The sequence below is a fragment of the Vipera ursinii genome (assembly GCF_947247035.1).
Source record: "Vipera ursinii genome assembly, chromosome: 3".
NCBI lineage: Eukaryota > Metazoa > Chordata > Lepidosauria > Squamata > Viperidae > Vipera > Vipera ursinii.
In genome coordinates this window covers 47803765-47925660 of record NC_139516.1, presented here as the reverse complement: position 1 = coordinate 47925660, position 121896 = coordinate 47803765, and the positions used below count along the sequence as shown (strand labels likewise).

Genomic DNA, 121896 nt, shown 5'->3' with positions numbered 1-121896 from the left:
ATGAACATCAACTAGCAGTTAAACAGCTTGACCAAAAATCCCTGATCTCAAACCACATTGATGATAAACAACATCAATTTGTTTAGGAAGGAACAAAAATTATTGTGCATGCCGACACCTGCCCCACACATGATTTTATTGAGGCCTGGTATTCCACCAAAGGAGCAATTAACAAGCATATTGATCTAGATCCAGCATAGGAATATGTAAGAAACCAGACCATTCAAAGTGCCAATAAATAAGAGAACTGATCAGCTGCTCAAAATTCAAATATAGCTCCAAACAAACAACCAATCGCACGACCAACTGAGCACACAAGTCATTTAAAAGCTAAGGAGAATAACAAAAAAATCCTGTTGATGATGTTACCTAGTTTGGTAACAAAAGTGTTCAAAAATTATATTGAAACAAGCTTGGAGAACAAACCACAGCCAAAAACTATAGCATATAGCACTTCAGAAAAACCAAACACAACCACGATATGGGCTTAGTCACACATCTGGGGGATTGATGACAAAGACCTTCAAAAAAGCCAGCAGTGTCCTGGTAAGTGATTGCCAGAGCAGATGACACAACGAAAAAGTCTCTCTAGAATTCTGCCACATGACACTGATGGACAGGATTTGGAGCAAGCTGGACCTGTTGGAACTAACATAACAGGTAGATACTATACAATCATAGGCAGATAGTTCCACAAATAACTTGATTGTGTAGGGCTTTAAAGGCAACAACTAGTACCTTAATTGAACTTGGAAGTATACTGGTGATCAATACAGTTCACAAAATGTACTGGGATTAGGAAGGAGATGCTCTAAAGTTTTTGAAGTGGTTAACTGCAAAATATTTGGCAGATTGAACTTTTACAGAGGTTCACACTTGTATTTTTCTCCCATTCTCTGCCACCTCACTGATGAGACTGATCAAGCAACTTGAGTAACCTTTGCATAAACAACTATGCCTTGATTTTCTTGCTTGGCAAGGGACGGTCTTGTCTATATGAACTTCTATTTCCTCTCACTGATCCCTTTTATAATCCTGGTTATACTATACTCGCATTGCCATAAAAGTAACTTTTTTTTTGAAAGAAATCCATTACTACTGTATTTTGTTTTACCTAATCCTACCTAAAATAGCGACACAATTTCGTTAGAAAACAAACCTGTTTGCGACCTGTTTTATTGCAATTTGGATTTTGCTTGGTAAAGCAAACTACTCCTCTACTAAACTTTATTTAAGTAGGACTTAAGAACAACAGAAGTTCAGGATGGATGAGCCTCACTCGTAAATACAACGCACAACCACACCCCCATATGCCTCCTATGCAAAAACACGTCTGGAGTACCTACTGAAGGATTTATCTCCCCTGCTCGAATATCTCTTGCCCACTGAGATGCCGCGAAAATAACCTTTTCAAAAAAGAGGCGAGCCACCATTCGACCGTTTAAAATGAGCGGGGTGTGTCTACCCTCCCTTCTCCAATGGGCTCTTCTTGCTAAACCCCTCCTCTGCCATAAAGTGCCTCTGGGAAGAGGGAAAGGCCAAGTAGATTTGGTAGTTTCTGCGTGCGTGTGGCTGGAAACGCGATGGAGTCTTGGCGGACTGTAGGCGGAGGCGCTCGCCAGGCCAGCAAGAGGCCTGGATCCAGTAGGATCCCATGCAGGTAGGGCGTTTTCGGAGAGAGATCTTGAGCGCCGTCGTCCTTCTTCTCCGCTAGATCGTCTGGAAAGCGGGGAGTGGCTCGTGCAATGCGCTTTTTGAAAGTAGTGCTTTGCAGTTTTCTAGTTGCTGTAGCCTGGCTTGGTGGGCAACCTTGCAGACGCCAGAGAGATGGAGGTTTAGGGGCTACTGAGTAACTGGCCGTACTGAAAAGGACTCCGCAACCGTATTACTGTATTGTGTCGGGCCCCGCAGTTGAAAGCAAACTTTCTGGCTTTTTGTTTCTGCTTGCATCATTTCCCGCCGAGCATCGCTCTTGGGCTATGCGCGCGCAGTCCGCAGTTCGAACGGGTTGCTTCCACGCCCTCCGGCTTCTGCTTGCATAGACGGGATGAGAAAGGGAGATTCCTTGCTACTTTCTTAGGATCTCTCTTGCCTTGAAGTCGTTTTCAGGGCGCGCCCTTGTTTTTAAAAACAAGGTCCCGAGCAGTAAGCACACGCGTTTGATTCTAGGAAGCGCCCACACAAAAATGGAGGGCCTCTTTCCTGTATTTCTTGTACTTGACAATGGAAACCGTATAGCTAAAGCCACACTTGAGTTTAACTAAAGTTAGGCGGGAATCGTCCTTTTTTATGGATGCGTATGTTGGTGGCTACTGTGTTAGTAACTTGTTAGTGATAGTGGCCTCTTAGCCTTGAGAGTTTGGGAAATACCAACTAGGCTTGCCAGTATTTACTCACCCTACCCCCCCACGGAACTGCAGGAACAAAGAGATGGAATTTCACTCAACTGCCAAGCAATGTCCACTGCTCCTCCTTACTCGGATCAACATTCCTACCGATTGGTAAATTTAGTTTAGGGTTATGCAGGTTCTTAAAAGGGGAAACTTTGCTAGATTATGAAAGCCCTTACAAAACCACCATTATCCTTAAGTGCTAATTTCAGTTGCAACCACCTATCTTCAATACATATGAACATTAACTACTAACAAAAAAGTAATTCCTAGCCTAGAGGAAGGAGTGGGGAACCACTATTATTTCTTATCAGGCATAGTTAATAGCACAATTTACACATGTAATGCCTGCAATTATATGTTGGTATCTTTGTGTAAAGTTCATCATGCCCATCGTCCTTGTGTAAGGAGCACCATCATCGTGGTGCTTTTGGAATCTTTGTGTAAGTGATACGATTTTGTCTCCCAACTGGTTTTTTAAAAAAAATTCTTGCTAATTCACTGTCTTTCATTGCTCCCCTCCTGCTCTTTTTTTGTCCTATGACAATACAGTAGCCAGGTTTGGGAGAGCCTTTTCAGCTTCACAGATCAAGTGGGAACAGTTTCCCCTTTGCTTTTGCTAATTTCCTTAGAACAGGACTCAGGGCGGTGTACAGGGCAATACAATAAAAAATACAATGTACAAAATTTAAGAAAGAAATAGTGTAGCCCCAAATTACAATAAAAATTAATAAAATTAATATTAAAATACCCCACGCCCATCAGACCAGGCCGGCTTGTTCAAATAAGTTAAGTTTTTAGGTCATGGCGGAAGGAGCGAAGGTCAGGAGCCATCCGGAGCTCAACCGGTAAACGGTTCCAATGGTCTGGCGCACCCACAGAACGCCCTCCCCCTGGGGGCCGCCAGTCACTTTGACCGACGGCACCCTAAGGAGGCCCTCTGTGGGAGCGCACTGGACGAAGGGAAGTTGATGCCGGCAGCAGGTGCTCCTGTAGGTAGACCAGACCCATGCCATTTAGGGCTTTATAGGTCATTACCAGCACCTTGAATCTCACCCGGAGGGCAACCGGAAGCCAATGCAGCTCGTGGAGTAGAGGTGTTACATGGGAGTATCGGGAAGCCCCCACCACCACTCGCGCGACTGCATTCTGCACCAGCTGAAGCCTCCGAGTAGTCTTCAAGGGCAGCCCCATGTAGAGAGCATTGCAGTAGTCTAAACGAGAGGTCACAAGCCCATGAGTGACCGTACGCAAGGCAGGTCTTCCTGCAAAAGTTTGATCTTGCTGGCTATTCCTATTACAATATATACCCTTTCTTGAAACATGAGCTTAAAAATGGCATGTTCCCATATCGTTTTTAAAATTATAAGTGTAACATTGAAAGGTCCTTCATAGGCCTATCTTTGGAATCTGGTTTAATCAGGAATTTTATTTATTCTGCATTTATCTGAGAATATTCATTTATTGTTTATCACTCCATTTTTTTCTGTTTTCATTTTAACAAACTTAGAGAAATGGTGTTTGTAGTAAGATTACAGATAACCCAAAATGGAATAAAGAGCTTCTCTCCTTCCTCTGCCCTTCCTAGACTTCTAGTTAATGGAAAGTAGAGGGGAAATAAGGTGTGTGATTTGTATATATATATATATACATATCCATATCCATGTGGGATCTGATAAATTCAGAGTTAAACTAGGATGGAAATGCATGTAAATTTAACACTGGTTGGAATATTTTTACTAAGATACTGGCATCCAGATGGCCCTCTTAAGAACAGAATTCTGATTCCTTCTACACATTTTCTTATTATTCTGCTTCTAGGAACTTTGCCCGTGGAACATGTAAATGGGGTCAGAATTGCCGATTTTCCCATGATAGGAAATCTACCCAGATCTGCAGGTATTTCCAGAATGGATTCTGTGGCTATGGAGACTGTTGCAGGTAAACATTTTTGAAAATTTATAATGTGCCTCATATCAATTAAGATATGGAGTATTAGTGGTGTGGAGGATGAAAAAAAAAGAAATTTGCTTTAAATATAAAACAAATTACCAGGTTCTGGAAATTCTGCCAGATCCTCTTAGGTCAGTCCTAAGAGGGCTGAAATCTGATTCTTTTGGTTTTCCTTGTTTTGATCAAAACAAACCCAGGAAGACAAGTAGAGGAAGGCTGATATATGTTACTGCCTTCTTTTTTCCTCATAGTAGCTCTCTGCATTCATATCCTTAGCTTTTCCCCCCTCAGCAACTGTAGGTGCCATATCTTTTTACCTCTCGCCTTTTCTCCTTGTATTTCCCTGCGTCTTACTTTCATACATGTTTCAGAATACTTTCTCCGTTTCTTTTAAACAACAAGAAAACTCAAAAAGGCTTAGCCTATATTCCACCTCAGCCACAAACCTCTGAAGTAGCTTTCCAACACCTGGTGCCTTTTAGGTGCTTAGATTATTGCTCGCACCTGACAATGGAACTACAGAAATATCCCCCAATTTAGCCATCAGTAAATCTGCAGATGTGTCAATTCTAGATAGGAAATAAAAGAATTGCAAAGCCACAGTGCTAAATGCTTAATACCTGACACATGAAGGGCAGAAAAAGTAGTAAGTCTCCATGAAAATATTGGCAATATGTCCAATATTTGTTAGATCCATGATGCAAGTTCTGATGTAGCATTCCTTTTTTGGGCTTTGCTTTTAGTGAACGATTTCAATTTAGGTTAATTTTCCAGGATTTTACAATATGTTACTGGCTCGAATTTTTCTCTGTTGGTTAATGCTTGACATATTGAGCATTTTTAGATGTTGCATAGCAGCGGGAAAGTGCTGTTTAAGAAAGATTTTAATATACTTTACTTTAGAAAATTTGAGGGTGGGGTGGGATAGAGAAAGATTTCATATTACTCCATATTGCAGATAGCCAGTTAAGATTATAATGGCTTGAAGGTCAAAATAAAAACTTCAAACTTTCCCACTTAGTCTATATATGATGGGTTAGCAATCAGATTTTCTTCTGGCTACTTATATTAGGAGATAAAGATTCACATATGCTAAGCCTCAGTTTATTGAGCAAGCTAGAATGACCTACTTTTCAGATAATACTAAGCCATAAGCCATGGCTTGGTGACACATCCTGTTGAGCACAAATCATACTAAGCTTATTTTAAAGTGTGAATGTGGCTTTTGTAGTCCTTTTTCAAAATGCATGTTAAAGGTATATGCAAAAATATTAAAATGAAGTGGTACTCAGCATTCCTGTTCTGATTTACTTTGTGAATGAGGCAAACAAACAACCTTTTTAAAGGGAGTTGTAGTCTCTTACACATAGGTTTAGCATATCATTTATCCCTTGTGCTGAATATTTTGATTATCAGAAGGCGCAAGGTTAGATCCCAATTGTCCAATCCACGCATGGAAACAGCATGAATTCACAGAAAAGCACTAGGATCCAAATGGGGTTAGAAAGAGTCAAGAAAGCCTCTTTCAAATTTGTGTTTCTTCCCCTTCTGTCATCTGTCTTGCTGCTTTAGCTCTCCTAGTACTCGGAGCAACTTTGAGAAAGTACTGAAGTTGTTTGGGAAAGGGGCAATAGGAAAGCATGTTTTCTGACCCCTTCTCTAGCAGGAGTATTCGAAGTACCATTTGGCAATGATTTTGTAGAGCTATAATGATTCCTGTCTTTTTCATTTCCCTGAGAGTATAATAATTTTGAAATTTTATTTAGCATATGATGAGACCATGGCAGAGAAGTAAACATATACACACAATTCACGTAATTATATACAAAACCTATATGGGGGCATGGCAATAGCCTCATAACTGGATGTTCAGTTCAACTATCCAGGTGATTGTCTCTGGCATTGCTTTGTGCAGATCTTCAAGGGCAGTGGTCCACAACCTTTTGGGCACCAGGGAAAAGTTCTCTGGAGAGAAGTTTTTTTGCGGACATGAGGGTGCGTGGTTTTATCTGCTGCCTGCATTCCACGGATGGGACTTTGCTTGTTTGTGCAGACTGGTTGCTGGCAGCCCAGTACTGATTCACAGACTGGGGTGTGGACCCCTGTTCTAGGGAGCCAGAGAATGCACATTGTGGGCAATCTTGCACACTATGTTTAATAGTTTGCGTATCAGCACCATAATTGCAGCAAGGAGAATTTGAAAACTAAAGTGCAAGGAGAGAATTGTTTCATATCCTCTTAGTGAAATATTACTATCGCTCCACCTCACTTGCTATTCAATATTTCATTAGCTACCAACATATCTCAGAAGCCCCAGCCTTCAGCAGGTGTGGTACAGAGTCTGCCTACCATGGACTGGAAGGAACTGGATTGTCGGAGAACCGCCGAGGGTCAGAGCCAGCCATTTTTCCAGAGGCTTCAGACAGGAGCCGAGGAAGATCCCGGCGGGAGTCTGAGCCAGCAGTCTTGGGCACGGGGCAGCTGCAAAGAAACTTTGAAAGCATGAGCATATCATTTGATGAGGAGGACGAAGACAAGGAAAAAGCCTTTATCCCTAACTGGGCTCTCAGCAAAGAATTTTTCCCTAGGGAGACCAATGCAGGTAGGCTTCCAACAGAACTAATGGGATAAAGTTGTATGTATTATATATTTAATTGGAGTATTCACAGGACACATCAAATTCCAATACCATTTGCAGCTTAGTATGTGTAGAAGCATAGTACTCAATGAGATGTTGCATATTTTGGGCTCATCATTTCAGGTCGTCTTGTAATTGCATTTTGCAGATCTTTATTATTTGACTGCTAATATACACTTTTCTCTGTCAAAGTATCTTCTCAATATCATCATCATCTCTAACTCAAGATTCCATTGTTTATGTTCCATTTGAACCATGAAAGCACTTCATAGCCATCTTTTCTTTGAAGATCTTCCAAGAAAACCAAGTTACATTGTAACTACTTTTCTGAGTGGCTCTTGTGTTGTAAGAGTCCATTTAAAAGTGACCACGTAATTGAGTAACTTTAATAAAGATTTATTTAATATGCATATCTTGCTTAAATGAAAATCTCTATATTTTGCGTTAAAATAAAAGAGGTAGAGGCTAAGATCCTATCTAAGCCACCCATGTGAATGGCCATTTAGTCTTTCCACCACCATCACTGTGGCAACTGCAAAAACTTCTGCTCTTCTTTCTGGTTTGTCCTTCCAGAGATACATCTTGCTACCGTATTTCTTGAAGTTAATAAAGACTTTTGGGGGTGTGATATTTGTGATTTAAACTCATTTATAATATTACCTGGAATGGATTAATGGGCTCGCTATATTCTTTCTGCTTAGTTTCCAGCTCCCAGGAACTGAAAATTGGTACCACGTCCCTGAAGTCAGAAAGTGAATCCACCAAGGAGACTGCTTCTGCTTCTCTCCCCTCAGGACAATCAAAGGTAGGTGGGAGAGCTGAAGATCAGAGAGAACAATAGATAATACCATCTAAAAGCATGCTGTGTTGTTTGAGTATCCTAGGACAACAATGTCATTATATATCTGTTTCATATGGAATATACCAGGGGTCAGCAACCTGAAACAGTGAAAGAGCCACTCGGAACCGGTTCCCTCACAAAAGGAAAAACTGGGAGCCGCAAAAAATGTGTGCACATGCGCGTACATGCACGCATGCACAGAACAGGGTTTGACTGAAGAGTGGAGCCAAGGCGAGATATGCACTTACCCTGCATATTTGAATTGATTGAACTTTTTTAGTCCCACTTTTTTTTTTGAACTGCACATGGCAGAGGACTGGGAGCTGCAGGAGACGGCTGAAAGAGCCACATGCGGCTCCGGAGCTGCGGGTTGCAGACCTGTGGAATATACAGACTATTATGTTGGGGGGCTAAATGAAGAGCTATTGAGATCTTAAAACGTACTTCTTTGAAAATTCATTCTAGAGTGCACTCTGTTGATGGAAATAATGTCTCTAGAAACCACTAAACTGAAGTTCTTAGCCAGCATGGTGGCTGAGGGTTGGAATTACTAGAACAAAATTTGCAGGAACCAGCCTTGCCTTACACATCCTGTTTCTCTCCTTCCCTCTGCATTTGCCTTAAAATCAGGTTCTACAGGCTATGAACAAGTTGGATTAGGCAATCTTAAGAAAGGGAGAAAAATGGAATGGGTAAAGAATAGATCAAAGTGAGGGAAAGAAAAAGGACAAAGGAGTGATGAAATAGGAAACAGGAAATAAGCGAATGAAAAATTCCTGAGAGGCAAATGATGGTGATAATGCAGTGCAAAAGATCTTGTTTTGGGGTTTTTTTTAAAAAAAATTATTCCACATTTCTTTGTGTCAAAATACATTTATCAAAACAAAGCCTAATTATTGCGGATTTTCCTACCTTTATAACCTTTGGTTGAAATTTATGAAAATTGCAACTGAATACAATGGGGGGGGGGCAACAGTTTGCAGAAATAAATTCATCCTGTTGAAGGGTACTGTGCTCTTGTTGCTACTAAATTCTTGGGCATTTAAATGTTAACATCTAACTCTGCCTAATGTTTTTGAGGTAGAAGGCTTGCTTTCTGTGGGCCAGGAAGAGCTGCCAGTTAAGACAAAGATGGGTATGACAGCATGAGTCTTGCCCCAATCCTCCTCCTACCACTCCTAGCTTTCCTTTTATCTAAAGCTCCGATATAGGACAAACGTTCTAAATTTAAACTTGTGAAAAAGCAATACAAAAAAAAAGGGATCGATAGAGTGAACAGCCAAGATCTGTTTTGTCTTATTTTACTCTTAAACCTTCTGATGATGTTTTTTTTAGGCAGCTGGTAGTTCAGAAGGAGCAATAGAAGCTGCAATGGAAAGGAGCAAGGATGTGGTATGTGGTATCTGCATGGACAAAGTTTCTCAGAAAACCTTGCCTGAGGAACGTCTGTTTGGCATTCTTCCCAACTGTACCCATGCTTATTGTGTGAGCTGTATCCGGAAGTGGCGGAAAAGCAGAGACTTTCACAGTACAGTGATAAAGTAAGTTTTGCATAGTGATTGCAGGCCTCCTCCTGCTTATATAAATGGAATCTTTACGGAGGTTAATATTTATTCTTGTTCCTGGCCAGTACACCATGTACCCTTTAAGCTTGCATTTCCATTGTCTATCATGCTTGGATGAGAAGCTTTTAAATCACCGTGCTGCACATTCCTTTTCCTACTGCACTGAGTGACTCGGGACATTTTGAAAAGCCTCTGTCCTGTACACTGGCAAAATAAAAACACAGCAGCCCAGAAACAAATGCTAGAAGGAAAAGGGACAGGTTTGCAGTAGTCCAAACCTGTGATGACCAGAGTGCAAGTGATTGAGCAGAGAGCCTCCCTGTCCAGGAAAAGGCATAACTGGTGCACAACATGAAGCTGAGCAAAAGCCCTCCTAGCCACTGCTGCACCTGTTTTTCAGGAGCAGGAGACATGAGTCCAGGGGGAGCCTCAGGTTATGCATTGGATCTGTCTCGGGTAGGGCAAGCTCATCAAAGATGGTAAACTCCTCGATAGGCAGGGCCCAGCCACAGCCCTTCCAACCCACAGCCCTTCCGTCTGTTCAGCCCAAGTCTGTTGCTCCTCTTCCAGGCTCCCACAGCCTGCTGGCACAGTGAAAGCACATCCATTGCATCACTCGCTTTACCAGGGATTGGGATATATTGTATAACTAGGTATCATCAGTGTACCGGTGATACCTATCTTACGATAAATAAGTTTGCTTCTGCTTCACTGTCGACATTAATACAAATTGAAATTCTGAAGACAGCTGCTAAATCTCCACGGTTTTTAATACGGTCGGATCATCTTGATAGATGAATTGTCTACTGCATCTTTTGTCATTGTGTTCAACTTCCAGAGGTTGCCCAGAGTGCAGAGTCACATCAACCTACTTTATTCCCAATAAATACTGGGTTTCTGATGCAGAAGAGAAGGAAAAACTGATTGAGAAATTCAAGGCTCGGACTCGGTAAGTAACTCCCTCTCTGACGAGTTACGTAATGTTGATGCCTGAGGTTCATATAGTTAATTGGGGGACTTGTGATTTTGAATTATTGTTTGGCTTTTTATTTCAGCTCTCCTTTCAATCTTTTATGCTGTTTTGATAGTCACGTTAATTTTGTTGTTAGCTGTCTAGAGCAGTGATGGCAAACCTATGACTGGCCATCTAAAAGCCCAAGGAATTGTCGCTTACTTTAGATAATTGAAAGGGGATGGAGTTCCTCCTGAATTTCCCTAAGATGGTTACTATAGAGGAGGCTTTATATACTGTATATGCATGCATGTAATGTTCCTGTCACTGTTAAAAGGATGCCTTATGGCAGTGACCCCAATTCTGCCTGTTTTCTTTCCTGACAACCAGTTTGGTCTGTTGCAGTGATTTAAGATGTTGGATTAGAAGCAGGGAAAACTTGAGTTTTATTCTTGCCCTAGGGCACAAAAGCCAGTTGCATAATCTTGAGCCAATGACTCCCTCTCAGCCCTAGGAAGAAAATAATGGCTAAATGCTTAGAAAATTGCAGAGACTTGTCAGTGTATTTTCCAGGATTTGGGTCTGGCTTAAAGGCAGGGAAACCCCCCCCCCCCACACACACACAACTTTTCTTATACAAAAATTATTTGATTTATTTAAAACCCTAGGACAACAATCAGCTTCAAAAATCTGTGATTCAATTGTTAAGTTGCTGGATTAGAATTATAAAGACTCAGGGCCAAATTCATAGTTAGCTCGGGAATCTTATTAGATAGCTTTGGGTCAATCACTATCATTTAACCCCACCCCACAGGATTGGCATTTGTATAAAGTTGTGGGAGGAAGTACTATGTAGAGCATTCTCTGTTTCTGAAGGAGAAGCAAGATATGAATAGCTAGATAGTACAAGTAGTCCTCGATTTGTGACCACAATTGAGCCTAGAATTTATGTTGCTAAATTGAGAAATTTGTTAAGTAAGTTTTGCCCCATTTTACAACTTTTTTTGCCACATTTGTTAAGTGAATCACTGCAGTTGCTAAATTAATAACATGCTGGTTAAGTGAATCTGGCTTCTCCATTGACTTTGCTTGTCAGAAGGTTGCAACATGACACCGGGACACTGCAAATGTCATAAATATGAACCAGTTGCAAGCAACTGAATTCAAACTCATTGCGTAACCATGGGGATAAGTCTGAAAAATGGTCATGTCCCCTTTTTTCAGTGCCGTATGTATCTTCGAATGGTCACTAAATGAACTGTAAGTTGAGGACTACCTGTATTCCCAGCTATCACAGGTTTGTAGGCTACAGGTTGAGGGAAGTTCAATTACAAATTTAAATCAATTCATGATCTCTCTGGCTATGACCTTTAATTATTGGGAAGAAATTGTTGATAGCATTATTTTGTAATTAAGAGTTTAACTTGGTGATTTAGCTGATAATGTTGTGATGTATCATTTTTGTACCTTATCTACAAATGTGTGTGTGTGTGTGTGTGTGTGTGTTAAGTGTTTGTTAAGTATTTTGAATACCTTGCTAGGCCCCAAACATGGGGCAAATCTTATTTCCTGTTTCAGCCTAACCCAAGGCCATCTGCAGGCTGTAGTCACAACAGTGACAGCTCATATTTGTGTAAATTTTTTTTAATATATGTATGTATGTATATATGTATGTATGTGTGTGTGTGTATATATATATATATATATATATGTATGTATGTATGTATGTGTGTGTGTGTGTGTGTATATATATATATAATATATATATATATATATATGTATGTATGTGTGTGTATATATGTATATATATATGTGTGTATATGTGTGTGTATATATGTGTGTGTGTGTGTGTGTGTGTGTGTATACACATACACACATATATATATATCTGCTGCTATTGTTCTAATAATTACTTCGTTTCTCTTAGCAAAATACGATGCAAATTCTTTGTCCGAAGCAATGGTCACTGTCCCTTTAAATCAGAATGCATCTATCTGCATGAACTTCCTAATGGCCAGCTGCCTGCTGCAAGGTTGCGACAGAGACCTCAACAGCAGAATTGGTCACCCTTTGTAAGTGAAACTACTTTCATATGGTTGAGCTAAGATGAAGCATTTCAGCGATTTGCTGAGCAATAACATCCATTTCAGAGCTGACTCTACCCTAGCTCAGTTTGGTATTTTCATAATTCTCAATCTGATTCCCTGCTGGGAGTTCTGGAAATTTCTAAGACATCAAATTGGACAAGGATGCATCATGGAAATACAGTATTTCGAATTCCATAATGTTGCAATCAGGCTTGGGCCAATCTTTCGTTATTCCACATGTGTTTTGTTTCCCTAAAAGTTGCAGATGAAGTTGGCACTACTTACTTGAAAAACATCATTGCCTTAATTTGTATTTTCAATCCTAAACCATTTTCTGACAGACTGGTGGAGACTGTCTTTTGTCAGTGTGTTGTTTATTTTTTTTCTGTCATGTCTTCTGTATCGCAGGCCTACAATCCATCTCCATCTGACAGCTCTGAAGAGGAGGATGAGGATGAGGATGTGGATGTGTGCCTTATTCAGTGGGCTCTTACCTTTGCGCTGTTGCACAAAGATACAAACTTTGACTTTTCAGACTTTCTCTGGGATTCCAGTGATTCTTCTGATTAGATGATGGTGTCCTCTTCAGAGGCCATGTGTAACAGGCTCCAGGAACAACGTTGATGAAATGTAAAGTGGTGCCTTGGAGGATGGGTGCGGGATGAAAGATGTCTTTATTAGTAATAAGCTTAATGGCTTTTAGTTTCCTGTCAGATGTATTTTGACTGGAACCCATAAGCTGGGAGAGAACACAATGCAAGGATTCATTCTATATTGGGAAAGGCCAATATAGAATTGCTATCACCACTGTCAGCACATGATGTACATTTCACCAATTGCACTGCTGTGGCCCTAACTTTTCCTTGCCTTAATTGTTGCATTTTCTGCATTCCCTCCCACCCTTATAGCTGATCCACGTATTGGATTTCCCAATGTATCATGTATTATAGCCTTACAAGTCTCCTATGGAAGGATGCTGGGATCTTCTGATTTTGCATGTATTCTGGAGAAGTCATGTGATCACCTGTGGTCATGCTGCTGCTTATTTGTTTCCTCAGGAAAAGTGGTTTGCTAAGCAATGCTATTTACAGTAGGCAGTATCTGCAACTCACTAATATAGCAGTGCTGCTAGGTATATAGTAGGCCTAATTTTGGGGGTGGGGGGGTGGGCATGAGAGAAAGTATAAATCTTGAATTTTTAGTATTGGTGCAGTCATCAATTAGCAGTGGAGGCTTAGAATTGTAGTTTAAACCCTTATGATAAGGGATTAGTAAGCCCCTACGTATTTTTTAATTCCAGAAATATCTCGAGATCATGAAATAAAAAGAAATATGCAAACATTATTTGTTATAGTGATTTTTTTTATATCTCATCAAATGATATCACATCAAACTTATGTTTTCAAGAAATACAAACAAAACATTCTTGTCTTTTAATGTTTTCACCCAGTGTTTACTGTATTTTCTTTTTTTTCTATTTTAATACTGCAATACACTGTTGAAGAGATGACAAAAAGTAACATTTCATAGTTGTAAAGAATAGAGCTTAGGCAAGCTCTGAAAATTATTTAGAGGAAAAACACCACTTTGTTTATTAAAGTAGCCTAATTTTTGGTCTGGCTTCCATAAGAACCTGAAAAATGTAGTCGCTTTAGGGAGATGATTTACTAAAGATAAGTAAAATGACTCTTAAAACAGCACATTTTTCTCAGATTCGTAATAAGAGCAGAGAGGTTCCTATGCTTCTTTAGGTCTGAAATAGTTCTTCCAAATCATTTTGAAGCAAAGAAAGCTAGCACAATTGGATATGCCTGCCAAAAACAAACAGTTAAATATAAAGATGCATTATTGAAGTAATATTCCTAAGTATGAAGTCTTCTGATTAAGGAATCATTCTTAGGGTCATTCTTAGAAGCTATGTAGAAAAATATTCACTAATGAAATAATTGTTATAACTCATCTTTCCCCTTAGATTTTTGGATAGCTTCAAAGAATGTTCTGTAATTTAATTTCTTAATTTTTTTTATTATTTTAATCCCATTTATATTCCGCCCTTCTCCGAAGACTCAGGGCGGCTTACAATTTAAAGCACAAATCAATGTGCTTAGCAATAGCCTTCATTCTATGTATATGCCTGCTTATTAGGGCTTTCGGGGGCCCCCGAAATTGGATTTAGTTTGTTTCTTCCATTGCATATAAATAGATACTACTGCTTATTATCTTTCCTTGAACCAATACAGTATGGCTTTAAATTCTTCTAAAATGGAATTTCCAGTCTTCAGTCTACATACTTTTTTTGCATTGCTAGAACTGGGGTGGGCACAGCCTCCGCATGATGCAACGGGCCAACAGCTGGCAGTTTGACACCCCTGGTCTAGATTTTCAGTATCCACAATTCCCAGTAGTTTAAATTTGATCACTATTGACCTATAGTGCTTGATAGATTGCCATCAAGGGATGTTGATGGAACAATACTTTCATTGCTGTAAACAAGGGCATGAATACTTAGTATCTACAAAAGAGGGACTGGAGTGCAAAACAATTCCAGTGGAACTAGTGTAATTTTTTAATAACCTACTTGAGAAATCCTTTACAATGATATAATTTCATTTCTAGTCAAAAGCTATTACAAATACAAAATAATAAAAAAATAAAAATGTGCTTATATTTTTTTAATACAAGTTTTCCAAAGTGGCAATTTTAAATGTGTTGTGCTCCCAGAATTCCCTAGTCAGCAAATCCACGCATGTTAAAGTTGCCACATTTGAAAAAATGCTTTTATAAGAACAAATTTTTGGGGGGGGGGTTGATGGGTATGTGCGCAGACACTTGTCCATGATTGGTTTTCCACTTGAATACGAAGAATTTTATGTCACATTATTCGCTTTCCATTTTAAAGGTTTCTTCTCAACATTAAAAGGTGTTTCTCTTTTTATTCTAAAGCAGTGTTTCTCACCCTAGTTACTTGACTTCAACTCCCAAAAATCCCTGTCCAGAATTCCTTTTTAAAAATCTGGTCTCCTGATATGCAATAGTTTTCTCTCCAGGAACAAATAGGAGAGAGTGCATTCCTACGTGGGACCTGGAAGTGGCTTGCCCCTAAAGCAGAGGTGGGGAACCATTCTGGACTTCAAAAAATTTTGGTCACCATATCACATAAAAGATGTTGATTGTTTGGGAAAAAAAATCAGAGAAGAGCAGCTAAATAATTAAAGGCCTGGAGACTAAAACATGAAGAACGGCTGCAGGATTTGGGTCTGGCTAGTCTAAAGAAAAGAAATAGGGGAGACGTGATAATATTCCAGTATTTGAGGGGCTGCCACCAAGAAGAGGGGGTCAACGTTATTCACCAAAGCACCAGGGGGCAGGACAAGAAACAATGGTTGGAAAACTGATCAAAGAGAAGAAGCAACCTGGAATTAAGGAGAAACTTCCTGACAGTGAGGACAATTAACCAGTGGAAGAGTTTCCTTCTAGAAATCGTGGGTGCTCCATTACTGGAGAGTTAAGAGGCTAGACCACGGGTTGGCAACCCGCGGCTCCGGAGCCGCATGCGGCTCTTTAAGCCATCTCCTGCTGCTCCCAGCCGCCCGGTGCGCACGCACCTCTTCGAACAGGCAGTGGTGCGTGTGCACCTCCGCGCGAACGGGCAGCGGCGCCGCTCTTTGAGAAAGCTGCCGCGGCACGTTTGCAGGCTGCCGAAAGCGGCAGCTCTGCAGACGGGCCGCGGCAGCTTTCCCAAGAAGCGGCGCCGCTGCCCATTCCGAGAGGCGCGTGCGCACCTCTCCAAATGTTTGGAGAGGTGCGCGCGTACCTCCGCGCGAACGGGCAGCGGCGCCGCTCTTTGAGAAAGCTGCCGCGGCCCGTCTGCAAAGCTGCCGCTTTCAGCAGACCACAAACGTGCCGCCGCAGCTTTCTCAAAGAGTGGCGCCACTGCTTGTTCGTGCAGAGGTGTGCGTGCACCTCTCCAAAGGTTTGGGGAGGTGCGCGTGCACCTACGGTTGTTCGGAGAGGTGCGTGCATACCTCTGCGCGAACGGGAAGTGGCGCTGCTCTTTGAGAAAGCTGCCGCGGCATGTTTGCAGGCTGCCGAAAGCGGCAGCTTTGCAGACGGGCCATCGCCGTCGCGCAACCGGGAACCGGTTCCATCACACATAAAAAAATGGCAAACGCGCGCGTCCACGCATGCGCAAGAAAAAACCATTTTGCGCATGCGCAAAATGTTTTTTGCGCATGCGCGTGCATGGACACACGCACGCAGCTCCCACTTTTTTTATGTGTGATGGAACCGGTTCCCAGTGGCTCTTTTCCTTTTTCAGGTTGCCGACCCCTGGGCTAGACAGTCACTTGTCTGAGATGGTATAGGTCCTCTTGCTTGAACGGGGGTGGACTAGAAGACCTCTAAGGTCCCTTCCAGCTCTATTCTATTCTCCCAGAATTCCTGAGCGAGCCATACTGGCTCAGGAATTCTGGGAGTTGAAGTCCACAAGTCGTAAAAGGGCCATAGTTCCCCATCTCTGTCCTAAAGGAGGTCGACCTCCCACTTCAGGGCTTAGTTTCACGCCAAAGCTTGGTGCGTCTCTGACTGCCTCTTAAGAGACTTTTCGGATGCATATTAAAGAGGAAGCCCGGATGTCTTTCCTGGTCGATAGCCACGCCGTGCTTTTAAATGTAATATTCAAGCACGAGTTGCAAAAAATAAGAGCGACCTCTTTTGTATTTTTCTCTGAGAAGTGGATTTCTGTCACTGAGTGATATCAGCAAGTTTTCACTTCCAAGTCGAAGAAAATTGGTTGGAATCGGAACCAAGCACATCTAGAGCTAAAAACAAAAGTATCACGGATACCTTTAACTACATAACATAGCCCTGTTCACAGCGTATTAAGATATAGCTTATTAGCATGTAAACATATAGCGTAGACCAGGGGCAGGCAACCTCGGCTCTTTTATGACTCATGGACTTCAACTCCCAGAATTCCTGAGTCAGCTATGCTGACTCAGGAATTCTGGGAGTTGAAGTCCATGAGTCATAAAAGAGCCGAGGTTGCCTACCCCTGGCGTAGACTATACAGTAAAAAAATTGGCGAAATGATTTATGAACATAAAAACTACACGCCCGCACTAGGTGCCTTCGGAACAGTTCCCTTCCTCACATTTTGACCGATCTGTGTGTATGCTAGGGGAAAGCGAAATTCACCTCAACTCTTCCAAAAAAAAGAAAAAAAAAAGAAATGAAATAAACTATGTTAACGAGATATAATTCCACGGAAGAAAACGGTAATCAAATGAGGAAAGGGATCCGTCTTTATTTGGTTTTCTCTTCGAGGGGCGATACATGTGGATCTAGGAAGTCTCATCTCTGGTTTGGGTGGAGAGGGGTGTATACTCTTCACTTTTTATATCTCTGAGGACCTCGCTGCCCCGCCTGCCGCCAATCGCATTGGAGTGTCTCCCTTGCGGAACTAGAGCGCGGGAAGGAAAAAGATCAGAGCTGAAAAGGTTGTGGGGCTGGGAGCAGGTAACGGTGGGGCTCGGGGTGGGGGGTAGATCGCCAAATAAACGCTGCTGCTGCTGCTGCTGCTGCTGCTGCTAATTATTACTATGGAGTCGGCCAGATGTTTAGACTGGATTTAGCATTTTTATTTACCTGCTGAGTCCTTCCCAAGGACCTGGGTTAGGCAGATGTTTTATAAATACTAAAGGTATCGATGCCGTATGTAAGCTGCTGTGAGTAAAAAACTGCCATTTGCAGTTGGCAGAGGGTGATTTTGTCCGTGACGATGGTGTTCAAGCAGATGTTTTGGGGATTGATCTCAAGGCCCCTATCGCTACTGGTACTATTTTTGCTTTCTTTTGCCCCAGTCGACCTACTTGTATTTGTAGGTCTTTCTGTTTTGTGATTTTCTCCAGGTTTTTCCTCTTTTGCTGTCTCCAGGCACTGTGTCTTTCTTATCAATAATTGTTATGTTTGGGATGTTATGTTGCTGGTGCTTTCTGTTTGTTATTATCATTACGATTGTAACTGTAGTGTGACTGAATCTGGCATTTTTATCCATCTATGTAGTCCTTTCCAAAGATCTGGGATAGACAAATGTTGTTTGATGTTGTTAAAGGTATCACGGCAGGATGTAAGCTGTTCCAAACAAAGCTGCCTTTCGCAATTGACTCGTGATTTTGTCATGCCAATGGTGTTCAAGTGGTGCTCCAGTTATTTTGGGATTGCTTCCAAGCCACCTATTACTATTGATACTACTGTTGCTTTCTTTTGCCACAGTCATTCTATTTCTATTTGCAGGTATTTGTATTTTGTTATCTTCTCCAATTCTTTGTCTTCTCTTCTGTCTCCAGGTACTCCATGTCCACTATCCAGACCTTTTTTTTTAATCTATCTTATCAACAGTTGTCTGGATGTTATGTCTGTTTGAATTCTAAAGTCCCAGAACACTTTAACTTCTTCATTTGCCATGTGGTTGTTTGTAGTCAGTTGGTATCTTGCAGCAGCTAACCAAGTGATCCACTGTTTCTTCAGCTACTTTGCAGAGGCGGCACTTGCTACCTGTTGCTGTCTTCTCAATTCTGGTTTTGTATGCATTTGTTCTTAAGGCTTATTATCATTATTGCTCACTGAGGAATTCTGGTAGTTGCCAGTGTTGCTAAGGTTGAGGAACACTGGTGTAAACTGTTTTGATACATTTGATTTGAACACATTGCTTATTTTTCTAGGCTTATTTCATGCCAATCATGTCGAAGTTGGAATGGCTTACGGACTTCAGAACAGTAATAAGACTAGAAGGCAAATGTAACAATATAAAGACACAGAAATAATAAATAACAACCATAGAATAGGTAAAGGTTCCCCCGCACATGCGTGCTAGTCGTTTCCGACTCCAGGGGCCATTGCTCATCTCCGTTTCAAAGCCGAAGAGCCAGTGCTTGTCCGAGGATGTCTCCGTGGTCATGTGGCTGGCATGACTAGACGCCAAAGGCCCACAGAGCATAGAATAATCCCATCCAGAAAAGACTAAGGCAACTTCCAGAGGTCTGCTGAAATAGCCAGATCTTATGGTTTTACAAAGGATAAGCAGAATCGAGGCCAGTCTGATATGGGACTCTTGCTCCAGAGAACTGAGAGTGGCCAAGAATGTCCAGCCCTGGTTTTCTTGCTGATGATGTTCTGTTCTGTAAGGGTTGGCAGCAGTGGGAGCCTTCTCTTCCAGATTCCATAATATGGGCAGAAACACAGGGGGAAGATAACCTGCAGATTTAACCTTTGGGGCAGAATAAATATGCTTCAGATTTATTTATTTATTTTTATTTTTATTACATTTATATCCCGCCCTTCTCCGAAGACCCAGGGCGGCTTACAAGCTTAGCAGTAATAATAATAATAATAATAATAATAATAATAATAATAATAATAATAATAATAATAATAATAATAATAATAATAATAATAATAATAATAATAATTATTTAATTTAATTTGTATACCGCCCTTCTCCCGAAGGACTCAGGGCGGTGAACAGGGAAATAAATACTAAAATACAAAGATGAATGAAATTCCCTGGATTCGTTATATCTGGCATGGAATTCCTATACTAATATTTAGAAAATATTTTTGTAAAACTCGCTTGCTACATATTTTCATACATATCTGTTGGGCTCTAAAGATATCTTTGAAAATGCTATTGTTAGCGATGGTGGCTTTGGTTTTCCAAATTCTGAATTGTACCATTATGCATTTGACTAGTATTAAATTCTAGGGGTCTTAAGTGTAAATTGTTCTTTCTGGGCCCATGTGTAGTGTTCACATGTAACCCTGTTTTGGTTCAAAATATGATAAATGTGCTGTATCTCATGTTACTATCATCAATTTGAAAACTCTGGTACCGGTAGTCTTGACTTAACAAGTCATTTAGTGATTATTTGAAGTTACAACGGCACTGAAAAAAATGACTTGTGACTACTTTTCATATGGCTCTTGCAGCATCCCTATGGGTCAAATGATCAAAATTCAGATGCTAGGCAACTCTATTCATATTTACCATATTTATGAGACAGTCATGTAATCACCTTTTGGGACCGTCTGACAAGCAGAGTCAATGGGGAAGCCAGATTCACTTACCAATCTTTTCACTAACTTAACTGCAGTGATTCACTTACAATTATGGTAAGAAAAAGAAAATTTGCCTAACAACTATCTCACTTAGCAACAGAAATTTTGGGCTCAGTCGTGGTCATAAGCTGAAGACTACTTATATATTTTTTTTCTGGAAAAATACATTTGATTTACAGAATCCAAATCTCCAGCTAAGGTTATGGAAGAACTAAATGCATGGTGGGATTTTTAAATTAAATCAAGTGGATGATAACAATGAGTTTTTATCATTTTCTTTCTTAAAAAATGCTAAATGCCATTTGTTAAATGCCACATTTGCAGTTACAACATTTACTGACATTTCAATTTGGACCAACGTATTTTTGCTTTGGAGTCATTTAGGTAATTTTATGGCCTCAATTACTTACCGGTAAGTGTTATGAATTAGTTGTCTATAAACAGTTATGGATGATTACAATAAAATATGATCATGATTATGTTTTATTGAAACTATGTGGTGGCACAGTGGTTAGAAGGCAGGATTACAGGCTAACTCTGCCCATAGCCAGGAGTTTAATCCTGACTGGCTCAAAATTTACTCAGCCTTCCATCTTTCCAAAATCGGTAAAATGAGGACCCAGATTGTTGGGGGCAATTATGCTGACATTTGTAAACCACTCAGAGAGTGCTGTAAAGCACTGTAGGGTGCCCCCGACCTCCGTTCATTCCGCCGGGGCCTGAAGACCTGGCTCTTCGAGCTCTCTGGCCCAGGCTGAGGATTAATTTATTTTAATTGGGGTTTTATTTGTACAGGGATAAATTTAATCTTTTTTAAACTTGGTTTTTAACTTTTGTATTTTTGGTTTTTAATTACCCTGTAAACCGCCCTGAGTCCTCCGGGAAAGGGCGGTATATAAATGTAATAAAATAAATAAATAAATAAATATAAATCTAAGTGCTATTGCTGTATACGCATAAGATGTCCTTATATTCACAGTTTATAGTTATTGTATTTTTCTCTTGCATTTTTTTCATATCTATTTTTGCTCTTTTTTTCTTTTTTATTAAATAAATCAAAGGGTGGTCCTGCAGATATCCAAGTTCGGAGCCGTATATTTTAAAACAGATCTGTAAAATCATATTGCTTCACTATCACTGTTGTCAAAAGTTTCCCCCCCAAAGTTTTTATGTGTGTCTGTGTGTATTTTTATAATTATATATACTTATATGCTATGTATATGTGTGTGTGTCTTTGTGCGTACATATAATCTGTGCATGTAGGTATATACATACAGTATTTGAATTTGATCAACAGGTCTATCAATATGGCTATCCCTATGGCTTCTTTGCTGCAGCGATTTGATAATTCTTCTCGACTTCTTCTCTGCACATTGATGTCTGGACAATGGGGGGCCATGGCTGCCTTTCGAACTCTTCAACAGTCGCTCCCTGTAGAAAAAGGAAGGCAACACTTCAATTGGCAGATCTTCACTGAGAAACTGTGCTCTCAAGAACCAGTGCTTGAAGAGCCCAACAAGACTCTTACCACGTGAGTTAGGCTTGCTTCTCATTAGAAAGGTGAGGGGCCTATTTAGGGATTCTGAAAGGTAATATTCCTCTCAAGAACCAGTGAAGATGAAGATTAATATGGCAGTTCTATACCCCTTCTCTTTCTTGTCTTCCTTGCTTTCTAAGGAAAAGAAGTTTTTTTTATAATGTGGAATCCTAGAAAAATCAGGATCCTACTTTACCGGTCCTAGATGCATTTCAGTTATGGGTCTGTGATATGTTAAAATCACATGTGGGCTTGGTTTGTAAGATTCTGAGTTCTTCATGCATCTGCAAGACATTTAACTAGTTCAGCAATAGATAACTTGTGGCACTCCAAATACTGTTAATTATAATTTCAAGCAGCTCCAGACAATGCAGTCAGTGATGAAGGATGTAGTTTAATAACAAGAGAGGATCTGGAATGCGGTAGTGTGTCTATACCTGTCAGTAGCATAAGATGGTGGAAAATGGCTGTTCAACACATGGTAATAATCCACTGTTTGTAAGGTTGGTGACAAACCCAAACAATTCCCTGAAGCCAAGATTCTCAACAGAGCCTCATTAGACAGATATATTGAAAGGAAAAGGAGTCAAATCTTGGGGACTGGATATATTTGCTTTAAAGGTAAAGGTAAAGGTTCCCCCGCACATGCGTGCTAGTCGTTTCCGACTCTAGGGGCCGGTGCTCATCTCCGTTTCAAAGCCGAAGAGCCAGCGTTTGTCCGAGGACGTCTTCCGTGGTCATGTGGCCACTAATCAGTTATGTTAAGGCAAAGCCTCTGATTCTTTTTTCTAACTGGGTAGATGTTATTCCATTTTGCCTGGTGATAATATTTATGACCTGCAATTTTTTGCAAGTCTCCATCACCATTCCTAGATTCAGAGAGAATTCCATTATAGCTGGTGTGGTGGTTAAATCTTGGGTTGGAACCTGGTGCACCCAGATTCAAATCTTCCCTCCATTTTGAAACTTATTATGCATCTTACTAACTCAATCATCTGTGATCCTCAATCTGCACCTCACAGGATAGATGTTATAAGAATGAAATGAGAGGGTACCTTGATGTCCATTGCCTTGCACTTCTAAAGGAAATAAGGCCTGTTGGGGTAATAATAAAATAAAAATATTGCCTGTAGTGTGCTGTACAATGAATTGCACTGTCTGTGTTACATAATGAACATTTTAGTCTTATACTAATTGAAGAAATGTGTTTTTTTCCTTTCTATCTTCTACATAATTATTTCAGGAAACCAGTATTGATGCTGCTTCCAGTGTTGTGCCAAAGAAATCTCTTTTCCTTGTTGCTTATAGTACAATCTACAGTGCCAAAGGACTGCCTCAGCTGTCTGCTTCAGGCCTCTAGAAAAGATCCCAATCCAGATTTATGGGTACAGAGATTAAGGGATTTACTACAAGCGGGGATGGAAGAGAGGAGCTTTTTGACCCCTATCTTGCTGTCCAGTATATGCCAACAACAACTGAAATGTTTATGCCAGAAGATTATGACCCATAGTAGCAGCAATGCTAATTTGGAAAGAAAATTAAACTGGTTTGTTAAACTGGAAAAGCCTTGCTTGGTGCCAGCTGGAAATAATTTTCAGTCTGGATCGCAGATTAGGAAAAAAAGAAAAGCATCTGAAGAATCTCTGAATCTTGAAGAAGAGAATCAGAGGAAGAGGTCCCAACTGGACATTAAGTTGGCTACAGAAATTTCTCAACCAGAATCTGAACTGCAGGATGTTGGAACAGAAAGCACAGAGAAAGAACTGGACACTTTTGGAAATGAAGATGTTCACTGCCTAAGTAGCGTCAATCAGTTCTCTTTCAAAGACGATGAAGTAGAAAAGAGAATTTTCAGCCAGAGTTCCAAGCATGACACTGTAACAGAGGTTCCTGATCGTATGAAAGTACGTAAACTCTTCTAAATTCTTATACTATTTTGCTTTGTTGATGAATTAAGGGTACAAACATATTCCCAGTGAGGCTTTGCATCCATCTTTTCTGTCAGTGACAACTAGAACAAGTGTCAGAATCCATTTATATCATATTCATAAATGGAATGTTTCAAACATTATTCCATGGATTCTGCCATCTCCCGAAGAGAAGAGAATGGATGTGTATTGAACCGGTATTAGGCATTCAAAGGAAAGGAGAAGCCTTTTGAACTGGGGAAACAAAAGGGGGGGCTAGCATCTGGCTTGTGTCACGGAAGAGAGCAATAAACATGAAGGGTCCTAAGTTCCTTTTTCCCACGAGAGGGATGATACGAGATAAAGGATGGGGGACTGACCAAATGGGGTTAAGGGGGGTTAAACCGGGAACTCTTTATAAGGGTTTACTTCGTGGAATAATATTAAGTCCTGTCTCGTTTCCTACAACCAAGCATGTCATAGTAAATATTCTTTTTGGAATAGATTTGTCTCCAAGAATTTTGTCTTCCTAAGATGTGGTTTGGGGTGGGTCCTGACAACAAGCCATATATTTTTAAGGAAGTGAAAGAAGGCAAAAATTGTTTTAGTTTTGAAAATAGACATCAGGACTGACACATATTTTTATGCAGATGTACAGTCTGAACCAGGAGCTTCTGTCTCTTTTTTCAACTGCTGCTTCTTATCCTAGAATTTCAGTAGTGTATGTTTTTAAAACTTTTAAACTTGCATTTATAAATAGCTTAAGTTAGAATACTCTGAGGCTTTAACCCTGGTACTAAGAGTGATTCATCTGACATTTTTTTTCCTGTTTTTTAGAACCATATATCAAAACTTAAAGAATTGCTAGAAATGCAGTTTGATGTAAGTATTTTTCACTGAATTTGCTATTGGGCTAGATAGCCTGTATTCTTCACAATCTCTATAGTTTTGTTTTTGTTTTTTTTTTCCTTTCAGTGTTCCAATGGAGCTGCCCCTCCCGAGCTACAGATTCTGAATGAGTGTACTCCAGGTCAGGTTAGTTGGGTGAAAAATTATACTTTATTTGAAGATTCATAAATGGGCTTCCAAATAAGAGTATTTGGTTAGGCTTCAGGTCTTTATTGAAACCAAACAGCTGATCTTGAATCCCATTTGTAACTGATCCAAATACAAGTGATTTGGGCCAATGAATTACTTGAGCAATACTGTCTTCTTTCCTTTAGCTAGAAGATTTATGTTCACTGCTCAAACTTTCAGAATGCCCAGAGAATGAGCTTCTGCAGTTCTGTTGCTGGATAGCAGCACTTTCACCTGAACTTGGCTACAAGAAGGCAGCAATACTTGCTGAAAAGCTTTTCTTATCTCGGGTATGTATTGAGAATCTGAAACAGGTAAAGAAGAAAAGTGGTTAAAAAAACCAGTCATTTATGGATTTTACATTTATCTCTGGCATTTTCATGGTTAAAATATCCAGAACTCCTGTACTTTAAGAAAAGTAACTCCTTGAATGCTCACTTATTTTGACTTTCTGCATAAACAGTGATTATATATTGTGTTATGTTATTGTTCATATATTTGGATCTCATCCTAAATGATACTGGTGAAAAATATTTGAAAAAAGTTTGAATAAAAGCCAAAACAAATAGTTTGGATCGTGGTCTGCGTGAAAACAACCAAGCTCAGAGAGCACGGAGGGACCCTTATTTCAATCCTGAGCTACAAATAGAGTCCTTTATTGATTAAAAAAAACCTGTTGGTGGAGGAATAGGGAGAGTATAGAGTGAAGGAGAAGCAAAGATATGGTATTTTTAATCCAAATAGTTTCTGTGTTATCTCCACCTGCTTCTTTGTATACATGGGAAAAGATTATATATATATATATGTGTGTGTGTGTGTATGTATATGTATATGTATATATATATGTGTGTGTGTGTATATATATATATAAAGTTGGAAGGGACCTTGGAGGTCATCTAGTCCAACCCCCTGCTCAGGCAGGAAACCCTATACCATTTCAGACAAATGGCTGGCCAGTCTCTTCTTAAAAACTGTATGTATGTATATATATATATGTGTGTGTGTGTATATATATATATATATATATATATATATATATATATATATATATATATATATATATGGATCCTTGGTTTTTCGGGTTTCTCCCCGCGTAGAACTAAAGGTGTAGGCGCAACGTTTCGACGAAATCCCATCCGTCATCATCAGGCTTGTGGTTTCTGCTTCCTTCTTCTGGGAGAAGTATGTGGCTGTTTGTTTTTCTTTTTTAAACTGCCAGAGGGGGTGTGTTCTGTGAGTGGAAGTGTGCTGATTGGGTGGGGATTATGTGTGTTCTGATTGGGTGGGAGTGTGTTTTGAATGGTGGGGGTGTTCTGATTGGGTGGTGGTGTGTTTTGAGTGGATGGGCTGGTCTCAGCTGCCAGCCTTAGACCTGAGCTGGTGAGTTGTGCTGTTTTTGTTTGCCTTCGTGTTTGTGGTGGTGCCATGTTTTTATAGTGGGTGTCAGTTTGCTTATTATGTGGTTTGGAGGGGTTTAAAGTGGCTGATGTTGCAGCTGTAGTTAGGTTTCTGTTTTGTGGTTGTGCCTCTTTATCATTGTGGGTTCGGATTTGCTTTTTGAATAGTTGTGTGGTGGTGATGTCATGTGATGTTATCATGAGTTTGGGTCTGGTATCATTCTTGGTGGTTGGGACTCGTCTGTCAATCAAGGCAGGTTTCCAAATAGATGGTAGGCGAGAGGTATCATCTCGTTTGTTCATGCTGTGGGGGCGTTTTTCTATCTCAATGGCTTCTCTGATTATTCTGTTGTTAAAATGTTCAATTTTGGCGATAGTTTTGGTTTTTTTAAAATCAATTTCATGTCCCGTGGCTTCAAAGTGTTGGACCAGGGATGAAGTTTGTTCTCCCTTTCTGAGTGAGTTTTTGTGCTCTTCAATGCGTGCACTTATTCTTCTGTTGGTCTGTCCGATGTATGTGGTGGGGCAGGTGGTGCATGGGATTTCATATACTCCTTGGTTTTCTAACCCAATTATGTCCTTGGGGTTTCTTAGGATGGTGGATACTTTTCTGTCTGTGTAGAATGCTGTTTTGATGTTGTGTTTTTGGAGGACTTTGCTGATTCTGTCTGTGGTCCCTTTTAAGTATGGGAGGAGGGCTTTGCCTTTTTCTTGTTCTCTGTCTTGGGTTTTTGTGGGTGTCTCTCTTCGGATTAAGTTGGTAATCATGTTTCTTTGGAATCCATTGGCTGTTAGTACATTAGTGAGGTTGTGTAGTTCGGTTTTTAGGTGTTGTTTGTCAGCTAGTTGTTTTGTTCTGGAGATGAGTGTCTTGGCTACGGAGTTGATCTGTGCTGGGTGGTGGTGTGAGAGTGCATTCAGATAGCGGTTTGTGTGCGTTTTTTTTATGGTAGATAGTGTGTCCTAGGGAGCCGTCGGATTTCTTGTAGACTAAAACATCAAGGAAGGGAAGTTGGTTGTTAGCTTCTGTTTCCATGGTGAATTGTATTTTGGGGTGTAGGCTATTGAGGTGTGTGAGGAAGTCATCCAGTTTTTCTTTGCCATGTGGCCAGATTACGAAGGTGTCATCTACGTATCTGAGCCAGAGTTTGGGTTTGTGGTTGGATTTTTCTAGAGCGAGGGTTTCAAAGTGTTCCATGTAGAGGTTTGCGATGACAGGTGAAAGGGGTGATCCCATGGGTGCTCCTTCCATTTGTTTGTATCTTTGTCCATTGTAGATGAAGTATGTGTTAGATAGGCAGTGGTTGGTCAGATCTAGGATGTGTTTTGGGGGGTTGTATTTATTTAGGATAGCTGTCAAGGCTTCTTTGATTGGCACTTGGGTGAAGAGGGATACGACATCGAAGCTAACAAGTAGGTCACAGGGCTGTAACTTTAGTTTACTTATGATCTCTATGAATTGGAATGAATCTTGTACGTGTGAGGTGATGGAATTTGCGTAAGGCTGTAGTTGTTTGGCAAGAAATTTGGCTAGATTTTGTAGAGGTGAGCCTATGGAGCTGACTATGGGTCTGAGAGGGGTTCCTTCTTTGTGTATCTTGGGCAGACCATAGAGCTTGGGACATCTGGATGATTTTTCTCTGGGAATGATTGTTTTCTGGATCTCTTCACTGATGGGGGTGGCTTTTATTTTGGATTTTGTGGTTTTTTCCAGGTAGGTGGTGGGGTCTGTCTTGATGAGTTTGTATGTGGAGTCTCGGAGTAGGTTGGATAATTTGGTATGGTAGTCAGATGAGTTCATTACCACCGTGGCGTTGCCTTTGTCTGCTGGCAGAATGATTATGCTGGTGTCTTTTTTTAGGTTAAGTAGTGCTGTCTGTTCCTCTTTGGGTAAGTTGCTTTTGGGTGGTTTGCTGGTGCAGAGGATGTTGGTAACTTCGAGTCTGATTTTGTTGGCGTCATCAGGGTTGATTTTGGTCAGGCTGGATTCGACTCCGCATATAATGGTTTCCGTGGGAATGTGTTTGGGAGCGACTGCAAAATTAAATCCTTTAGACAGGACGTTGGTTTCGGCTTTGGTGAGAATCCTATCTGAGATGTTGTGCACAGTTTGTTTCATGTGTTGCTGTGGGAGAGGAGGGGTTTGTTTCTGGCGTTCCTTTAGTCTTTGGAGTTTATTGGTGTGTGTGTCTGTTTTGTAGGCAGTCTCTGTTTCAGCTCTCCAGACAGCAATTTGTTTGAATTTGTCCCAAAGTGTGGGGTGGATCTTGTTGCTGAGTTTGAGGTGAAGTGTGAGGAGGTCTCTGTTGATTCGGTCCAGGAGGAATCTTTTTGTGTGGAGTTCGTTTCTGATTAGGGCCAGTTCAGTTCTCATCAGGATGCGTTTGATGGCTGCAGAGTTGGAGTGGAATTTCAATAGGAAGGATGTGGGGATTAAATTTTGATCTCGGCAGTTGCGTAGGAATGTGAGGAGAAAGCCATTGAGATAGAAAAACGCCCCCACAGCATGAACAAACGAGATGATACCTCTCGCCTACCATCTATTTGGAAACCTGCCTTGATTGACAGACGAGTCCCAACCACCAAGAATGATACCAGACCCAAACTCATGATAACATCACATGACATCACCACCACACAACTATTCAAAAAGCAAATCCGAACCCACAATGATAAAGAGGCACAACCACAAAACAGAAACCTAACTACAGCTGCAACATCAGCCACTTTAAACCCCTCCAAACCACATAATAAGCAAACTGACACCCACTATAAAAACATGGCACCACCACAAACACGAAGGCAAACAAAAACAGCACAACTCACCAGCTCAGGTCTAAGGCTGGCAGCTGAGACCAGCCCATCCACTCAAAACACACCACCACCCAATCAGAACACCCCCACCATTCAAAACACACTCCCACCCAATCAGAACACACATAATCCCCACCCAATCAGCACACTTCCACTCACAGAACACACCCCCTCTGGCAGTTTAAAAAAGAAAAACAAACAGCCACATACTTCTCCCAGAAGAAGGAAGCAGAAACCACAAGCCTGATGATGACGGATGGGATTTCGTCGAAACGTTGCGCCTACACCTTTAGTTCTACGCGGGGAGAAACCCGAAAAACCAAGGATCCACATACAGGCACCCGCGAAAACCTCAGAGAACAAATATCTTACCTCTACGGGGAGGAAATCTACCAGCTAACCAAGACCTACGAAAAACTCGAAGTACGAAGAGCTTCCATTCTGTGTGACCTCACATTCCTACGCAACTGCCGAGATCAAAATTTAATCCCCACATCCTTCCTATTGAAATTCCACTCCAACTCTGCAGCCATCAAACGCATCCTGATGAGAACTGAACTGGCCCTAATCAGAAACGAACTCCACACAAAAAGATTCCTCCTGGACCGAATCAACAGAGACCTCCTCACACTTCACCTCAAACTCAGCAACAAGATCCACCCCACACTTTGGGACAAATTCAAACAAATTGCTGTCTGGAGAGCTGAAACAGAGACTGCCTACAAAACAGACACACACACCAATAAACTCCAAAGACTAAAGGAACGCCAGAAACAAACCCCTCCTCTCCCACAGCAACACATGAAACAAACTGTGCACAACATCTCAGATAGGATTCTCACCAAAGCCGAAACCAACGTCCTGTCTAAAGGATTTAATTTTGCAGTCGCTCCCAAACACATTCCCACGGAAACCATTATATGCGGAGTCGAATCCAGCCTGACCAAAATCAACCCTGATGACGCCAACAAAATCAGACTCGAAGTTACCAACATCCTCTGCACCAGCAAACCACCCAAAAGCAACTTACCCAAAGAGGAACAGACAGCACTACTTAACCTAAAAAAAGACACCAGCATAATCATTCTGCCAGCAGACAAAGGCAACGCCACGGTGGTAATGAACTCATCTGACTACCATACCAAATTATCCAACCTACTCCGAGACTCCACATACAAACTCATCAAGACAGACCCCACCACCTACCTGGAAAAAACCACAAAATCCAAAATAAAAGCCACCCCCATCAGTGAAGAGATCCAGAAAACAATCATTCCCAGAGAAAAATCATCCAGATGTCCCAAGCTCTATGGTCTGCCCAAGATACACAAAGAAGGAACCCCTCTCAGACCCATAGTCAGCTCCATAGGCTCACCTCTACAAAATCTAGCCAAATTTCTTGCCAAACAACTACAGCCTTACGCAAATTCCATCACCTCACACGTACAAGATTCATTCCAATTCATAGAGATCATAAGTAAACTAAAGTTACAGCCCTGTGACCTACTTGTTAGCTTCGATGTCGTATCCCTCTTCACCCAAGTGCCAATCAAAGAAGCCTTGACAGCTATCCTAAATAAATACAACCCCCCAAAACACATCCTAGATCTGACCAACCACTGCCTATCTAACACATACTTCATCTACAATGGACAAAGATACAAACAAATGGAAGGAGCACCCATGGGATCACCCCTTTCACCTGTCATCGCAAACCTCTACATGGAACACTTTGAAACCCTCGCTCTAGAAAAATCCAACCACAAACCCAAACTCTGGCTCAGATACGTAGATGACACCTTCGTAATCTGGCCACATGGCAAAGAAAAACTGGATGACTTCCTCACACACCTCAATAGCCTACACCCCAAAATACAATTCACCATGGAAACAGAAGCTAACAACCAACTTCCCTTCCTTGATGTTTTAGTCTACAAGAAATCCGACGGCTCCCTAGGACACACTATCTACCATAAAAAAACGCACACAAACCGCTATCTGAATGCACTCTCACACCACCACCCAGCACAGATCAACTCCGTAGCCAAGACACTCATCTCCAGAACAAAACAACTAGCTGACAAACAACACCTAAAAACCGAACTACACAACCTCACTAATGTACTAACAGCCAATGGATTCCAAAGAAACATGATTACCAACTTAATCCGAAGAGAGACACCCACAAAAACCCAAGACAGAGAACAAGAAAAAGGCAAAGCCCTCCTCCCATACTTAAAAGGGACCACAGACAGAATCAGCAAAGTCCTCCAAAAACACAACATCAAAACAGCATTCTACACAGACAGAAAAGTATCCACCATCCTAAGAAACCCCAAGGACATAATTGGGTTAGAAAACCAAGGAGTATATGAAATCCCATGCACCACCTGCCCCACCACATACATCGGACAGACCAACAGAAGAATAAGTGCACGCATTGAAGAGCACAAAAACTCACTCAGAAAGGGAGAACAAACTTCATCCCTGGTCCAACACTTTGAAGCCACGGGACATGAAATTGATTTTAAAAAAACCAAAACTATCGCCAAAATTGAACATTTTAACAACAGAATAATCAGAGAAGCCATTGAGATAGAAAAACGCCCCCACAGCATGAACAAACGAGATGATACCTCTCGCCTACCATCTATTTGGAAACCTGCCTTGATTGACAGACGAGTCCCAACCACCAAGAATGATACCAGACCCAAACTCATGATAACATCACATGACATCACCACCACACAACTATTCAAAAAGCAAATCCGAACCCACAATGATAAAGAGGCACAACCACAAAACAGAAACCTAACTACAGCTGCAACATCAGCCACTTTAAACCCCTCCAAACCACATAATAAGCAAACTGACACCCACTATAAAAACATGGCACCACCACAAACACGAAGGCAAACAAAAACAGCACAACTCACCAGCTCAGGTCTAAGGCTGGCAGCTGAGACCAGCCCATCCACTCAAAACACACCACCACCCAATCAGAACACCCCCACCATTCAAAACACACTCCCACCCAATCAGAACACACATAATCCCCACCCAATCAGCACACTTCCACTCACAGAACACACCCCCTCTGGCAGTTTAAAAAAGAAAAACAAACAGCCACATACTTCTCCCAGAAGAAGGAAGCAGAAACCACAAGCCTGATGATGACGGATGGGATTTCGTCGAAACGTTGCGCCTACACCTTTAGTTCTACGCGGGGAGAAACCCGAAAAACCAAGGATCCACATACAGGCACCCGCGAAAACCTCAGAGAACAAATATATATATATATATACACACACACACACACACACACACACACACACACACCTTAATTAGGAGTGGAGCAATTTTTAAGAAATAAAATATGGAACACTCCTTCCAGTATTTCCTCCCTTTTAGCTGACTCCATCTGTTTAGCTGTTTCTCAATTAAGCAACAAAGCAAGTATTATGTCCATCTGCTGATTTTGCCTAGCCTAGTCATACATCCTTTAGAAGTCACATGCTCTCTGTGCACCTAGGTTTTGTAAACATTTAAATTTTAAACATTCTTGGTTTTGGAGACATAAATTAACATATCCTTGGATAGATTAGTAAGTAGGAAATGGGAAAAAGCAAGAGCTATAACAGGAAAAGAATACTGGAACAGGCACAGAATTTAGACCAAACTACAGAAACTTGTGGAAATCAATTGAGATGACAAAATTCAGTTAAAAGAGAAATTAAACAAAGACAATTAGTCTGGTAGATAAAGATATTCTCCCTATATGTTGCTATAGGGTGCTTTCCCTCCCCTCTGCATATTATATGTTGGAGGACTATTGCTTAATAAGTAAATAGACAAGTTTTCCAGTTTGTCCATAAGTGACAAACACTACACTATCATTTGAAAAACATATACATAAATTAATTACTGCCAGTTCTAAAAACATTTACAAAATGCCTTCATTGTGCTGAACAAGCAACAGTCTAATTGGCGTGTGTATGGCAACATTTATGTGCATGCCAATTTCCCCTTCTCATTTTCCCAAATCAGGGGAATGCCTCTTTAGGTCTAGTAAGTTATTACCATATTGACTTCTGCCACCAAGCAAAACAGTCTGAAGGGGTTTTTCTTCCTTTCAGCATCTCTTATTTCTTGGATGATACTTTGACCTAAGGCATGGTTTGTGAATAAGCCATGGTGGCTTAGTGAGCATAATCATAAGCATATAGCAGTAAACCAGAAACAAAATAGGTGGATTCATCAACACTAACTAAATAGTAACTTAATGCAGTATGTAATCCTAGCCAGTGTTTATTATCTAGGCAGCATTTATTCCCTTTCTATCTTCTTGATCTGTAGATTCTTTCGCTGACTGAAACAGCTTCCTGGCCTTTCACAACTGCCCTGATGATGTTCTGCTCCAAATATCCTCGCCCAGTCTGTTGCGCCTTAATTTCTTCTATTGTGCAAGTTCCAGGGCAAGGTGAACTTAACAACTCTTCTTTAAATAAGGTCTACTCAGTTTTGCCTGAGACTTAATTCTCACTTTCTGAGAAGTGAAGTATTCTTTCCAATAATAAACTCAGTGTTTGCGTGCTGAAGGATTAGAATCAGAATAAAGTTTCACTTGGATGAGTTTTGCAACATTGAGAAATATAAAATGTGAGATTTTATAAAGAGGGGGATACTGGCCCAGTGTGGATGGATCTTGGCCTTCTGTGCTGCACTGAGTATAAGCCAGGGTTATCCAATGTTGGCAAGTTTTAAGATTTATGGATTTCAACTTCCAGAATGGCTGGCTGGTGGAGTGTTCTGGAATTTGAAGTCCAGAAGTCTTAAAATTGTCAACATTGGACACTTCTCGTGTAAGCTGTTAAAAAAACAAGTATGTAGTAAGCAGAGAAATAGAAATGTTGTTCTTGAGACTATCTAAATTGAAATTTTCCTGAAGGTCTTGAGGCTGCCAAAATGTCCAAGCCAGGTACATCTATGGTAGGATATTTTTAGAATCTGTAATCTGATTTTACACTTTTGCTACAATATGTGCAGGAAAGAGAAAAAAAATACAACCAAAGAAATGCCTATTATAGAAACTTTATAAGAAAGCTAATAGGATGAATAGAAACAAAGGTAAATTCATGACGAGAAATATTGTGTGAAAAATAAAATCAAGAGTGCAAACTTCAAAACAGCAATGATGAAGTACAAACAAATAAAATGGGCTAATTAACAAATGAAATTATTACAAAGCAATTTAAATGTTTTAGGCTCTTACTATTCATATTTTTACATCTAGTTCCAAAGCTTGTAATAGAGTAACTGTATCACTACTTTTCTCAAAACAAAATTATTATGAATTCTTCACCTACAGTTCTTATTTTGTCTGTTCCAAGGACTAGGTTTTCTCACTGATAATGCCCTAGCAGCAAAAACAAATACTATTTATTTGCACAGAACTTATGATTTTGTCTTCTATTGTGGCTTCTCTATTGTGACTCACTGATTGTGTGCTTAATGTGAGGGCTTTTTGAGCACAAACAGACCAGCTTGGATAGAGATGCACTGCAATTTATTTTTGAATAAATTAAATCTTTTTAAAAAATTCTTTGTCCGTAAGTTTTTAACTAAATCAGTTTTCAGCATTGGAAACTTCTGCAATTGTTTAAAGCACTGGGCAAATTAAAATGGCAAAATATTTATTGTACTGTACTCCCTGTCAGATCTTTTAGGAAATTTCCAAATCAGATACTTATATCATCTTGTAAAGTCATCCACCCATTATTGTGCCAATAAAGAATGTTGTTACATCAATAATAGCTGGATTAATAATTGGCAAATACAAGTGGCAACTACCGGTAGTAGGTCCTAGCCAGACCTGCCTGATCTTGGAAACTAAGTAAGATTGATCCTGGCTAGTACCTAGATGGGAAATCAACTCAGGATTTGGGGGTTATTGGTAAATCTGGGAAGCTGAAATAAATCCCAGATGAATGCAGTTGTAATCCATTTCCTGAATGTTAGCAAAAAAACCCCATAGCTGCAGTCTTTAGGACTCAAGCTTGACTCAAACGCATCTTTGCATTTTTGTGATTCTTGAATGATATAAAGTGGATTTCTGAAATCTTGGTTTTTGCAGGCCTTGAGCAATTGAGATTGGTATGCAAGCTAATTGAGGAGTGTTTGGAACCGGAATGTATGACGCTGGTGTTCAGGTAAGTAGAAACACAAATGTAGTACAGATAGTCCTCAGCTTACGACTAGAATTGGGACTAGAATTGCAGTTGTGACCAGACCTGATTTTGTGATTTTTTTATGGCAATTATTAAGTAAATCATGCAATTGTAGTCTGAATCTCTCAGTTGTAATTAGGAACCCGTTATCCTGAATGTGCAGGTTTTGCCAGAAATTAGCAAAAAGGACATAAGTCATGGTCACGTGACTGTGGAGTGCTGCAGCCAGTCGAAAATGTGAGCCAGTTGCCAAGGCAACATTTTCCGATGGCTGGAAGTGTTCTGAGGCAGTCATAACTCTGAATGGTCATTAAATGACTGGCCGTAAGTTGAGGACTACCTGTATTGAGACTGTAGTCAAAGACACTCTGGTTATTGTCTGATGCTCCAGAATATTCAGTTGCTACTATATGACATATGCAATTGCGTTGAAAAGTTGGTTACATTTTTATATGAATACAAACTGCAGACATATCTATAAACCATCCTCACTTCTTCTTGACCTCTTGTCAGCTTTCGGTACCATTGACCTTCCTCTCTTTTTGGATTGGCTCCAGGAGTTGCGGGTTGGAAACACGGTTTTGTGCTGGTTCTCCTCCTTTCTCAGAGGCCAGTCCCAATTAGTGTTGATAAGGAATGAGAGCTCCTGGCTGCAGCCCCTGTGTTGCGGAATGCCGCAGGTCTTGGTGATCTCACTCCCTTTAACATCTACATGAAGCCCCTTGGTAGAGATCATTCTTCGCCATGGGGTGAGATATCATCAGCAGACATCTCCCTCCTGGGCAAACTAAATGATGCTGTGGATGTTCTTACCTGAAGCCTGGAGGCTATAGGGGTCTGCATGGGGAACAACAGGCTTCAACTGAACCCTGATAGACAGAGTGGTTGTGGGGAGGAGCTTCTCTGTGTCTGGTGATTCACCATCTTTGGTGTTAGATGGGGTTGAACTATGGAATCAATGTATATAATCTGTGGGTCCTCCTGGACATCTGTTCCATGGCAGCTGTGCTTGGGGGTCCATTGTTCAACTTGGTATAATGTGCCAGTTGCACCCCTTCCTGAGCAAATATCCTGTGGATGAATCTTCCCTTTTGTACTTAAAGCAAAATTTGTATTTTGAATTGATTTAAAAGTTTTTAATAGTATAAGACTTATAATTCTAGTGCATCTTCTGTAGCCAATTTCATATGAGAAGTTGAATCAGTGTTGGTTAACAAGAAACCATGGTTAAATGTGACTTCCAAATTAGTTTCCTGATTTGTGTAAATTGAGGAGCACCTACACAATACTGAAGGGTATTATACCATTTTCTACCAAGCTAGCTAATATTGTTAATAACCATTTTTTAATAATTAAATCTTGGTGACTGGCACATCCATCTTTAATTATGTCTTTCATTGCTTGATCCCCTCATCTCTTTGCAGTCATATTATAAAAGTGCCATGGACAGAAGACCTTCTCTCAGTTGTGCATTCTTTGCTAGAAAAACAGGTGATTGTATACATTTAAATCTTCTTAAATTTAAGTAATTGAATAAATTGTATCCATGGAGTAGCTAAAGATTATCCTTTCAAATCTAGCATGCTGTAGTTCTCTAACAAATACCACATACAACAAGTCCAACATGTAAATATATGCAGTATATAGTATAGTGAGATGGAGAGCATATAGCATTTAAGCTTATATACCACCCTGTAGCACTTTACAGAACTCTTTACAGTGTAGAAGCATTATTTGCATATTTCCCCCAACAATCTGGGTCCTCATTTTACTGACCTTGGAAGGATGGAAGGCTGAGTTAATCTTGAGCCCCATAAGGATCAAACTCCAGGCTGTGGCAGAGTTTGCCTGCAATATTACACTTTAACCATTGCGCCACCAGGGGTCTTATATAAATTTAATAAACAAACCAAGGTCTGGATTAGTTTAACATCCAAGAAACCTTCCCTGGATCAAACATGTACTGGCCTGGTGAGAATTCAGCCATATAGATTGGTCTGATATTCCCCAAGCAATTGAAACTTACGTTAGGGTACTTAATACTTGCTTTACCCCTCAATTTCTGTCATCTTCTCTCTTTAGGTAGAATTGTCTAGTGAGCTCTTCAATGTGTTGGTCCTTAATCTTTGTCAGATGGCTCAAACATTTGAAAGTTCAGTATATTACGCAAAGCTGATCCTGACTCTGTTGACCAAATATCAAAACGATGTGAGTAATTACCCCAAAACATGGATCACACCAACTGTTGCATATTCTGGTATACTTGGTGTAATGGATTTCTTTTAGTAACTTATATATAAGCATATAGAGTAGTGCACTTGTTTCATTTACTATTTAACGTTAGTTTTCATCTCTCTTGAAAAAGAGGCCCTAGTTATCATCAGTAGTGCAGAATTGCAATTCCTCATGGAATGTGATTTTTAGGAGAAAAAAATCTCCTGTCTACTCCTACTGTTCAGGAACTGGAATGCAGGAAAATGGTAGTTAATCTCAACAAAGGTAATGAAGGATTTATGATCTACACTGTTGTGAATTAGCTTGTATTTTGTTTCCCCTCTCTAGATCACATTGGGCCACCAGCGCTATTTATCAGGTGCACTGGACCTTAACAAAACCATCTTAAAGAAATCTCTTCAGGCTGCATTAAAGAGAGTGGCTTCCAGGTGAAAAATGTAACAAGGTTTTCTTTCTCCTGAAGTGGCTATGAAATCAAATATGCCTTAAGACTTTGGGACAATTCTGCTTCTTTCTTTTGATCAATTTGCTCAATGCAACTCACTAAATTAAAATTTTAAGTATGCACAAGATTCAAAATAGATATGTGCATTGCCTTGGATTGGTATAAGTTAGATATAAGGTAAGATATGCAGCCTATACATTTTGTAAATAAATAAGTAAAATTTCCTATGCACATTTTTTCATTTTTAATGAACACATACACAGTGAATACCTCAGGTTGTCCTTCCATTGCTGTGGCAAGTGATCTGTCTGCCTTGTGGGTGACTCTAAGGAAACACCTTGATTTGCCTCCAGGAGAAGCTAATAGTGTTGAAAGAGTAAGAAAGAGGTAGATATTGTATGGTGCATAAAAGAAAAAGCTGAGGAACACAAGAGTTTCAAACTGTCTGCAACTAAGTTCTTTTTGTTCACTCAACATTCCTTTATTCCCATGAATGTTTCACTTTCATTATATATCACTCTTAACAGTCAATCTTAAATTCCATATTCACATAAAACCTGTATTACTCAAGCTTATTAACATGCTTTCTCTAACTCAATAGACATACCATAAACTTATTTTCCCATGTTCAGCTTTTCTCACAAGTTTGAATGTGGCAATGGACTAGGATTATGACAAAGGCAACGGGTCTGAAAATTCACATGAAATATATTTTGGAAAAGTGTGTTTACACATAGTGACCCTTATGGTATTTAAAATGTGGCTTGTGATGTTTCTCAAACCATACTCATCTTACTTGTTAACGATCCCGAAACCATGACAGTGTTATACCATACTAAATTCTCATTTGGTTTCTTCCCCAGGTTTTCCTCTCCTGGTCCAGCATCCAGTTGGCTCTAGTCCAGGGGTGTCAAACTCAATTTCATTGAGGGCCGCATCAGCATTGCAGTTGCCCTCAGGGGGCTGGGTGGGTATGGCCAGGGTGGGCGTGGCCTACTGGGTGGGTGTGGCTAGGAGTGCGTATGGCCTACTGTGTGGGCATGACCAGCTCTACATCGTTCGCATCAAGGGTGCCTATGGGGGCCTGGGCAGGAGTGGGACAGATCTGAGGGTCTCTGTCAGAAGGAGGGTCTCTGGGCCAGGGCCAAGGCAGTGGGGACCGTTCCCTCACTGTTTCCAGGATGGCTTTGCGGGCCACATGAAACCACTTTGCGGGCCGGATCCGGCCCCCGGGCCTTGTGTTTGACATGTCTGCTCTAGTCTGTTCCTCTCGCGAGATTAGGTGCCTCATTTCTTGTGAGAATTGAATTCCTCTTCCCTTTCCTGCTGAGTAAAAAAAGGCAAGATGAAGTAATTTCCTCCTTCCCCTTGCCACCTCCCCAGCAACGTGGCAGCATTCGTGTTTCATGCTCAGCTAGGCCTCTTTTCCGAGCTACAGCAGAGGAACAGGGCAGATTTTATAGGAAGTAGGTCGGCTTGTAATAGGGGCCAAGTGTGGCATTGCCCTTGCGGTTTTGGAAAATGGAATCCTTCTGTAAAGTGACTGGAGAATTGAGCCATTGTTGGCTGAGTAAAAAAGATAGGAAGCACGTCTTATTTTTTTCACTCATACCAGCTCTTGAATTTTATTGTATTTTTTTCTTAACCTGCTCCTCTAGCTATATCATACTACAGCTGGGGGATACAGTGGCGCAGCTGCTGTGCCAAGCAATTGCCAGTGTGCCGATAGCTTCACAGGATGAAGTATGCTCCTGTCTCTTGTCTCTAGCTCCTGCCCACCTGGCAGTTTGAAAGCACTGTTTGCAAGTAGACAGATACTGTAGGTAGGTGCTGCCATTTTGGTGGTGGGAAAATGCTGTACTTTCTCATCTCCTGTTTCACATCTATAGGAAGATGCTATGTGGCTATTTCTGACAGTTTGGGGTAATCTATTATCAGTATGCAGGTGATGATGCATAGCTTTGCACTTCCATCCTGGGTGATCCCGTCTCAGTGTCTGGAGGCTGTGGAAGTCTATGGTAGCCAGGAAAAACGGGGTTCGACTCTACCCTAGCAGGATTGAGTGCCTCTGAGTTTTAGTGCTTCTAGAAGTTCTGATGACTTTCCATTGCTAGCTTTGGGTGGGGTCTACTCGAGAGTCTTCCTGATCTTGGGGCTCCTACTTGAAGAGCAGGTGGGAGCCATAACCAAAAGGGCCTTTGCACAGCTAGGGTTTGTGCACCAATTGTGCCTGTTCCTGGAAAGGAGAGGGGGTTCTGGTCACCTCCCAGTTTTACAACAGCAACGTGCTCTATATGGGGATGCACTTGAAGAGTATTTGGAACTTCAACGTGTAGAATGCAGGGCATGAATTATTAGAGGGGCCTGTCTGTATATGTGACAACTCTACTCCGCCAGCTGCATGGGTTGTCAGTATGCTTCAGGATTCACTTTAAGGTACTACTGTAGAGACTGGAATTACAAATCCATTTGAAAAATTACAACCACAAAGAGACACATTTTTTGACATAGTCAGGTTTGCCATCATTCTGATAAAACTATCCTATTTATTTGTTAATACCTAAATTGTCATCAGATTCTCAGTATTCTAAATTGTTTGTTCAGACGTTCCCATTAAAAATGAATGTAGTGAGTCATTTCCTTACCCAGGGTTATGAAACACATGGGAAGTGCAATGCAGATTTCAGTGAATATTTTAAGAGGCCAGATTAGACCTGGTTATTAAATGTGCTGTATAATAAATATATTGGTATTGCTGTAGCTGCTTAGTATGTCTATTCTGTTCTCATTCTCTATCTCTGATCCAAATCAGCTCTACAATCTAAATCCTCAAATTTCTGTATTAGTGGATCAACAGCACTGTGATGAGAACATGACACTTGATAAATAATAATAATAATAATAATAATAATAATAATAATAATAATAATAATAATAATAATAATAATAATAATAATAATTTAATTTAATTTCTATACCGCCCTTCTCCGGAAGGACTCAGGGTGGTGTACAGGGCAATAAATACAATAAAAATACAATGTACAAAAATTAAGAAAGAATTAAATAATGTAGCCCAATTACAATAAAAATAATAAAATTAATATTAAAATACCCCACACCTATCAGACCAGGCTGGCTTGTGCAAATAAGTAAGTTTTTAGGTCACGGCGGAAGGAGCGAAGGTCGGGAGCCATCCGGAGCTCAACCGGTAAACGGTTCCAAAGGTCTGGCGTGCCCACAGAGAACGCCCTCCCCCTGGGGGTCGCCAGTCGACACTCTTTGACCGACGGTACCCTGAAGAGGCCCTCTCTGTGGGAGCGCACTGGACGAAGGGAAGTTGATGCCGGCAGCAGGTGCTCCCGTAAGTAATCCGGACCCATGCCATTTAGGGCTTTATAGGTCATTACCAGCACCTTGAATCTCACCCGGAGGGCAACCGGAAGCCAATGCAGCTCGCGGAGTAGAGGTGTTACATGGGAGTATCGGGAAACCCCTACCACCACTCGCGCGGCTGCATTCTGCACCAGCTGAAGCCTCCGAGTAGTCCTCAAGGGCAGCCCCATGTAAGGCTTTGAAGACACTTAAAGGAAAAAAAAATAAGGCAACAGGCTAGAAACCAGGAGTCTGTGAGTTCTAGTCCCACCTTAAGCACAAAACTAGCAATGGCAAACCACTTCTGAAAAGATTGCTAACAGAACTGCAGGAAGTTGCCCATGAAGTCACGAGGCGATAAACTGACTCAAAAGCACCAAAAAAGTTGGGGGAAAAATCCTAGGTGAAAACATTTGGATTTGTGTACATTGCTTGAAAAGGATGAAGATGTTTAGAGAATATTTGAATATGTTAGTAATTGTCGCAGTAAAATAACCTTGCTAAAAGCAAGTCCTATTGAATAGAATAAGACTTAATTTGAAGAAAACATGCCCTGTAACAAATTAATTCTTTACATGTGTACTCAGATGTATTACTAGTTCAGACTATATCTACAATTGAAAACATCTGTTTCATAATGGATATAATAAATAAGTGTGTGCCTTTCCATCTGTTACTTACGAACAAAGCTTTCTAGGAACATCAGTAAGTATGAAAACCTGCGCTGCCAGAATTGACAGAATAACAGACTTGGAAGGCATCTTGGAGGTCTTCTAGTCCAAACCCCTGCTCAAGCAGGAAGCCCTGTACCCTTTCAGACAAATTCAACCTCTTCTTAAAAACCTCCAGTGTTGGAGCACCCACAGCTTTTGGAGGCCACAAAGCTGGGGATTGTCCTTCATGGTTAGAGAAGGGTGGCCAAAGCTAACTTTATATCATTTTTGAAATGAAGAAAATAAAATAAAAACATTCACATCTTTTGCTGATATGTATGCTGAGAAGTCTTACAATCTTCCCTCTTTGTTCAGAGGAGTACGTCCTTAGACAAGTACAGGTAGTGCTTGGGTTACAACCACTCACTCAGCAACCATTAACATTTACAATGGTGCTGAATGAAGGGTACTTAGAACCAGGCCTCAGAGTTTTGGGTATTGCTTGGCATCTGGCTTCCAATTCCGATGTTGCAGTGAACCATGGTCATGTGATTATTATTTCCCACATTCTGCATTGGCTTCCAACAAGGAAAGTCAATAGGAAATCCAGCAGAAAGTCAGATGTTGCTTCTGATCCTGCTACTTTTTCTCCTGCCTATGCTCTGCTGTACCTGCCTACCCCTTCTACCTGTGCTCTGTAGTGTCTATGATAATCCCTTGCAGTACCCACTACCTGCCTGTACATTTTTAGTGCCTGCCAATGGCAGCTTTGCCCATTTGCCCATGCTCTGTAGTTCCTGCCTATGGCAACACCTACCCACCTGCCTGCCTTGTGTAGCATCAGTCTGTGCACCCCACCACAGTACCCATGCTGGCTTGCCTGGTTTGAAGGATAAAGAGCCTTCCCTTTCTCTGCCAGCTGCCTTATCCCTGTGTCCTTGTTCAAATAGTTTTTGCATACCGAAATACATTTCTTGTATCAGAACTCAGCTGGGGAGACTACTGTTGTGATTCCGTGCCAGCCTGTGATCCCAGCAGCTGGGTCCAGGAAATCTGAGGAGGAGGGGCCTGGGGAGCCATCGGAGGAAGGCTCTGATGAGCTCCAAGACTTACATTCCAGTGAGGAGCCTGGCCCTTCTGCTTGTGCTTAGGATGAGACGCAGCTGGGTGGGGAGGCTGGGTCGGACTCAGAGGATGCACAGCTGGAGGACATGAGAGATGCCTGCAAACGACAGGCCAGGAGAGTAGGCCAGAGGGAGGCAATGGGGCAACTCCGGGGGAGGAGGAGAAGGCATTTAAGCCACGCCTTGAGGACTGAATTACAAAAAGGGAATGTGGGCAGTGCTGGTTTCTGAAGGCAACTGTTGCAAAGTTTGTTTATGTTTATGTTTATTGGACTTATATACTGCCCTTCTCCCGTAGGACTCAGGGCAGTTCACAAGGTATTTAAAATAATACAAATTACAAAAGTTAAGAACAATTAAAATAATTTAATTTAGTCCTTGAATAAAATAAAACCCCTGTTAAACTCCAATTAAAATCCAATTGAATTAAAATTACAATGAAAATTTTCAGTCCTGGCCAGAAAGCTCAAAGAGCCAGGTCTATTTTTGTTGTTGATTGTATTGTTTATGTCATGTCTTGCTTTTTATATGTATTTTTTTTGTTTAAATATATGTTTATATAAAAGCAATAAAAATTTAAAAACAAAAACAAAGAGCCAGGCCTTCAGGACCCAGCGGAGTGAACGAAGGTCAGGGGCAGTCCTGAGCTCTACGGGCAGCTGGTTCCAAAGGGCAGGCGCACCCACAGAGAAGGCCCTCCCCCTGGGTGTTACCCGCCGGCAATCTTTTGCCAGCGGCACCCTGAGAAGGCCCTCCCTGTGGGAGCGCACAGGACGAAGGGAGTTTGATGCCGGAAGCAGGTGTTCCCTCAAATATCCCGGACCCAAGCCATTTAAGGCTTTATAGGTCATCACCAGCACCTTGAATCTCACTCGGAGGGCAACCGGAAGCCAATGCAGCTCGCGGAGCAGAGGTGTTACATGGGAGTATCGGGAAACCCCCATCACAACTCACGTGGCTGCATTCTGCACCAGCTGAAGCCTCCGAGTGGTCCTCAAGGGCAGCCCCATGTAGAGAGCGTTGCAGTAGTCCAACCAGGAGGTCACGAGCGCATGAGTGACTGTGCGTAGGGCATCTCAGTCCAGATAGGGCCGCAACTGGAGCACCAGGCGAACCTGGGCAAAGGCCCCCCTGGTCACGGCTCCTATATGATCTTCAAAACTGAGCCACGAATCCAGGAGGACACCCAAGTTGCGAGCCCTATCAACAGGGGGTAACACCTCACCCCCCATCATTAAAGGTGGAATGGACTGGTTAACCCGAGATGCCGGTACGCACAGCCACTCAGTCTTGGCAGGATTGAGACGAAGCCTGTTTCTCCCCATCCAGACCCAGACCGCCTCCAGGCAACGGGACATCACGGCGAGGGCATCGCTGGGTTGGTTCGGGGTGGAGAGAAAAAGTTGGGTATCATCAGCATACTGATGATACCCCACCCCGAAACCACGAATGATCTCGCCCAGCGGCTTCATATAGATGTTGAACAGGAGGGAAGAGAGAACCGACCCCTGAGGAACTCCACAAACAAGAGGCCTCGGGGCAGATCTCTGCTCTCCCGTCAACACCGACTGCGAGCGGCCCAGGAGATAGGAGGAGAACCACCGTAAAACAGTGCCTCCCACTCCCAACCCCCTGAGACGCCGCAGTAGGATACCATGGTCGATGGTATCAAAAGCCGCTGAGAGATCTAATAGGACTAGGACAGAGGAACAACCCCTGTCCCGAGCCTGCCAGAGATCATTCACCAGTGCGACCAATGGCATCTCTGTGCTGTGCCCGGGCCTGAAACCCGATTGGTACGGGTCCAGATAATCAGTTTCCTCCAGGAACAGAGGAAGCTGACGCGCCACCACACTCTCAACAACCTTCGCCAAAAAGCGAAGGTTGGAGACCAAACAATAATTATTTAAAATTGCTTGGTCCAGGGTAGGCTTCTTGAGAAGGGGCCTCACCACCGCCTCCTTCAAAGCGGCGGAGAAGACACCCTCACTCAAAGAGGCAGATATTACTGCCTGGAACCAGCTTCGTGTCTCCTCCCGAGCTGCATAAATCAGCCAGGAGGGACACGGGTCCAATAAACAGGTGGTGGAGCTCAGCCTCCCCATAATCCTGTCCACATCATCAGGGGAAACAGGATCAAACTCAGTCCAGATAACATGCTCAAGACCGTCTGATTCCTCCACATCAGACTTTGCCCAGTCAGTCCAAACCGGCCCGGATCTGAGCGATTTTGTCCATCAGATGATGACTAAACTCCTCGGCCCGACCCTGCAAGGGCTCCTTCCTCACCTGATTAAGAAGGGAGCGAGTCACCCTGAACAGGGCGGCTGGGCGATTATCTGCGGACGCGATGAGGGCAGCGAAGTAGTTAGCCCTCGCTGTCCTCATCACCACAAGATAAGACCTTACAAAGATTCTTAACTGCAATCGGTCAGATTTGGAACGGCTGGACCTCCAACTGCTCTCTAGACCCCATCTCCGATGCTTCATCTCCCGGAGCTCCACAGAAAACCATGGAGCCCAACGGGATCTGCGCCAGGTCAGGGGTCGCAAGGGTACAACACAGTCGAGTGCCTCGGCGGCCGCCCTTTCCCAGGCATCCACCAAGGCATTGACTGGGCTGAGTGAGGGCGATGGGTATAGACCCAAGCGCCATCTGGAACCGTTCTGGGTCCATTAGGCGCCTGGGGCGGAACCACCTGGTCGGTTCCGCAGCCCAGCGGCAGGGGGGACATAACGAAAGAGCAGCCGCAGGAGGTGATGATCGGACCATGACAGGGGAACAATAGTTGGCGAACCCCCTCCCAAATCATCCAGCCACTGTCCAGACAGGAACACAAGGTTGAGAGTGTGACCCCCCACATGAGTCAGGCCCTGAATTACTTGGGTCAGGTCCATGGCCGTCATGGAAGCCATGAACTCCCGAGCTAACTCAGACGACCCTCCCAGGGAAGGCAGGTTGAAGTACTTCATGGGATCATGTTCCATTGGTATTGCCGGTGAATAATTCTCTGTTTTGCATTGTGTTTCGTGTGGACAATTTTCTCCATTTGGATTGCGTTTTTGTTGCCTTTGTTTATGGACCATTTGGGAGGTTTGTTGCCAATATTAAAAGGGGTTTGTTTTCTTCTGAGTCTCCAGCCTACTTGTCAAAAGGGGTTTTGTCCTTGTGCATTTAACAAGGACGTACATAGGCTGGGACAGAACAACTACTGCATAAGTTAAAAAAGATTATACCCCTCATTTAATCCCTCCTATTTGGCCCTAGCTCACATTCTATCTCAGGGGTGTCAAACTCAATTTCATTGAGGGCCGCATCAGCATTGCGGTTGCCCTCAGGGGGGCGGGTGGGTGTGGCCCACTGGGTGGACGTGGCTAAAGTGTGTATGGCCTACTGGGTGGGCGTGGCCAGCTCTACATCGTTCGCATCAAGGGTGCTTATGTGGGCCTGGGCAGGAGTGGGACAGATCTGAGGGTCTCTGGCAGAAGGAGGGTCTCTGGGCCAGGGCCAAGGCAGTGGGGGCCGTTCCCTCACTGTTTCCAGGGTGGCTTCGCGGGCCACATGAAACCACTTCGCAGGCCGTATCTGGCCCCTGGGCCTTGTGTTTGACATGTCTGTTCTATCTCAATAGATGCCGTAATTAAAGGGACACCATTTCAGAAAAAAATACTTTTCTTGAAACATATACAGGTTTAATTATGCAGTCAAGTGTTACATAAAATAGCCCATGTTCCTTCCCAAACACAAATTTTGCTCATACAAGGAAGAACACTTGCATAAACATGAATAATTTTAACAGCCATTTAAATATACATTGTGTGTGTTAAAATTTACATTTACAAAGATACTAAAACATCCATAGAATAGATGAAATGTGAAGCTTTTAAAAAAGGACCAAAAGAACCTCAGCCTATGTGATTTATTCATAATGTAGTTTATCTGTATGCACTCTAGTTCATTCCAAATGTCTGTTTTTGGTTGGTTGGTGTTTCTTTTGATTTTTATACTATTTTAAGACCTAAGCTAGGTTTTGTCTCTCTTACCTCAAAATATTGATAAAACAAACCATTAATTCTGTTAAATAGTATAAGCACACACACAAAAAAACTCATATGAAGAATTGGGACTCAGTTGTCCATATCTAAGTGGTGGTAACTTTGCGTATCTTCACAGAGCACCACCTAATTGTGAACTGGTGCAGATATTTCAGATAATGGCACTACAGGACTTAGAATATCAGCTCTTAAAATTATAATTAGTCCAGCACTGAAAAAGAAGTATCTAGAAGAGATTCTAATTCTAAAATAAATGAAATTCTCACTATTGGAATCCAGATGTGCAGAGTGAGAACCGACAAAGTTTATTTTATTTTTAAACCCCAAAAAGTGAATTGTGATTAAAAGAAGATGCTTGCATATTCCACAGATCCTGAAGGAGAAAGTGCACCAACTGACTCATTGGAATGTTTGCAGATATTTGATCTTAATGGAAATGTTCTGTTGACGTCTATGCTTGAACTGGGCATCTTCACTATGGAATATATTGTATTCATTTCTTTGGGCAAACTGTTGACAGTGTTGTTTTCATAAATCTGAACAGTCACAAGAAAAGAAAAACACCCTTTTAAAATCAATCTCTTCATTGACCACATTCCATTTTAAAGACTGTACAAGGAAATACGCATATGCATTTTTATTTGTTATGGACTTGTAATTTAATGAGCGCATATGTTTTTTAGCCAGACTAACATGTTTTTAAAAATAAGTTACTTGAAATGCTGTCAAGTCCTGAGTCTTGCTGGGCCAGGACAGAAATCAAAGTGGGAGCACCTTTTTGCCTTCCTCTTCCCATTATTCTATAAAATTACCTTTCTTAATTAAGAATGAGAGCAATTGTTTTTTCTCACAATGAAGGCAAATATACGTGTCTCAAGATAATGTTGCAGGTTTTGTCTTCTGAGCTTTTGGACTCGTGCTGTAGCCCATCTTCAGGGAACTTCTTTCCAGCAGAGTGTGAGCTGTTCTGGGTGTGGTATTTACAGTGTCTGTTGTACCTGGCTTTTTACATGCTGATTGGAGTGTGTTGATATCCTTAGCTGTCTTTTGCTTGTGCTGCCCAGCCCTCCCCTTCTAAGTACTTGATAGGCTGGTGGTAAATCAGCACTCCTGGTGACTGACAAGGGGCCTGTTTCCCAGGCTTCAATCACTTTCCTGACTGTTTTTGTACCCCCCACGTCCAACAATCTTAGTAGTTGCAAAGCTATTGCAGTTTTTGCAGCTACTAAGGTAGTTGCACGATCAGGCACAAAACCAGTCAGGGAAGTCCCGGTGACTGACTCAGCTTGGATCCTGCATTATTTTTTCTGTTCTAAACCTGAGGAACTTCATTGGGTTGCTGCAAACTTAAGTAAACAAAAACGATGCTATTTTCATTGCTCTCTGTGAAAACAGGTTGAGTGAGAATGTGTCTGTTATTAAGGAATTCACATAAAAGACAATACCAGTGTTCCAACAGCAGTGACGTAACTATATTTCCTGTAGTTTGCATTAAATGCAGAGTAATGAGACATAGGACTGTCTGATACTATTTTTCAGGAATTTTGAACACAACTGTTAGTAAAGTTTAGTACCTATTTGAAGCTTACTTCTGTGCAATGAAAATTGTTCAGGCTTCAGTAATTATGACACAGACATACTTAATGGATTTGTTTTTGTTTTCTTGAAAGAATTACTGCTTTGATCCAAATCCAAGCCCCAGAATCTTTGTACAATCATTTACAAAAATATGAGTTGAGTAGGATGATAGCAAAGGAAATAATTATAAAAAACTGTAGTATTTGAACAATGAATTTTCTGCAAGGAAGAAACTGTTCATGATCAAAATTTCTCCTAACTTGTTGAAGGGGATATCTTACCTGTAAGGTTATTACTCTACAGTTTGGGTTATCACCAAAATTCAGGTCATCTGCCACTATTAAGAAGAGAGTCTCATTTTAGTATATATCCTATAAGTGTTCCTGCCTTTGGGCCAATTTACATCCTAACGTTTTAGCTTCTAAACACCATATATACAACTAAAATTAAAACGGGAAACATATCTATTTTATGGATACATTGGTCAGATATCCATGATGGTATGTAATTCCTCACTGAATATACATTTATTTAGCAAACTTGGTCCTGCTTGTGTTTGCAGTTTGCTTAAGGTGACACACTCAAATGTTTGATTCAAACTCGGCATATCACCTTTTTTCTGCATTGTGGATTTCAAGTTTGAAAGTCATCTCGGGAACTGTGAAGAATAAAAAAAAAATGCTAACCTCCTGATCTTGCAGTAGATGCTTGCAGTAGATTGATATTCAGCATTAATAAAGATGTTAACAGACCATATTTATGTTTTGCAGGATAACTGAAAATTAGCATCCACTTCTGCAACAAGTTGTACTGATGGTGATGGTGCCATATGTTTTACATCCATATGAATTTCTGGATGCATATGTATTTATGCAGTCTATACATGGAGATCCTAATCTAGGAAGAAAAACAGCCTATGGAAGACGTATGGGGCTTTTCCTAGATATGTATTGTAGTATGTTCTATGGTATTGTTGCATATTTCAGAAACTGGATTAAAGATGGGTATTGGTTCACAGATACATCACTAAGTGTAGATTGCGTGAAAAAGTTAACAAAGAGGGACAAGAAAAACAAATTTTCTCTTTCCATTAGAGATGTGAAACTTGTAGCCTCTTTCAAATGTTGCTGACCTACAATACTCAGCAGATCAATTTCTAGCCTAGTTAATGATGGGGGAATGTGGATATTGTAGTTCAGCAACATCTGCAAGAGGCTACAATTTCATCTTCTTTGTTGACAGCTACGTATCTGGCCCAAGCTGAACAGCTGCTAACAGTTTTCCTGCACTCCAGCTCACCTGAAGCCAGGAAGCATCCATGCTATGGCAAGATTTCTGCTGGAAAAATTCATATAGGAGGTGCTCAGAGATACATGGCATTTTTCCAACCTCAAATCCTGTTCACGTTTTCATTGTTGGAGCAATTCATATTTATATTAAGTGAATCCAAAACAATATGAAAGAACATGACTTTAGATACTCTCTTCTCCCCTCTTTATGTTGTGAGAGAGATACCTTGTACATACCCTGCAGGTCATAGGAACTTGGCAGCAAATTCTGTAGCTCTCTGTTCTCCTAATAGTGTATAAGATAATATAATGTCTATGGGTGCTAATGTATTGATGGATACAGGTAGTCCTTGACTTACAGCAGTTCATTTAGTCACCATTCAAAGTTACAACGGCACTGGGAAAAGTGACTAACCATTGCAGCATCCCCATGATCACAATTCAGATGCTTGGCAGCAGATTCATATTTACAACAATTACAATGTCCCGGGGTCATGTGATCAGCTTTTGCAACCTTCTGACAAGCAAAGTGAACGGGGAAGCTCGATTCATGTAACAACCACGTTACTAACTTAACAACTGCAGTGATTTACTTAACAACTGTGGCAAGATAGATGGTAAAATGGGGCAGAACTTAACAAATGTTTCACTTAGCAACATAAATTTTGGGCTCATTGGTAAGTCATCCTCGAGGACCACCTATACCCTCTTGGTACTTAAAAAAAATTCCCTATTGCATTTGACTATTCTGTAATGATTCTTTTACCTAAAGTATACGCTACATTAGAAACTAGCATACTGTAGTGCAAAGAAAAAATACCAGACTCTAGTATTGTCTTTATTTTCAAAATAGTCTGGGATTTATTTATGTGAAAGTCTTCTAGGTCTATTCTTCCATGTCTATAAAATAGAATAATTGTAACTGATAGATCAGCAGGATATAGAGAGGTTTTGAAGGCCTTGAATTCTACCTGCCAAGCTACACTGCGTGCTTACTTTTTTTTTTAATAAATGGAATAATGTAGAACTCAGTTGATACACAGCAGCATCTCTTGGACAAAAAGCCTCAGTTCTTGCTATTTCAGCCTCAAAGGCTTTTTCTATATTCACAAGTGACAATACAGTTTAAACAATGTAAAATGAATATGAAACCTCAAAGTCTGTCCAGATAATTTCATGTTGGGATGCAGTTCTCATACTTTCCTAATATCATATGCTATATTTGCATATGCATAAGCTACATTCATATTCATTAGTATTCTGCTGATATGCTATAAAACATGCATGAGAATCTGAGCTGTAGGAAGACAAAAGAAGCTTGAAACATACCTCTCCTCTTTCTCCTGATGAGCACCATGACAACTAATGTGAAGGCAGCAAAAATGGTTACACCAACAGCAATGGAAACCAGAATCCAGACAACTTGGTAAACTCTGCAATAATTAGAGTTTATAAGTCTAATATAATAATATAAGTCTTATAATATAATATAAGTCATATATAATATAAGTCTAATAATAAACTAAGTTGCATCAATTAAAACAAGTTAACCATCAGTTTGGCAGATTACCTTTGTACCTGAAGTACAAAGTCACATTTTATGAGGCTTTCAGAGGGAAACAGAAAAATGAAAATGGCTTGAACTTGGTAGCACACTACTAGAGTGAAAGAAAGACAAAGATCCCCCACAGACAACTATGCTAAATACCATGAATCAAAACTCTTCCAAGCCATAAAAAAGAAGCCTGGGAATGATCTAAAATATAATAATCTCTCAGTGGAAGAGGCAAGATCTACAAATGTATCTTTGCTTTGATAATTGATTGAAACTAACCGCAGTGTCTCAAAAAGTGAATAAGTAAATAGATCCCACAGCAAGCACAATTTCTTGATTAATCTTTTCAAATAGCAATTTAAATGGTCGATACCTTTGTTCATCTTCACTGGTTGCAGTCACAATATCTTTCTTTTGCTGTTCTGGGAATAAAATTAAAACAAACAAAAAAAAGAAACGGAGGTATTTAGCCTTATTATGGCTGCTCTTCATAGAAAAGTTTTAGGTTTTCCTTAAAAAATATTTTACACCGCACAATATCTATTTCTTTTTCTAAAACTCCTTTTTTGCCCAGCAAGGTCTTAACATGAACACAACTATTCATAATTTAAAGTAGATGATGTGCAGGTTGCTGTATCTTGATTTCAGAAGTTTCCTGGTATGTGAAGTCACTGCCCCCCCCCCAATTTTCTGCTAGTGCTCACCTTTTTGAACAATCACCCTGATGTTTCTTAAAGGGATTATATTGGGGCCATCAAGAACCCCAAACCAATATATCCCTGTATCTTCTGACTGAAGAGCTGACATGAAGACGTAAATACATCCATTTCCCAAATCATTTAGAATGACGCGTTGATTTGGTTGTGTAGTGAGACCTTTCCACCCTGATCTGGAAAAGTTTATGGGCTTCTCAAGACTGCATTCTTTCGGCAGCTCCTCTTTGCACCAGACTTTCTCTGCTTGCGCATGTTGCTGGGAACAAAAAGCCTTGATGCTGAGAGATTCTCCTTGTATCTTGATCACCTCTTGTGTCTTCATTCCTGATATGGTAGAAGTAAATAGCATCCTAGATGTTGGAGGTGAGGGAGTTTTACTAGGCAAGAAATGACCTAGGAAAAGAATAGTTTAAAAAAGGGAGAAGCTTGGTCTTTCAAATGTAGGAGTCCTATGTTTTACTTCTTACAGCAATATGTGTGCAAAGCATTCAAAGTAGGGGCTTTGCAATAAAGTAAGGAGAATGAAGCCTCTGAATCATTAAAGAAATTGTGACTTTTGTGAGGTTCACATGGCTCTTTAGACACTGTTTCCACATGTATGTGCAGGTATAGCTGTTTTGAACAAAACAAGATTACTTAGGGTATGTTCTGTACCAGCCTGCTACCGGCCTTGCAGAAAAGGCAACCCCTTTACAGACGGCAAGAGGCTGGAATACATCTGCCAAATTTATTACAAAAACAAACAAGACACGAACCAAGATACCTGAGCTTTGAAACACTATCTGAGCGGTTGCTTTCAGCAAACCAGCCCTCCCCACACAAGTCCTTTATAAAGAGTTCAGGGCGTGGCTTCTCTCTCCCTCCTTCCGAGAAGCCCCATTGCCTTCCTCTGCTTACTCCTACTTGACTGCCTCCTGCGTCGGGCGTCCTTGAACAGGGCCAGCTGTGGGTCATCTTCATCCACACTGTCAGGCTCACACAGCTGGGTCTCCATGGTGACCAAGTGGGAGGGGCCTGCCTGAGGGCTATCATCAGCAAGGTCTTCAACACCCCCCTCCTCCCCCTCATCTGAGTCATCCGACCCAACTGCCGAACCCACAGGCTGACCCTGAATCACAACAGGGTACTCCATTCAACAGCATCTCATTAATTGATGTTAGCTGGCATGGTAAGTCATTCAGGGTCTTCAGAAAAATACTATGATAAAGGGCATTTGGCTAGGTTTGACATCAGAGGCATTCAAATTGTAAAATAGGTCAAGATGATGACCATGCAATAAGCTGTGCCCCTTTTTAAATGTGTGTTGCACATATAGCACATCTGTAAAAAGGATGGGGCTTCAATTGTACAGTCATGACCATCATCTTGATTTTTTCCCCAATCCCCTTTCTCTTATAGATGAAAATGATATGGGATAATGCAGGTTCTGTTTGGGTATTGTAACAAAAAATAGCATTCTGATTCAAACAAAAGTAGAAAATAGGATACAACAACACAGCTACGACCACACATGTGCCTTCTGGAGCAAAACAAATGTGGTGGAGGGAGGGGGAGGGACAGAGACAATCTTCCTGAGCTATGAATATATTTTAAAATATGCCAATTTAACTGAGGCTCAGGATGAACCAAGGTAATACATGACAGATTCCACTCATATGGCTTCTCAGTCTCTGCAACACTAGAGAAAATATGGTACTAGCATCAATGTCAGATCCCTATATTCTGAAAGTCCTTTTATCTGAGAAATGGTTTCCCCCACTTATCCACCAATGCTTACCATGATGAACTACTACTTTGACTGAGTTTACAGAAACCATCTTCACACCAGTTAGAAGTCCAAACCAATATGTCCCTGAATCTTCAACTTGGAGATTCTTCATGAGTAAAGAAATGCAACCATTTACTACACCTTCAAGCATGACCTTTTGGTTTGTTTCAGTAGTCAGATATCGCCATCCTAGTTCTGTGAAGTTTCTTGAATTTGGGAACTGGCATTCTTTGTACTGTTTTTCTTTGCACCAAATGGTGTTCCCTTGAAAATATTGATAGGCACAGAACACTCTTATTCTGAGGGAAGTTCCTTGAGTTAGTACCAGCACTTTTTGACTCTTTCCTGTGCTTTGTAAACTTGCAGTAGAAGGACTTGGTAATAAGTAAGATGTACAGGATGCAAAAAGACCTGGAACAAAAACCATATTGATAAAATTGACAGATTAAATCATCTAACTCAACCCTTGGCAACACAAGTTCTTGGGAGGCACAAAACTTTCCCAGCCTCAACAGGATTGAACCAAATATATATTTGGAATTCTCTGGGAGAACCGGGCCTTGCAGAATGATGCCCTAAAGGAGAAAGAATATACATCCAATCTACTGTATATCTCTTGCCTGTCACAGGCCAGTTCAGATGGCCTGAAACTTTTTGCTATATGTGAGTTCAGCAATGGCTTGCTCAGTTGTGGTGTTAAAGTAAGCAACTGAGTGTCAGATTGCTGAACACCAAAAGGTGTTTTCAAAAGGCTACTTCAGAAAGCCTTAACAGCCCCAATGGGTTTTTAATGCATTACGAATTTTAATTCAGAATCTATTTGTAATCTATCTCACATGTAACCTATATGTACGCAAAACCAACCTGTCTTTCCCTCCCTGCACTTCATCCAATTTAAACTCCACATCAGTGTAGTCACTAAACTTTATGTAACTGGTGAACAGTGGCCTTTTAATAAAATGTGTCAGTTTGGAAAGATCTACCAGACTTTGACTACCTGATTTCTGACTATTGCCTAGTTCAGGGGAAGGCAACCTTGGCTCTTTTATGACTCAGGGACTTCAACTCCAGAATTCCTGAGCCAGCCATGCTGGCTCAGGAATTCTAGCAGTTGAAGTCCCTGAGTCATAAAAGAGCCAAGATTGCCTACCCCTGGCCTAGTCATTGTTGGCCATCTATTAATAGCACTTATGATCTTTTTGATAAAGGAATCTCTATCTTTAAGAAAAGGGTATTTATTAATAGCACTAAATCTTTTATCTGGTCTGAAAGTTCAGCTAAACAGATTTTGACCTCTTAGAAAAATGGCACAAAAAAATATGACAACCCTTTTGTTACCTCAAGATCCCTGGATTTGATGGGGCAAAAAAAAGATGCCCCCGCTTTGTGTTTTTGACTGAGTTTAAAAGGAGAAGTTGGTATCTTAAGCCTACAGATGCTAAAAGCAACAATCTTGTCACTTAAAACTTCTGAAATCCTCTTGCAAATCATTCCCGGCTCTTCATATGCTGTATGGATTCAGGAGTAGCCCCTAAAGCCAAAAGAAGTTGCTCACCTATCTTATCTCAGTAAAAATCCCTAGTCTTATTAGTGAAGTGTAAGAGGAAAATCCACACACCACACATGTATTAAATATTAATGAAGCCTGAGTAGGAATATGTAGAATTGTGTATTTTTCCATTCTTTCTGAAACAACATAGGTACAAAACGTAATACTCATTTGCATTAATTAAGAGAAAATGGATAAGCAGAGCCTCACAATATTATTGAAACTCTATATTGACCAAGAAAAAGCAGCGTTCAGTATCATACCTGTGAACATTAACAGTATCTGGAGGCCCGGGAAACCTTCCATCTTGTAGCTGAATAGAGCAGAGGCAGCTTTGAGTAAATGTGCCCTTGCAGGAAGGAAACAAATTCTCTTTGTCATTGTTTGTCACTGTGTGCAGATGCTCAAAAATGTCAATAATTTTAATTTTGGTAAGTCGTCTGACTTGGATTGCACCCAGATACATCTTAACAGACCAGACACCAGCATGAATAATTACTGATGACGTGAGTTCTACTAGAAGCAAAGCATGTTCTATGCAGGGTTGTGTATGTGTGCATACATATGCATGTATATGTGATTTTTGAACAGTGGAGTAGTGATGGAAGTATTCATTTTGAGATACTTTTTTAACAAATGAAGCTGTATGTAAATAATGGTGAATGGCTATACTTTTAGAGTAGATATTCATTCATTCATTCATTCATTCATTCATTCATTCATTCATTCATTTTGTATGACTGCCCATCTGATTCAGTATATGTCTGAGCTGCTAAAAAGAATAAAAATATCATAAAAATAGAGGAGCCAAGATGAAACCAACCAACATGGTTGACATAACCAAGATAGATGTTCAACTATACAACCTGGGCCCCAGGCTTGGCAACAAAGCCAAATTTTTAAGGTCTCACAGAAAGCCAGTAAGATCAGAGCAAGTCTAATCTCTGGTGAAATTAAGTCCCAGAGGGCAGATGCCACAACAGAAAAAATTTTCCTCAAATTTCCTGCAGGTGCACTTCCCAATGGACAGGACCTGGGGCATGCCCCCACCCTAACGGACCTCACAGGACAGGTAGATACAATTGGGGACAGATGGTTCTGCAGGTAACCCGACCCCATCTCATGTTGGTGGCTGTGCTCCAGAAAATATTACAGTTAAAGAGTTCATTTTTATATTTAATTAAATATAAAGGTAATATAATTCTTCTACAGTTGTGTATTAAATAATTTCTTGCCTCTTTCATATTCAAAATTACAGTTTGGTGACCAGTTTCAGATGTCTCTGGATGTTCATCCAGGGGCTTTAGAGGCTACTGAATGCTCTTCTGGGACTTCCAATTCTACATCTCTATAGTAGAGGAAAAGGGACGCGGTGGCTCTGTGGGTTAGGACACTGAACTTGTCGATCAGAAGGTCGGCAGTTTGGCGGGTCGAATCCCAAGTGCCGCGTAACAGAGTGAGCGCCTGTTACTCGTCCCAGCTTCTGCCAACCTAGCAGTTCGAAAGCACGTAAAAATGCAAGTAGAAAAATAGGGACCACTACGGTGGGAAAGTAACAGCGTTCCATGCGCCTTTGGCGTCTAGTCATGCCGGCCACATGACCACGGAGATGTCCTCGGACAAGCGCTGGCTCTTCAGCTTTGAAACGGAGATGAGCACCGGCCCCTAGAGTCAGAAACGACTAGCATGCATATGCGGGGGAATCTTTATCTTTTTATATTAGAGGAAAATGCTTTTGCTTTTTGCCTTTGATTAATGATGTAATTGTCCCATTAATCATTCCATGTTACCCATAATGGTGCACCATAGTGGGGTCTGTAATATTTGAGTGTGTGTTTTTTGTAGGATTTGCTTAGACGGGCAACAAACATACATTTTTGGCTATTATAAGGCCAGATCAGAATCCAGCCTTAGCATTCATAACAGTCTGTAACACACATCATCCAGATGGTTTTTCCTTCTGTTATTTTGCTGTATCAGGAGAAAAGGTCCTCAGCACTCGATTCTTAACCTTATCAGAGAAAATGAAGTTTGTTTTGTTCCTGTGCTGCCAATGAATAAACTAAGCAAAACGATATTTCAGACAGCAGGGGAAGCATAAACCACAACCACAAAAGAGAAGAAAGAGGGTTGTCTTATTTTTATGACAAGCCTATTGTGCAACTAGGAAACAGGCCTAGGACACTGGAAATGAGATTGGACTTCCATGTGCTCAGGAAGAAGTTTCAGTTAATTATATTCCCTGCCACCCTGCAGCAATTTCTTAGCAGCCAGTTCAGTGGAAAGGGTTCATGGCACACAGTCACAAAAAACTTTGCTAGCTACAAGGGACATTTTGTTCTAGGTAGGATAAGTTATTGAGCCATGGCAGTGCAGTGGTTAGAATGCAGTATTGCAGGCTAATTCTGCTGACTGCCAGCAGCTCGATCCTGACTGGCTCAAGGTTGACTCAGTCTGCCATCCTTCCAAGGTTTGGCAAAATGGGAACCCAGATTGTTGGGGGCAATATGCTGAATCTGTAAACAGTTTAGAGAAGACTGTAAAGCAATAATAATAATAATAATAATAATAATAATAATAATAATAATAATAATAATAATAATAATAATAATAATAATAATAATAATAATAATAATAATTAATAATAATAATAATAATAATAATAATAATAATAATAATAAACAACCTTTATTGTCAAAGTACAACATGTGTACATTGAGATTAGCTGAGCCTTCCCCCGTGCTCTCACCCCCCAACACACAGTGACAACAAAACCTCCATCCTACCACACCATGTGAACCAAGATACACCACACACCGGCCTCCCAAGTCAATTCTGCATAAGAATCGGTATATAAGTCTAAGTGTTATTGCTATTGCTATTGACCCCTAACAAATCTCCACCCAGAATTGGCATTTGGAGGACTTGTTATTAAGATATGGACTGATAGAATGAGTCTTCTCCATAGATCATCACCCTTCACAGGTTCCCTGGCAGAGCCATTGCTGGCTGCTGATTATTGGGGGTCAGCATGATGGAAGTTGCAGTCCAATAACGTAGCTTTAGGATGTAAACTTTCAAAGATAACAGTGAACGTCACCCATATTTTCCTAGGAATAAGCATCACTGAACATAATAGCACCTATTTTGAATAAGAATTAGGACTGTAAGGTAAATGGGGATGAAGATACAGAGTGTCAGAAGAATAATGTAGGATTCCAACTCGAGTTGGGATTGCACAAGAATAAATAAAAATGAGATCCAGACAGCTGTGAGAAAAGAAGAAATATTTATTCTTAAAAGCAAATAGTCTGCTTTTAGGGGCAGCAGCAGAGAAATGGGGTGCAACAGCAGATGTTTATAGGGGCAGCTTGTCCGGGGTGTGGAAATGGCTATGTGCTGATTCTATGGTGTGGTGTTTACAGGTTTACAGGGCAGCATAAAATACAATATAAAAATAGTATAAATTAAAATAGATTAAATTACTTAAGCCCAACAATTCAAACAATATTAAAAGCTAAAACCCTTTCAGTCCAGGCCTGATAGATAAAAAAAACAGGTTTTCAGATCCCGGCAAAATGAACGCAGATCGGGGGCGGTCCGAAGTTCCACTGGTAAATCATTCCAAAGGGATCACCCGCCAGCACTCCTTAACCACCGGCACCCTGAGAAGGCCCTCCCTGTGGGAGCGCACAGGACGATGGGAAGTTGATGCCAGCAGCAGGTGTTCCCTTAGTTTGGCCTGCACCGTCCCTCACAAGGCTGGACGCAGCAGGCCTGGAGGTCTAGCTGGCCCGAACGTTCAGTGTTAAGGGTGGTGGTTGCATGTTCTACTCACCTGATTGTCAGTGAACTGTTGGATGTGGGGAGGGATGGGTTGATGGACGCATGGTGCATGGGAGAACACAGCAAACAGAGCTGAGGGGGAAGGAAGGGTGAATTATGGGCAGATGTTGGGTTGGGGTTGGGGGTGGGGCCCTGTCTCTGGCCGGTTATATGAGCGCTGGGAGCTATTAGCTCCCAACGCTGACTTTGTTTTCACTTTGTGTGCATTGGAGCTGAATAAAGCATCTTCTGTTTTGTCACACATTCCTTTTGAAGATTCATGTTTGCTTTCATTGAGGATGTGTAGCGACAGTGTGTACCTGCTGTCCAGCTGAGTGGCACACCTGGAGGCTTGCTTCCAGAACAAGGAAGGAAGGAAGGTGGCAGACAGCATGAGCAAGAAGACAGAGGGGAATCCAGACTATCTGTTCTGTCCACTTAAATTGCAAACATCCTGACACAAGGTGTGAATTAAAAGCATTTGTATGAGATAAATGAGATAAGATGATGAGATATAGATATTTTCTAATGGTAGCCTGGTGCTCTTTACTAGGACAATCACCTCTATTTGTGTTAAAATTCCTAAGATTTTAATAGCTCCAGTTACAGGAGCTAATAATTAAAGGTGTGGGAGTAATATATTAGGAAGAGAAAGACAATATGCTTGTCCTCATGACTTGCTAATTGCAGCAAGAAGATTCCCTGCCAAACAAGTTCAAATACAATGTGTAAATGTTGTTGCCTTTGTCTCATTCCCAAACCATTGTGAAAGCTGTTCTGATTTTACAATAATGTTTTCCCCTTTCCTCCAGCACAAATCTTGCCATACATCCTATGTAATTTAATTGATAGTGGTGATGATTCAGGGGGTCATTTTGGCTTCTTCAGGCTGTTGAAAACATGAAGACATGTCTGTTCCTCTCCAGTAGGTGGACATTTTCTACCATGGCCATTTTAGCTTGTGCTCTAACAAGACAACTAGATATCTGACTTCTGCTAAGTGGCTCCTTGCGTAATGCCTGACTGGTGTTTTGGAAAGCACTGATGGGCTCTCTATATGCATAGATTCCTGCTTTTTTTTTAAAAAAAAGGGCACTAGAACTGTGTTTAAAAATCAGATGGTGCTCTCTGAAGAGAGTGCAAATCCAAGTAAGAGAGCCTGATTCTATCTTTTCTGTGTTGTTCTTCCTCTCACAAATGAATACATTATAGCAGGGGTCTTCAAACTTGGCCCTTTTATGACTTGTGGACTTCAACTCCCAGAATTCCTCAGCCTACATGCCTGGATGAGGAATTCTGGGAGTTGAAGTTCACAAGTCATAAAAGGGCTAAGCTTGAAGACCCCTGCATTATGGCATCTATGCTGCTTCTGCTGAGAAATAAGCTTTACTTTCCCCAACTTTCCTATAAATGAAGGTTGGAAATTCCTCTTGCATTTTCCAGGATTACATATTTACCACAAGAGTAGCAGGAAGGTTACCTTACTCAAAGTCTGCAGGGTGTCTGGAGAGGCCACTGTCTCAAAAAAATCAAATGGTAGTTCCAATAGGGCAGACAAATTTTGATCTCATTGTCATAGCTGCCATTTTGATTTTTTTCACCAAACTCTGCAGACACTCCTGGAAATCTGGGTTGTTCTTGCTTGCTCTGTTTTATGCGGCCTGACACTATGGACTTGGGATGGAAACTGACAAGAGTTCTCTCTGGCTTTTTTTTAGCCTAACAGATGACGAACATAGTGGAGGGACATAAACCAAAGTGGGAGAAAATCACTTGATGACCCACACAATTCTTTATACACTAGGGCAGGGGTAGGCAACCTCGGCTCTTTTATGACTCATGGACTTCAACTCCCAGAATTCCTGAGTCATGAGTCATAAAAGAGCTGAGGTTGCCTACCCCTGCACTAGTGACTCATCAAACTATTAAATATGTGTCTAAAGAACAGCATAGTTGATCAATTGCATGCATGGTAGATGGGCAATTCCTTCCCATTTTAGTCTGTATCCACTCACCTTGTGTTCAGCCTGTTAACCAAGCTGTTTTTGGGGATAGAAATTTAGCATTTTTTCCAGAAGAGTGGTGGAGTTGCATTCAGAAGTAGCCTGAAAAAGCAAAAATGCAAAAACACAAAGCCCTGCCATGCTGCAATCTGTAAACCTCCTCTGTCAGGAAATTGACATCACAAAAAGAGTGCTATGACAAGGATGGAATAATATCATACTGTCGAATTTACATTTGTCTTAAGATTTTTTTCTACATTTAAACAATCAACTTGGCAGGAGATCCCTTAGACCAGTGATGGCAAACCTTTTAGAGACTGAGTGCCCAAACCCACTTATGTATTGTGGGGGTGCTGGATGGGCGTGGCCCATTGGGTGGGTGTGGCCCATTGGGTGGGTGTGGCCCATTGGGTGGGCGTGGCTGCAGTGGTAATGGCAGACTGGGTGGGACTAAAAAGTTCAATCAATTCCAACTTTGCGAGATCTTTTTTTTTTCCCTGTGAGAAGTTGAAATTGATTGATTGATTGAACCTTTTTTTTTGGACACGGCGGCAGAGGCCTAAAGCGAAAAGGTTTTATAAAACCCAGCTGAAGGCCTAGGACTGGGATGCCGGCATGCATGCCCACAGAGAGGGCTCTGCGTGCCACCTGTGGCACTCGTGCCATAGGTTTGCCACCACGGCCTTAGACCATTTGTTAAAATTGATTATGTGCCATGAAGTCATGTTTTACTCCTAGCAACCACACAGATAGGTCTTCTCTATGACAATCTCTCCTTAACCCGATCTTTCAGGTCTTCCAACAATGTACCCATCATCCACCTTCCTTCTGGTCGTCCTTTTCTTCTCCTTCCACCTTTCCTAGTATTAGAGCCTTCTCCAGAATGCTGGGTCTTTGCCCAAGGGTCCATTAGACATCAGATCTGCTTATATTACTTTATATATTTAATCTTCCATTTGAATGTCTCCATCTGTTTCATGTTAGTTCACTTGAATTTATATCAAATAATTATATAGTATGGGGTATGTAATTAATTGCATTGTCTGTGGGTGATAAATACTTTGTAAATATTTTCTTTTTATCTTATTTTTTTTTGGTAAGCTATAAAAACAACTAGACACTTTCTCCATATTGATGTTGTCAAGTGTAGTTTTCAGCTTGCATTCTGAAGCTCACAGAGGCACGGGTGGTGTGTTAGGAATTCAGACTACTGTATCTCAAAGAAATAGGGGCTTGACAGGCAATGGACATCTATGACAACAAAATAATTTGGTGTACTCTTCCAATCTCTCTCTCTCTCTCTCTCTCTCTCTCTCTCTCTCTCTCTCTCTCTCTCTCTCTCTCTCTCTCTCTCCCTCCCTCCCTCCCTCCCTCCTTCTTTCCCTCCCTCCCTCTCTCTTTCTCTCTGACAAAAAAAGAATTTGCTTTGGAGGGACCATTTTTTTTTAAAAACAGAAAAAGTAGTGCTGTTTTGATTCTTTGTCTGCCCGAGCGATGACTTTTTGTTACTGAAGCAATTATAATTCTTGTGACACCCTGTTAGAAACATATTCTTAATTTAATTATTACTTACATTTTTGTGGATTACAGGCTGCTTCTGGGTTGGAGACAGTTTGCTCTATATACCCAGAAAAAAACGATCCAGAGATCAGAATTGGAAATTCCATTTTTATTTTTTCGTGCTGAATTCTTGGTGATGTGTACGTTCTGTTGCAACCTCTTATTTTTCTATGCCATCCTTTGTTATGATAGTAACAGTGGAGAGAAAGAGAAAGGCTATATTTATTCTTACATGTTCAATTTGCTCATCAAGATATGGTGTGATTAAGGGGGACTCCAAGCACCTGATTTGGATTCTTTCTCATCCTGCCTTTGGAATTCACCCTTGGGGACTGATCTATGAATTTTTACTTCTCCTTCTATCAAATTCGCTCATGCTGGTTCTTTCCTGTTACATTGGAAACAGGAACAGGCAGGAGAGTAATAAAATGAAATGAGCAGAGGGACACCTAAAGCCAATGGCTTTTAGGAATTATTTTTAAAAGAAAAAACAGCAAAAATATGCTAGTATACTGAAACTACTTTGAAAACAATAGTTTTAATTTTACCACAGAGATTTAGAAAAAAGATTGAAAAAAGAAATATTGTAAAAATCCAGAATCCAAAAGCAACACTGGCCAATGAGTCATTTGAAGAACTCGTGACCTGCAGTTGGATGCATGGTTTTAAAGTCCTGACTCATTGCTTCAGTGTCTGCATTAAAAATGGCACAGAAATTTCATCTAGAATGGCAAGAACTTCTGAAACAAGTTCTCAGTATCTGTTCAGTTCTTCTTGCTTCTGGTAATAATTAAGATGACAATAGGAGCCAGTAAGTTCTCTATTTCTGAGAACTTCTGAGGTACCTAGAAGAAACAATAAATTTGAGTTGGAGCTGGCTTCAAAACACAAGCAAAGTAAATGTTCAGTCAAGGAGTCACAGTAGAGGCAGTCCTTTGCAAAACTATGAGATCTTTTATTCTTTCCAGGTTGATCGCTTTTCTAAAGTAACTGAAAATGGGCTCTAGAATTCTAGGATGTTACTGGAAATATGAAAATTGTTAAACTCTACAGCAGGGGTCCCCAACCCCCGGTCCATGGACTGGTACCAGGCTGTAGCATGCCAGCAACTGGTCTACACAAACCAGCAAAGACCCATCCATGGGATGCAGGCAGCACTCAAAACTACACACTCTCCGGTCCATGGAAAAACCTTTCTCCATGGAACCGGTCCCTGGTGCTCAAAAGGTTGGGGACCTCTGCTCTACCGGTTCACTAGGTAGCACTTCTTGGTAGTGGAACTCAAGAAACCTCTGTTTTGCAAGCATCAAATGCCTATTTGAGCACTTCTTCTCTCATAATTTTCAGCCTTGCATATGAAATGATTATATTGTGATGTGGAAGCATATACAGCTATCCACACTCATTTATTTTTCTACATAAGGCATCTTGTTTGTTATAAGCGGCTTTCAGTTTCCCATATTCAGAAGTACTACTTCACATTGCATAGATGTAGGTGATGGAACTCATGCCACAAAATGGCTTTAATGGTTATTAGGCAAATTTAGAAGAAATTAAGGGTATCAGTGAGTGATGAGTGCCATGCATTGCCTAAATCAGAGCTAGACTGCAGTAGGAGAATGTTATTGGTTTCCTGTATTGCCTGTGGGATTTCTAAAAGCCTCTGGTTGCCTGTTAGTTTAGTTTTTAGTTTAGTTTTATTAAATTTTTATACCGCCCTTCTCCCGAAGGACTCAGGGCGGTGAACAGGGCATATAATAAAAATACAAAAATACAAAAGTTAAAATAGAATTAAATTAGTGCCCAAAATAAAACAATAAAATATACAAATATTTAAAACCCAAATTAACTCCCCATCAGGCCAGGCCAGCTTGTTCAAATAGGTGGGTCTTTAACCCGCGCCGGAAGGAGCGGAGATCCGGTGCCATCCGGAGCTCAACCGGCAGTTGATTCCACAAAGCTGGGGCGCCCACAGAGAAGGCCCTCCCCCTGGGGGCCACCAGCCGGCATTCTCTGACCGGAGGCAGAGAATGTTAGGCTAGATAAGGTTTGGTTTAATCCCGTAGGACACTTTTTATGTCCTTATGCTATCACCTGTGATGATTGGGAGGTGAAAATGCTGGTTTTCTCCTCTGCTCTCATTCCCAGTAGTTCTCTTCTTCTTGCTTCTGGCAACAATTAGGATAATAACAGCAACCAGAAATTTGAAACCAAGAAAGCCAGCCGCCAGGAAAGTGAGATTAATTCCAGCATTTGAAGGAGAGCTTTGAGAAAACACAAATAAAATATATATGAATTAGGTAATGTAGAATGAAAATGTTTATTTTAAAAAGGGGGGCTTGTTTGTCCCATTTGGCCAAACATTTCTGGCTTATATTCAGAATTATGAAGCTCAGTTGAGTGGGGATTGCTGCTCTTTCAAAGGTGAGGTTACTTATAAATTCCCTCAATGATAACTTCTCATCTCTGGGGCTGGGGGTCAACAAAATTAAAAGGACAGCTGTGACCATATAATTGAAGCCTCATCCCTTATTGCGGGTAAAAAACGGGCAACTCTCTAATCATGTAATCTGAACTACTTTACTGCCTTACCCTTTTTTTGATCTTTCTACAGATGTTCCGGCCCTGTCCTGCATTTCAGAATATGCATGCAGTTAATGCTAAGAATACTCAAAGGTAGAGAATGTGCTATCATTTGTACTTTGGAGATGTGCATCTCTATTTTTATTTTAGATTTATCCTCAGTCTGGCTGGGGAATTCTGGGAGTTGAAGTCCACACATCTTAAAGTTGCCAAGGCTGAGAAACACAGATTTAGAGTTATGAGGCACTTTCTTCTTCCTTGATTGTGATGTGTACCAAAGTCTGCTCTATCAATTTTTCTTTGTTTAATGTTATTTCTGGCTGAAATTTTTAAAAGAGTCCTTCCTTGCCAAGAGTTTGGATTTTCAAATGGTTGAAAACCTATCTTTATGGGTTGGAAACATACAGCCTGAGGACCAGATGAGACAGGATGTCATCAGACCAGAAAGTTACGATTGGATTCCTCCCAATCAAGTTTGGTCTCAGAGAGAGTAAAAAAAAATATGATAACAGACTTTGTGCAATCAAAGCCACATTCCTTTTAACGTGGGTGGGTGTGGTATGCACAACTTAAATAAAAAGGGGCTTTGACTGAATGGTCATGACTGCTACCTGCCATTTCTTTCTTTCTTTCTTGCTGAAATTCCTGTGACAATTTCCAACAATGTGGAGCAGTGGGGGCAAAAAACCAAATTGCCCCATGCCCGCCACATATATATCACAATATTTTTAAAAGCTCTCTTTCTTCCAGATAGGGCTTCACAGCAGGAACTAATTCCCACCGGGGGGAAAAAGTAGCTTCAAAAAAGAGACTGAAGCAAAAGGCACCATCCAGCCTCTGCTTCAAAACCTATAACAAAGCAAGAGCCTCACTTTCTGTGTCACTCTGATCTACTGTAATGCAAATCAGACCACTGTGAAATTCTTTCTAATATTCAGTTAAATCCCTCCTTTCTCTAATCCAAGCCTATTAATGTTGAATTGCACACTCTAGTGCAGAATGGAAAAAAAAAAGAACATATAGTCTTACCCGGAGATGCTGTGAAGGATTCTGTGTGTCTCTTGTACACTACGGTTCTCTATATCTGTTGGCAAAAATGCAGCAATGCATATTTAAGACAGTAAGAATAAATGTAATAAACAGATCATTGAACAAGATTAATTGTTCTAAATAGTGGGTACAGTTCAACTGAAAGGTAATATGTGTTAAAGAAGAAATTCCCCAGGCCTCCCACCTCCATTTTCTTGGGCACAGGGCTTCCCCTTCGACTGTACTTCTCCATCCTGAAATATACACAAAGACTCACAAATTCCATTCTTCTACAGACACTCTAGCTTTTCCTTTCTCTCTTCATTCCTATCTTTGCATAACACAGGGATGGGGAACTATGGCCCTTTTATAACTTGTGGACTTCAACTCCCAGATTTCCTGAGCCAGCCACACCACCTCTGGCATAACAGTTTAAATCTTAATTGAAACCAGAGTTTTATAACCACAAATCCAATTATTTGATGATGGGACAGAACAGGTTTAGGACTAAAGACTTACTTGTCAGAACATTCACCTTGACCTTCTGCAAGGTCGTCACAGTCCCCAAGAAGTGTGTCATACATTGATACCAACCAGCATCCTGTTTCTGGAGTGGGTTGATGGTTACCATGAGCAACCCTTCCTTGATATTGTCAGCAATGGCAGTGGTGCCATTTCTTCTCTTGAGGAAGGGCAGCCAAAAACGTCGGGCACTGACAACATGCTGGCACGTTGCCTCACTGATGTGCTTACACCAACTTTTCTCTCTCCACTGGTTCTTCTGAGGACTATAGGAGCAATTGATGGAAATGGGTTCCCCTTCAACACCAGAAACCTCTGTAATTTTCTCAGCTGTGTACACTTCTTGAAAAAGAAAGATAGCATAGTTTGGTTCCAATCTTCTATTTTTGTCCAGAGGGGCAATTAGCCTGCAATTCTTGAATCACATCATTCACAGTCTCATATAGATCCATACATCTAGAACAGTAATGTGTTCAGGTTTTGTGTTCAGGTTTTTTCCACAGTCAACAATCACTACACTGAATTTCTTTCTCATCTCCCCTTTTACTAATCCCTCCCTTTTTTCCTCCTTTTGAATATTCTTCTTTCTCCTAACAATATTCTATGCATCTTCTGTGGTCCATGAAATCTGATGGCAAAATCAGTTTTCAATTTAATATTAATATGTAGGAAAAAGAGCATTGAAAGTGATTCCTCCTATTCTGCCCTTACATGATTCACATCTTAATCATCTTTCTATAACTTTATCACTTATATTCAAAATTTAAAAAATATTAAGTCTGCCCAGCTGGAGGAACTTGTGAATCACTTAGTATAATGCTTACTGAGTTGAGACATAATATAATAATTAAAAAAAACTGTTTAAAAAGCTGTCATGAGCAGAAAGCCCTTCCAGTATTTAGTGGACTCATTCATACAATGCATTGAACAATAATGTATAGCCAGCTAACCACATTTCCAACCAACACTGAAAGGCAATTTCCTACCTGACAAGAAGACCAGGAAGATGAGATACAAAAGCTTCTTCATGTTTCCCTGGAAAATCAAGAGGTGCAAATTAAAACAGAAAAGAGAGACTTGTACCAGACAAGTAGTTTTCTTTACTAGACACAAGGGTTGAAGAAGAGGAACTTACGTTGCTCCCTGTTGTGGATTAAGCAATGCACCACCCGAAAAAAGTCTGGTATTTGCTAAAAATGTGAACATCAGCAGTGATGAGGGACTGCTATATCAGGGAAAGAAAACATGATGATCATCAAAGGTGACTGTCAACTGCAAACCATTCATGCCCAAATCTGGAGTCTCCCTGATTAATATGCAATTACTAATAAGTATACAGCTTGCCACTAGGAATGTTAACGGGCAGTCAAATGTGACACACACAAGCACTAAAATCCAGAGATTTACAACATAATCCTACATTTGAAACATAATTTTTGTGATATCAGGTCACTAAGAAGTCTCCAGTGTCTTGCTGGCTACTGGCCGGCACAATCTATATGAAGCCAAAAGAGATATTTGCATTTCCTTGTCATTTTTCTTAAAAACAAATAAACAATATTTTTTTTCCTACTATGTCCAATGAGTGGGAACTCCTTTGGATCAGCTCTGGATTTGTTTTAACTGTATTTTGGATTTAGGATCCAATGAAGGCTGGAAGTATTGTAGGAACAGAAAGATCCCCAGTGCCTACTCAATCTTGACCTAATGCCAGCCCTGGATAAAATGTTAGCAATTCTATGTATTATGCTGAGTTCTCATGTTAAATCAGTGTTTTGTACACTTTGATTGGAAATAAGCAGAATTAAAAGAGATGATCACACATTTTACATAACATTTTACTAAACAAATGTACCGTATATACTTGAGTATAAGCCGAATTTTTCAGCCCACTTTTTGGGCTGAAAAATTCCACTTCGGCTTATACTCCAGTCAACAAAAAAAACTTACCGAGGACTTGTGCGCGGCCGAGGCTTTGGTGCTTCCGGGATTGCGCGCACCTCTCCCAAGCAGCCGCCGTCCAGAGACCTGCCGAAGTTTGGGGAGGTTTGGGGAGGTGCGCGCGCACCTCCCCAAACCTCCCCAAACGTCGGCAGGTCTCCGGATCTCCGTGCCTTGCCTGCCTGCTTCTTTCCGCTGCAGAAAGAAGCAGGCAGGCAGGTCACGGAGATCCGGAGACCTGCTGACGTTTGGGGAGGTTTGGGCACCTCCCCAAACCTCCCCAAACGTCGGCAGGTCTCGGGATCTCCGTGCCTTGCCTGCCTGCTTCTTTCCGCAGCGGAAAGAAGCAGGCAGGCAAGGCACAGAGATCCCGAGACCTGCCGATGTTTGGGGAGGTGCCCAAACCTCCCCAAACGTCAGCAGGTCTCCGGATCTCCTCCCCAAACCTCCCCAAACGTCGGCAGGTCTCCTGATCTCCGTGCCTTGCCTGCCTGCTTCTTTCCGCTGCGGAACGAAGCAGCCTGAACGAAGCAGGCTGCTTCTTTCCGCTGCGGAACGAAGCAGCCTGCCTGCTTCTTTCCGCTGCGGAACGAAGCAGCCGGCGGCGGAGGCTTGCAGAACGGCAGATCGGCTTATACTCAAGTCACCAACTTTTTCCAGTTTTTGGGGGTGAAATTGGGGGTCTCGGCTTATACTCGAGTCGGCTTATACTCAAGTATATACGGGTACTCAACTAAATTCACTGCCAGGAGTTTGATTCTGACCGGCTTAAGGTTGACTCAACCTTCCATCCTTCTGAGATCAATCAAATAAGGAGCCAGATTGTTGGGGGCAATATGTTGACTCTACAGCTTAGAAAGGGCTGTAAAGTACTATGAAGCAGTATATAAGTGTTATTGCTATCTGTTTGCATAGTTTCAAATAAGTGATCCTGTGGTATGGACTGTATAATCTAATGGTGTTGTATAAGACTACCACTGTTGCAACCAAAATCTTAAAAATAATCCGATCTGCATACTTTTAGATATTTTAGATAGGAATGGTCATTGTCTGTTCTTTTTACACTGCATTTTCTTCTGCCTTTATGCTTGTAATTCCTCCTCCATGTGTGTATGTATATGACAGCTAGGGCTAGACCTTCATTCCTCTGATGAAATGGACATCTGTTCACAAAATCTATGCAATAAGTTTATGCCACAGAGTAGACCACAACTACTATTTTGCAAATTAGTAAGCTAAATAGATATTTGAGTGCTTTCTTTAATTTTGTTATGATGACTAAGCCTGGGAATTGGGTTATTGAAAATGAATCCAATTACTTCAGAACTTTGACAGAAGTCCAGATTCAGGCTAGATTCATTTCATTGCTTGGCTTCTTTAAGGCAAAAGAAATCTCATTATAGGAAATATCCCAAATCATCCATAAGACCTGTGACCTTAGCAACAGTCACTTCCTATGTATATTTTGGCCTGTTTCCTTGGTGAGTAGGCTGTAGTCTTAGTTCCTCTTCTTTTATTCTCAAATCCTTACCTTCTATTTGCATGTTTAGTAGCTCCTCCTGTCTGCTTCTCATTGCAAGTTATTTTTATTCCTATACTTATGTTTTTTTTCTTATTTTCCACTTGCCATATCTTACACCTAGTTGAGATATGTTTCAGGAGAAAATCCTATATTCGCTAGTTCTTCAAAGAACATAAACTGAGAACATGCTTTATTATGGAAAATTATTCTTCCAATTAAAGATAAAGAAGCAAAGCAGAACCATGTCTGAAACTTGCCATCCACAGCTTGGATGGAAATTCAGCAGGAAAAGATTCTAGGGCCCAATCTTTCTGATACCCTGCAATGTCTGTATTTCAGCTTGAACTGCAAGGATACTTTCTATCTCTGCATAAATTAATACGTCACAATAGTATACAAGTCTATATTTTCTTTTGTCTTCTTTTTTATTACCCATTTTCTCTTGGGGAGGATGATGCTTATATGATTATCATTAACAGTGTCTATCATCCGGGATGATAGGGCATCAATATTGGAGGAACCATTAAGATCCCCATATAGCCAGTATATTGCCAGTACTTGACTGAGACAGATCTTCAGTTCTAACTGAACATCTTTTACTCTCGGAGAAGATTTCATTTTATAATTTCTGATGTTGAAGTGTCTTCCCATTCTGCCTCTTTATGTCCTTTTAAAGATATTCAGTGATCACAAGTTTTTATTTTTTACGTCAGAGAAAAAGATCCCATTGCATGTGGAAATTGATTATTATGTAAATTGTTCGTTGCTTTCCCTTATTTTTTTTTCTTTCAATTTTGCAATATTATTTTAGGATTGTTGTCCTCGGTGTATTTTCAGTGAATAAGCTGCCCCATAAATGAAAAGATGCCTTTGATTTGGATGTACTGAGTTTGAGCTAGAGAAGTTTATTTCTGACCTGTTAACTGGACAGTCCCTCAGGTGGCATGGTCGGGCACAGTGATTTTTTTCCTGATTCCATTTCCCTCCTTGCAGCCTCCAGCATCACCTTCTGGAGTATTCTTCAACCCTGCTGTGTAAATTGCCAAGGACAAAGAGGCTGCTTGGGAACTGGACATTGATAGATTGTCTTCTTTCCTTGTATCCCAAGAGGGAGCTTGGTTTGCATAATTCTGGAAACAGCCCTTTTTCTCATTTGGGTAATTTCCTATCCCTTTCCAAATAATTTATATCAATACAGCTGTCTTTTTTCACAGTAACAGCACTGGGAGATGATTGGGTGGAAAATCACTCCAAGAGAGCAATCAAACCAGCCGTAGAGGCGCAAAATATTGAACTGAAATTTAACCAGCTCTGAAATATAAGGCAGCCTTATTAATATTAGCAGATCAGAAAATAATTCTCACAAAATTAAGACTAACCATGGAACTGAGAATAGTGTTATATCAATCATTTCTGTCAGTGTTAAAAGAAGCAATTTTGGAGCCTAAGGTTTGAGCCTAAATTTTAAAAAGTCTCATCAAGTTAAGCTGAAGTTCTACTGACCTTTTATTTTATTATCATTTGTCGCATGGTCAGCCAGATATTTAGACTGGATTTGGCATTTTTATCCATCTATTAAGTCTTTCCGAAGGACCTGGGATAGACAGACATTGTTGTTTGATGCTGTTAAAAGTATTGTTGCAGGATGTATAAGCTTTTGCAACTGACTGGTGATTTTGTCAATGCCAGTGGTGTTCAAGTGGTGCTCCTGATGTTTTGGGATTGTACCCAAGGTACCTATTAACATTGATTCTATCTTTGCTTTCTTTTGTCACAGTCATTCCACTTCTATTTGCAGGTCTTTGTACTTTGTGATTTTCTCCAGTTCTTTTTCTTCTATTCTGCTGTCTGCAGTATCCACTATTCAGACTTTTTGCCTTTCTTATCAATAGTTGTTAAGTCTGGGGTGTTATGTGGCAAGTGCTTTGTTTGAATTTTAAGGTCCCAGTGCATGTTAACTTTTTTATTTTCTATTACTTTGTCTATATTGTGATCCCACCTGTTCTTGCTTGCAGGCAAATGATATTTATTTAAGATTTTCAAATTCACAATTGTTGCTACTTTTTCATGCCATTGTAGTCAGTCTGTGTGACTTTTTTGCAGCAGCTAACTAGGTGGTCCCCTGTTTGTTTAACTTCTTTGCAGATTCTGCCTCTGCAAATAAGGTGAAGAAATAGAAGAGTATTTAGTTAGGTGCTACAAGATGATTATGCAAACTGAGCACGAACAACGGCACGAAAAGGTAGCAACAATGGTACATTGGAAGATTTGCAAGGAATACCATGAGCAAGAACTGATAGGATATTATTATTATTACAATATTTTATTCATTTATCATGTTTATATAGTTACCCATTTCACAAAAAAGCAATTCTAGGTGGTGCACAATAAAACAATTGCAAAATCAAAATATTTAAAACACAATTACAAATAAGATAGTAGAGAAAAATTGATACTAAAGCAGTGCAGCCATCTTGTTTAGATCACCATTTCCTTGAGCCTGCTAACACAGCCATGTTTTGAGGAACTTTCAGAAAATGTGGTTTTCTGTTTGAAAATTGGTGAGTGAGAAGATTTCTCCTATAATATGCTTTTTTGGAGGCTTCTTGTATGACTTTTGGAGGCAGTAGGATCATTGTGTGCTTCCAGATGTTGTATATTGTTTTCTAGCAGTATTACAACTGACTGATAAGAGCTTCTTTGAAGTTTTGCAACATTTTCCTTTCACCTTTCTGTCTGACCAGGGCCAGGAGGAAAGTACTTCCAGATAGAACATTTTGTAGTCACCACCTTCTTTTTCTGTTTTGAAAATTCTGGTCAGCAATTACCCCTTCACAGGCTAATCTTCAATAATCTTCCAGTGCCCATTTACACTTATTTTAAAAAGTTGCACTGCCGTGCAGCTGCATATCCATTCATTAGATATATTTAAAGGAACATGAAACATGATCTTCCAGCTGAAACATACAAATGAACAAACACTGGTTATAAATGAGTAAGTGAAAAGTAAGCAGATTTCTCCTTCTATCGCATCAATACATTTGTAGCTTATGGAATGTGTTTTGATGATTCAGAAGTGATAAGCCATTTTCCAAACACTGCCTGATTTACCTGAAATTATAACAGCTGTGGGTATCAGGGTTTTTGGTAGAGAGGAGTGGTTGCACAGAACTGTATTATAAATACAATGAACACTGGCATTGTATTGATTATGACCACAAAGCAACAATTAAGGGTGGAAATATTAGTAGTATAACAGTGATGTTTATTTAATTTACCTTTCAAAATTAAAAAGCCTTTGGAAAACTTATAATTGTCAGATGAAAAAGTAGGTAAAGTTTGTGCGGTCAGTTTAAGAACAGAGGCACAGACTCTAGAGGGCAGACAAAGATTGGAAATCAGTTAACAGCTGGCAGTGATCAAGGATTGAGTTAAGGTTACAAATGGTGGCAGATGATATGAAGACAGAGAGAAGATAAGCTTTCCTGCTGCTTTTAAGCAAGTTCCTTTATGTCCATTAGCGATATTTATTTAGTGCCACAGGTTAGATTAAAAAGATAAATTTTCAGAACTGTACTACGCAGTTGAGAGATACGAATGCTATGGAATTCTGTTCATTGTGAGAGCCTACAATCCCACTAATAGCCGCTAGATGGCAGTAGGTGACCACACTATTAGCAAGCTCTAACACCGAAAAACTGAAAAATAAAAAAAATTGCATGTCTTATCGCTTTGCTCCTAATCACCTCACATTCTACCTCCTTGACTTATAGTTGTTGTGTGATTGAATGGACTTTAAACACAGATAGTTTTACAGTGTTTCTCCAGTGATGGCTTCCACTTCAGGACAAAAACAGCTGGGTAAGAAAATATCGATACCTTTACACAGAAACTTTCCAAATAAGAGGCATGAAGGAAGAATATTCTTTAGATGCATTACTAAAGGAACAAAATAAAACATGTTTAATTAAGCTACATAAGGATAGTGGGCAATTGACAGAGTTTGTGTAATATCCATGGGTTATCAAAATTAACATTAATTGTAAGGAGAGAACACGCTGAATAAAACATAATAGGGCATTCACCTAATTGGGTGGTGACAGGAAGTGTCCCAGGTTCAGTAGGAAATTCCTCATTTGTGCATGGAAGTTGTACTTTAGGTAGGCTGGCTTGAAAGAAATCCCCCCTGGATTTCTATAGGAGAGGATTTGCAAGCTCTGCTAAAATGGTCTCTGCTTTTCTCCAGTAAAGCTCTATGTAAAATTCCTCATTTATTTTTGAAAGATGTATTGAAAGAAGAATATGCTCATCTGAAGTCTGCTTACAAAAAAGGGCTATTTGATTTTATTCTATTCTTCAATTTATATGGCCTCCCAATGCAAAACAACCCCGGGCAGCATACAGCATACTTAAAATAAAAACAAAAAACATCAGACCTCAGAAACAAACAACTGGGGACCATCATTCAATCCAGAAAACATCTCTTAAAAACATAACTCACAGTCGGACTCAACAGCTAGGCTAAATGCCTGTGGGAACAGCCAGAAGTTCAGTGGTTTTGAAAAGGCCAATCAGGTTGGGACAGTCTGAATTCAACAGGTCAGTCATCATGACTGAAAAGGCAGGTAAGTCCCTAGAACCCCCAGCTTTGGTGCAGTGGTTAAGGTATCACCTGCTATTATGACATCATTGGGCCTTCCTGTTGTAAAGGACGATCAAAGAACAAGGTGAATTCCTTTGCACCTGACACCATACCCAGGAACCTGGTCTTGATGAAGCTATTACAAAGGAAGCCCGCACAAGTTTTGAAAGTTCCATCTTAGCTTAGTCAGAACTGAAGGTGGGGCTGAGATGACTGACCATCACATCTTGCAGGCCATTTTTAAAATTTAGATCAAGTACCTTGAAGTTGTCCTTGTGTGTCCAGACAGAAAAAGTACAAACGTTGAGCATACAGCCATATCAAGAGGATCAAAGGATTTGGGTGGGAAATTCTAACAAATATGGTTGTATGTACATTAGCCTAGCACAGGGTGGGATACTATCTGTAGAATTTCTAAGCCATGTTTCTTTCACACATCACCATGAACCAAAACCAACTTGTCTTTGTGTAGAAAAATTCTGTAGTTTTTCCCCCTGTAAATTCTCTTTTGGTATGATGAAAGAAAGGTTGCTTGTGTTTTAAAAGAGAAAAAAAAATGTTGATGAAATGTCACTGTGTAAAGTGTGCTATTCTTGGTCTTACTGAATTATAAAGCTGGCCAAAAATATATGTGTCTTATCTTTCATAGTATACTCCTCTCTCCAGCAGGGCGGAATCATCAGAAAATTTATCTGCCCCCTCTGGACTATTTTTGTTAAGAAAGGGGGGGCAACCATGTGGTCTTCAGGACTGTAGGGAAAAAAAGCAGAACCAAGGGTAGCGCTTTCTATCCTCTCTAACAGTGAAAATCACCACCATGAGAAAGTCAAAATATCTGAGTCCCCCGTGAAGAAGGTAGAAAAACAGAAGCCTCTTTCACAGGGGAATAAAACTTTGGAGGAACTGCAAGAGGGCCGAAGGAAACGGTTGAGATGGCATGCTGGGGGGAGGGGGAAGAAGCGGGTGGATGCTCCCAGGATGGCTGTGAATCAAGGATGAAATCATTTAGCAAGGATCCTTCAGGACGGAGGGGTTAAAAGTACCTGGGGAGGCGGGTATGGTGGTAGATAGAAGATGCGGCATCCCAGGCCAAGCAAACGGTGGAGTTCTGGGTACACCGGGAAGTGTCAGCCTGCAGAGATATGAGCACAGTGGGCCTGGCTGTATTGTAAAGCCAGAGAGGCCCCACAGCAGCCGGCAGCAGCTTAGTAAGAGGCCTGGTGTTTGGTCTGTTCCACATCAATGGGGCGTCCAACATCAATGGGGCGTCCAGCTGTGGCTGAGGATGAAAGAGAAAGAGAGGATTAAAGGCTCCCAGGGCCGTTTCTAACCCGCCTAAGACTTACTGACGGGGCAGTGTGTAGCTTCAAGAAGCCTTCTTCATATGGAAAATATTAGGAAGCAAGCAAAAAAGAGTTTCTATCCAAACAGGAGAGATGTTTGTTCTGAAGAGCCCTAGAAACTCAGTATCACTTGGATCCAAGTCAAAAAGGCAGATGCGGAGACCGATTCCCACTGCAGCCCAAGAGAAGGATTACATATTCAGTGAATTTATGTTCACATTTATTAGGGAGTAAAGGTGGATTTGCAGCCTGAGGCTTAAATCAGCATTTCCTTCAGAATGATCTGTAGCGTGAATTATAACATCAAGATGGAATCAAGATTCATTATTTATTTTTCAAGAGTCTCGCCCACATGAACAACATCACCCGTGTCATGGAAATCCCCCGAGAGACACCGAAAGCCATCTTTTATATCTTATATGGAAAAGATCTGCGTCTCAATGCTTTCTCCGTGCCTTGTTTCCAAAGATGCATGCCGGGATCACAGCCTTTGAAGTGTCACAGGAATAGCACGATTTGTGTGAAAATATGACCAGGAAACTTGATGTGGAGGTAGAGGGGAGCAGAAAGACAAAAGGCCTGTTTGACCATGAATGGCAGAGAAGGAGTATACGGAGGCAGGATGAGCGGCTGGGTGGGAAACAAATATAAATAGGGAACCAGTGAAAGGATCAGGGAATGAGGGAAAGAAGGCAGGGGCTGGAATAGCAAGGGAAGACCTGCCTGCTTTGCAGTTGTGTTATTAAGGAGGTCACTAGGTGAGAGGGTCAGGCCTGTAGGAATTGAGGCCCATGCTGCTGCAGGATGTTTGTTATTGGCAACAAATTGCTAACAGAAGTGAGAATCATTGTGCTGGGGGGGGGGGGAAAAGGAGGAGGAGGCTGTCTTTTGCAAAGCAGGTTTGAAGGGCACAGAGCAGGCCCACCCCCCACCCCCCAACTTAGGAGCCAGTATGCAGCCCATAGGTTAAAGTTGAGGATAAATAATCTACAAAGCCAGGATTTCCTATCTCCTGTTTTTGGCTGCAGCACTCTGGCTCCTCTCTTCTCCCCTCTCCCCTCTCCAGAAGTTGTGGATGCTCCGACACTTGAGATTTTAAAGAAACAGTTTGGACAGCCATTTATCTGAAATGGTGTAGGGCAGGGGTGTCAAACTGCCGGCCCGCAGGCTGGACACGTCACACAGAAGCCGCGCCCACCCTATTGCCGGCAATGGCAAAACAGTCCCGATACGTTGTGCGACGTCACATGACGTTGCGAGCTTGACATGTCTGGTGTAGGGTTTCCTCCCTAAGCAGGGAGTTGGACTAGAAGATCTCCAAGGTCCCTCACCACTCATTTTGTTCCAGGCCCTCCTTTATTTTTTTCTCTCCCTCTTCCTTAATTTTATTTTGCCATCGTAGTATTCTCTCCGTCTTATAAAAAAGCTTCCCTTTTCCCATTATCCGGCTCTTAGCTTATCCACAAAGGAGTGGGTGAATTTTCTCATATCCATGTTTATGAACTGATACAGAAGTTGCCAGGACAGGAAGGCCTGGAGGAACGTTGTCCATAGGGTCGCGATGGGTCGGACACGACTTCGCAACTAACAACAACAGAAGTTGCCTGATACTGCAACTGTGGACTCTCTGGCTGCCTCTACAAAATAAGCCCAAACAACCAAAACACACTCGAGCACTATGGTTTACCTTTTTCTTATATTGGAGAGATCTCTGTACCACAGCATTTGGCACCTGGAAGGCACTTCAGGAGATTTATTAGTACACCTATTCTATTTGACCTGCTACATAGCAGCATCTAAGTATCCTTGGCTGAGCAAACAAACAAACAAACAAGAAATTCAGATCTAGTTAGTTAGTACTTGGAAGAAAGATGGCCAAAACATTCCATGGTTGTCAATTAAACTTGAAAATTTAATATTTAACATCCCTGAAAGCTGTGACAAAATGCTCTACCTTTACTTTTAGATCCTGCTTGTGGATAAAAGAAAAGAATCGTCATTCAAACAAATATATGAAAGCAGTCTGAAATGGTGCCTGCTTTGGGAAATTTTAAGTGAAGTCAAGAACAACTAAAGCACAACATTTTATGATAGTAAGAATACAAGCATTTCAGTTGTGATACAATATTTGTTGCCAATAAACTAGAAATTAAACTTTAATTTAGCAATCCCTCAGTTAGATCTGACCTTGCTGGGAGACAATAGGCTGTTCTAATTTCAATCTCAGCCTTCCAACTGGGGAAAAATACTGCAGAAAATTATTAAAAAGTTCGCTGAGGTAATGTGCAATCTTAGAGAAGTTTATTCAGGAACAAATCCCATGGATTTTAATGTAACTTAATCCCCAAAGTCTATGTACTTCTGGATAGACATATAACTTGTTTGTGAATGTGCATAGGGTGAATATTCAAGGTGACTAAATATTAAGTATTTAGTGAGATAAGTAAACTGGGTATATTCACCTGGATACTCATACAAGAAGAAGCAATAAATTGGAAGAGGATTTATTGAGACGCATATGATTTATGAAATAATCTCACAATGGTTTATTATTTCTCCTAATTTTACATACAGTAATTTAAGAATAAAATAAGGAAGCAAACTTAAAAGTCGTAGGCTCTACACAAGCAGTGAGTAGGGGAACACTGCAGTTCCCTTAAATTAACCAGTGGAACTCCTTGCCATCACTTGTTAAGAAAGTTCTTAGCAATGATTAAGCTTCCCAGTAACGTTCTCACATTAGGTCTGCTGTTACACTACAGAGGTGCAGGGTGTTCTTTCATCTACCTCTTCTGAAAGCTTCTTAATCAAGGTTTTGCCCCTATCCCTGAGACAGCTGTATAGACATCTCTTTGTGACTCCATCTCTCTTCTAATTCACTCACTGGGTAGTCGATGTGGATGAAGGTCTGCTGAGCTGCTGTCTGAGTTGCTTAGTTAAGAACAATAAACAAATGCCTAAATGGAAGATTATTCTTTTAAACCTGACTTCTGCTGCCTGCTAGGGAAATGCAAACAGTCCTGAAGCGCCCACCTCCTGTCCCGCTGCAGCCTCTGGCTTCATGCCTCGCTTGAAATCTGATCTCCTTTGCTTTGGAACAGCCAAGTTGCTTGGCCTCTGCGTGCACCTTAGCCCCTGACCCTGTCTAGGCCCTCCTGTCCTTTTTCTGACACATGCCAGGGCAAATATTCACCCAAATGCACTTACTACTTGCACATTCTCCAGTAAACTTGCTTAGTCACATTACATTCACTCACACTTAGCGGGAGTTTGGATTTTGCTTCCTGGACTTGAATCCCTAAGAAAGGCAAGTCGGCCGGCCGTTAGTATGCACGTTGGCTGGTTAGGAAGATGCAAATGTGCTTCCTAATGTGCATCTCTGTTCAGTCTCTGCCACTGCTTTATTTATTTATTTGGAGGATTTTTAATCCTGCCTTGAAGACCGTAATAATTCTTTTCCAAATGACTAGGGTCAATTTAAAAAAGACAAACAAGTTTGTAAAACTTGGAAGAGATAAGAGACCAGCCCTTTAATGCCAGAAGGATGCTGTAAAGAACAAGCGTGACATTTACTCTGCTTCTGGCTGGGTTGATCTCTTGCTAAAATTGGGAGCTCTGATCTTTTGGCCAAAGGGTGAGTTGACAGTGTGCTCAACTCTTGGCAGGATATGTTTGTTTTTCAGGGCGGATACAACTATTAGCTTCTGGTCAGCACAAGGAACAAAAATGATCACCTCTTTCTTTTAATGTTCCTCCTAAGAGGACAGAGATCCTGTTTCTCAGTGTTCTTTGGTTGCTGGCTGATGGATGAGGCCAGAATGTGCTTCCCTTCAGCACGCTTGTGTCATATATCAAATCCTTGAATTCCCTGCTAATTATCACATCCAGAGTGTATTTGCACCATTTGTTGTGCCATCCAGCAGCATCCATTGAAAAGGATGAGACCCAGGAACAGCTTAAGTGAGCATAGTGCAATATTGTCCCTTGGTAAATAGGAAACTGAAATAATCTTTCCCAGGTGCTTGTCTGGCTCTTGTATTCCGATATCCCAACAGGCCATAAAGAACCGAAACATAAAATAATGAGCCAGGTGGTATATGATGTTATGCATATATAGGCATCATGACTACACTTAGCCAGTGATTCCATGTGTTGAAAATGATGGTCAGATGCAGTACACATGTGGCCATAGCAATCTTTTTAATCCCCAGGGGCAACCAGCAAATGAAACAGGATGGCTTTCTTTTGGGACGTGAGTAAGAGAGTTAAACGCTTACCCCCAAAATCTGGTTGCTTCCACTAATCGGTGAAAATCCTATTCATGTTTTCATTTATATTTTTATCCTTGGTGCTGTTATGCCAGAAGACCAGTGCATGAAAATGGCTACAAGTAGCCGGCTATGCTGTGGGTCTCAAATTTGAAGCTACTCATTTATTTTTCAGGATGGATCCTAACATTTCTACCATATGCTGACTTCATTTCCTTCGAAGACAATTGTGTGCTTCACAGCTGACTTTTGGATGCTCCTAGGAATCTTTTCAATGTGCCTTTTAAAAGATGTAAAATACCGAAAATGGTTGGGCAGTAAAACAAAAGGACGGGTCAAATCTTTCCCCTTCACTTCTGCAGTAACACAGATAGTTCTGATTCTTATAATGATTCCAGCAAAAGGCATTTGCACATCTGAAAACACTTGATAAGTCCGAGTTAAAATGCTATCCATCAGTCCTTGATCCAGCAGGAAACTGTACCTGCATAGCATTTGTTGTCCCCACGGCTGATCACTCTCCTGGCATGTTGCCACTGCTTTTATTTATACTTCTTATATTTGTTAAGGAGAGTGACTGATGGATTTCCCCAACTTTTTTTTCCTTCACTTTCACCAATGTCTCTTACTGGTGGAAAAGGACCCACTGATCACCTGTTTTTACTTGGTAACATATCCAACATGAGACCATGAGACGTGGCACTCAAGACTATCTATCTATCTCTCCCACTAAAAGCAGCATTAATTGAAATGCAGCAAAGAACTGAAGGTGAGGGTATCACATCACACACCTTTTTTGGCTACCTGCTTGGAAAGGCATAGAAAGGGAAATCACACATTTGTTGCTCCACGTACTCAAGCAACTGAATCACTTAAGTGCCTGAAGACATAGGAAAGAACATGAGAAACTGCCTCCTACTCTTAAGATACTTTCCGATAAAGATTCAGTTCTACTTCCAATGGTATTGGGAGAGAGGGCGGAGAGAGAAGTCTCTGGAAGTCACTCTCATGGATTTCCATCAATGCTTTCCATCAGTTTTGTTCTAAGGAAAGTTTCAGAAGCATTCTAAGAAAAAAGTGTCTCAATAACGTCCAATCAATAGCAATAATTTCAGCAGCAGAGGTAGCAGCTGTCTGGAAATTATGCACATTTAATTTTTATTTTTTTTTTTGCTGGCCATGCTGGCTGACAACTCTGGGAATTAAACTTTTCGAATACAGAGTGCACCAGGTCTGGTCCATGTATTAACGCAGGAATTGGCCGTACTAATTCTTTGAGTGGATGCTCCCTCAAAATGCTCAGGACCATGATACAGAAAGAGGATGGTGGGGATTCACACCGAAGATTCTGAGGGCCTGCATGTGGCCATGGACCCTCCAGACACGTGCTCCTCCATGTCATAACAAGAGAGGCTATTTGTTGAACCCTCCACTGCTCTTCTCCTTGCTCTTCTCCCCTGCCTGCGTTGGGCACAATCCAATTCTGCAGCAGGAGTTGGGGAAGAGAGTGGATTAAAGGATTGACAGAGGAATGTCAGTGATTCAGCATCTCTCTGGCAAGGCAGACTTTGGGGAAAGCCATAACATCATGTTTAACAATTAGCATGCTACTGAGCAGAGGGGACGGCAGATTTTACAACTGGTTGCACGAAGCCCAGACCAATCTAATTTTGTGCATCCTAATCAGTACTTTTAATACACTGCATAAAGATTTCTTAAAGTTTATCTGCAGATTGGCGCAGAAGGGTCAGAGAAGCAACTTTTGCATTAAATACGCACAAAAGTAATGTCTAACGTAGTTATACGTGGCATAGGTGCACAGCAGAGTAGAAAAATATGCAAAAATGGATTTAAGTTAACGAAGATGCCAAATTTTAAGGGGAAAAAAAATCCAGCATCAGTTGTGAACGTCTGTCTTGAAATACTGTACAGCCGAAATCAGCATTAGTAGGCAAGGGAAAGCACGCAAATCAATCCAGTGCACTTAACAGACATTGTGTTTTCCCCTGGTGTGGTTTTGGTTTTTACATCCTGATTCACACCGGCAATAAAATGGGGCTAACTGGATAAATTGCCACAGAACGCCCTAGTAACCCAAAGGGGTATGATGAGCTGGCCACAACCATCCGAAATGCCGCTCTACATGCCCTGAAGTGACATAGAAAAAATAAATAAAATAAAAATAAAAATCAGGCTGTTAGAAGTTTTGCTCCTGCCGGCCGTTTAGCAGGAGCCATATTATTGGAAAGTGGAAGAAGAAAAGCTTGTGTCAGCTGGAAAAAAAAAAGAGAGGCAGCCCAACTTACTCCTTAGGAACGCCCTGCCTGATTATTTCACTCTTTATTTTCTGTTCCCGGGATTTTCTGTTATTTCCACACACCCCCTTCGCCCCCTCCCAAATCCCGGCGCAAAACTGTTCAAGGAGTCAGTCACCTCATCAAACTAAAACAAAATCAGATCCTTCTCGTCCCGGTCCCGACTCAGATGTAGAAAAACGCCGAGGCCTCCAAAGTCCCAGAAGGGCTGCGTGCTAAAGAGGACTTTTTCCAGCCGGATCGGGGAGGCAGACAATAGCGGTGCCTTCCGCGCTTTTAGCGCTTGGATTCCCACACCGATCCGCTGTCGCGCCCGCCTTTCTCCCCTCTCTCCTCGTCCTTCGGGCTTAGGGCCACGGATTTGCCCTTTCGCTGGCTCTCAGACCGAAGGGAGAGCGTTTTATTCGGCTTCTTGGGCTGAAGGGAAGGGAAGGCGAGAGACAGCGAGAAGGAAAGAGGATTTGGAAAGCGCCCGTCCTCTTTCGACACCGCTTTTTTTTTTTTAGCAGATCGTCCCCGCTTCCCCTTTTTGCCATTTGAAATGTTTTCCACAAAAAGAAAAAGGCGCAGACCCACAGGGATCATTTGTGTGTGTGCGCGTGTAGGTGTGTGTGTGTGTGTGTGTGAGGTGGTCCGGGAAATATTGGAGGGATGGAGGTGGGAAGAAAAACCATTTCGGGACGACCCCACCTGCCGGAGCTGGCTGCTGACAAGGGCTGTCGCTTTCGTACGGCGTTTGGCCCGAGCGTCTTTCCCGGTTCCCTGTGCGCCCTTACTGCAGATGCTGACAATGAAAACACTATTCCCGTGTCTTTAAGTGTCTTCTTCCCCTGAAAAGTCTCTCTCTCTCCCCCCCCCCCACTTCACTATTTAGAAAAGCGGACTTAATGCGATTCTACCGTCTTTCTTTCTTTCTTTCTTTCTTTCTTTCTTTCTTTCTTTCTTTCTTTCTTTCTTTCTTTCTTTCTTTCTTTCTTTCTTTCTTTCTTTCTTTCTTTCTTTCTTTCTTTCTTTCTTTCTTTCTTTCTTTCTTTCTTCTTTCTTTCTTTCTTTCTTTCTTTCTTTCTTTCTTTCTTTCTTCTTTCTTTCTTTCTTTCTTTCTTTCTTTCTTTCTTTCTTTCTTTCTTTTCTTTTCTTTGGGAAATTGTACATGGGTGATCCTTAATTCCAAACCCGTTCTCTCTCTCTCTCTCTCTCTCTCTCTCTCTCTCTCGCTTTTTAATTGTTTTGAAACGCTTCGGCGAGAGGGAAAGAAATTGTCCTACTTCTTTTGGCACATCTTTAACCTTTCAGTATCTCCTACAAAAAAAAATTAAAATATATTATACATTTTTAAACAGGGAGGTTTTGACAGGTCAGTTGCAAGCCCTCCAACCCTCTCCCCCACTCCCCAATCATTTTCTTATGCGGTATTGGAATAAGACAATTTTGCCGCTTGGATTTTTTTGACAGTTAAATTGCAATGTAGGCAGAGAACGGAATAGGGATCCTGTCTCTTTAACTCCGTAACTAGACAAAGACTTTTTCCCCTTTGAGAGCTGAGCCCGGGATCAGAACTGTCAGATGATCTTCCAGCACTTGGGAGAGTTTGCAGAGTCATAATTATATCTTTTAACCTGTCTTGCTCTTTGCAAAAGAAAGGTCCTATTATATTGAAATGAGATTATTAGCCATCAAATACTTTCTTTCTTGGGATTCTTCTCTATTTTTTTTAAATTCAAATACCTTAACTACTTTGCAATTGAATTTTTATAAGATTTACTTTATACTAAATAAATGTTCTATTGTGGTGATTTAAAAATGTTTTAAATGGGTATTTTCAATATGCTAAAAAACACACCAGGAATGCTTGAAATGCTATCCATATAATTAAAGAAAAGGTAAGTTTTCAGAGCACAAGTTATGTGGATTTTTTTTCCCTTTTCTTGCAATAAAACCATGGCAAAATGTTTTGCTTCCTGGGATCTCCTAAAAATCTGCTTTGCCATATGGTGTTCATCTTACCTCCTCCTTTTCTGTTTTAGTTTCAGCCAAAATACAACATTATTGAAAGAAAACCAAATTAACTTAGGTGATAGGGAAAAAAGGAAAATACACAAAATTAAAATAAATACAAATTACAAAATTAAATGCGGGTCTTATGAGGATGACACATGGAAGACATCCAACAAAAAGGAATATTAACAGTATTAATAATATTCATATTACTGAAAATAATGGGTGACTTTGGTCAATGAATTTGGGACTAGAACACTAAATTTTGTTTTTCATGAACAGGATTGGTTTCGTTACTTTGATGAATAACGTGTCTATAGTCCCTGTTGTTTTGAGCACTGGGCCTCCTCAAGAAGAAACCTAAACATTCTTATAGTTGTCCAGTTGAATCCAGTTGATCCTATTGTTAAAAAGCATAGTGTGCCTGGTTTGGTGAAGAAGGGGAAGATTTCCAACTGTTCCAACTGATTTCCAATTTATTCCAAGAATAAACTGTCAGTTTTCATTACATTGTGGGTAAATCATATCCCTGCCTGGTCTCTATAATATCTATTCTAGAGTCCCAAGGATCTATCAGCTCTGTTATCTTGGGGTGAGAGGAAGTGTAGGACCCATGTCCCTTCCCTTCTATTTCCCTTTCCCAAGGCTCATAAACATGCCTGTTGCCAACGACACTATCAGTCATACATAACATCTCATGATCTCCACTGTATGTCAGAATTCAGAGCAGCACAAGATCCAGAGAGCTGAGAAGGGAGCAATTTGCTGATCTATATTCTGGCAGAAGTTGCGAGACGGAAAGATTGGTTAGCAGATGTTTTTAATTATTAGCTGCTCTGATGGAAATCCTTTCAAGCTTGAACAGAGGGTTATAAGTAAGTATGCAAAGAAGGAATTATTCTAGGTTTAGTCTGAGGATCATAGACATAAAATCTTGCTTAAAGTCAATTAAAATGATTTCATCCTTTCGTCTTCAGCTCAGACACAGGACTTGGGTTGAAGGGGCCCAGTGTAAAATACGCTGCTGGGTAAAAACTTCAGGGTGCTCCAATTTCTACTCCCACCCACCAATTTGTCCCTCTCTTCTGGTACTTTTCCTCACTTACCAGGCAGTATCACTGGTACTCCTGTCGCTTTCATTAGCCTTCAAGAAAGTTTGGTTAGAGGGAAAATGAGCAGTCATCCCTAACATCTTCATTTTGTCACATGGCCACTGTAGAAAAGAGCAAGGGGTCGCAGATGAGCAGAAATCTTTTAGTTGTTTTTTTTAAAAAAATAAACATATATGATGCTTAACTTGGGGGTGCTTTGGGCTAAAGGGCCTTGGTCTCATGCTTGTCAATCAAACCCAATCTCATTATTGTTTTAACTGATGGATTAGATTTTACGCTGATTTCAAATGGCCCCTATAAACATTTTCATTGCCTATGTTTGTTTAGATTATTTAAGGGAAAGGAAAAGAAATGGAATGAGGAGAGAAACTGAGAGTAATCAGATGGGAAAGAGGGCATTCTTTATTTTCAATAGTTAGAAAAGTTGCACATGCATTTTTGTTTCCTTATCTGAGCAATCAAATCAGCTTTGCTATTCAGCTATTAACATTCAGAAGAATCTCCTCCTTTGCATTAGGTTACTCTGAGAAACAATGGTTCCCATGTTACAGGTTGGAGCTGAAGTTAGATCCCACACAATCCACCAAGCATTCCTTTCTTCCTTCTCTTTTCACATGACATAGTTGATAATCTTAATGAAATGATTTTCTGGTTTTATATGTTGTGCCTGTTAAATATTTATCCAATAGGGCATCCAGAAAACAAAGCTTGAATCATATTTGACTTGTGAAAAAGGCCAAATGCTTAGCACTCTTCACCATGGGTTGTCTTAGGGTCAAAATACCTATAATTACATAGTGTTTATTTGGTGAAAGTTTGTATGTCTGCCCCTAAGATACATAAATATGGATCCTTAGGAGGCTCAAATATAGGCTCTGTATGTTTTTATGCTCATTATTCCTTACATTCCATTGAAATCCTCCATGCATTTTTAAGGAATGATGAATGGAAATTACTTAATTTGCCATTAAACATTTTGTAGAAGTTGTATCTATGAAATGTACAGTATTTGCCTTCCATTCTATATCGACATGAAGCTGCAGAATGTTGACTTTTATCCATTAAATGCCTGAGGTGTTAAATACAATGTAAAATAAGTTTGACTTTTTATTGTCTTGGAAGAATTCTATTGTCATAATTGGGCTGATATGAATGTCTGGGAAATATTTGTATAATAAAGCTTGTGAACTAATGTTTTGGCCAAGTAACTGAGGTTCAGACCACAACTATTTTGATTATACTGCAATCACTAGTCTAAAAACCAGCATCGATGCATAAGTGCATAATTTTGTAGTTGAAATGAATAAGATAATTCTTGGGTGTATACATTAATATAAATGACATCATAAGTTGAGATATCAAATGATTTCCCTTTAAATATATCCATGTTTAATTGTACCATAATTTAGGTGGTCTTTGTGTAATATAGATATAATCCACTCCTTTCCAGAGCTGTGCACAAACATTTTGCACTTGCCACAAACTTCATGAAATGGATTATGATTATTTTTTTTGCTGAAAGAGGTTCTGAAATTCGATCCATTCCTGGGGTGCAATGGTAATAAAGAGCAAGGGGAGAAATATACTTATTTTCTTCATGTTTTCTCTTAGCAGATATCCTCATGATTCCAATTTTGTAGCAGTTATCATAACACAACCTTATGCTTTCTTAGATTTTTTAAAAGAGAGCTATACTAAAGGTTACTGTACATCCGGGGCTGGGGTGTGTGTGTGGAAGAATAGATTCAGATTTGCTTCTTATCCAATTAGCATTTGGCATCCTTAGACAACCCGTAGGACAGGAGACAACCCCCATTGGCACCACCTGACTACCTGACTTACCTAATTTGAATGTTTATTTTAGATTACAGTATTTGAATTAAAAATAAATGAATTGAAAGCTATCATCATACTTCAAAACAAAGTGCCAGCCTTCACAATCATATTTATTTGCAGGAATGTCTCTGATGCCCAGATAGATCATGTAGGCATTCTCGGTGGGTGGTCTTGTGCTTTGCTGAGGAGTTAACTCACCTTCCCAGAAGAAGACAAAAAATTGCTCGTGAAGTAGCAAACATCCCAGAGAGACAGAGGCAGTAACAGAGAAGAACCTTAACATTTTGCCTTTTGATTAGTGGTTTCTGACGGAGCATGTCCACAGTGGTAGCCATCTTAGGAGATCAACTGTGACATGTTCTAAAACCATTCAATCAGACCACATAGGTGGCATACTTTTATTACAGGACTTATTTGCCCCAGCTGAACCCACATTTGTTTTGATGCCTGTCCATTCTCTTCAGGACTTTGTGAGAAATGAAAATGATGCAGCCAATTCACCCAGTTGATAACAACTTTGGAACCTATCACCATCAGGACCTGTTAACTACTGGAGCTCATGCTAAGTTTTCCCCACTTCTACCATATATCTATACCGCTATATTTTCTTATTTCAGAGAAAGAAAGATAGATCTGGTATATATTTTTTTCTTATGGATAGAACAGCAGTTAAAGAAGTACAGTCGAGTGGAGAAATTATGAGAGAAGAAAGGGCTAAACAGACATGCTTATTTTAAAAAATTATCATCAAAGAAAAAAGTGAAAAATATAAAAATTTGTAGAATGTATATCTATTATATCAAAATGACTGGAAAGATGGATTCAGCATTTTAGGGAAGTGATTTTTTCAGGTTCATAGAAGATCCATTTGATCCATTTGAAGTCTTCAGAGTTCAAAAAAATATTTGCAACACAATTAAAAGATAGTCTAAACCATTTCTCTTGAAAAATCAATGTAACAGGTATAGTGCTCTTCATTTTTAGCAGTGGAACAGGAATATTTTTGTTAAGAAGTAGTATCTTAATCCTTCCTTGACCTAAAATCTAAATCTTCTTCCTATCCCTTTTTATTTCCCAGGTTTGACTCATATTCTTCATTCTCATTTCCTGCTTTAATAACTTTTTCATAGTAGTGCTATTTTATTTAAGTAAACTCTAATTATTCCTCATATACACCAATATTATTGCAATGATAATTTGGACCCAAATCTTGCATTTCTAGTTTTATTATTTTGTCTGCTTCCAAAGCAGGGCTTTTATCAAATTATTGTCTTGTCTCAATTGTAGATTTTCATAAACAGTCTATCGTCTTTGGTCAAAAAAATCAAAATGGCCTCAAATGCATAAGGAAAGCTACACCACCCACCAATTTGTCCCATGATGCACAGAGAAAAGAGGTGGGGCTTCAATCATGCAGTCACAACTACCGTCTTGACATTTTTGCCCCCACCATTACCTCTATTCTACTTCATTTATTTTCCTAGCACTTCTATATTTTTCCTTCCCGTGTAGCACCCATTCAGCAGAGGGCTGAACAGCAGAATAATGTTCTTTGATAGATAACATAGGGAACCATTTGTCACCATCCATACTAGTAGCAGTTCATTGAAGTACAGTGGCGCCATCAAGACAGGACTCTGGAACAAAATTTCAGACCCAGTGCAAAATTAATTGGGGGAAGGGGATTGCCAAACATAGTGAGTTATCCTTCCAAAAAGCACTTAACAAAGCTAGTGAAATGAATTATTTCTATTTCTACTACTACCAATGCTCCTCCCCATTCCCCAGTACTATTATTAAATCTAGAGTCTAAAATTACCTAACTGCAGCATTTGTGCCAGGATTTGTTCTCACTTTTTCTGGAATGAATCTGAATTACTGTTCCTAGGTCAAATACAAAGCAAGATTTGATCTATAGAGTCAAATCTCATGATTTATTGACACGTTTGCAGCACTGACTGTTAGCTATCCAAGTGATTCCACTTCATTTCAGATTAGGCAATTTTACTTCTATTCCAGCCTCACCATGAAATTTCAATTCTGCACAGTAAACTTCACTTCTATTTATGTATAATGAATACTGCTGAACAACTGCCAGAGTTGGCTGTATTCCAGACATGGGTGAAATGATTCAGTACATGATTTGAAAAGTCCTTACCTTACATGGCTCATGGAAGTGTAACTAAGCTACTTGATGTAATTACTATTTTGCCTGAGCAAGGTTTGTAAAGATGAAGTGAAATTTTGCAGAAAACCAACCTGAGAGAGTTGAGGTATGACTTAAAACATCTTTTTATATCTCATTTTTTAATGTTTGTCTCGGAGACATCCTTATCTTTTACTGATACATTTTAACATTATAAATAATTAATTTACTACCCGCTCCCTGATCCTCCAACATTCAAAACTGACAATATTGAAAATCCAAACAGAATATGTTTCAAGGAATTTCTTTTCCGAACTAAGGAATTGAGGCTCTTATGAATAACAGGAGATCAAACCTGGTTTCATTCCACTTATGATCCTGAAAGAAATCACTAGTCTATCTTGCCAATTTCTGAATCTGTCCCTACATCTATGATTTTAACACTAGCATGGTCTGGAAACATGAATAAGTGAATGTTTATTTTCATGCTGCAAATTTTTTCACTTCCCAATCCCTGCATATTAAAAATTGTTCTTAAGGCAGTTGGCTGCTTTTTTGGTGGGGTAGGGGAAAGATCAATTGCTAAACCTATAAATGTGGACTGTTTTTGTTTTAAAAAATATTTGATCTGTGTCAATTGTAATTGTGGCCCAAGAAGGTTTTCACCAAATTAAGAATTAATTTTGACTTTCTTTTGGATGGTTACTCATCTGATGACAGTTAAGAGATGTATTGATGCTGACAGCTTACTTGGTTACTCTGGCAGCAGCATAGAGCTGAGGGACACCTGCAGCTACTCCTTGAAGTCAGAGACATTTGCAGGTGTTTACACCTTCTATTGAAGAAAGGAGAGAGCGAGCGTGTGTGCTGAGGAAACAGTCTTTCCATGATTAAAAGGAGCAAACTTAGTTTTGACAGATTCCAGCTATAACCTTGGATGGCTGTAGCCAATCTGAGTCTTTTATAGCTGTAGCCAACTTGAGTCAGATCCTCTGAATATTAAACATGAAAAAGTTTACTTCAGCTCTAACTTTCACATTGCATCACATGGCTTGACATTTGAATACAAAGGTGGGGGAAACTCAGAATCTTTCTGCTTTGGCTAAAAATAACATCTGGACCCCCACCTATTTTGAAAGTATGTTTTCACACCCCTAGTCAGACCCGTGGTCAAACCTATTGTTGAATAAAAAATCTTCATCAGGGTCCAGTCCAAGCTGGGAATAAACAAAATGCAGACTGTTTTAGAAAGAAGGTTGTAGTTTATTGAAGAGCAGAATCACAAGACATGAGGCTCTGGAGCAGCTGCCCACATGTTGCTAGAAGTGGTAGGTTTTTTAAATACCTTCTTGGGCTTTTGTGTTTGGAGTTGTTCTTCATGTTCCTGTGGCATGTACTTTAACCTGAGGTTTTGAGCACGTCCTTTTTGGTATTGGTGGATTAATCCTATTATGTCCTAAAGGTCATATCTTTAGAGTTTGGGTGGAGTATATAGATTTTAGGGGTCTTTGTCTTCCTAATCTCATCAGCTTCAAGCTTCCTGGCTCTAGTCTTCCTGAATGAATCACCAAATCTGCATTTCTAAAAGCTGGCCGGTTTGGTTTCTGCTTGGGGGAGGGAGACTTTCTTTGCCTAAGATTTTTCATTATTCCTTTGGGGAAATATATTCTGCTTTTTTATATTCCCAAAAATATTCTCTCTCTCTCTCTCTCTCTCTCTCTCTCTCTCTCTCTCTCTCTCTCTCTCTCTCTCTCTCTCTCTGTGTGTGTGTGTGTGTGTGTGTGTGCACTGTCCTCCTACACTGCCCTGTGCTAAAATACTGACTTTAGGAACCCACTTTAGAGGCAGTTCTGGCATCCTCCTCCTTATGTGACCTTCACTGGTTTTAACTGGCTAAGGCTCTCTACATAAGAGAGTCTTCAGTCTTGTCACTTTTTTTGTCTTAAAATTAAATTCTTACGTCTAAGATTTTTTTTAAGATTGGTGAAGATGCAGCCAAAAAGAGAAACTAATGTCATTACAATCAACAGGAAAGATGAAAGTGAAAAAGTCCAGAAGGAAAATTGGTCATGATCATCCTCCTTCGAAGTGAAACTGTAGTTCAAACTTCTGTCATGACAGATTTTTATTCTTTTTAGGGTCCAGTTTATGTTTTAATACAGTTATCCTGTACCTCCCCAAATGCTCCTTCTTTCTCTCCCCCTCAACCCTCGTCCCCATTTCTTGTAATAGCAGATGGGATATTTCCTGTGGAATAAATGTTTGGAATGTGCCTGTGTGTTTACAATATTGGCTGACAGTGAAAGGCGAGCGTGGCCAGCCTCAGCAGCAGCAGCAGCACCTGATAAATGAAAATGAAAATGTTTTCCATCACCTCACATGGGCCTAGCACAGACAGCACAACAGTGAGGTCAGGCATGAGGGATAAGTAGCAAAGTCTGCCTTGAGTCAGCTTGGAAAAAGTCACAATAACAATGGGAGGAAAAAAAAACAAATAACACTTTTGTTTCATTCTCCCCAGGAACTTGTTATTGCAGCAGAAATTGGAAAACAGTGACAACATTAGCACATTAAAAGCAAGCAAAGTGTAGAACTCTTCAGTTTTCAAGTTGGAGGTGTGTGTGTGTGTGTGTGTGTGTGTGTGTGTGTGTCTGTCTGTCTGTCTGTCTGTCTGTCTGATTACAACAGGGAGGGCGAAAAGGATTTTTTTGGCCTTTCTTGTCTGAAGTGGTCATCTGTGGAAACTTGGTTTATATGGGGATTTGTGTGTTGTTATGCCACAGAAGAGCAGCTTAGAATGCACAAAACCCTTAAAAGGCTGATGTTGTTACAATAATGTGTATTTTTAAGAGAAAATATTTAGGAATTATTTCCAGTTACAGTTATCTATGAAAAGTATTTCATATTAAGTAAGAGGGTTTTTACAGGATTATTTCTTTTCTTTTGTTGTAAGATCCCATTTAAGTATTTTAGTTGTGTAATAGCATTGGAAAATAGGATATTATGAGATGAATTCTAGTTCAGAGGAATTGATATCAGTACATCTGTGTTCACATTTGCAATTATTTCTGTTTTATAACAAGACTTAGTTCAAACATATAAGTACACATAATAAATATTTTCTGATACAACAAGAATGACTAAATGGCCTAACATGCATGTTCATATACAATATAGGGATGGACAAAATCCTCCTCTTATATCCCAGACACTACATAACCTAAGCATTAAATGTATTTATATTCACAATTCCTGCTTGTATGGAGGGATTACTATAGTTATATTACATATGTATGTACTTTATATACACATATGCATCTATACATGCATGCTTGTTTGCATGGCATTCAGACTAGTACCAGATGAAAAAATGTCCAGGGACATGTGGAAGCCCCACTACCATGCACTGAAGATAGTAAGATTTAGGGGATACGGAATGGATTGTGTAAACCCTGCTCATGTGATTGTTCACTACCTGAGCTATTTCCAGGTTTTATATGTATGTAAAGTGCATGCACAAAAGGGGGAAGAGCCAGACACTCTGATTCTATAACCTACACTGATTACCCTCAGAAGTGTATGCAGTTGCAGGACGAAGCTCTTACATTGAACACCATGAATTCTGTTAGGTTTGGAAATTATTAAACTCAGGTTAAAATGGGGTCTGCCTAGACTAAATGTAAACATGTAAAAAATTGCAATATTAGAGTGTCTAATAAAATTTCACTAGAAATCATTGTTTTAAAATGAAAAAGGCATTGCAGTGATTTCCAGTAACATATTTTTTTCTATATATTTTTATACTGATGCTCTATACTCTGACTCATCAGGCAGTACATGCAAAGATGAGCAATCTTGTGTGCATCTACTGAGTCTGATACTTTATGTCTTATTACTTCTGGGCCATGTGTCAGTTTCTGTTAAGATTTTGCTCAAGATAAATAAAAATGGCAGACCTATATGGCTCCACCTGTTGGTTAAACATATCATGTTTTATTCCAGTCAAAAAGATAAGTTAGTAAAATCAGATTCTTAATGACCTCAGGGTGTTTAAATTAAAATCATATTATGGATATCATTATATCCATATTGTTATTACTACATCCATATTATTACGGACAAAGGAACAGAACCCTCTCAATCATTTCACCAGTATAAAACCAGGACTCTTGGTAGAGCAAGCATAGAAATTGAGTATTAATTGGAGGTTGGATGGCCAACATTCTGGCCACAAGACCAGTTACTGGGGATGTTGGATGTTGTTGGCATTGGTTTTAGCACTGGCAATAAGTAGAGGTAGTATTCCATTGTCTAACTTTTTAATTGACAGACTAACAGGGATGTGATTAGGGTAGGAAGGAATGGGCAGGGAGAGAATCATCTAAACCATGCTTTAATTAGTTTTTCAAACCATTGTTTTATGGAGTAGCAGAAACACATTGTATCGAGGAAGGCAACTGGATGAGTAAACAATATGGAAAGAGCTTCTTGGAAATCACAGATTGTACATTAACATTTTCCAAAGGTTCCACACAGTCAACAGATTTCCCATATGTCATGTGATAGAGAACAGCATGTTAGAAGAAGCATTGTGTGTGTAAGTGTGCATGAGAGAGAGAGAGAAATAGCCCTACTCTTGCTTTTGTAACAACTATTCTAAAAACTTCCACAAGTAAATAAATAATTGTTTTTTTATTGCAGTTTCCTTGTTTATTCAAGCTATATGCTGAACATATATTGAGGAAGGCTAGACTGGAAGAAAATGAGCAAGTTTTTAAAACTGAAAGAAGAAACATCAATACAAGTAGTCCTTATTTAGAAATCACAATTGAGGCTGGCAACTCTTGAAGTTCAGCAGACCTCCACCCTTTTATCCTTCAAAAAAGCACTTACAACCTGGCTTTCCCCTCAAGGCTGGGATAGTGTGAGGTTGATCAGATGAACTAGTTGTAGGCTGCATGTGAAAATTTAGCTATGGAACTTGATTGTGTTCAGTTTTGGTTTTGGTTTTAATACTTGTGATTTTAATATTGTACATAGATGTCATTTTATCTTTTGCTGTTGTTGTGACATGCTCAGAGTTTGGTGCAAGATGGGCAGCTATCTCAATGTTTTAAATAAAATAATAAAAAATAAGCTTAGTTGTTAAGCAAAGCAGATGCTAACTGTGACTGTTCTAATGATCTTAACTTCAGATTTCCTTGACTTTACAGACCTGTGAAAGTTATAAATGCAAAGATTGGTTGTAAAGTTACTTTTTTTTATCACACTGTAACTTCAAACAGTTGCTAAACGAGGACTATGTGCATCTAGTCCTGTATTATTATTATATCTGCAAATGCAAATGACCTACAAGCTCTAGTCATGAAAGTCATGAAGCACAATGGAAAAGATTTTTAAAAGATTAAAAATAAAAAAACCTAAACTAATAACAATAGTTACAGCAACCAACTATAGAATTAACAATAAGACACTGAAGTGGTGATAGTTTCTACTTCTAAAGTCTGACCATCATCAGTAAAGGATTCACTAATCAATAAATAATCTGCATACGGAAAGGCAGCAGAAAAAAGATATTCAGATGTTATGAGATGTCTACAGTTGCAAAGTTCTATCAGAACTTTGATGGAAATCGTTTTCCCTGTGACTCCTGTAGAAGCAAAAAGTTTGTCTTTGAGGAATGTTTACTGTTAATGAAGACTCATGAGAATACAATAGATACAAGAAAAAACAAACAAACATAGAACAAATCAATTGAGAGTTCTATTCTCTTTTGGGCACATTAGTTCTCTTGAAAAATCTCTGATGCTTGGAAAGGTGGAAGAAAAGAGAGGAAAAGGGTGACCGCATCAACCCGAAATCAAACTCATTTACAGTGGTGATGAGTATGCCGTTGGAAGATCTGAAGAGCCAGATTGGGGACAGATCATCCTGGAGAATCTATGTGGTCAGTGCTGATTTGGTGGCATGTAATCAATAATCAATTATTGCAGTTGGCAATAATACTGTACAAAGAGTTTTGAAGATTTTGAATAGGGACAAGCCTGTGTCATTTCATTTAAAATCAGATGGTGGAGAAGAAACACATGCTCATCTGGATATGGATTATAATTTGATTCTAGAGAGAAATTTGTATGGAGACAGGCAGTTGACCATTACTTTAAAACGATTCCTAAAATGCAATGTATTAATATATCTTGGATAAAGGCACGCAATCTTTCTCTCTTTCCTTACATACAAAAAATGTTTGTCTTTTTAGCTCCTGAAAAGGTTGACATTGGTTAGGGTTGGGAAGAAAATATGTCATTTAATTATAAATAAACAAATACCAAATGAATTAATGTGTTGCACTGTTGGTTATTATAGGCTGCACACCCAGCAAATTCCCTGCCTTTTTGTTGGTAAGCCCTTTGGGCAAACATCAAAATGAGTTAAAAGGTGGAGTTTAATTCCAAAATTGCACAGAGCTTTTCCTTTCAGATGTCAAGCAAATGCCAGAGAAATAGGCAATGTCAGAAAAACAGAAAGCAGAGAATCCAACTACCCAACTATCCAATCCAATTTAATTGCTCTATTAAAAAACAAAATAAAACTCTTGTCATTGTAAAATCTTGTGCTTTTACTGAGTTAAAGCAGCCTTTGTCCAATTGGTGCCTTCCAGCTCTATTGGACAACTCTAATCATTTCAGCCAATTGGGTATGATGGGAGTTGGAAACATTACTTTTTCAGCAAATATTCTGGCTGAGAATTATGGGAGGGAGCTGCTGTCAAACATATTCATCCCACATGACATGGAGGGAACTGATGTCAAATGAATTTATTCTCAGCTAACTTGTTGGCTGGGTATTTATAAGCATTGTAATCCCTCACTTCTGGAAGATGCTCCATTGATGAAAGCTGTCTTAATAGCTTATTCTTTCTTCTGGACAGAAGAGTAATACAGGTAGTCCTCAACATACAACAGCTCAGTTAGTGACCATTCAAAGTTACAATGGCACTGAAAAAAGTGGCTTACGAACATTTTTCACACTTACGACCTTTGTAGCATTCCCGCGATCATGTGATCAAAATTCAGATCCTTGGCAACTGGTTCATACTACTGACTGTTGCTGTGTCACAAGGTCCATTTGATCACCTTCTGAGACCTTCCAACAAGCAAAGTCAATGGGGAAGCCAGGTTCACTTAACAATCGTGTTACTAACAGTGATTCACTTAAAAATGGTGGCAAAGAAGGTCATAAAGTTGGGCAAAATGTACTTAACAAACGTTTCACTTAATAAATAACAGAAATTTTGGGCTCAATTGTGGTCGTAAGTCAAAGACTCCCTGTACAGATTTAGATCAACAGACCTTTCTCTTAAAAATATCTTTCCACTACAATGCTTTGATAGCATTCCCGTTTGTATAAACTTTCATAGAACCACAGTGTCCTAGAGGTAGAAGTGTGGTGGTGGTGGGGCATTTTGGATCCCTGCTGGCTACAGAGCTCCAGATGAAATCATCCCTCAAAGGCAGCAGTCCTGTCTCTGTTTGAATAGATTCCCTGAACAATAATTCAACCCCTTTTGGCACCCTTGGGTTTCACTGCCCATTCTTTGCCTTAGGAACAACTCAGTCTAAAGACCCAGAATTTGCAACTGGAAATGCTTCATGCCAAATATTGCTTTGCTTTATACCACGTTATTTTAATGCATTGATTATATTTTAGCTACTTACAGTTAATTATTAACTGTCACAGTGCTAGAAATACTGAAGGTTTAGATAAAATTTTTAACAAACAAGGAGACAGATGAAATTATTTGTTAATCGCTTGTTAATTATTTTTGATACACGTATAATCTTTCTATCACAGAGACTGATATAATATTGCATTGTTGGAATTCTCTGAGCTTGGTTTTTGAGTTGCAAACCTGTCATTATTGTGCTAGTTATCAGTGAAGTGGTTTTGGAAAAAATAAGGTTCATTGACAGGAGTTAGATATACTATAATATTCTACAATATGTAATAAATGAAATAAGACACTGTTATCAAACATCATGTAGCAAATCTCTCCTGCCACCTGTTTCCAGATACACCCAGTTCTAAAGCCACAGTTCAGAAATCTGCTAATAAAATCTGGTCTTAGTTTGTAATAAAGCTTATTATATTGAATGTGCTCTCTTGTTATATCATACAATCAAAGAAAGCCTAACTGCAAGAAGGTACAAAACCCAGCAATCTCCAGATTCTTCAATTTCATTTTAAAATGGGAAGTCTGCATGAACCAAGAGTTCTTTTTTCATGCCCACAAAGTTGGTGCTAAGCAAACTTCCCAAAGAAGATCAATGTGCCATTGCTGAAAAATCTCCATCCTTACTTGAGGAACTCCTTCAGAACATCCCCTGATTGTACAGTATGCATAGGCAGATATGAAAGAAGACTACCTTTCAGATCAACTGGATCCAACGATGTCCTGGGAATTGTCACAGCTGACAAAGCATAGCAGTACATAATCAATCCCAAATGCAATTATGCCAGTTATTTATTTTATAGGTTCTGAACCATTTTTAAGAGCAACCATTGCAGTGGTCTAATGATTGGCCATCAGAATGGAGTGCAAGTAATGTTGTTTTTGTTCATGTATTATGACATCATATGCTCACCTACAGATAGTCTTTGTTTAGCAACTTAATCATCACTTGCAGTTACAGCAGTGGAAAAAAGTAACTTTGAGACCAATCCTCAGTTTATAACTTTTGCAATTGCTCTGCTTAACAACCAAGTTGCTGGTCCCAACTGTGATTGCTGAGCAAGAATTACCTGTATCTCAGAACTTTAAAAAAAGGGCCAGGTTTCAGCAAAAATGATCTCAAGAATTACAAAATCTTTCCAACATTTACAAATTAAAAAAAATATTGTTTCATCTACACAATCGTGATAGGGCCTCCAGACCCAGACTTTCAATCTGCTGATTCATTTTGGTACAGGAAAGCTGACTTGTGATGGTCATGTTTTGGTTAGTTACGTTTGAGGACTGGTTTAATTTGTGCTCATGCATGGGAACAAATATCTTGGGTTGTGGATATGCACACATATATGAAGGTGACTGTTTTTATAAGGACTGATTATAGTATGTGCACAAAATAAAATGATGGAGCTGGTGCCATGCGTATAAATATTAGTGGGAGTTTGGTTTAACAGTGGAAATAAAGGAAAAACAATATAATATAGGAAAAAACTGTGCCTGTTTTTAAAGCAGCTCTAAAGTGGGACACTCCTCTGAGTTTGATTGGAAAAAATCAGTTGGTGAGGTAGGTGTTTAATGTAAGGAAATAAAAAGAGTCCTACTGGTTGTGATTGCAGATTGATCTACTTCACGGATGTCAAATTCGGTCACGTCATGTGACATATCGTGACGTATCACAACATTTTTTGCCTTAGGGGAGCCAGGGTGGGTGTGGCCTGCGTGTGACACATCTGGCCCGCAGAATGCCAGTTTGTCACCCCTGATCTAGTTGATCCAACTAGCATTCTGCTTCGTCATCTGGCAAACCAGATGTCCATGAAAAGTCAATGAATGAGACACCAGCACTCTTCCTGGTTATTCCTCTCTAAATGGTATTGAAAATCATATTGCTTCTGATATTAGCAATAATATATAACTCTTGTAACTAATGCCCACTGATATTTTCCACATACCTGTATATTGGTTGGATACTCTCTTAATATAGTCTACATTGGAAGTCATCACTACCACTTGTGGAAACAAATGCAGTAATTGTTTATGTACTGTGGGAAGAAGTACTTTTTTAAAAATCTGTCTCAAAATTTCTGCCATTCTGTTTCACTGGAGAGCTACAGGTTCTAATATTAAGAGGAAGGAAAATAATTCTACTCTGTTTTCTGTATACTGGGTAAATTTTATCCATTTTTCCTGTAAGCTAAAAGTCTCCAAACACTGTCCCTAGATCATTTAGTTTGATCTTTCTTGCATACCCCATTGTATTAATAATTGTAATTTCCACTTGAAAGCCTATCTGAGGAAAAAAAGGAGCAACCTTACATTGTGTCTTTTTTAAAAATAAACAAACTAACTAAAATGCTAAACTGGGTGAGAATAGTGCAATTCTTAATAATATTACTATTACTATATTATATTATTAAAGTAAATCAGACTTTCTGATTTTTAAATTGCTTCTTTTTATTAAAAAAGAAAGTAATTTTCACCAACCTATCTATTTTGGCTCTTAAAATATTTGTAGATTGTGACTTTTCCATGTCAGATATGAAGGGTACATGTTTGGCCATGACATGCACTTGCATATGTAAATGATTCTTGTGTGGGAAATTAAATCTGGCAATGTCATGTGTTGGCTGTGGTGGTGCAAAGACTGTGTAAAAAAGCTGTGATGAAGATATTTTTCTTTAGTTATAGGCAAGGAAAGATGTGTGTGTGTGTGTGTGTGTGTTTGTGTGTGTGTGTTTGTGCACACGTGCGCACACACACACAGGCTTTCATTTGTGCGGTGGTCTTGGAAGGTGCTGCTGGCATATGTGATTCTGTATCAACTTTTCTTTTCAGCTCTCTGAAGGAATGAAAATCTGGAGAGATGGTGCTGAAGTAGCAGCCAAAGGCTGTAAAATCTAAGGTCAAAATGCAAAGGAAAAAGTGACAAGGGAAAAGTGAGGTCTACTCCATCTTGCAGGGACTCTTCTGGAATGTGTTTGCCTGCCAGGATATGCAATGCTGAAGAGTGCGTCTTAGCAGCAGTGTTGAGTTAGTAATATGAACCCTATACAAATACCTTCGGGGCAGACAGGTCCATTTCAGGCTGTGTTTATTTAATAAAGAGCCAGTGAAGTAACTGCAATTTCATTGTCAATTTACTAATGCGTTACAGTTATGTTTCTTAACCTCATTGTTTGGGCTCAGAAGCCAGTGATACCCAGCCAGTTGCCCCCTCCACCCTCCTCCTTGGAGCGTAAAACACATTTTATTATGACTAGAGAGCCTTTTGTTTATTAAAAGCTGGAATTAAAGACCCTCACCAACTTTCCTCTGTGCACATATCCAGTTAGGCAATTGATTGGCTTATTAACCTATGCAAAACCTCTTGCTTCCATTTTTTATGTGCGTGTGTGTGCATGCATGTGTGTATACTAAAAGTGCAAGTAGTTTAATTGTTTTAGGACAATTAAATGTGTGTATACATATGTATGTATATGTATACATGAGGTGTGTATTTATGTGTGTTTATATGGACACACAAAAAAGACACATTTACACACACATCCATGGTACATTTGTTGAACAACCTCCTTGTCTTCATCACAGATTCACATTTCAAAATTTAATCTGAGGAGAATGGAAATGAAACATCACCCCAATGACCAAAGAACAACTATATTGATGTTTGAAGAAGTTAGTTACATCTTTTGAACAAAAATCCAGGAAATTGAAACAGTATCCAGAAACTGCAATGCATTCGTATATACAGTATAAATCCATCTATTTTACACACAATTTTGCACATAGCTATTTTTCTATGGATCTTGTAACATTTGTATACTGTAATGTCAGCAAACCCTACACACTCCAAGGAAAGAAAACAATACAACTTAAGACAGGAAATGAAGGAAACGACTAGACACACCTCTAGTTTCTCTAGGAATGTCAGTGTCATCTGTCAATCACAATGAAGCATGTGGATGAGGGCATTCGGTCTATTCAAGAATCTCCTGCTTTTATTTTCTTTTTAATATTTTAATTTGTTCTATAAAAGTTGCTTCATCATTGCTTCCAATAGATGGAATACATTAACTACTTTTTATACGTGTTTCACTGGCAGGAAAACTATTTGAAAAACCCTGGTATCTTAATTGTCTTCTACATACTGTAGATGGAGGCAGTGACAGACATTCTTATCTTTTCAGAAGCAGATTTAATATATCATTTGCTGTTTTTATTGCTTTAAAATATTTTAGTGGCTTAATTGTAATCTACTGTACACTGTACACTGCAATATACTGACTGTATGTTGTAATATACAGTATACTGTAAAATACTGATTGAGATGGAAGGCTATAGAAAATGAATGAATGAATGAATGAATGAATGAATGAATGAATGATCGATCTGATTTAAGAGGTAAGGAGGAAAAAAACCCCGTATTTTATATTTTTCAGTTTTGTATAGGAATCCTTGTGACCATATTAAAGTTTGCCAATACTCCATGAATGTAAATTGGGCTTCTTCCTGCTATTAATAGAAGCAGTGCTAATTTTGCCTTCTCAAACTGGGATGAAAAGTTTAAGTACTCTTTAATTTGAGTAAAGAATTGAAATATACTTTAGAAAGAACCCTGATTTTAAGTTCATGGAAGCAGTACATAGAAGCTCAACATGACTAGCAAAATATTTTCTCCATTTCACTTCCTATTAGTTCTTTAGCAGAATTTATAAAATAAAATTTTCAACATTCAATCTATGAGTCATCCCTGATTATGACATTTTGTTTCACATCACTTCTTCATCCACATTTCATGATAAACATTATCTGAATACAGATATCTGAATCTGTGTACAAAATCTTAAAATACAATTTTGCTTTAGGAAACACCTATTAAGAGGAGCTAAGCCATTGATACAAGGATGAAATTATGAATAAGGAGGAATGAACAGATAGTATTCTTTGATAGCACAATCCTATACATGCCTATTCAGAAATACTGAATTTAGTGGGGCTACTCAAAAGTAAGAGGGGGAAAAAGGCTTACAGGGTCAGACAAATGTATGAGGATGGGAAAAACTTCATTTTTTTGAACAATTATTTCATTTCAGGTGAAGGAGGCTAAGAGAACAAAGGAAATAAGGCTGGTCTTTGGAACAATGGTGCTTTTCTCCCCATCAGAAAAAGCAGGTAAAAGTAAAGATAATTATGGTTTTGCAGTGCTTGTGGCATTTATATTGTTAAACTGACTTCTTAGGTTCATTGGTAAAACTAAGCCCAAGAAAACAAAGAGATTCCTGCTCTAGAGAAGTAGGATCAACACCTTCACACTTTTAGCATTTTTTACTGGAAAAATGAAGAAAACTATATTCCAAGTTTGAAACTTTTTTTTAATCAATCCCATTGCAAATGTTATGTGTTCTTTTAGTTCTACGTAGAGGAACATTCCTTAAATAAACCCAAGGGTGCTTTTTCACGAGGCAACTGGACTTTCTTGTTTTTTCTTTGAAGATGTTTCACTTCTCATGCAAGAAGCTACTTCAGCTCTTCTTCAGCTTCTTGGGTGAGAAGCGAAACGTCTTCAGAGAAAAACAAGAGAGTCCAGTTGCTTCGTGAAAAAGCATCCTTTAGATAACTATTACCTGGATGACTGATGAACTCCTCAGACATTCCTTAAATAAGCATTGTTACTTTTTTTCAAATATGTATTTGTATTCCTTGAAGTGCTAATTCAGTTTTCTAGAAAATTATCCATTGTTGCAAGGTATGAGTAAATCATGATATTTGAAAGGCAAACATCAGATGGTATCTTTTTGCTGATATTCATTTGGCTTTAGGAGTTACCTGGCTGGAAGCTGTTGCTGAATTGTTTTTTGTTAGACAACATAATCTTCATGCCATAAATTTTAGTGCTACTCTGAAGTAAAGTTGTATGAGAGGGAGATACAATTTTCCCCACAAAATGAGGTCCTACTTGGCCAGAGAAGCATAAGGAGGCTGTACTGTAAAAAGCAGTGAGAAGAGCCAAGACAAAAGTCTAAATTTGATTTGATTTCATTCAGAATTGAATTAAATACAATTAATATGACTCTCTTCTCCAGTCATGGAATAATTTCCCCTATCGATCAGATTAAATTTTCCACATCTGTCAGATTAAAAAAATGCACTGTTTGGCAAGTCCTTGGAAAGAGGCTCTGTTTTTATTCTAGGGCCTCATCCTATGGTCCTTTGAGGTAGAAGGTTGCCATATGGGATTAATTAGGGTGGGAAAGAGGAGGACAGATGAAATCAGATTCTGATTTGTTTTTTGATCTAGTATTTGTTCAAAATAATGGGGAGGGGATTTTGAGGTCAGTCTTATACACTGTAGATTTAACTATACAGGTCTTTCCCCCCCTATCATACATGTTTGCATGTAAACTTTCTGGATCTGAAGTAGTAATCTTTCAGGCATGGAACAAAACTGTTTTACTAAAATAACTCTCCCCTCTGGGAATGCACAGAAGGCAGCATCTAGTGCAGACAGTTATCAACCCTTTTCTTACTCCATTATTTCATTAACCCATATTCTCTTCCATGAAAAGGTAGAATTTGGGCTTAATAACAGAATACTTCTGCAGCACAAGATGGCATGAATATGTTTCGTTGGATGACTGGAGATCTGAGGATTGATGCAGTTTAACTCACCCAAGGATGTAAAAACTGGACAAGAACCAGACTTCTTCAACATGACAGTGATGGTTGTCTCTCTGTGGAGTAATCTAAAGGAAGCAAACCTGATTGTGTGAGTCAGGTTTATCTCCAGTTAGGAAGGAGGTTCCAGTAATCTCTTTCTAAATGAGGACTAATTGTGAGTGTAAAAACCTATTAGCATCTTGTTAACAATTCTTTGGACCCCTTGGTCAGTGTCAGAAAGATCTGCAGCTGAATGTCTTTTTTAGGATGGGAATATACAGGTAAATGTCAAATGTTACTAAAACCATATACGTTCATAATACACAGCTTAAATAAGGGGGAAAATGCAGCAGTAATACTGGTGGCAAGGGGATATTTAATATTGAATTTACTTCCCTCCTCCCACAAACGTGGAAATTTTTAGATACAATCCCGGCTCTGTGTTTAAGTCATTAAAACATCTTTAAACATTTTCTGGTTTTAGTTTTCTTAGCAGCAGTCCTTTTCCTGGAACGTATTTTATTTTTCTTTTAAGTCTGTGATTTTTTTCTTTTTTCTTTGTAAAGGTCTTTGCATTTCCAAGTTGTTTTTTTTTAACTAGAGGGAAGCAATAGGGTGGGGAAAGCAAGAGAACAGGACCCTTTTTGTGTTTTATTTCTAATCCACAGGAATCCATTTTAGCCTTTTATGGCTGCTGCACTTGCTGAGAGGAATTACATCCTCCGTATGTTATCTGTAACATCGCAACTGTGGTTTCGTACCTGGGCTCGGAAACACATCAGTGCTTCTGAGAGGATTTTGTTTGGGAAGGAGGTGGATGGTTACTGTGAGGAACTCCAGGCAGTGGCAGACGAAGAAAAAAAAACACATAAGGAAAAGTAAGGAGAAAAGGTAAAGAAAGCATGGCATATTTTGGAGAAGCTCAAGTGTGCAAAATTCATCGCCCAGACAAACTGATCTTCAAGTGAACCAAAGAGAGAATTACAAATACCTTTGATTCTAGCAGTGTAGTACACACCTACAATGGAGATCAGTTGTGTAAAGAAAAATAAGATTGTCCTGTTCTGAATCTTAGCTTTGAACTGCATTTTGGGGTGCTTTATTTCTGCACCAGTGAAGCTTCATTTACAGAAAGGATGGTCAAATAATACATATTTCAACAAGCAATGTGTCATATCTAAAACATCATAGCCTGATTAGATGTGAGCACATATTCCTTCACTAGAATATGGGTATTGCTTGTTTTAGGAAAAAGAATTTAGTCTTTGGTTTTGGATACCATTAATAATTCAGCGGTTAGATCTTGGACTTACTCTAGATTTTGCAGGATAAGTTTCATTACTCTTTGCAATACTGTAAATAAAAACAGATTGTCATTGCTTGGGAGATTTGTTTGCTGTCACATTTGGACTGATGAAAGGTGATAATTTGGGAGGCAGCACTAATTTTGATTTATCTGAAACATTTATACTTTGCATGAGCACAAATATTGGTCTTTTAAGGCAGATTATAATAAAATGTTCAAATTAAAAGCACCTCAAAATAAATATTCATGAGGTAAAATGTTGCACTAATTAAAAAATTAATAGTTGTTTTTTTTAAAGGGAAGTTGTGGAGAGGAGATTGAAATGTACATACTTCAGCATCCCTTACTTTTTCAACCTTTCTATGTGTTCATCTGAATGTACACAAAGATTGGCAACACAGGTCATCCACAGATGAATGATTTGTGAAAACCCTAGCTGGCATCATAGATTTTTAATTTACTTTGCATTTGTGAATTGAGATATGTCTGTGTGATGTTGTTAATCAACCAGATTATGCATTTAGAATGGGCAAATATTTTCTCTACATTAAGAAAATAAATTAAGAACTTAAATAATGATGATTTTAAAAACATAAACGGACAAAATCTGATTTAAAACATTTTTTTCAAAAAAAATTGCAAGTTTTCAGTATTCTTGCATGAGAACTTGCAGGATTGCTGAAATCTATGAAATTTCAGCTTATTTTTGATGTTTATCAAGTTGACGACAGCAATGCTATGTCATTAGGAACCTCACTGAACAAAATTCGTAGTCTTGACCATTTCCTAGACTAGTTTCATTTCTCCATTGGCCACTAATGGGGTCTTTTAGTGTCACCTAAACATTATTGAAGTGATATAAATCCTGTGCTCATTGGTGTAGAAGATATTATAATCCTCTAGAGCAGACATGTCAAACTCATGATGTCGCGTGACGTTGCATGATGTATCGGGACTGTTTTTCCATTGCCGGCAATGGGGTGGGCATGGCTTCTGCATGACTCATCTGGCCCACGGGTTGGCAGTTTGACACCCCTGCTCTAGATGGGAAGATGGCCCAAAGTGAGTCAAACCTGGCTACAGCAATACAGCAGATAATCTCCTACACAAGGAAGTTGGAGATCTATGGAGGCCACAGAATCTGTTCTTATCTGCTTTCCATGTATTATTTCTGATAATACCTGAAGAAGTCTTAGAATTACCTAAAATACAATACAGATAGTCTAATGAATATTTCTGGGAATAAATATCTAAAGGCCATTTCGTTAAATACTGGGGGTATTTTTTGGAACCAGTCACAATGTGGTTATGCACACTGGTTATAAAGGAGACTCTTGAAGGTAGGATTCAACAACACAAGTAACATATAGGTAGTCCTCACTTACCAACTACAATAGGAGCCAGCAGTGAAGTTTGCAAATGGCAATCATGTGACCATGGAATGCTGCAACTGTTGTAAATGCACATTAGCTGCAAAGTGCCTGAATTGCAATCACACAATTGTAGGGACATGCAATGGCTGCAACTTGGAGGATTGGTTGTAAGTTTCCTTTTTTAGCACTGTTGTACCTTCAAACAGTCACTGTATAAATGGTCAATAAGCAAGGACTATCTGCACTGGCATGCTTGTATAAATAGGACCCTGATTGCCTGAGGGTAGGATCATAGTATGGTCAACTTAAAAGTTGCAAAAGTCCCACATCAATCACTGAGGCAAATTATTCTACTCTGAAATCTAGAGATTGATTGAAAGTCAGTATGAACTGGGAGATGGTTATGTTATGGGCCTATTTAATGAATCAGGCTTTGAATTGGAGGAACAGGCCAGGACAGGTTTGTCTAACTCAGGAGCTACTGGGTGCTCAGATATTTCCAGAAGAGGATCACAAAGAGCAGGATCTGTTCAAAGAAGATGCTGAAGGTCTGGAATAGTCAGGTAAACAGTTACCAACTGCAGAAGCACAACAGACCATGTCACCTGACCTGGAAAAAATCCTCACCCTCCAGAAGTGAGAAGAACAAAGAGGTCCAATGAAGCTCTTCAAAAGAAAGAGACACAGTTCAGAAAATATAGGTTTGTCAGACTTCTGTTGGCAAATAATATTCCAACCACCAACCTGACTTCCTGAACATGTTCTGCTTCTGATTTTCTGCCTGAACTTTCAATGGATAAAATACTATACTCAGGCCTGACTCCTGATACTAGATTTGTCTGCACAGAACTTTGGCTTCTGAAGTAAGCTTTATTTTTCCTATGCCCTTGCATTCCTGCTTTGGGAGATTTATAGCTGTTATGAAGAACTCTGATCTGTCTGACTTCTTGCACATGTATCTGCTGGCATAGGACAGATCGTCTGTCTGACCCAATAATGTAGCTTGCTGAGGGACAGTTACTAAAATAATTGTATTCAACCATTCTAATAAAGCTGAACTTTATCAGAAGTTCACCTCAGTTTCCATCCTTTGAGGTGAAGTGAGTAGTGGTAATAGAAACATTATTTCCTGCCTGGGGTTCTCTGGATATTGAAACTGCAGCTCTCAGAATTCCAGTCCAGCATTACTTTGGTTTTATTAGCAAATACTAAAATTTTCCTGTTTTATTCTCAACATTAATAAAGGCATTGCTTCAGTACTATTTGGCATTGCCTTAGTATCAATAATGCATTAAACACTCTATGTCAGGGGTGTCAAACTGCCAGCCCATGGGCCGGATGCGTCATCAGGAAACCACACCCACCCCATTGCCGGCAATGGAGAAAAAGCTCTGATACATCGCACGATGTCATGTGATGTCGCGAGTTTGACATGTCTGCTCTATGTAGTGCCTTGATATTAGGCTGTTGGACCAATGGAGGTGTTATAGGACAGGGGTCCCCAACCTTTTTGCTTCTGCGGACTGATAGTGGCAGCTTTGGCAATTTCTGCAACGGGGGAATGGTTTTGTGCATTCAACCTAAATCCTGCGTATGCGCAAATGAAGTTTCATACGCTCACCTGCTGCTTTGGCAGCTTGATTCCCAATGGTCCACAGCCTGGTAGAGAATATCTACTTGGCAACAATTGGCATATTACACATGTGGTTCTGGAACTGTCATGTTTTATCTGTTTTCATTGGGCATCCCCATGATGTGGTGGTCATTTCAGTGTAGTGAGATATTTTCCCTGAACTTCTAAAGGGAACGCAATCTCAACAAATGTTGAGGACCCCTGTTCTAGGAGGCCTTGTATTTGCAATTAAAATAAATAATAAATCTGCAGTTAAGCCACTTTAGGAAGTGCCTATATAATAAAGGTAGTCCTCTACGTACGACCATGATTGAGCCCAAAATTTCTGTTGCTAAGCGAGATGGTTGTTAAGTGAGTTTTGCCCCATTTTATGATCTTCCTTGGCACAGTTGTTAACTGAATCACTGCAGTTGTTAAGTTAGCAACACAGTTGTGAAATAAATTTGGCTTCCCTATTGACTTTGCTTGTCAGAAGGACACAAAAGGTGTTCACATGACCCTGTGACACTGCAACCATCATAAATATTAGTCAGCTGCCCAGAGTCCAAATTTTGATCACATGACCATGGAGATGCTGGCAACTGTTGTAAGTGTGAAAGTGTGAAATCGGTCATAAGTCAGTTTTTTCACTGCCATAAAATCATAGTTCTATGATTTATGTATCATTTGTAAATTCAAATGGTCATTAAATAAACTTTAAAAGTGATAAATATAAATACTTGTGTCAAGATGCTATTATTCTTTTTTAAAAAAAACATGGTAAGATAATGCTAAAACATCTACCTTGTTGAGATTGCTGTTTGTTTAGAATTTCAGGGAAAATATCTCATAACACTGAAATGATCACATCATGGGGACGCCCCATGAAAATAGATAAAACATGACAGTTCCAGAACCAGATGTGTAATACGCCAATTGTTGCTAAGTAGATGTTTTGAGTGGAAATAATTCAGTGGGAAGAGATCTGAATATGAGTGCACACAATCTTACTATATCTGACATGTCATATTTTCTATTTATTAGTACAGTCTAAGATATTTTGCTGTTAGGGGAACAGCAAGTTGTTTTGGCATCTAAAGCAGGATATTTTATAAGCTCTCCTCTGTAAAAATATAATGGGTAGGATCAAGCAGGACTTAAGCTAGTCACCTATGCTTACAGCAGATTCACTGTAATCAAGAGTCTGTTCAAAAATGCCTACATCTGGTTCCAATCAAATAATATAAGCTCCATTCTTTGAAAGCAAGGTGGGTAAGAATCCAACAAAGAAACAATAAATAAGCAAACAATTTATTGCCTTTTCATTATACCAAAATATGCTAAGTGGCTATCTCACTCTATTTAATGGCAGGTCTAACCCTGATTTTAAATATCTGATATAGTATTTTCCTACATACTGTATTTTATCTCTTCAAGCTTATTTAAAGTACACAACTACACATTGTCATGGTCTATTTATAAGATTTTAGGCACACTTTATGGGCTGGTGGCCAACTGGATTTGGGGTAAAAAAATGTGAGGAATGCTTTCACAAAAGCTTCTAAAGTCAGTAAACTGAAAATAAGCTGGGCAGGTGGGTATATTCCTGAGAAAGTAATTAGAGATAATTTGCGTTTCCTAAAAAGAGGAAATAATCAGACCTTGTAAATTCTTGCAGATTTTTTAAAAAAACACAAAAAGAAACCAAGGTGCTAAATGAGCATCAAGGCCATTGATGCTCAGAGGCACCAGCTGGCTTTGCTGACATATTCTGTGGCTAGGTTTTGCAACATGTTTAACCAGGTCAGGGAAAGGCTAACATTTGCATAGCATACAATACTTGACTATGGCTTTGTTTTTGTTATGAATAAGAATGTACATTTCCCCAAATCAGTTAATTAAGAAACCATGTTAAAGATACTGAGTGGAGTGAACCAAATCACTATGTATTAGTCTGCATAAACTAGCATGCCATATAGCTAACTTTTGGAGGCATATTTTAAATGTGAAACTCTGCCCAGGGAATGTAAAACACATATGCATATGTTATGTATTACAAACATTGGCCCACTCTTTAAACTAACTTTTTGTTCCTTTCTGATTACATCCTGTTTTCACAAAACCCAACTGGAATCTTGTCTCCGCAGCCACTCTGTGTCTCTTACTCAACTGATGATGGAAGCAGGGGAGAAAGCACATTGGACAGACATTCCCTACTAAAGCCTTTGTTTGAAGGCCTCCTAATAAATCAGCTGGGATGCAGGCAGACCTACCACACCCTCTTTGCATAGTGTAGATTCTGGCTGGGTTTCTGCCTCCTGTCATCTTTCGCTGGTGTCAGATTACTGCCTCCCTCTCTGTGAGTGAAGAAACCCACCTGTGACTGAGGGGCCTGCTTTGGATTCCTGGGAAACTTTAACCTCTATTAATACCTCTAAATTATTTGTTCATATGGTAAAGCACTTATGTAAACTGATCCTTCTTGCCCTTCCCCCCTTTCCGTACTGCTCAGAGAGGTAGAGCCCTTGTACATATGACTCTACCTGCACTCAAACTCCTCCAAATTCTTCAGTACTGTTCTGTGGTTATTGTTTTGTTTTGAGCAAAATCAGGTCTCTGAGACTGGAGGGAATAGAGCAGAACACTGGTACATTTTCTAAGGGCAATACATTGCTTATCTTCAGATTCCCTGAATTACCTGGACAGTTATCAATATCGACTAGTGAACCCAGTTTCATTTTTACCCAGAATTTGTTTTTTTTAAAAAAATCTCCCATTAATTCCTGCCTCTAGAGCAGAGTTTAGTGGTAGCTCCCCTTTATATATTTGTTAAAAGAAGACATCTACGTACAATTCAATCTCAGCACCTATAGTACCTTTACCATGAACTGAGACAAATGGGCCATTGATGATATGGCAAAAATCTGTTCTGAATTATAGCTGGAGAAAGTAGGGGGCTTGGTTTGCCCTGTAGCTTTCTCCATTTTTTTTAAAAAAAGATGCTTTTCTTTGGGGAACCTGAAGAAAAAGATGTAGCTAACTGGTCAGCCTCTCTCCCAATAGTTCCATGTGTCTCCTGCTTTCCACGTTCTTTATAAAGAATATAATTTTTTTTAAAAGGAGAGGCATTTCCATCTGCTACAATAAACTCTAGCATTCTTTCCTGTTGCTAAAGAACAGAAAATACTTCACCACTTATTCAGAATGATGATTACTAATCAGTCGAACAAACAGAGTGCACACGCCATCTTTGCCTCTCAAGATGGCCCATAGTTAAAATAATCAAACATTTCAAATCAACCACTAAATGTTAAAACCAAGTAGCTGCTCAAACAATTTAAATTAGTTCCATAGAAACCATAAACAGAAAAAAGACATTAATTTTTAATTCATTATCATTTCAATAAAAAGTGAACTGAAATTAAGTGCTCTTTAAAACTTACTTAAAAAGCGGGCTGGGTGAGAATGAGCAAAGAATTCTGTAAATTCTTGAAAGACTTGAAATGGCAGAGAGAGGAGCCAAGCTTAGCAATTATAGGATAAATCCTCAACCTCACACTCATTGCCCCATTTTCAGAAGTTGAATGCTTAATGTTTATTGTACAAAAAAATATTGAGAGACTTCTCTGGGCAGAGCTATCATAATTTTCACCCACTCCATTGTGGTTCTGACTGGCAATTCTGCAAGGTGAGAATCCAACATATCCAGGGGTTAAGCTAGTCTAAGATTGGCTTGTATAAATTGTCAGACTCTTTGTAATAGAGTGGGAGAAATTATTTTCCAATTAATTTGGATTTGAGATTTTGAAGTTTTCTACAATCTTGTATTGAATCCTGGATGATCCATAGAGAGGCAAAGGAGTGGCTTGTGTGTGTGATACAAATGATATATGATATCAATATACAAGTGACAGAAGTTATAATTTCATGTTACAGTGCATGTCACTTCAATGTGGCTTCTACCATTAAGGTCTTGGATAGGCAGGACAAGGTTAGTTTTAAATCTGAATTTGGAAAGGGGCAGAACCCACTAAAACCCAGTATCGTGGTGGCACAGTGGTTAGAATGCAGTATTGTAGGCTAACTCTGCTGACTGACAGCAGTTCGATTCTCACCGGCTCAAGATTGACTCAGCTTTCCATCCTTCTGAGGTCAGTAAAATGAGGACCCAGATTGTTGGAGGCAATATGCTGAATACAAGTATATTTCTTTAGATATTAAATTCAATATTCTTACTCTGTTATTTTTACTTTGCTAGAAAAAAACCTACATACATCTCTTCCTAAAAAGAAATGTCAGACATGGGAAATACACTAAAGTGCAAGATGCATCAAGAGGTATAAGGAATTGGGGTCTCTAATGCAAATTTACTATATATAAATAAGGTTGTGAAGAATGCTTGAGTCTCCTAAATAGCCTCTATTCTCCCCACCTTTCCTCTAGCTGCCTTGAACCTCCAATCAAGGGCTGCCTGGGAGCAATTTGGTGTTTGAAATTGTTGCCACACGAACAGCTGAAGGCTGGCAGGGTCACCTGCCCCTTGTGTCACACTCTGTCATTTTAGATTAAGATATGCAAAGGCGACATGGCTGCGAACTTTTGCTTTGCTGCTGTGGCAATGTCCATCTCCTCGACTTTAATGAGAGGAAGCCATAATTGGAGTCAACTGCTTGATTATGATAATTACTACTGTCTGGGGAAAACACATTCAAAGCCTGTAGCTTGATCAATAGTGCATTTTTAGGGTGACTGCTGTCGTTGCACAAGCAGATGGGTCTGGAGGGAAGTGGCACTCCCTGGCCCCATATTGGCCTTTGACCTTAGACTGACCACTTGTTCACTACAGAATTTCAGTGGGCTGGGAAAGGGGTCATTAGGTTTGTGGTCATTCCCTGGTGTTCTTGGCAATTTGTTCTGAAGGATTTATCTCCTTAGAGGGAAAGGGTCTTAGAATTTATCCCTTTGCTACAAGCACAGAGAAAGATGTCATATATTTCCCTTTGGGAAACCAACTTTTTAATTGTATTTTTTAGTAAAGCACTGACAAGACTTGGTGGGAAAAATATCTTCCCTTTTATGAGTCCAGTTGAGTGAAGAATTTCTGGGTAACATCAAGACAGAAGAAATGAAGGGTTAAAGTTGTCAATGGTCTTCAGTATTTCTTTGTGCTGTGCATTTAGTCTCCCTTGGCTATAACCACTTCTGCAATCTTGCCAAGAAAACTGCAGGGACTGGTCCAGGCAGGCAGTCACCAGGAGACTTGGAGGCAGACACACACAACAAGGTCAAACTAAAGGTCTGTTTTCAGTATGAGACAGATTAAATTATTGTGATGGGTTATAGTGTACTAAGGTCTGCTTTCAAAGACTTGCTGCAAAGAATCTGATCAACTAAATTTACAGAAGAGTGGTGCAGTTTGGAGACTCTTCACTATTTAGTTCCTGCAAGCTTCAAGTCTACCTTTTCTTGTATGTAACTGTCCTGTGCTTTGATTCGCATGATGCTTTTTGGGGTGGTGCTGCCATTCATTTTTATTTGTATGGCAACCTGGAAAGCAGCCTTTCATGTGCACAATACTTGCTGGGTACCTAATTAAAAAAATACCATGTAGATGCTCCCCCTCTTCTCTTTAATAAAAGGAATGACAAAACATAAAGTTACAAGTAAAAATTAATGTTGTCAGCACCCTCTCCCCACCCCCCCCCCCCCCATAAAATTTATGTGAATAAAGACAGGGTGATTGCACTAGGGTGGAAATACCTTGTCTTTTCAACACCAAGCTATTTGCTCAGGGTTTTTTTTCTTTCTGAAATTGCTTATTGTTGCACTGCATTTAGATCTTCGGTATTTAATAAATTTTCTTTCTGTGGACTTCTAAAATTTACTAGGTCCCCTTATGTTTTTTATGTTTATAGAGCATAAATCTTTCTGTAAATAAATTAGTAACATGTCCATCTGAAAGAACATACCAGTTTATCTTATCTGAAGACAATTTCCCCAGTGTTTTGTTGCAGCATAGAAGACAATTGCACCTCTTTCTAGATGGGCCAGGTTATTTTGTAACAGTTGTGTGAAGCAGCACATTATCCATTCATTACAAATGTTTTGTTTTAATTATAAATCCTTGCAATTGGGATTTAAAACACTTTTTTAAAATATATGCTTAGATTCCCTTGGAATGTTGTCACATGATAAGCATGTTGTTTATTTAATAAGAACATCTTAAATGGATAGAATAACATAGTCTTTATGGTAGCACTCAGTGCTTTTTTGGTAAAAGAAAAAGGTGCCGGAACTCACATGTCATACAACCCGCCTTGCCTATCCTACAAGGTTCCATCCAAAAAAGGTGCCGGAACTCCGTTCTGAGCGTTCTATGAGAAAAAAAGCCCTGGTAGCACTTATTTCTAGGAGGATGGTAGATTTTGGAATTTATACTCATAAATGGTTTTAATCCTAGGACATAAAAATTATACATTGCAGGCTAATATCTGTAATGATATAGGAATATTGCATTTGTGAATGCAACTTTGTAAAAACTACATTTTTAATGAAAGACAGAATAAGGTGATCAGTTTGATGCTTTCCTTGCTAATATCCATTTTCTCTTATTTCTTCAGGTAGTCTGCTTCAAGCACTTTGTCGAGTAGGGGATATTTGACTTTTTGGAACATGGACACATGTGGAATTTGAGAGCTATTAAATATATTTTCATCAAATGTTTGCCATATAATAGAAAACAGTGTGTTCCTGCCCCCTGCAATCCTACTACAGTGCATCCAACTTGTCCTCACAAAAGTATCCAGACATTGTGCATTATGCAACAAATGGCATCTAGATCACTAACTAGTACAAGAAGATTTATGATAATTATACTGAAAGAACATCTGATTGCTTATTTGGCACCATTTAAGGTTTTTCTATTGACCTGTAAAGCCTTATATGGCTTTTCCTCTAGTATCTAATGGATTGCCTCTCATATGGAGTAATGAATCTGTTGAGCTGTTAAGATCTTGAAAACACCCCCCCCCCCCGTCTGGGGCCCATGGGAAAGGAACTCTTGCTGCATTCTTCTCAGGGTATGAATGAAATATATTTCCTTTGGAGTTGCATCAGGCCTCCATTCTCTTGGTGTCAGTTCCATCAGGTTTTTAATTGTTAAATAATTTTAACATCCGCTATAATTTTAGAGTCTCTCTCTCTCTCTCTTCTGTGTGTATGCGTATATAGCTTTTAAATTTTATTAGCCACCTTGACTACTTGCCAGAGCAGAATAAGTACTCTGCTGGGTATATATCAAATAACTAAATAGGTTTTCTAAGAATGCCTTTGGGATCTACGTGGTACTCAGATACCATTTTGGAAATATGGGTTATCTTCAGGCTAGGCATTTGTTCTGCGGCAAACTGCTTTCCAATGATTTAATTAGAAGACTCTAAAAAATAGCATTAGATAGGTCAGGGAGTTTGGAGGGCACCAAGGAACATGCTGTCAGGCCCATTGTCAGTCCTCAGTACTGAACTGAAGACACAGACCGTAGAGATATAATGTGAGCCAAATAACATCTTGACCTGTATTGGAAAATGGTATTCCATTAATAGGGTCTTTTATTTTTGTTAAACCTTTGTAGGATAATATTAAGGCAGCATCAAGTAGCAAACAAAATCAATGCCCTCCCCCCACAAACATTTCAACAAGAAGAGAGCAGAAAGATGTCTTCCTTTTATCTTCCACCTCAACAACCCCACCCCTTTAACCAGGATGTGTTCCACTTGCAGTCTCAGGTGGTTTTCCTAGCCATGGACTTTTGGAGAGAGAGTTGGCACTACTATCTTCTCTTCTCACTAATGGATAATACAGTGACATTGTTTGTATCTGATACTGGCCCAAAGGGCTCTACGTCAGCCTGTCCAGCCCCTGGAACAACTTTGGAAACCAAAGGGTTTCTCTTTCTTTTGTCTCTTGATGCTCAAATTTGTCAAAGGCATGTGAGAAAATACAGCCATCTTAGAAAGCAACTGAGTCCAGCAGGAGCTGATTCATTAGGCAAGAGGGGAATTGCCCCATCAAATATATCTGCCCAGCCAATCTATCCTCCCTCCCTCCTTATTTATAATTAATCCATGTCAAGGTATTAGCTGCCAGCCTCTCCCTTAGTCTCTCAGGCTTGTATAACATTTGTAGCATTCTGGGGGGGAAAAAGGGTATGGAAGCAGCAGCAATTACTTTCATGCTGTTCCCATTATAGCTCATAAGAGAGTTTAGTATCTTCTGCTGTAGTTGAGAACTTTGCTTTCTCTGTTGCCAACAATGAAATTATTGTTCACTACTGGCTCATGTTTATATATAGGCTGTAGTAATCTGGTCTCAATTCTCTAGCTTGTGAAATGAGGGGAACTCTTTCCTTCACTTCAGTTAGTGAAATGTCTTGGGCCTACTTTAAACATATCTCAACCATCACTTAATTTTAATATTTCTTCTTTGCAACAGTGGTACTCTCAGAGTTCCTGAAACCCTTCCACACAAATACTAACCGTGTCTATGACAGCAAATGATAGCAAAAGGTCAGAAAAGTAGGGGAGAACATTCTTGTGAATATTGTAGAACTTGTGTGACTGAGTGGAATAACTAAAGTGGGAATGAAACTCATCTTGACACCATTAAACTTTTCAAAATAATGCTGAGGTTTTCCTGCAGAGAATTGTATGAGATTTGAATAACAACAAAAAAATCTTACAGGGTTATTGAAGAGAAACAAAAGAGAAGGTGTGGATTGCCAACTGGGGGAAACTGGTGGAACCAGCTTAAGGAGAAAACCTCCACCATATTTTGATGGTTTTTGGTCCAATTATCCTCAAAACCTTCTGACTAACTTCCCTATACAGAGTATATAAACTGACTATTCTTTTCAGATGCGTATGGAATGGTGGCTCTCCTTAACAATTCCAATATTTAAGAAGGGTTACAAAATCAATCTATTCAATTTTGGGCCTTTTGTGTATTAAGGTAAAGGTAAAGGTTCCCCCACACATGTGTGCTAGTCGTTTCCGACTCTAGGGGCCGGTGCTCATCTCCGTTTCAAAGCCGAAGAGCCAGCGTTTGTCCAAGGACGTCTCCGTGGTCATGTGGCCAGCATGACTAGACACCAAAGGTGCACGGAACCCTGTTACCTTCCCACCGTAGTGGTCCCTATTTTTCTACTTGCATTTTTACGTGCTTTCGAACTGCTAGGTTGGCAGAAGCTGGGACGAGTAACAGGTGCTCACTCTGTTACGTGGCACTCGGGATTCGATCCGCCAAACTGCCGACCATCTGATCGACAAGAAATATTCTAGCTATCCATACACTGTTCTTTCTTACTTCTTCATAAGTTTGAAGTTGGCTTTTGATTCAGTATCTTGAAAAAGATTATGGGGTATTACAGCTATATTTTGGCATTCATTTTCGCTTATTGAAATATTGAATAAAAGCAACCATATCCAGGTCAGACGGGTTATCTTTAGAAGTGTTTTTGCTTCTATTCCCATGTCAAAAGGATTAAATAAGAGTACGTAACTGCTCCCTTTCTTTTTATTTTTTTAAAATTTCAACTAGATTGTTTATATCAAACTGAGTTTCACTATTATTATTTTTTCTCCTTTGTACTGATCATGTAATCATTCAATCCATGACATTATAGCCACAATGGAGCCCAACATTTCTGCTATTAAGTGAGAGATTTGTTAATTGAGTTTTGCCCCATTTTACGACCTTTGTTGTCATAGTTGTTAAGTGAATCATTGGAGTTGATACGCTAGTAACCCAATTGTTAAGTGAATCTGGTTTTCCCATTGACTTTGCTTGTCAGAAGGTCACAGAAGGGGATCACATGGACCTTGGGGCACAGCAGTGGTCATAAATATGAACCAGTTGCCAAGCATCTGAATTTTGATCCCATGATTGTAGGGATGCTGCACAAGATGTAACTGTGAAAAACGGTCAAAAGTCACTTTTTTCAGACTGTTCAGTAAAACAAAAATAGTCTTTATTAAAAATAATATATTTTATTGAACTTTTAACAAAGCATAAATCACTCAATAATTGGTAAACAGTGTGTTGTCTGGGTTACATTTGTAAAACAATCCTTAACAATTAATTTCTATAATGTATAATCCATATATTAATTTTAGTTGATTTCCTCTTTCCCCAAAATATCCTTTTTTTGCAAGCATTAATACAATTCTTATTGTTTTGATAAATAACAATTGAGTATATAATTTTTTCCAATATTCCTAAAACTAATAATTAAAATATTAGTATAATATTTCTTTTCTTTTCAGTCGTTTTGGTTGCCTTATCATAAATCCTGTTACAATCCTTATTTTAGTTTATTTCTCCCACCAAATTCTAAATATCCTTACTAGTGAAAATTTTCTCAACGATTAATTACATTTACATTGACAGATTTAATTCTATTTTTTCCATATAAGCCATCTCACACTTTTACATTTAGATAGAAGAATGAAAAGAGAGAAGAAAAAAAAGAAAAATGAAAATAAGAAGCAGAAAAGAAAGCAAGAGCAACGAAACATAAGAAATAATATACTACTTAAAATATACATAGTCTTATTTACTAACAACATTCTCATTACCTTCACAACTGGAAAATGCATAGTGTCTAAGGACTTCAAATACCTAGGAGGTTTATCCAAGCATTCATTTTTAGGGAGAAACACTCAAAAATAGCCCTCAGAGGACTTCCAGTAATTTGATTTTTTTACTCACAATGGCATCAACTATGGCTATATAATCTTATTTATGCTACATGCTGTGTGTTCCTCAATGTGTGTGTGTGTGTGTGTGTGTAATGCTCTTCTTCAATTGGAACTAGGTTTGGTCTCCACAGACGATTCTATGTGATTCTGCTGATTAAAGTATTGGCTAAAATTAACCTCTAGATGGTTCTTTAGCCCAGATAATACTAGCTGTAAGTTTATTTCCTTTTGAAAGAAAATAGGTTGGACTTGAATTATTTTGGCTCTTTGTCTCATTTTTTAAATTAAATCAAGGCCCATGAGGGCTTTCCTATAGGCCAGACATGTCAAACACAAGGCCCGGGGGCCAGATCTTCCCCGTGAAGTGGTATCATGTGGCCCATGAAGCCATCCTGGAAACAGTGAGGGAACGGCCCCCACTGCCTTGGCCCTGGTCCAGAGACCCTCCTTCTGACAGAGACCCTCAGATCTGTCCCACTCCCGCCCAGGCCCCCATAGGCACCCTTGATGTGAACGATGTAGTGCTGGCCATGCCCACCCAGTAGGCCATACGCACTCTAGCCACGCCCACCCAGTAGGCCATGCCCACCCAGGCCATACACACCCAGCCCCCTGAGGGCAACTGCAATGCTGATGCGGCCCTCAATGAAATTGAGTTTGACACCCCTGCTATAGGCCATAAAAGTGAATTCTGGATCTGGACCTGCAGAGATAGGAGTAAAGCCCCTGACTAGTAGTGGCCTCTGTGGTAGAACTTTTCTCTTTCCTTAATTATTTTTATAATATCCTATCTGCCCAAAGCTCCACACAGAAGAGGATTTTCATTATCCAGACTCAACATGTTGCCATGGTCTTAATAATCACTCTGGACAGATGGGATGATCAAGACAGTTTTGCATGTACTTTTTCACTGTCCTTTTAATCAACCATGGAACACTGAATTATTTATGTTCCTATTAACCTCTCACTTGGGCTGGTCTAGTGAGGAGAACATTTTATTTTGTTACCAGTCAAGTCTATAGAAACACCAATAAGGGTCACCCCTTTTTTCTGTGACAATTGCTGTGAGAAAGTTCTGAATTCAACATTAGAAATGACTCTGATTTTTATTTTTGCCGTCATGGATTCTAATTTCTAACTTCTCATACACAGTTCTTGTTTTTTATCAGACTGTTTTGTGGTATGTTTGATCACTTCACCATTGACTTTCCTGCTGCAGCATCTCCTGAGAATTCCATACTGCTGATGGTATTCAAAAATCATTGAAAAATTGGCTTTCCTCCCAGGTCTTTGGGTAGGGTAACTGTTGAGCTCCTGTTGGTTTGCCCTTGTCAATGTTTTTCAAGGTGTTTTGTATAGTCCTTTGGGGTGTTTGAGAATTTTCATGATTTTCAAGTGTTATTTTCTATCATATAAGTCACTCAACAGTCACCAAACAACTAACAAACTTTAACTGAAAGAAACTTATTTGCTCAAACAAGTGTCAACTTTGAAAATGAGCATGGTTGCAGTCCTCTTCCTTATTCATTTTCTGTTGACACATTGAAGGAGGGAGGGGGGATTGCCAGGTGTTTTGCTAGTCTAAATTAACTTTTGTCCTGTGGGAGCCAAGGTCATCGGCTGCTCCCGAGACTGCAGGCTGGGCGTTTCGTGAGAAGCCCACCAATCAGATGTATTGGGGGATGTAGTTGCTTGCATAGCTTTAGGGGTGGGATTTCTTAACTTTGTATTGGGGAATTGTTACATGTGTCTTCAGACTTTGATGTGCCGATACTTTGTAACTAATAAACATGTCTTTTGAGGAATTTCCAAGCCTCGGAGTTCTGCTTTATTTGTCTCTGTCTGTCGGAACCATGACATTAAATGAAGTCTGATTAAAACTTCATTTAATCAGAGTGCTGAGCTCCGACCGCCTACCCACTCACTTTTGGAACAGCAGTAAAGATTCGAGATGGAGGAGAAAATTGAAACTGCTGCTAGCAG

General features: G+C 39.9%; 4 protein-coding genes across 7 annotated transcripts; 2 read left to right on the top strand and 2 right to left on the bottom strand.

Moving 5' to 3' along the window:
- The first annotated feature begins 1537 nt into the window (after positions 1 to 1537).
- On the top strand, positions 1538 to 13755 carry LOC310639014 (uncharacterized protein). Its single transcript, XM_083360377.1, has 8 exons — positions 1538 to 1660; positions 4212 to 4331; positions 6635 to 6945; positions 7683 to 7786; positions 9158 to 9363; positions 10226 to 10336; positions 12267 to 12411; positions 12835 to 13755. Exons 1-8 carry the CDS (start codon positions 1584 to 1586, stop codon positions 12994 to 12996), a joined length of 1236 nt encoding a protein of 411 aa, XP_083216503.1. The 5' UTR covers positions 1538 to 1583; the 3' UTR covers positions 12997 to 13755.
- Positions 13756 to 17423: 3668 nt separating this feature from the next.
- Positions 17424 to 50090, top strand: FANCE (FA complementation group E). Of its 4 annotated transcripts, none has more exons than XM_083359859.1 (12): positions 17424 to 17943; positions 21839 to 22072; positions 23322 to 23982; positions 24823 to 24867; positions 24961 to 25020; positions 25209 to 25352; positions 33630 to 33753; positions 35407 to 35482; positions 36925 to 36991; positions 37583 to 37708; positions 38063 to 38163; positions 49734 to 50090. In XM_083359859.1, exons 2-12 carry the CDS (start codon positions 21849 to 21851, stop codon positions 49747 to 49749), a joined length of 1644 nt encoding a protein of 547 aa, XP_083215985.1. In that variant the 5' UTR covers positions 17424 to 17943; positions 21839 to 21848; the 3' UTR covers positions 49750 to 50090. The 4 variants fall into 4 exon arrangements, with proteins under 4 accessions (XP_083215985.1, XP_083215982.1, XP_083215983.1 ...); XM_083359856.1 differs by lacking the exon at positions 17424 to 17943 and adding an exon at positions 18594 to 18720; XM_083359857.1 differs by lacking the exon at positions 17424 to 17943 and adding an exon at positions 20439 to 20595.
- Positions 50091 to 51794: 1704 nt separating this feature from the next.
- On the bottom strand, positions 51795 to 54332 carry LOC310638644 (uncharacterized protein). The gene is made up of 3 exons (XM_083359876.1): positions 54301 to 54332; positions 52512 to 52916; positions 51795 to 52229 (listed from the first exon to the last, which is right to left on the bottom strand). The coding sequence occupies exons 2-3, from the start codon at positions 52870 to 52872 to the stop codon at positions 52096 to 52098; spliced, it is 495 nt and encodes a 164-aa protein (XP_083216002.1). The 5' UTR covers positions 52873 to 52916; positions 54301 to 54332; the 3' UTR covers positions 51795 to 52095.
- A 9051-nt stretch (positions 54333 to 63383) lies between these two features.
- Positions 63384 to 100212, bottom strand: LOC310638847 (triggering receptor expressed on myeloid cells 2-like; the record flags this gene model as incomplete). Its single annotated transcript, XM_083360208.1, has 5 exons — positions 63384 to 64073; positions 65323 to 65492; positions 66841 to 66895; positions 67360 to 67704; positions 100164 to 100212. The coding sequence occupies 5 exons, from the start codon at positions 100210 to 100212 to the stop codon at positions 63982 to 63984; spliced, it is 711 nt and encodes a 236-aa protein (XP_083216334.1). The 3' UTR covers positions 63384 to 63981.
- Between the last annotated feature and the right edge of the window lie 21684 nt (positions 100213 to 121896).

Coding starts and splice junctions, on each gene's coding strand:
- LOC310639014 (XM_083360377.1), top strand. CDS start 1,584: ATGGAGTCTTGGCGGACTGTAGGCGGAGGCGCTCGCCAGGCCAGCAAG. Junction 6,946..7,682: donor CCCTAGGGAGACCAATGCAG/GTAGGCTTCCAA, acceptor CTTTCTGCTTAG/TTTCCAGCTCCCAGGAACTG. Junction 7,787..9,157: donor TCCCCTCAGGACAATCAAAG/GTAGGTGGGAGA, acceptor TGTTTTTTTTAG/GCAGCTGGTAGTTCAGAAGG.
- FANCE (XM_083359856.1), top strand. CDS start 18,605: ATGCCAATGGTGTTCAAGTGGTGCTCCAGTTATTTTGGGATTGCTTCC. Junction 18,721..21,838: donor CATTCTATTTCTATTTGCAG/GTATTTGTATTT, acceptor TTTGATCAACAG/GTCTATCAATATGGCTATCC. Junction 25,021..25,208: donor ATGAGTGTACTCCAGGTCAG/GTTAGTTGGGTG, acceptor TCTTTCCTTTAG/CTAGAAGATTTATGTTCACT.
- LOC310638644 (XM_083359876.1), bottom strand. CDS start 52,872: ATGCTATTTACTTCTACCATATCAGGAATGAAGACACAAGAGGTGATC. Junction 52,230..52,511: donor CAGGGTGATTGTTCAAAAAG/GTGAGCACTAGC, acceptor TTTTATTCCCAG/AACAGCAAAAGAAAGATATT.